Source organism: Ascaphus truei, chromosome 2, assembly GCF_040206685.1.
Source record: "Ascaphus truei isolate aAscTru1 chromosome 2, aAscTru1.hap1, whole genome shotgun sequence".
Taxonomy (NCBI): Eukaryota; Metazoa; Chordata; class Amphibia; order Anura; family Ascaphidae; genus Ascaphus; species Ascaphus truei.
Window position 1 is genome coordinate 369,036,488 of NC_134484.1, and position 144,179 is coordinate 369,180,666.

The 144,179-nt window shown below is 41.0% G+C and overlaps 2 protein-coding genes across 5 annotated transcripts in view; one reads left to right on the forward strand and one right to left on the reverse strand.

Moving 5' to 3' along the window:
- Window positions 1-8,449: 8,449 nt before the first annotated feature.
- On the forward strand, window positions 8,450-111,707 carry TGFBR2 (transforming growth factor beta receptor 2). Of its 2 annotated transcripts, none has more exons than XM_075587015.1 (10): window positions 8,450-8,869; window positions 62,766-62,934; window positions 66,028-66,224; window positions 80,607-80,657; window positions 80,815-80,983; window positions 85,911-86,107; window positions 99,610-100,409; window positions 101,055-101,196; window positions 107,720-107,847; window positions 110,707-111,707. In XM_075587015.1, the coding sequence occupies exons 1-10, from the start codon at window positions 8,791-8,793 to the stop codon at window positions 110,884-110,886; spliced, it is 2,112 nt and encodes a 703-aa protein (XP_075443130.1). In that variant the 5' UTR covers window positions 8,450-8,790; the 3' UTR covers window positions 110,887-111,707. The 2 variants fall into 2 exon arrangements, with proteins under 2 accessions (XP_075443130.1, XP_075443129.1); XM_075587014.1 differs by having other exon boundaries at window positions 8,451-8,869; window positions 80,607-80,681.
- Window positions 111,708-134,762: 23,055 nt separating this feature from the next.
- GADL1 (glutamate decarboxylase like 1) overlaps window positions 134,763-144,179 on the reverse strand; it is a 311,010-nt gene continuing 301,593 nt past the window's right edge. For all 3 annotated transcript variants that reach the window (XM_075587018.1, XM_075587016.1, XM_075587017.1), the window contains one exon: window positions 134,763-135,160. In XM_075587018.1, the coding sequence (XP_075443133.1) occupies window positions 134,987-135,160 (174 nt within the window). In that variant the 3' untranslated portion in view covers window positions 134,763-134,986. The remainder of the gene's footprint in view (window positions 135,161-144,179) is intronic.

Consider the following 144,179-nt stretch of genomic DNA (forward strand, 5'->3'; position numbering starts at 1 on the left):
GGATCGTCTGTTCGTCCCTAAGGAGGTAAAATTAGAGGTGCTCCAATTAATGCACAACTCCCGACCCGCTGGTCACCCAGGTGTCCTCAAGACACAGGAACTGTTGTCTCGCTCTTTTTGGTGGCCTAAATTAGCACAAGATTTTAAAGACTATGTCCTCTCCTGTGAGACTTTTGCTAGGACCAAGACCCCTCGAGCATCACCTGTGGGTTTACTGCAGCCTCTTCCGGTTCCAACTCGTCCTTGGGGGTCCATATCAATGGATTTTATTGTTGACCTGCCCCGATCAAGTGGACATAATATCATCCTGGTAGTGGTGGATCGACTTACAAAGATGGCTCACTTCATTGCAGCTCTGAATCTTCCTTCTGCAGACCAGACAGCCAAGTTGATTGTGAAAGAAGTGTTTCGGATTCACGGGGCTCCTGATGAAATCATATCCGATAGAGGGGTACAATTCACTTCAAAATTTTGGAGGACCTTCTGTTCCTCTCTAGGAATTCGTTTAAATTTATCGTCTGGCTATCATCCACAATCCAATGGCCAGACAGAAAGGACCAATCAGACTTTGGAACAATACTTACGATGTTTTGTTTGTCATCTCCAGGAGGACTGGATTGATTTCCTACCATTAGCTGAGTTTTCATACAACAATTAACATCATTCTTCGACTCAGAAGAGCCCCTTTTTCTCAAATTATGGATTTCATCCAACCTTTATTCCTCGTTTTCCATCTTCGGGCCCCATTCCGGCAGTTACAGAGAAACTGGAGACCCTGCGAGACATCCAGGAGACCCTCAGAGAGACACTTCGTGAGACTCAAGTAAAGTACAAAAGAGCAGCAGACCAACACCGCAGACCCTCCCCAGAATTTCAAGTCGGGGATAAAGTCTGGCTTTCAACAAGAAATCTACGTCTAAAGGTTCCAACCATTAAATTGGGCCAAAAATACATCGGGCCATTTCGCATCTCAGCACTAATAAATCCAGTGTACTTCAGATTAGAGCTTCCTGAGACCATCAAAATACACCCTGTGTTTCATTCTTCTCTGCTGAAACCTTTCCGTGAGAATCCATTTCCTGGATGGAGACTTCCTCCCCCTGAACCTGTCCTCGTGGATAACGAAGAGGAATTCATTGTGGAGAGAATTTTGGATTCCAGGTTACACCGAGGGAAACTACAGTACCTGGTTCACTGGGGGGGCTATGGCCCAGAGGAAAGGTCTTGGGAACCCAAAGATTTTGTACATGCTCCGCGACTAGTCAAAGCTTTTCACCGGAGATATCCAGACAAGCCTAGCAAGGATCGTCCGGAGAACGCTCTTGGGAGGGGGGAGTAATGTCATTTTCTCTTGCCTGCTGTTCCCATGCTTGGCCACCGGGACTGCTGCCACTCTCAATGTCTGGTTCTAGCCTGCAGTACCTATATTTACCCACCGGGAGTGCTGCTTCTAAACTAAGGAACATTCCAGACTCTGATACCTGACACCTCTGCACCTGTGCTCCACCTCTCAGCCTGCCTATATAAACCTCCCTTTCCTGTTCCTCTTTGCCTGTTTATACTGGTTCCTTAGCTTCTGTAAGGTTCCTGTGTTTACTGCTGTGCTAGCTATTGCTATCATCCTGTTCCAGTTTCCTCGTTGCCGACCTCTGCTTGTTTCCTGACTTCGCTACCTGCCGCCTGCCTCGGACCTCTGCTTGTTTCCTGACTTCGCTACCTGCCGCCTGCCTCGGACCCCTGCTTGTTTCCTGACTTCGCTCCCTGCTGTTCCTGCACTGGGATCCACTTCAGCCGAAGTCCAATCCTTGACATGTGTGCTGGGTGATAATGGGGAAAGGCGGGGTTGCAGACCTGCCTAAGACATGCAGATGAGCATACAGTTGTATTTACATTTATATATATATATATATATATATATATATATATATATTAAGTTATGGTGGGTGAAAAAGGCGACAGAAAACCTCCACCGTTGGCATATAGCCAATAAAGAATATCACTTGTGAGCACATGTCTTAGACAGGTCTGCAACCCTGCCTTTCAACCATTATCACCTCTCATACAGTGCTCCCACTGCAGCAAAGGCTTCTGGGAGATGACATGCAAATGAGCACACAATGTGTCATCTTTTGCCTGGAATATCCATTCACACGGAGCCCATTTAAGCTGATGTACCGCCGTTCACACAGCTTTTAAACACAGCATGGGACTAGCAAAACAAGTTTATACCAACCTCACACTGATGATACCCACCAAGGTTGAAACATGTCTGTGAGTGGTTTAAACTTGCTTTGCTAGTCCCATGCTGTGTTTAAAAGCTGTGTGAATGGCGATAGGACATGGGAGGACAGTGAGGACATGGGAGTTTCACCAGAGGGAGAGTGTATCCAGGATTGGTTCTTGGCTACCAGTCTGCCCTCACTGGCAGTAAGCCCTGGTAAGAGCAGGCCTGCCAGTACTTATCATGGGTTTTCCCCACTCCCAGCATTGCCATTGAGTGACAGGCGGGGGAGGGTGGAACCAGGCCTAGGTTCACCCAATCCTGGGTCAGACCTGGTGCCCTCCTCCCGGCTGTACTTAAGGGGAGTCCCGCCCAAATTTAGTCAGTGCCTCTCCCACTTGAGAGATGCAGGTCACACAGAGGTTGTCTAAATACTTGACTTCCCTCTTCCTCTTGGGGGAGAGTGAGTGTGCACTTTCTCCTGATGCTGATAGAGGATCAGGGAAGAGCAAGGACTGATGTGGGGGCCCTTGACCCATAGTGCAGGTCCAGGGACCATCCTACAGCTGGATACAACACCAGAGACTGCATAGGGCAGAGGCCTGCTGTGACTGCATTGAGCTGTACAGAATAAACCGTTCCAGTTATTATACCTCCTGCCTGCAGGGCCACCAACAGGGTGGGTCTGCTGGGGTTGGTGTCCCGGGCTGGGGGTGAGTTGGGGGGGCCCAGACGGCCAGCACTGCAAGTTGAGCCAGACCCGTCTGCCGGTCCTCTCGTTGCCGGGCCCTGTCTCTCCGTTAGAAGCAGCCTACATGACTCTATCCCTCTGTCCCACGTCAACGGGCCTCTCTGACGTCAGCGCACCGGAAACGCTCTGACGTCAGCACTCTCTGCTTCCGGCGTGTGATGGCATGAGAGGAAGGCCTGTCTCGAAGCTTGGTGTGGGACAAAGGGATAGAGGTATGCAGGCTGCTGCTGAGGGGAGAGTCTGGGTCTTGCAGTGCCAGCTGCCGGGCCCCCACATCCACTGGACCCGACCTGATCATCCACAAGGTAAGTCTTTTTTTATATGTATTGTGGGGGTCTTTTTAATATGTATTGGGGGGGTGGGAGTCTTTTAATATGTATTGGGGGGTGGGCATTTTACAAATATGTATTGGGGAGGTTGGGGTATTTTATATATGTATTAGAGGGTGGGGGTCTTTTTTATATGTATTTGGGGTTAGGGGTCTTATTTACATGTATTGGGGGCTTGGGGAATTTGTATATGTATTGCGGGCATGAGGGAATTTGTATATATTTGGGGGCTTGGGGGAATTTTTATATGTATTAGGGGGTTTGGGGGTATTTTTATATGGATTGGGGTATTTTGTATATGTATTGGGATTTTTTTTTAATATGATGCATGTATATATATATATATATATATATATATATATATATATATATATATATAAAAAAATTATTTTTTTTTCCACAGCGCTTCTCCGTGTAGGGAGCATACAGCTGGTGAAAACATTGTTGGCCTTACATTTGTGAAAAACAGTGAATCCCAGCACTTCTCCATTGAGCTATCAACAAATTGGAAAATAAAGAAATAAATATACATAGTGAAAACTAAATCTGTAAGACAAAGGAGACTTTTGGTTACATAATTTGATCAAATAATGATAAGCCTGCTAACTACACCAAGGTAAGTCTCAGTAGCAGGTCCCTATACTAAATGTATACTAATGTAAAATAGTAGTGCCCACAAGGAGCATGCTGCTAAGGATTTAATTCGGCCCAACATAAAATGTAAATATATATGTGTATATATATATATATGTAACGGGTATTCCCTCTATCCCAATCACAGATACTGTGTGTGTGGGTGGAAACCTATGTGTTACCAGGTGTGGTGCAGTATATCTGTCAGGCTCACAGGAGATCTGAGCCTCCGCCAGTGAGAGCCTGGGGTGAATCCTCTGGAACGTTCTCGGTTTCAGCGCCTCCACCTGTGTAGGGTTCTAGGGATGTAGAAGGTTGCCTACACAGGACCCACATATACAATAACCACATACACAGGAATGTATATAACCACTTTACTGTAACGCAGAATAATCACACACTTATAATACTAATACTTCCCCTAGAGGGTAACTCCACAATATAACTCAGTCCCAAGTGTCCTTCACTCTACTGGGAGTGTACCTACCCACCACCGTGTATCCCCACACCATGTCCAGAACCTAACCCCTTTGTCCCGTGGTCAGCGCTGCCACTATGTGTAATGATATTATGTATAGGATACGTTGGTGCACTTAGGAAGGTACCTGCCGAGCGCTCCTGCACTCGGGCCTGCAAGCAACTTCGAAAAGGATCTGCCGCTTGGTGATCCCGTCTGTCATCCAATGCTTCCTCGCACGAGGGTCCGCCAGGGGCGATCTCACCCTGGAGATAGTCTCTGTCTCTTTAGCACAGACTTGAGCCCAAGTCTCCTCTCGGGGAGCGCAGCGTCCGCTGTGTCCCTATCTAACACTAGTACTACTATGACAGGTTCCCTAGCCTAGGGCCTGTCCCTGTAGCACCACAACTGGGGAGTTCAAGACCTATCTGGGGCCTAGGGGGTTACTGGCCTAATGCAGTAATTGGTGTGGCTGCACTGCAAGCCACACTGTCTTTTCTTGTCAGAGCTCACAGCACTGCAGCTGTGCCATTGACAAGACTCAGATTCAGATTAGGGCAGGGTCCCTACCTAAGGGGCCTTCCCTATGAACTTACCCACTAACCTAGTGGGGAGTGGGGCCTACCTGGGCCTGGGGTTTCTCTGGCCTAGTACAGCAGAGCCCTGCTCTGTGTACACTACCTTCCCCAATCTCTTCCTGGATCCAACTGACAAAAAGCCTGTCTGCACACAACATTGTTGCAACTTTGCAGCATGAGAATCTGCCAGCTCTATTGGCTGTCTGGCTGCCTGTGACCAGGGTGAAAGTGCAGTCCCCACAGGCTGCTGGGAATTGTAGTCCTTGGCACAGCTCTTTCCTATGGGGACCGCGTGCGCGATCTCTACTGCGCATGTGCGACGCTGTAATGGCCGCCGCTACGCTTAACTGCGTCTCGCAAACTCCCAGAGTTCTGGCACACTGGCGATGGCCACTACTACCCTGCCCAACCTCTGCGCATTGCGCGAACCTCGTGCTGCAACCAAGATGGCGGTGCCCGCCGGGAGAAGTCGCCGTCCCCTTCCCCCACTGCCACAGGGGTCAGGCAGGGGGGGCAAATGAAGATCAGGGGAACCGGGGGTGACCCCTTTACATATATATATATATATATATATATATATATATATATATATATATATATATATATATATATTCACAGCGGTATTATGTAACCAAAAGTCTCCTTTATCTTACAGATTTAGTTTTCACTATGTATATTTATTTTCCTATTTATTTTATTGATAGCTCAATGGAGAAGCGCTGGGATTCACTGTCTGTTTTTCATATATATATATATATATATATATATAATATATATATATATTATATATATATATATATATATATATATATAACAAAAAGAGGACAGCGCGGCTCCCATAGCATAATACTGTATTTTAATAATGGTATATGCTGATGAAATACGGACACTTACAAAATGCAAAATGTAAGTGAGAGGAAGCTGGTTGATCCTGAGGACTGGCAGCGACACCCAGCAGCTGATTGCAGACACTTTTCGTTTGTCTTTTTGGGGCTTTTTTCCCCTTTTCCCTTTTTCCCTTCCCCTCCCTCCTTGTTGTGTGTTTTTTTGTTGTTTGTTTGTTTGTTTGTCTATTGTGGCATACTGATATTCTACCCATTATTCACTGTTTCATTGGTTAATAACCACTTTTATGTGTATTAACTCATCTGTCCTGTTTCCTAGTTAGTGCAGCAGTTTTCTTTTTTCTTTTATATATGTATATATATATATATATATATATATATATATACACACACACACACACACATATATATATATATATATATATATATATATATATATATATATATATATGTGTGTGTGTGTGTGTGTGTGTATATATATATATATATATATATATATATATGTGTGTATTGGGTAGGTGGGTTTTTTGTATATATTTGGGGGGTGGGAATTTATTGTATGTATTTGGGGGTGGGAAGTTTTTTGGTTTATATCTTGTGGGGGGAATTGTGTGAGGGGGGAGGGAATGAGTGAGCGTGGGGTAATTGACGGAGGGAGAGGAGAGAGGGGGTGAGTGAGGAAAATAGGGAGAGACGCAGGGGTGAGAAATACATGCAAGGCAGGAGAGTGAGAGTGAGTGGGGGTGAGATGGAAGGGAGAAAAATACATGGGAAGAGGGGGGGGGGAGATAGGCCGCAAGGAGGCGGGGTTGTCTGCTTAAAATATTTGTCCTTGGCCCCACAATTTCTTTTGGGGTCCCTGCCTGCCTTGGTGTGTGATCTTTCTGGGAAAGGAGAGGTGATTGTGTTCTACCGTATGAGATCGCCTCCATACATCTGGAACCTGCGGCAGTTTTACCACTAGAGATCTATGTCGGTTATGTACCCCAGATAGGGTTGCCAGGTGTCCGGTTTTCACCCGGACAGGCCGGTGATTCTGATGCCTGTCCGGTATAAAATTGGAGGTAATACCGGACACCTATGTGTCCGGTATTACCATTATAATAACTTGCGGCGGAGGGCTTGCAGCGCGAGGGCAGAAGCGCGAGCGTGACTGGAAGGCAGCCTGTGCTGAGGTTGGAGCGGACGGTGGCCTGGAGGACTCGTGAGTAATGTCCTGACTGAAGGAGAGGACAGCCAATCGAAGGACATCAGGGGCGGAGCCCACACCCGAGCAGCTCAGAGACAAATCCTGTGATGTCTGCGTCCTGCAGGAAATAAGGTACGGTATGGGGGTGGGATATGGGGAGCAGGGTGAGATGAAAGGGGGGGGGGGTGAGATGATGGGGGGGGTATAATGATGGGAAGCCAGGATGAGATTATGGGGGGATATGATGATGAGGAGCCAGGGGGATATGATGGGGGGGTATGATGATGGGGAGCCAGGATGAGATGATGGGGGGGAGGCCAGGGTGAGATGATGATGATGGGGGGGGGTGGAAATAAGATGATAATGTGGGGGGGGGGAAAGATGATAATGTGGGGGGGGGATAAGATGGTGATGGTGGCCAGCTTGGGGAGATGAGATGAGATCATGATGATGGGGGGCCAGGGTGAGGTGAGATGATGATGGTGGTATATTTTAAATGTATTGAGGTGGTGGGGGTATATTTTATATGTATTGGGGAGGTGGGGGAATATTTTATATGTATTGGGGAGGTGGGGGTATATTTTATATGTATTGGGGAGGTGGGGGTATTTTTTATATGTATTTGGGGGGCATGGGGGAGTTTTTTATATGTATTTTGGGGGAGTGTGGGTATTTTTTATATGTATTTGGGGGGCGTGGGGGTATTTTTTAAATGTATTTGTGGGGGGTGGGGGTATATTTCAAATGTATTTGGGGGGCGTGGGGGTATTTTTAAAATGTATTTGGGGGTGTGGGGTATTTTTTTAATGTATTCGGGGGGTGTGGGGGTATTTTTTATATGTATTGGGGAGGTGGGGGTATTTTTTATATGTATTGGGGAGATGGGGGTATTTTTTATATGTATTTGGGGTGCATGGGGGTATTTTAAAAATGTATTTGGGGGATGTGGGGGTATTTTTAAAATGTATTTAAGGGGGTGTGGGTGTCCAGTATTGTGTCCAGTATTTTTGGACAATCCACCTGGCAACCCTAACCCCAGAAGCTTGTCCTGTGTCCCCACAAACTCAGCCCTCTTGCTTACCAACAGGTAGCATGCACCACACACACTGTAATGGCAGAAAAAAAAACACACACACACACACACAAACACACACACACACACACACACACACACACACACACACACACACACACACACACACACACACACACACACCACCGTTTATTGTATATGAAATATGAATAAATGTGTCACTCTCCTGTAAAACACTTACACAGAGAGGTAACAGCCCCTTTTACAACAGGACATTACCACAAAGCCACAGGAAAAGTACAGTGCAAGAAGTTGTAATGTGAGAGAGTGCAGCGAGGGGCTGGCTCTTATCTTATGATTGACAGCAACTGGGTGAGGTTTCTTCAGCTCCCCCCCCCCCAACCCCCCCCCAAAAAAAAACAGTAAGAAAAAAAAGTAAAGAGGCCCAGCACAGCTGTTTGTGGAGTTGAAGATTTCCTGTTTCCCCTGGACTGCAGAAGTTGAGTGAGTCACAAGTGTTCAGCCAGCAAGCGGTGCCCATAGGAATGCAGGGAGGCTCGCTAGCTCTGCAGCGGCCCTAGCACAGGGGAAGGAGGAGGAGGAGGAGGGGGGAGACACTCCCAGCACTCCGCAGAAGAAACTTTCTGGATTACTTTTATCTGCTATTCTTTTTCTATTTACTCCCTATCTCCAGCTACCCAGAGGTTTTTACATTTTTTTATGAGAACCAGGCTATACAAAGACAGTGGATCCAATGGGGGGCTGTCTGTGGCTCCACACACTGCTCTGGAGTTTGACAGCCAGCAGTATTCCCCTTATTCCTCGAAGCTTGGGTGAGTTTTTCCTTTGCTGTGTCTGTTCATTTAGTGCAACTCTGTGTTCCCCCAGCTCTGGTCCGGGACACATGCAGTACAGTAGTGTGTGTGCTTCTAGCTGTGCGTGTAGCTTTCTGGTAACGTGACACTCAGAGACAGAGTGAAGAAGAGGCACCAAGGTGGGGCTGTGCTGGGGAACATTGTCCCCTCCTCGGTTTTGGGGCTTGATGATTAAACGTCTCACTATTATTGTATAGTGAAACTAGGGAGCTCTTTTCTTTATCAGTATAAGTTTTGTTGTTGTTGAAGAAAAAATGACTGGTTTTACAACTGATTTCTCCCTGTGCTTTTTGTAGTATGAGCATTTTACTGACTGCAAGAAGATGCTCTGCTCCTAGATAGATAGATAGATAGATAGATAGATAGATAGATAGATAGATAGATAGATAGACACACACATACTGTACACACACTGCAGATTACCATTTCAAAGATGTCAACCAGAAAAGAATCCCCCCACCACCACAAATGACTTTTTAATGTCTTGCATAAGTGAGACTATTGAAATCTATGAGACTGCTGACAATAAAAACCAGTGAGTAATGCTAGATTAGGGAGACCCAGACAATGTGTGACAGTTGACATGTCTGGTATTAGTGTTTTCTGTAGTTGTTTGTTGTATTTGCACATATTTGGTTAAGCATACACAGCTCTCGCTAATAGACGAAAAAAGTTACACAGTCCCCAAATTAAAGATTTAGTGGTCTTTGTATCAGTTTTTTGATTGATAAAAATAAATGTCTTTGATAAACACTCACAATTCTGCACTGAAGAAAACTTCACAGCACAGCTGGTCTCCACTGCAAAATGGGGCTTACAATATATTATGATTAGAAGCCATGTGGCCTGTTGCTTTCCATTCATCCAGCTGTTTCACAGGTTTGTGCTCGCCTTCATTTTATAGCAGTGCCACTTCTTAATGTATCACTTCCCATGCCAGAATAGAAACTGGTCAATACTCTACTTAATTGTATTCCTTCAAGTTGTATTCTGCTTTACCACGGTTTGCTGTGGTGAGAAAGGAACTTCTTACTCCTCAGGAAGTGTCATGGGGACTTTATTTATGAGTGGCTGGAAGGATATTGTATTGATAAACTATGCTTGCTTCGCCTATTGTCTAGAATCAGTTTATCAACAAGATAGCCCTGATGTACCCCATTTCTTGTTTGCACAAAGTAGATCCCTTTGATTATTTTCCCTAGGACCAACAGACTCTTAAAGATTTATTGCTGAGAACAATAAGGGTTAAGTAAAGGTTAAGATCTCTGCAATGGGCCTATTAGCAATTTGTGTTAGAGAAGCATTCAGTCTTAGTCCTGGTTGACATAGAAAAACAAACACAGCATATCTGTCTTCTGATTGTAGCAGTTGCTCTAACTAAACTATTGCAGAAGCTTCTGTAAATACATAAAAATAATAGATACATGGAAATAAAAAAATAAATACATTGTGTTATTTCCTGTGCTTAACAATGAAAATACTTGCCTCCTTTATATATTCTCAAAAATAGAAACAACCACAACTAAATATTGACACAACAGACTTAAGATATTGCACAGACTTAAGATATTATAAAGTGGGTGAGATTGTATTGAATTGATTTTTAACATGTGTTTACATGAGTGAACGTGCGTTCAGTGTGTGCTGCGCCCTTGAGTCATCCTTGATGACCGTAAAATTATCCTGTTTGCCAGAAAAATGTGCAGAGGTGACTCGGTTCTATTGACTTTTTGATTTATGCGAGTAAGATGTATTTCCTAACGCACTTGTGATCACAGTTAAATTAATTGTATCTTGTTAGCCCACAGGATATAGCTGTCAACATCTGAAACAAGACTCCAGTATTCTTAGAAAGTACAGAATAAGTTCTCTGTACGTAATTCATTTCTTCATCTAATGAGACATTAAAATATATAATTCTTCTGTAACTATGGGACATTTTTCTTCTGTAAAGGAATATAATGCCGCTTTGTAAATAACCTCCTGTGTGATTAAATGTAGCATGAAAGCAGGACTTCCTGCCCAGTGTGCACAGAGGAAGAAGCCTGAATAAAAGATGGCAGTGCTGCTAAAGGAAGAGGTCAGATAGGACAACTGCTTGAGGCATCTGATTCACAAAGGGGCTCAGTTTGATTGGAAAAGTCTTAGGCTTTTTTCAGAGTCCCCCAAATATTATATTACATTAATATGTCTCTGAAATAGTAAAGTACAAAAGCATTTTACGACGATGGAAATAAAACTCGTAGAAAAAATATGATTGAGGAGGTGGAACTAAAGCTTTAAAAGTGTGTCTCATGATGGCCTATTGGTCTTGTCTTGAAATATTGGAAACCCGCTTTAAGTGACAACATTTGGAAAATAATCTATTGGTCTCCAGGCTGCAAAACGATTTAAAAACGAGCGTCTCTTTACCAGACATTGGTACATATTGGTACATAAGCCCCGTAGTTTTATTTTACAGCAGCATTCATCAGCAATACTACAAGGAGCTTCGCTGAGGCAGTGGAAGTAGCATAGGTGTGAGGGAAAGCGCACATGCCATTGGAAACAAAGATGATACTGATTGAGAAAACAAGTAAATATCTGTATGTTTTGCAACTACTGTCAGGATGTGGTAAACAGCGTGTATATGCTTTGAAGCAGCAGGCCCTCAGAAACATGTTGATGGCATAGTCAGGGGATACGTTTTTTCAGGTCTCCTTAAAAAGCAGAGAGCAAGCATTTAATCACTCACACACTATAAAAACATCTCTTCCACTAAGATAACATTACTTGAAAACAATTAAAAACCAAATGAAACAGTATCATGTGTGCAAAGTACTACAATTGCACACATAATAACATTGCACTAAGCTACCTAAGCAACTAGTATTACAGTATATTAGCAGGAGCAGAGAGTCTAAGGGCCCCATCAAGGCACGTCACTGTCTGCAGTTAAAATGCCATGGCATAGACAGTGTAATGCTACTAAGCCCACCCTGGCCCATGCAATCATTTCAATTAACAACATGTTCAGAATGACTCCTTAGTGACATTTGTGTGGCTATTAACCGTAAGTTTCCATCATTACAGAGGCACAAGTTGCCCGTCCTGCATGACATAAATTGATAGCATCTAAATTCAGGCTTTTCTGAAAATATTTACTAATTTATCTTATTTAATTACATTATCATCAGTGTTTTGTGCCTCTAAAGAGACTGTCATCTAGAATATAAAGTACAAGATAGACAGCACGTTAGACATTCACAGTTTTCTTTTAGAGATTTTTTTGTAGTGATCTGTACTTGAACCACGTGCCTATTGTGCTGTTTCTAGAAAGGCACACGAGCCAGCACAGCCCTATCTCTTGAGAAATTCCGTAGACGCGCTAATGTAATTTAAAGGTGCGTTCTTACATACTCGGCCAGTTGGATTTTTTAGGAGCCTCTGAATAGGGAAGTGTTTGTCAGTTGTGTTTTCTTTACCCCTATCCCACCCTATGCTTATCAGAGCGCGAATATAGTCAAGAGGAGGTGGATATGGGGGGTGGGCGGCTGTATAGTAACTTGCTGAATAAACAGTGACATCAGACAAAATGGAGTACAAAATCAAATCCCTCCCAAGTCTAACTTTAACATCTAAAATAAAAATACTTACTGTATAGGTGTAAAATAATCTGCCCTGTATCCTGCGACTCTCTTAGGCTAAGGCCCCACTGCAGGCGCCGGCGCTCCCGCCTTGTGTCTTGGCTGTGCGTGCACGGCACTTCACCGTGATCTGTGGTCTGTAGGGAGCCGTTTTTAGGCACGGGTGGGCATGGCTAAAATGGGTCAGGTGGGTGGGGCCATGAGGGTGTCGCGGCCATAATGCACATTTTCTGGTGTGTGTCCGTGTGTGTGTCAGTGTGTCCAGCATTGAGGGCTAAGCATGATTGAGGAAGAATCCACCCCCTGCCGGCGATCTCCCCTCCTCATTGGCTCCTTGCCACACCACGTGACGAGTCACTGCTCAGGATCACAATTCTACTGTAGCCCCTGCTGGCTGACGTGTCACAGTGCGAAGTGAGCCTGGAAGCGAGGAGGGACTGGGGCCCACTAGAGAGGAAGTAAGAAGCTTGTGAGTGAGGCGCACGCGGTCGCGCGCGCCACCCGATGCAGCGGGACCCAAGCCTTAGGCCGCTCTTCAGTGTGTTATACAGACATTCTCCTTGTGCAGCAGAAGACAATGAATAGGACTCAAATCTTTTTCAACACTGGGAAGTAATTTTATAGCATATTGAATAAGGGACAAATACATCCAAGCTCCGATGTGGGTTATCTCACCCCCAAACCAACTTTAACTACCATTGACTTGAATTGCAGTTAAGACCGGATCGGGTGAAATACCTCGCAACAGAGCTTGTGAATCCTGACGTTAGAAAGCACGTGATAGTTTTAGAGCTACGAGACTGGTGTAATAGTGATCACTTTACTCCAAAATATCTGCTGTAAAGCACAAGATGGAGGAGACACATGTAATTCTGTAAAATTAGATACTGGCGCATTAACCAATATCAGACTACATTCAGTATCACTATGATTGCTTGTTTCAAGTGCCCGCTCAGTAAATGGTCTGCACTGAGAGAAGCGTGACGCTAAAAACATTGGACGGATAAATCAGCACTTAAGAAATGTCCACAATTTGTTTCAGCTGTACTCATAATTACTATAATATTTTAGCCTCCCAAAACAACATCTTCATAGACAAAATGAAGCCCCAACAAGCCTTAAAGCGGCCCTTTAAAAAAAAAAAATATATATATAATTTTGTTATTTTGATATATGCAGCATTTGATTACCTTTAATGAGAACGAATTACCTATTCTGCCGATTTGATCCATTCTCCTGTGATCGATTAGAGTGATCCTGCTCTTGGGGCTAACCAAGTGGCTGCCGCTGGATCAATCCTTCTGTCAGTGAAATCGAATAGCTACAATATATCCTTATATTACTAAGGGTAACACTCTCCATTGTTACAGCTTTTCACCTCAGATACAGTGTCCTGCTGGGAACATGGCAAAACTTTCCTGTTTGTGATAATGTGTTGCAAATACTATTTCACTGCTGGGGAGGTGTGCAAGTGTCTTGTATAGAAACCAAAAGATAGGATGCTTAGCACATTCAAACTCATAAAAAATGGCATTAAGAGTTAATAAAAATAAAATAAAAAATGCAGTAAGTCTTCTTAAGACCTTGAGAAGTCTTTCTTATTCATTTGTCTGATCTACCCTGGCTAGATTTGGCCAATCTTGGTATCTCCTATTGGTGTTGGATGGTCGCAAATGACAGTAGTAGCTCCGACACTGGAGAAAGATGCTGATATTATAGATATAGATATAATAAGATATTATATTTTAGCAGGTTGCCTCAGTATGCAATGGCAAAGCAAATTTATTTTTTGGGGAAGGGTGGCCAAAGAGAGGGAGAGATCTAAATTGCTGCTTTAAGTTAAAATATATAACTTATTGGAAAATTGTAATGCCTGAAATAATTATTTAACTGTGCATTTCTTCATTAAAACAGGTGGTTAGTGGCCTATTGATTAAACTGTGAGATTAGCAATACAAATACACCCAAAAATGAACAACAGTTTGTAGCGATAAAGAGTTCTCTTCATTGGAGATGTATGTATATCTTTATTTATATAGTGCCTACAGCTGCACTTAGCTCTTCACAAGAGAGACAATACAGTACAGGGAATTATAATACAATACGTGCAACAAATAAGATCAGACAATAGGAAAGGAAATCCTTGCCCCGGAGCACTTACAATCTAAGTGGTATGATGAGAATGTTACAGCGACATCAGGTGAGGGAATAAGCGCAGTAGATGGTAGTCATTGGTGGGTGTGACTGTGGGTGTGGGACAGTAGCCATGAGCCTAGGCTAATGAAATGCTTCATTTAGGAAGTTAGTTTTATGGTTTGTCTTAAAGGTGGGGAGAGAAGGTGCTTGGTTTATACTGAGTGTGAGGGAGTTCCTCAGGTAAGGGGCAGTGAGGGAAAATGTTTAAGGAGAGAGATAGCTGTTGAGGAGAAAAGTGTGGAAAGAAGACAGTTTTGGGTAGAACGCAGGAGACGAACAGAGGCATAGAGAGAGATCAGAGCTGATATGTAGGAAGGAGCAGATGAGTGGAGAGCCTTGAAGGTAAGGAGGAGAACTTTGTGGGTTATCCAAAACTTAATGGGAAGCCAGGAGAGGGATTTAAGGAGGACCTGAGCAGAGACTATTTTGGGAGAAAGTGAAATTATTCTAGCAGCAGAATTTTGGAGAGATTGCAAAGGAGAACGTTGTGAGGCAAAGAGGCCTGTTAGCAGTAGTGTGACAGAGGAAAGAGTAATTCTTAGCTATATTACGGCTGAAGAAGTGACAAGTTTTAGCCATGCCGAGAATATGAATGGAGAAGGAAAGGGACAAGTCAAATGTCACTCCTAGGCAATATCCTTTGGCGACCGGATAGATGGTAGAACCATTAACTGTGATGGAAATAGGGGCTATTGGGCCAGGTTTAGGAGGAAATACGAGGAGCTCAGTTTTAGTCATATTAAGTTTAAGGCAGCAAAGTGCCAACCACGAGGATATAGCCAGGAGGCAATCAGAGACTTGGGACTGGATTGCAGGTATGAGGGTAGGGGGGGATAGATATATCTGCATATTATCTGCATAGAGATATCTAAAGCCAAAAAGAGTTGATGAGATGATAGTGTGTAGAGAGAAAAAAGGAGAGGTCCCAGAACAGAGCCCTGAGATACACCAACAGACTGATCAGCAGAAGACGAAGATATGTTAGCAACAGAGACAGAAAATGTCCAATGGGAGAGTGTAGGAGATGAGTGCAGAGGTATAACCAGGGAGACATAGATTTGGGGGAAATAAACATAGGATTTTACTAAGCCCGTTTAAACCCGTATATTCCAAAACCAACACCGCTTTATGGTGGCATACAAAATAAACACAACAGCCTATCCCTTTGCTGACTCACACTTCCCAACCTCTTTCTGTAAGGCTGGGAGGAAAGGTCTTTTACCAGCATCTGACCCTAAAGTCCAAAGAGGTACCTGTAAGCAGCGGCCTCTTTATAATCAGCCTCCGGTTCTGGGTTGGTGTCCAAGGGGTTCACCTTCTGGCGGGTTCCAGTGACCGCACTGTTCTGGAATAGAGTGTCTGGTTCCTTTGGATCTTGCTGGCAGCACAGTCCTTCTGTGCTCAAGACAACCCTGTGCAGTTTGTGCAGCACACCTTGAAACCTGATTGATGAGCCAGATGGAGACTGGTTAATTGACTCTAGCTGCCATTAACCAGCTCCTTGCTGGACTCATCAGCTACAGACAGGCTTTTGGTGTGCTGCCTTTTTAAACTGGGGAAAGGCTCTGTCACAGAGAGGTATGATGAGGACCAGGATAGAGCTTTTTTTGCGCTTACCAAGGGAGTTTAGAATATGAGGGAGAAGAGGGTGATCGACAGTATCAAAGGCAGCAGAGAGATCAAGCAGGATTAGTAGGCAAAAAATGACCATGGGTTATGGCTTCATGTAGATCATTGGCTACTTTTGTGAGCACAGTAGCTGTACGGTGAGCTGTTCGAAACCCAGATTGTAAAGGGTCCCAGAGGGCATGGGAATTAAGAAAGTTGATCATATGGGAGAACACGAGTTGTTTTAGCAGTTTGGAGGCAAAAGGCAGGAGGAATAGGAGGGTATTTAGTAAGGCATGTAGGGTCTAGGGTGTTTTTGAGAACAGGTGTGACCACTACATGTTTAAATGTGGAGGGGAAAATGCCAGAGGACAGGGAGGAAGTAAAGATGTGGGTGAGAGTGGGGACTAAGACAGGAAGAGTAAGAGTTCTGAGTTCAAGAGTAAGGTGTGAGGGGATAGATCGAGAGGGCATGTCGCAGAGGGAGAAGATGTGCGAACTTGCCCAAATTCTGAGAAAAGATCTATTTAATAAAAGTACCCATTGACTTATATACAGGAGGGCCCCATTAATACGGCGGGTTCCGTTCTGAGGATCCGCCGTAAAGCGAAAATCGCCCGAAAGTGGAACCGGCGATTTACGTTAGGTGCACATGCGCAATAGAAGGAAACCCCTGCATTCCACGCATGCGCGACCCCTGGACGGCCCGTTCTGCGCATGCGCGACTCCGGGGCGGCCCGTTCTGGACATGGCGGTGACATGGCGGCCCCCTTCTCGGCACCGCCGTATCGGTGGATCGCCGAAAAGCGGAGCGCCGAGAAGCGGGGCCCTGCTGTATCTCCTAAAACACTCTTCTAAACAACACATGTGAACACACCTGAGATACTTGGCAAATAATATAATTTGAATATGCATAGTACTGTATATTCAAATTATGTTTACATTTAGCATATTTCCCAGTTATCTCTCTACATGTTTTACAGATTGGTGTTTTGAGAGGTGTATACGTTAATGGATACTCTACTAAATTGTCTATACCTCCATCTGCAAATAAATAATAATAAGTACACTGATAATTAGACAACTTTTACTTGGGTTTTTTTATTGGTCTGTATGCACAGAATTATTAAACAGCAAATCTTCCTTTTTTACAAATGTAAAAATTGAGATTTTGGATTGAATAGTACATACCGAAGTTCTAAACATACAATTGGAGCTGCTTTAGTTCCTACAGTGATCATAGCATTTCTTTAGCATTGCTGGCTTGAACTGGTGGTTTTATTTTTTGATAGTTCAGCATATTGGCATTCCTTTTTCTCAATGTGTGACTCAAACCAATTTATTCACAAGAGTCGGGAAGTAACCCTTTGACTCATGCTATGAAATTCACAACCTACATAATTGATTACTTCCATGTGAGAAAAATGCACTAACTCTCTTATAAAATACTTATCAAATCACAACCTACTGTATGTAAATTTAAAGTTACTGTACATCATATTCATGCATTATGCTGTAAATCGTAAATAAACAATGAAATGTAGTTATTGTGTAAACAAGGGGCACTGACTTAATCTATCTTTTAAACAGTGTTTGAAAGCATTCCCAATATTTTGTACAGTATTAAGTCAAGGGGAGAAGGGGAGTTATTTATTAATCTGCAATAGTGCCAATCTGGGCAGCATGGCATGGAAATACCCATTCACTTAAATGTAAGATTCTGTGCAATAGTGCCCAATTGGAACTATTACATTTTATTGAATAACCCCAACAAGTTGTGTTAATTCTCAACTGCTTAAAGCTGCAGTTCAGTCTTTTTTTTTTTTTTTTTAATTAATTATTTTTACTTCAATAGTTTCATGTGGGCAATCTCTAATTACCTGAAGAACTGCATAGCTGCCGGTCAATTCGTTCTCCGTCTATTGATCGGCAAAGTTTGGCGACATCTTTAAATATGGGGAATGTAAATCGTTGCTATAGGAACAAGCATGCAAGAATACAAGTTGTTGTTTTTAAAACAGAAAATGCTAAAAGTATTTTTTCTTACTACAGAACTGATTTATTAAAAAAAAACACACATGCAGGATATTACCTGAATTGCAGCTTTAACACATATACTGTACCAAAGGTCAGCACCAGCATGACTTTATCAAAGATAACAACAATTAGTAGGATAACAAGTATAATGTACAAGAAATCTGTGTGATTTTTTTTTTCATCTGATAAGAAAAATAGTTTTCAACTAAGTAATGCCATGTTCAAGAACCACATGTATATGATTAAAATTACAGATTATTTTCCGTCCAATTAAAATTAAATATAAAATAAATGTGTTGTTTTAATAATATAAACAAATATTTGGTAACATCCACCTGCAGTAGGTTACAAGTAACAAGTGATCTACTTGCACATCTCAAATGGTATTAATCTGGCTGCTATCAACCTAATAAAATTATATTGTCTCTGATTGGATCACGTTCAACAAGAAAATATGTGGACATAATACAATAAAGGGAAAAGATATGCTCTGACCCTAAATATGGACCAGTGAATACAGAGTTAGTGTATATAGCAATTTGCCTGTTTTAAATATTAAGCCTTAATCAGGCAATATTGACAGTCAGCATACAACTTTTACATTATTTAATCACAAAAATATTTTTTGTTGCATCCATCTTTAACGTGATCAATTGTGCCTTTTGTAATATTTGTGTTGTCATCAGAATGAGCACTATATTTAAATATAAGACATTTACTACTGCAAATATGTACTTTTTCCTGTTTTTTTAGTACATTTTTGCTGGTCTATAACTAGTGTATTTTATATTAATTTCCAATTATTCACAGTCAAATGTTCTAGGCCAGGCTTTTAGATTTCAGTTATATGTAGCTATATGTTTGTTTATATAGCGCCCACAGTGTACGCAGTGCTTTACAAAGACAATACAGTACAGGGAATTATAATGCAATAAGTGCAACAGTTAGACAAAAGGAAAGGAAATCCCTGCCACGGAGAGCTTACAATCTAAGTGGTGTTGGGAAATTTACGGAGACAGCAGGTGAGGGAAATGGGGCAGTGCTAAAGCTTTTGGTGTCTTTCCCTGGCACACAAATAAAAAGTTTTGTACAGGGCAAACTTGTTCTATGCTTGCAGAAGCAAAGCACATTGATTTTACTGCTGTCTCTGGCAGACTGTACGATCTTCAATAAGGTACTTTGTGCTGCATCAAGTCTTAAAGTTGGAACGCTGTAGTAGGGAACCATTTTGCATGCATTTACTGCTGTATACACTGGAAGCACTATATCAAAACAAGAAATAAATGAATCCCTTCAGGGAATGGATTGACTGTGCTAGCATTGTACTCTTCACTACTGCATCAAAATAAGGAAAGAATGATGTGCATTCAGTTTCTACAACCATTGTACTGTATATCAGCATCTGTGACAGCTCTAAAGACAAGTACTGCTGATCTTTTTAAGCTGGAAAAAAAAATTCTAAATGCAGTTTAATCTATATTTATCAGCCAGCTCTTTGGGGCATGTATTTCCTTGTCATTATGTTTACAGTCCTGTTCAGTGCTCTTATCCCTGAATGCATTTGTATGTCCCTGTATTTTAAATTATCTTTATTGCCCTTCTATAAAGAGCTGTGTACATGGTTTGAGACATATACAAATAAATATTAATCAGAAAACATATTATGTAATACTGCTAATAATTAGGCAATTTTTTTTAGGTTTTTCATTGGTTTGCGTGCACAAAATGATTAAACACACATCCTAATTTTGTTTTAATTTTGTATGAGATTTATTAGTGCCTGTTTTATTAAAGTGTTGCTGTTTTCTGTAGTAATCACAGTTTCTTTTTCTTTTTTTTTAGCATTGCTGGTTTTTATTTTTGGATAATTCACACATTTTGCACTCCTTTATGTCAATCAGTGACTCATCAAACTCCAATCATTAACAAGTAGGGAGTCGGGAAGGAACCCTTTGACTCATGCAATCAAATGCAATAATAAGCATTCTGTGGCAAAGGAACATGTTTTGAACAAATTACTAATTGCTGCAATCAGGAAAACAAGGACATTATTTTTGAGTTTATGAAAAGTATAATTATAGAGGAATAATTAACTGGAACCAAATTTTGTCCAGCAATATGCTCAGAGATTATAAGTGAAAAAGTTACAAAGCACCTACTACTGCAGTGTTTCCCAACCTGGGGCTAAAATATTCAGTGAATTGTACCATAAAAGTTTTCTACAATATCTCTAAAGATCGTATTAGTTTGTATAAGACGGACTGGTGCAAATTAAAAAAAAAAAAATCATGAAAGTATTCATATTATCATGAAACGGACATTACAAAGCACAGTGAGATTTTTTCTGTTATTACTATTTTTCTATTTTTTGTTTCTCTGTTTTTTCTGTTTTTTTTTCTTTTCCTATTTTTGTCTTTTCCCTGTTTTTCCCTTTTTTTGTACTATGTTACGTTATTCCAGTTTTATGTATTTTGATATTTTTTCCTTATTGGTAAAGATATTACTTTTGATCACTTTTGCATCTTGTTTGAGAACGGGGTAGACCTTTTTTGGTTCACTCTATTCACTATGATGTTCCAACTGAGGTTCTGTTTTTAACATTTGAGCATTATCTCCATTAAGAATATCATGACCATTCAACTGAGAAAATGTAATAGAAAAAACAAATGGCGCACAGCCAGGGAGCCAAGTGTGGAATAAAAAACTTTTTCTTTATTGCAGCATGGTGAGAGACAAGTTCACCCCCTTGGGGGACAAAGACAAAGACCTCCTACGCGTTTTGGACCAACGGGTCCTTTATCAAGGACTCCTTGATAAAGGACCCGTTGGTCCGAAACGCGTAGGAGGTCTTTGTCTTTGTCCCCCAAGGGGGTGAACTTGTCTCTCACCATGCTGCAATAAAGAAAAAGTTTTTATTTCACACCTGGCTCCCTGGCTGTGCGCCATTCGTTTTTTCTATTGGATGTACCTGGACTCTGGATCCTTCATGGCTGGCACGCCAGCAGAGGAACCCTGGAGATGACGTGAGTGGGGTTTATTGGTTTAGACTGCTATAGTTAAGTCTGACTGCTGTCACTGTGATGCTTACAAGTCTATATTTATCTACCCACTCCCACTGGTATCTCCAGGGTTAATATTTCATTGCCAATATAATTGGATGGAGTTGCCGCGGGTTTGAGCACCCCAACCCTTTCACCAACTGAGAAAATGTAACCTGGAAATAATGGCCCTATGGCCGAATTCATCAAGCCACAATCTGTTTGATGCATTATCGAGTGTACAAGTTCACATTAGTCATATTAGCTTATATGAATGAGATTCCATATGATGCAGTTTATATGAATGCATTCATTCCAGTAAATCTGTATTTTTATTGAAGTAAATGGCAGTTAACACTGGATCTGGGTCCATTACCCCCGCATCACAGCTTGATGAATCTAAGCCTAAATTGGTAATATTTTTAGAGTTTGTGTTCTTTTGAGTGATGGTTGTGCGAGATTATTTACTTTAGATCTGCCTCAGATCTACGTAAGGGAGTGCATTTGTGAGATCTATTGGCCCCAAATTACTCAACAGAGATGAAAAAGAAAATAAAAAGCACTAAAATTAACATATGTATATAAACTGCATCATATGGAATCTCATCATTATATAGCTTAGTATGAGTAATGTGCACTTGTACTCTCCATAATGCATCAAAACGGATTGGCAGATCTCAAAAGGCAGATTGAAACTCTAAGGCCCAGATCCTCAAAGGGTGCTAAACTTTAGCACGCCTTTACTCCCATACATATGAATATATGTGCATCTGGGCCTTATATGGATACAGTATGTATGATGGAACGTGTTTATTTATGTTACAAGAAATTGCTGTTGTATTAATCTGCCAAGTGTTATATGTAATACATTTGCTAATCCCTCCTCAGTACGAGAGAATAAAGTTGAAAATAACGGTGCACTGCTAATAACTTAAGGGCAAGAGTGCGGAGATTCACGTAAAAAGAATAAATGTATTGATTAGCCATTAAAGAAGTCACAAAAAAAACCCTGCAATGCATTTTGCGTCCACACAGCGCTTCAATCCCTCCTCAAACCTGACGGATTGAATCTAAGGGCCCATTAATTAAAGTGCAAGAGTGTACTTTTCAAGAAGTAAAGGGCAATATTGTTCAAAAGCACATCTCATTGTATCCATTAAAGAGTATTGTGCAAACAGTGTTGTTTCGCTAGCGATTTCCTATGTTCTTTGCAAATTTAGACTATAAATAAGCAAATCTTGCAAAATTAAATTTTCACATGCTATTCAATAAACTGTTAGATTGGATTTTTTTTTACCTATCCCAGGCTGACAAGATTGATAGCTCAGCTAGTTTAATCTTTCTCAATTTTGCATTACAGGCCATGCAACAAGTAGACTCAATATTATTACAAACAGACAGAGAGATACATACTGTATATAGGCAGACATAGACATTGTAAATGTTATCTCTGTAGTTGTGGTGAGGATCAGAATAAATCGTATAATACTGTATTTTACCACTTTTGTCCCGAACCAGTTAAAAATGGTGTAATCAATTAACACCATAAAATATGATTTGTCAAGGATGTTGGCCCCGTTTAATAATATTTATTTGGCATGATCGGTAATGTTTCCAACAATATCCTGGAGCAACGCTAGGAGCTGGATGGAAATTGAACAAATTTTAGAAGAAAAAAATGAAATGTGACTGTTTCCAAATTTGTAAGGATTATATGCGTTATTGTCAGACACAAGGAAGTGGAAAGGGATAATAGGGATTTGTTGGGGAAGATGGAGTCCACTTGACATATTAAGTGCTGGATATTTTCAATGTGGGTCTTCATGATGGTATTGAGAGGGCGTTGGCTCTAGGTAGGGTGCAGAGCTCATTTTAGGTTTAAAATAGGCTCGCTTGTGGCGGGATGTTGCTTGCCAGTTGAAGTTGTTTGTGGGCTTTACCTGGTTTGGTCCCCAGTAGGGGCATGGTAAGGTGACTCCTTTAATGGCTAATCAATACATTTATTCTTTTTACGTGAATCTCCGCACTCTTGCCCTTAAGTTATTAGCAGTGCACCGTTATTTTCAACTTTATTCTCTCGTACTGAGGAGGGATTAGCAAATGTATTACATATAACACTTGGCAGATTAATACAACAGCAATTTCTTGTAACATAAACAAACACGTTCCATCATACATACTGTATCCATATAAGGCCCAGATGCACATATATTCATATGTATGGGAGTAAAGGCGTGCTAAAGTTTAGCACCCTTTGAGGATCTGGGCCTTAGAGTTTCAATCTGCCTTTTGAGATCTGCCAATCCGTTTTGATGCATTATGGAGAGTACAAGTGCACATTACTCATACTAAGCTATATAATGATGAGATTCCATATGATGCAGTTTATATACATATGTTAATTTTAGTGCTTTTTATTCTCTTTTTCATCTCTGTTGGGTATTTTGGGGCCAATAGATCTCACAAATGCACTCCGTTACGTAGATCTGAGGCAGATCTAAAGTAAATAATCGCGCACAACCATCACTCAAAAGAACACAAACTCTAAAAATATTACCAATTTAGGCTTAGATTCATCAAGCTGTGATGCGGGGTTAAGGGACCCAGATCCAGTGTTAACTGCCATTTACTTGAATAAAAATACAGATTTACTGAAATGAATGCATTCATATAAACTGCATGCTGATAGCCGTGTAGAAAGGTTTGAGCTGACCTTTAGATGTTAAAGTGATACGTTCACTAGTTGTCAGTGGCTGACATGATTATGGTTTTTTTGAACTGTATGTTTAAACTGTTTGATTATGTTAATGTGAGCTGGCAAGTTTGTGTGATTTAATTTTCATAAATGCGGTGGCCATTTAACATCCAAACTGGTGTCAATGTTTTATTGGGATTTGGATGGAATGGCCAGGTGAGCAGGAAACATGGTGACATCTGGAAGTCATGTCGCTTTTCTGGTTGGTGCCTCCAGGGGTAACCAACCAGATGTTGTTTGTTGATGATTTACAGTCTAGAAAATAGACTACTTATAAATATCCTTGTCAAGTCATGTTGCAGTATCCCATGTAACCCAATTCCTTCAATTTTCATTGAGTACAAAGGTCAGTGGTGATGGGTATAGATAATATTAGTTGTGAGTTGGATGCCATTATAACATAAAAAATAATACTCTGCTGATTATCATATGCTGAGTTCCAGTGGTTCATTATTGTTTCAGAGTTAGGACTGACATGCTTTTAAAGGTTTAGCAGGAGCCCAACATCCTGAGGCAGTGCAAGATGAAACATGTTTTTGAAAACATACCTGACATACTGTATACTGTAGGATCTGATTGCAAACCATGATCAAAGTTGGAAAAAGAGCCTCTCGACCACTTCACATTGGTAGGCACTGACAACACAATACATGAAATGTAGCCTTGTGTGATCTAACCTAGGGGTGCGCAAACTGGGGGGCGCGGGCGGTTGCTGTGGCCCTGCGCTCTTCCCCAAGGCATTGAAATTAAATACCGGGGGATCGGTGAGGCCTCTGCAACTGAGCTTACTGAGGTTCAAATGTCTGATGTGACGTGTCGATATGGCAATGCGGTGTCAAATGACGCCACAGGGTCATTTGACACCGACCTAAAGGTAAGGGGGCGTGAGCAGTGAAGGGAGCAGGTAGGGGGGCACAGCTTAAAAAGTTTGTGCACCCTGATCTAACCTTACCTTATATGTAATGCTTTGTGTTGTTACTACAGAGAGGGCGAGGTTGTTTTTTAACCTCATGGCTGACAGCATCTCACGCAGGAAACCACTATATTGAACAGAACAGAAAGTATGTACTGTATGTAGTGAAAGTTAGGGGTTATATTTTCAGTGCTGAGATTGTTATTTGTATGCATGCTTGAGTCTAGCCAGTACCTGTGATTTTTTTAAGCTCCAAAATAAGTACTTTGTTTTGACTGACAGTATTGTTGGATCATTTGCACGTTTCCCTGAATCTGCAGTTTTCCTGTGTATCATTTATTTTGGCTAATTTATACTTTCGACAATTTTTATAAATGCATGTATTAATATTACATACTTAGAGCACTCACAGTTTGTTGAACAAGTAGGTCTGTCATTATATGACTCACTGCTGATTAGCTACCACTTTTTCAGAGGTCAATTACAGTGCACAAAATATGTAATTTGTGCCATTCCTTACAAAGGAATGACATGGTGATTAAAGCTGCAGTTCAGTCTTTTTTTTTTTATTATTTTTTTTTTTACTTCAATAGTTTCATGTGGGCAATCTTTACTTACCTAAAGAACTGCATAGCTGTAGGTCAATTCGTTCTCCATGTATTGATCGGCGAAATTTGGTGACATCATTAGAGATGGCATATGTTTATATTCTGCTTCTGTCACTGAGTGGAAGCTCGTGAATATTCATGAGCACTCCTGCACTGACATGTGCTAGAGGGAGGGCAGGGCTGACAAAGGGGTGTGCCAGAGCTTGTGACAGGACATGAAGGGGCAGTGCCTTAGCAAATGGTTGTTAAAATAGAATACAAGAAAATTGGTCTTTCACAGTTGTTTTTTTAAAAACAGAAAATGCTAAAATTATTTTTTCTTACTACAGAACTGATTTATTAAAAAAAACACACATGCAGAATATTGACTGAACTGCAGCTTTAACTGCAACAATATAGAATACACAACAATGTTCTATTAGCCTTTTAACACCTTTTCTACTATTCCTAATGTTTATTTTGTCGTAATTTTAAATTATAATCCCGTTATTTTATTTTGTAAAAACACACTAATTTGTAGAGTCTCTTTTTGGTAAAAAAAATTAACAAGTTTGTGCTCTGTGCAATAACTTTTACCGTCCCCCGGTACTTTTATTTTTTATTTTGTAAAGATGTTTTCATCATCCAGTATAATAGGTTGTTTATTTTCAACTATCACACAGTGGGTGAGATTTAGCAAAGTTCCTTATCAGAAAGGCCTGCCTGCTGAGATGGAGCACGCACAAACAGCAGAGGTTGTCATGTGAACACTATACTGCAGGGTTTGGGCCTTTTTAAAATATAAAATAAAATAAAAACAGCTAAAAAAAAGTTTAAAATATGTTTATTAGTCTGCTTTCCTTGGCTCCACTTACAAGATACTGGTGGTCATTTGTAGTGGGAACTGCACATTTAATCCTTGAGTTTAGCATCATGAGGAAAGAAGACAACTTCAAAAGATCTGGAGTTCGTCAGCCCCATCCCCCTGCATGTCTGCTGTGAGGGAGTCTGTTATTGGTCTTGGGTTAAATATTGTATCTCCCTGTGCCTTACGTTTCCACTTACCCTTCCTTAGGCTGCGGCCCCGCTAGCGCTGAGCACGCTGGCGCTCAAAGCATGCGTGGCGGGTGTCCTGCAAACCTGGGATTCACCACAGACCACTGACTATATTTACCTTTTCCAGACATTTCTCAATGATCAATCTTCTGTGTATTACACACTGTGATGTACAACCTGTTTTAAATACAGAGGAGCAGAATAAACTGTTCCAACGACAGGCTCTTTCACCCCTTTGCTGCCAGAGAAGTTCGTCATGCGACGGGTTTAGTGTGACCCGTGTCGAGGATTCCAAGGTTGGCAAAATAAAAAACACTTCACATGTCTCAAACAGGTCCACAAACCTGCTTTTCCTCATAATCACTCAGCATACAATCCTTCCACAGCAGCCAGGGATTCTGGGCAATGACATGCAAATAAGTACTCACAGCCTGTCACTTTTTGCTTCTTATGCATTTTAATATGGATCCCTATGAGCTTATGCCTGCCGTATTACACAGTTTTTACAGCACAGCATGGGTTAACGAAGTGCATGATCAGCAATCCTACTCACAGACAGCTGTTTCAACCTTTTGGGTCTGATCAGTGTGAGGCTGGTTTCTGACCTTGCCTTGTGAAGCTGGTAATGGCTACAACCAGATACACAAAATAAGTTATGGTGAGTAAACAAGTGACAAAAACTCCTCCACCGTACAGTGCACAGCAAAGATTTAAAATAAAAATACCACATCTGAGCACATTCACATGACTCGGACAGCTCCACAAACCTGCCTTTCCCACAGTCACTCAGTATACAATGCTTCCACTTTTTTTTTGTTGAGAACATAAATGAAACGGAACAAGCTTCTTTATGGTACCAAGGGAGGAGTAAACAAACTTCCTGTCATTATTATATACAGTAAATGACCTTCTTAATAACACTGTCCAATATAAGGGACCATCTTATACAATGTACAGGCTATTATTTTAAATTGTACAGTACATTTGTAAAACGGACCCAGGCTAAGTTTACATAATGTTATAATTTTCGTTCATGCATAATAATGCACTCTGATGTTATTGAGTTTACAAAAGTATACAACTGAGAACTGGACACTGAAAATAGTCACCAAAAACAATATATATTTGTCAGCTATTTGTAGCTCAGAGAAATAGGATGCAATATCTTTGATTGGATTAACTGTTGATGTCTTAGCAACGCGTGTGAAATAACCTCTAGGAAAAAACGATTGCATTTAATTTGATAACGGTATAGTGGGGGACCAAATTAAGCAATATAGTTCAAGAATATCCTGAAGCACATGGTTGCAGGTTCTTTTAGCACCGAATGAGCAAATACAAATACTATGAATGGTGACATTTACTAATAATGTCCATGTCTCCTGATAAACTCTCATAGCATCAGGATCTGAAATCAATCTTGTGGAAAAACTTTACTGATGTAGTGCAAAAATAACACTACAAATACCTAGTTGCACATTCTTGTGGCAAAACGTTAGATGTCACAGACAAGATAAACATTTGTGTACAATCTTTAAAAAATTGCAAGTTTGTAAAAACTTCAATGGACCAAGCTTTGCAAACTGCAGCATTGCACCAAATATGAAGCAAATTGCATCATTTTATCAGAATACCACTTTGTATCAGTTTTTTAAGGTCTTTGCATCAATTTTGCTTTTACTGCAGGTAGAGATGTTTCTTGGAGCAATCATATAATGAGATGTATCAAAGTTTCCATACAAAATGTTGCAGGTTTTTACATTTAAAACAGCCAGGTGTAAGGTGGTGTTAACCCCAGTGGCCATAAGATCAGCATTAGGCTACGTCCATAGAGGAGGGAGCCGTACTGAGTCGCGCAGACGCTCCGCGAGGAGCCCCGTCATCCTTAATGAGGATGTCTTTAGAGGGGGCTCCCGCGAGCGTCCGCAGGCATGCTGAGGCGCTGGGATTTTCAGCCGACAACAGAGCCTGTTTCTCAGCGCGCTGTCGGCTGAAAATACCCAATCAGCACGAAGCAGCGTCATGACGTTGACGTGGGCTCTTTGCAGGCTATTGTCCCGGCGACACCCACCTGCCCCCGCCACCTCCCGATCGCGCACGCTGGCTCACCTGCCAGTCAATGGAATCGCTCCTGACCGAGCAGACGAGCCTCAGCGTCAGCGCTGCTCAGCACGGCTCCCCCCTCTATGGACGTAGCCTTAGACATAAACAGCTCAAATAACAAGCGTCATACAGTATATATGTCACAAACAAAATCATGCAAACCTGTTTCAAATTTAGAGGAAATTGCACAATTCCCTTATATGTGGCTCACAGGCTCCAGTCATTTTATGAACTAAAACTTTATATTGACTCATGTTGTAGAGGTCTAGAAATGTTTATAGTTTTGTGGAGTGAAACATATTCTATTGTTTGATTTGAACAAGAATGTGGAATTATTACAGTTTCTGATGCTCCCCGAATATGTTTCTGTTGAGAGGTACTCCACCCTTAGGATACATGTCTAGACATTAATCCCTCTGAGAAATGATGGGGCACTTCTTAGCCTTTTATTCCTCTCTCCTACCTGGGATAGCAGTAATTGTTACACTCCATCTTGAAGAAAGTAAGGAATAATTACTCAAACCTTGCCACACTAATTTCTCTTACTACTGTATGTACTACTACTGGATCGGCATTATATACATCCTGTGGTAAGGAGGGCCTTTTAAAAAGTAGTGTCACTGAACCTGTTTAAGAAAAAAAACTGTAAATCAGTTAAACAATGGGACAATGCACTTTGGGCCTTACTTTACACAAACATTATATAATACAGTACGTACAGAACGGTGCTGTGCTTGTATATAATATATAATACACTTTTCTTTTCTATAGTAACTGGAGCTGTAAGTTTATAAGTGAAAATAAAGTGGTGGTACTCTGGACTTGTAAATAGGAAAGTAGTGGTACTCTGAACACCCCAACACCTCAGTATTATTATACTTTACACTTTCACAATTGTATATACCTGTCATGTACCCTCAGTACCCGACTAGCACCCTCTCTATCCACCTTTAAGACCCACCTTAAGATACACTTGCTTAAAGAAGCGTATGAATAGCACTGGGGATAATACTGGACACATGTTACATAAAGCTTGGCCCCCTGCAGACGCACTTACCAGAACTCCCTCCTACTGTCTCTGTACGTTCTCCCTACCTACCAATTAGACTGTAAGCTCCTCGGAGCAGGGACTCTTCTTCCTTAATGTTACTTTTATGCCTGTAGCACTTATTCCCATGACCTGTTATTTATACTATCTGTTATTTATTTGATTACCACTCTGAAGCGTTATGTACATTAATGGCGCTATATAAATAAAGACATACAATACAATGTATATGTACTTTATGCAGTGGCCGATTTATAATTTTGCCGCCCATCAGCTCACACTGGCTGCGGACCCCGCCTCGCCTCCCCAGTGGAGTTAATCAGAGGTACTTACCTCCCGGTCCTGGCAATTCCTTGAAGAGCAACCCTCTTCCGGCAGCATAGCGGCGTCACGTGATGCAGCATTGTCATGGCAACACATTGTCAAGTGCCGTTTCGTCGTCATTTGACATTGGGTCGACATGACATTAGAGAGAACACAAAGAACATATACAGACCAGCGCCCAAAAAGAATCCAAAAAGTCCCTAATAGAGTCCAAACAGATGGAAGGGAAGATAATCCAAATGCTCCAATCACTGTAAGATCTCCAATCCGGGGGTCTGTGACTTTGGGACAGAAATAAAGAAAAATAATAGTGTAATACTGTACGTATTGTTAAAATGGGACAAACAACATGAAACACTTAACAGAAGACAAACATAAAACAATCAACTTGAAAGAAAAATAACTATTTAATAAAACAAACGGAGCCTGCTGCAGCGGATCATCAAGGGGTTAAAACCCCAAACCCTACTTACAGCATGACTGGAACAACAAGCATGTGTAACCAAGTGGGCATAGGCGTCCGCAGGTGGGGGCAAGGGGGAGCGCTTGCCCCCCCCCCCCTGGATCCACGACCGCCAACAGCGGGGGACAGAGGGCACTGGCGTGACAGGATTTAGCGCGCTCACGATGTGCAAGGAAGCACGCGCCTCTCTGCAAAAAAAAAAAAAAACTCCCTTGTCTCCTTATTGGCTGGCGCGTGTTGGCACGCTGCCAGGATTTTTTTTTTTTTTGCCCTCGCAAGCTCTATCTGAGCTTGCATAGCGAGGCCCGCCCTTTCCTGCATGGAGCAAGTCAGGTGACTACTGCTCCATGCCACTCTCGCTTCCCCCTTGTCCTCCTGCTCTGATTCCCCCCCCCTGCTCCGATCCCCCCCATTCCAAAATCTTCCCCCTGCTCTGGTTCCCCCGTTCTGATTCCCTCCCCCCTGCTCCGGTCCCCCCTTCCCGTTCCGATTCCCCCCCTCCCATTCCGATTCCCCTCTGCTCAGGTCCCCCCCCGTTCCGATCCCCCCCTGCTCCGGTCCCCCCCCTCGTTCTGATTCCCCCCCTGCTCCGGCCCCCCCGTTCCGTTTCCCCCCCCCTGCTCCGATTCCCCCTTGTTGCAAGTGTCTGAGTGTGTGTGTCTGAGTGTGTGTGTGCGTGTGTGTGTGAGTGTGTGTGTGTGTGAGAGAGTATGAGAGAGTGTGAGTGTGTGTGTGAGTGAGAGTGTGTGTGTGTGTGTGAGATCAGGGGGGGAGGAAATGAATGTGAGGAGGGTGGATTCAGGGAGTGGGTTTGAGTCAGAGGGGGATAATTGATGGAGGGGGAGAGTGAGGAGACAGGGGGTGTAATAGAGGAAGTGAGGAAGAGAGGGGTGAGGGGGGAGAGTGAATGAAGAAGAGAGGGGGTAAGAAAGAGATGGGGCTACACCTTGGGACTATCTGCATTAGAGTGGCACCAGACAAGGTGAGTGTGTGTGTGTGTGTATGTATGTGTGTGTGTGAGAGAGAGAGTCTGAGAGTGATAGAGGGATTCTGAAGGGGAGGGAGTCTGAGGGGGGGAAAGTCTGAGAGAGTCTGAAGGGGAGAGAGGCTGAGAGAGTCTGAGGGGGAGAGAGTGTCTGAGGGGGGGGAAGTCTGAGAGAGTCTGAGAGGGAGAGTCTGAGAGAGTCTGAGAGAGTCTGAGAGGGAGAGTCTGAGAGGGAGAGTCTGAGAGAGTCTGGTCTGAGAGAGTCTGGTCTGAGAGGGAGAGTCTGAGAGGGAGAGTCTGAGAGGGAGAGTCTGAGGGGGGGGAGTCTGAGAGGGAGAGTCTGAGAGGGAGAGTCTGAGGGGGAGAGAGTGTCTGAGGGGGGGGGGGGAGTCTGAGAGGGAGAGTCTGAGAGAGTCTGAGAGGGAGAGTCTGAGAGCGTCTGAGAGGGAGAGTCTGAGAGAGTCTGAGAGGGAGAGTCTGAGAGGGAGAGATTGAGAGGGAGGGTGTGTGTGTGTTTGTGTCTGTCTGTCTGTGAATGAATACAGACACCAACCCACAGTCAGTCAGTCACCCACCCAAGTGTCAGTCAGTCACCCAAGTGTCAGTCACACACGAGTCAGTCACCCACCCACCCAAGTGTCAGTCAGTCAAACCCAAGTGTCAGTCACCCACCCCGTCACCCACACACCCCCCACACCCACTCTCTCTGTCTAGTTAAAATTATGCCCCCCCCTGAAAACATTTCTGCGGACGCCCATGCAAGTGGGGCAGATGCCTGCAGCAGCGGGGGTCCTCACGGGCTCCCTGATGTGTAGTATCTTTCCCTCTAGCTTCAAAACACTCTCCAAGATGGACGCCGAGTAAGGGAACTCCAAACTCTCCTGCTTGCCAGCACTGCAGCTTCAATGATGCTGCTTCCTGCTTTTTTCTTTGTGTTATCGACAGGACATTGCAACATTGCAGGAGGGGTCATTTCCGGAGAAGGTAAAACCCCCCTTCTCTACACACCCCCCCAAAAAATTGCCGTTCTATAGCCTATTTAGCCTTATGGGAAATCCGCCTCTGACTGTACTGTAGGTCTGCAGTTGCAATAACGCACAGCTTCTGTTAGGATATAACAAAATAACCCTATATTGTATTATCGTCAATAAATATAGGTATACTCATTCCATTTTACATTTCATCTTTAGGCTTTTAATTCTGAAATATATCAGAAGCCACCGTTTCCATGTGTATACTTTGGCTGCTTAATTCTGATGCGTCTGCTCTGTCAATAGATGTACAGTTTCACTTTCAATGGTGCAGAGGTGTCTGGTAATTATTAATGTCCTCAGAAATTGTTTTTACTTTTCATTTCTCAAACTTTCTGCCAGAAAAATAATTTTTAGGGTATTTTTAAAATATTTAAAAAAATGTTTTACTGCTTCAAAATTATTTCATGATGTGCTCATAAGTGGTATTTTTTATTTCTTGATGATTGCAAATGTTTTCATGTTTTGTATAAAGCTCTAACTATAACAGAATGCAATGTACATTCATTTTTCTATTCTGTCCTTAAAGCACATATTTGGAAAAGTGTAATATTTAAAAAAAAATGCAGCCAACTTTAAAAATGGCAGAGAAGGTTTCATATGGGTTTGCATGCTGTAGAACTCCACATATTTCTGCTTTCTATTTACAAAGTATAGGTGTTCTATAATAGTTTTAAAATTACTTTTTTTCCTCAGAGGGAATAAAGCTTCTCCTACCCAATGATTAACGCTATTTTATATGGTTTCTAAGGAGAATGAAAAAGTAAATTAACTCAAACTATCAAGGATTACCGTGTATTAGGTACAAAGTTACCTGTTTTCATTAGATTACACTGCTAAAAGGATGTTTGCACTCCCACTGAAAAGGATATACAGTACAGTTGTATAAAGAACACAGTGTTTGGATATGCACTTCCACACCCTGCGGCATCTACTCCTTGGAGAACAGAACCAATAAAAAGGTGGGGCTTAACCCTTGTGGTGCTATGCTTGATATCAGAATGTCCCTGGTGTGCCAACCATTGTAACATAGTTTATTTATTTATTGAATGTTTTACCAGGAAGTAATACATTGAGAGTTACCGCTCGTTTTCAAGTACAGTATGTCCTGGGCACATAGTTATGATTACAAATACATGGTTACAAATACATAGTTACATTAAGGGAACAGGGTTATACATTATATACAAGACATTGACTGTGCACGCAAAGATAATATATTATTATAGGGGTATGTAACAGTTACAGACCAGATTAAAATGTGCGACAGCTTTAGTTTTGAAAGAATTTAGACTGGTGAGAGCATCCTTAGCGTTCTTAAGGGGTTAAGTGAGCATACTGCAGGTACTGTTTAGTGGTCAATTCTAAAGGTTATAAGGAAATGTGTGAAATAGCTGGTATGCATTCCTTAGTAATACATTAATAAGGGGTTTTATTCTGGAAGGTTGCAGAATAAAAGCAACAACAGTTCAATCCATGCTTTGTATTTAGGTTGCATTGCTGATAAAACCACTAAGGAGCCTTGTCTTTATCATCCTTGTGTAAAATCTGACATCCTTTTATGAACATGCCTGAGCTTTGTTTTTTGTTCCAAGCCGCTTGACTAGCATTTTAAGATTAGAGAGTCGGTGGTACAATAAAAATAGCCTCCATGTAGTAATGCGTGAGAATTCCGCACCAACACCAGTCCTGCAAAGAAAAACACAGGATGTCTAAGCACCTCTTGTGTACAGGGATGGAAAAATGACAGGTGCCTAACTTTACTGTCCTTTCGCCTGGGGCTGGCAGTGCGGTCACCACTAAGACAGGCAACAGCGGGCTCAATGAGGCCTTACTAACGCGAGCGCAAAGCATGACTGGTGGCGGTCGTGCTGGCCGCGCAGTGACAGGCAGGTCATTTAGCACTGCGCTGCTTAAGTCTAGCCTGGGACGGGAGGAGGACTGTGTTCCTGCAGTCACTTGATAGGATGGGGAGGCAGCGATGTGAAGTGCTCCGAGTGGATAGTGTGACCAAGGGGGATGGGTGGGGAAGAGTTTGTATGAGTGAGAGTGTTTCAGTATTGGTCACTGTGTGTGTGTTACTGTGTGAGCATATCACAGCGACACTGTGACATAGAACCGCCGATGGGTGGCCAAAACGCCCAATGGCCCTCCTCCCCCCTCGGCTAAAAACTGCCTGCTAAAAATTCTGTCCGGCGCCTAAGTATTTTATATTTTTCACCATCCATTGATTGTATACACAAATGGAAAACTTTCAGTCATTATCTCACTTAGACCCAGATGCACTAAGCTCGATTAAATCAGGGCAAATAACGTCAGTAACCAAAATTAGTAACAAACAGTATTTTCACTAAACTTAGTATAACTAATATCTCGCTCCCCATATTTCAGGGTCTAGATGAGGATAACACCACCTTTAGGTATGACCTAAATAACAGCAGGTTAAATTCCTGCGTTAACCTTAACAACATCTTGTGGATATGTGCTGTTAAAAGGAACACCTCTTTAACATATCATTAGCACTAACGTATGCAAAAATGTAACATATGTTATTTCCAGGAGTAACACTGGGTTAACGTTAAGGTATTCTCTTTAGTGGATCAGCAATACGATTAACCTAACTTTAATTTATGTTAATATTAGGTTAAATAGCTTAACGAAGCTTAGTGAATCTATGCCAAAGCTGGTAACCTTATTGGTCTAACCCAGTGGTTTTCAACCTTTTTTTGGTTAGGGAACCCCAGAATTCGATTTTGAAATTCTGGGAACCCCAACCCTCGCCCCCGTCTCTCACCCTCCTTTGCCCTGCGTATCTCCCGCACACACTCTCCCACTTACACAACCCCCCCACTTACACACACACTCACATACAATCCCATTTACACACACACTCTCTCCCACTTACACACAGACTCTCTCTCCCACTTACACACACACTCCCACACAGGCTCTCTCCCACTTACACACACACACACATCCTTGTAGTGTTGCAACAAGAGGCATTTGCAGTGGCCGAGTTCAACTATTTCCACAAACATCCCCGCCCCTTGCGAGAGCACGAGCGCACGCACGCCTGCCCAATTCTCTCTCTCCCTCTTGTTAGCCGGCGCCGACCAGAGCAGGCAGAGAGAGGAAGTATAGCCTCTGCTTAGCTCGGGGGCCGCCGGTCACTGCAATGTGGGGTTGCCAGGCCTGGGACAGCATGGGAGAGTTGTCCCTGCTCTCCCCCGCTGGTGGCCGCGGAACCCCTGAGGGGTGCCCGCGGAACCCCTGAGGGGTGCTCGCGGAACCCCAGTTGAAAACCACTGGCATAACCTATCATTGATAAGTGCTATACGGCCGATTCTTTAATGGGAGTTAAACGCCGGATCAGGCAAATCAACCCATACCAGGTATTGATGAATCTGTCCCAATGTGTTTAGCTCTTTGTCACCATGATCCTCTAAAATTCCTTGTACAGTATTGTACACATCAGTGTTAAAAAGTAAAAATAGAGGAAACGGAAGATTACCTATTTGCATACAAATGCTTATTAAAGTGGTTCATCAAAAAACAATGGGAATGTTTTCTCCATTGCATACTGTATTTCTATCTCTATGTTCAACAGAATATATATAATACTGGTTACTAATATAGTATTAGTTTGTTCTTTCTTAGGTTGGGAGCAGTCTCTGCTAGACAGAAAAGAACATTTTTGTTTTTCAATTTCGGGGCAGGCTTATGTTCACATTCCACATCCTGCCACAGTGCCAACAAATACTCATAAACAAGTATAAATTGCACTAAAACAAAGTTATAAGGGAATCCAGCTCTACGAGGACATTTAGTTTGGTTGTCAGCTTTAACTTTTGTGGTTTTCTCTGACACACTTTGTTTTTCTGGCAACATTTATTGGGATGGATATTTAGTCACATTTGAAGAATTGTGTGCTTAGCTCCATGCGTCCAGCATCCAAAAATCAGACCGTAAAATGTGCCAACTTGCTGAGACTTGCTATGACTTGCCTCTCCACTGTTTTGCTCGAACTTTTCAAAATAATTTGTAAAGTTCCCTCAAACTTTTTTGGGTTGAAAAGTTCTGGAAATTAGGAATTTCACCAGCGGATCAACAGTATATTTAAACACGAATTGAGTTTGTCTTTGACTGGGTTAACTGCTTGCATACTTTTAAATCTGCACATTTTTTATTCAGAGAAAAATGGGCAAATTTCAAATGGTTCTAAATAGATCTCTAAACAGGTCTAAATAGGTATTCGTGACTTTTAAACTAACTAGATAATCACGATTGTTCTCTTATGTGACAGTGTGGCATAAGTGAAGGTTAATTCAAACTATTGTACTTCTCTGGCATGCTATTATATGTCTTTTATACTTAATTACAAAGAAGGAGTAACCGTCGAGCCAACTAATTACTTTTTATTTCATATAGTGATTTTTTCCCAATGGGACTCAAAGTGATTTTCTATTACATTATAGTGTGCAGTATGCAGCACCATACATAGGATTTTTATAGACAGTCCCTGCCCAGCTTACAATCTTTGTCTTTGGTGCCTGAGGCACAGGGACACTTGACCTCTGCTATAAAGTCAATGGTGTTGCAAATTCAGTGCCTTTCGTAACTGACACTCCACAGGTCCCTTACGAGAGTTTTCATTAAGGTCTATTACAGGCTAAGGCACCCAAAACAGCACTAACTCCTATTGACTTGAAGGGGAGTAAATGCTGGATTGGGTGCCTTATTCCATAACAGACCTTATTGAGAAATCCCCCAAAGCATTGGTGGGCAACAGACAGCCCTCTGGGGCTTTACCAGCAGCCCCAATCGCTGGTCACCCCAGCATCCCACTATCCGTCTCTCCCTAGAGGGAGGGGAGATGTTTCTGATGTGGATCATAGCTTCTCCCTGCTACCTCAGCTTCTTAATAGCAATGCATTGATAAATACTGCTCCTCTTCTGTGCTAATCAGTAGTTCCCAGTATATGAAGAGGAGCGGGCCAATATACAGTAGCGTACATTAATCAGCTGACTGAAGGGGGACAAGATCCTACCCATGTTTGCAATGTCCCTTCTGCCAGTGCACCAATTTGGGCCACCATATACATACAGTATATATATATATATATATATATATATATATATATATATATATATATATATATATATATACATGAGTAATGTGCAGCCGTATTGAGGTCTCAAGGGCCTCAAATGTGGCCTTGCAGTATATCAAAATGCGTACCACTACTCTTAGGGGTCTATGTGTCATAGAAATATTAAAGTAAAACTGTGACAAAGAGGTGTATTGTCATTTTCCATCTCTGCATTAGTATACCTACAGTAGATCATTTTCTCTAATTCGTGCTGTTGAGTGTGCCGACTTTTGCTTTTCAAAGTGGCAATAGTAAGCATTGGGGAACTTGCGTAATGCATATATTATAATGCCCTAATGTGCATCATTTTCACCTTTTGTTTGCACTACAAAAATATATACATAGCAGATCTAAGCTCGTTTTTATCAATCATCAAAACAAAATATTATTTGCGTTGATAACTAAACTCCTATGTTTTTATTTGTTTTGCATTTGCCTATAATGTGATGAAACATGCATACTGTACTGTTTACTGGTACTCACATTTTAGGTTTAGTTTTTTTTTATTGTGGTGACATAAAATACCCTGCTTTATATGCATCATCCAGTTTTAACCAAAGCTGCCATGGTATCATGGCTTAATTCAGAGCTAAAGTTGACTTTCATTACAACTATTAGTTTTGGAACTCTAACACTTAACATATTTCTCTCTTCCCTTTAATGCTTCCTGCAACATTACAAATAGGGTTTACACCATGTCAATGTCAGAACCTCCATATATTCGTTTGTAATTGGTTTATTATTGGTTTGCTGCTGTTTATCCATTATGCTATTGTAAAAGGGTTACCTGGATTTGAACGCGAAGTTCACTGAAATAAATCAACATTTACAGTATTTTACAATGTTAATTAAAAAAGTATGGGAAAGCACATTAACATTACCCCTATAGGGAATGACGGCTGAGTGTTGTGTATCATCACACATGTTTTTAAACGCAGTAGGGAAAATCTGTGCAGATTTGTGTTATTTTCTATATTATTTTGTTGCAGTTGGAGGAAGCACGTTCTGTTTGTATCGCTCACAGCTAAAGCTCATCTAAACAACAGAAACTAAAATATTTATACAGCTGTGAAACTTTGTATATAGGCAAGTGAGAAAGAAACACTTTAGTCACTATAAAGCAGTGTTTCTCAACCTTCACCTTGTGGCAATCCAGGCAGATCAGAGTTTAGGAATAATTAATGAATTTCCAAGCACATGTGTTTGCATTAATCTTATATGTGTGGTTCGTTGGTTATCCATAAAACATGGCAAAACGTAAAGTCTGACATATTGCTGTCCTGTAGCAAAATATGCCTCAGCTGACTTACCAGCTACAGTACTTCCTATGCATGTCTAGTCCAGTGATTTTCAACATGGTTTCCACTGGGGTGACGTGGGGGGGAGGATGGGGGGGGGGAGATGGGGGCAACGAGAAGGGTGGGGCAAGAGTTGGGGTTCCCCGGAATAACCTAACCAAGAAAAGGGTTGAAAAACACTGGTCTAGCCTATTAGGAGGAAAGAGGCTCAAACATAGAGCCCTACAGCAAACACATTATTACCACTATAAACTTCTCAATAAGCTATTATCGAAAAGTAACATATTGAAGCTTCTGATATACAATGGATGGTGCACTGATTTGTAAAGTTGTTTTGTACTTTTGAGGAGTTGGAAATGTAAAGCTCCTGTTAATTGCTCTTCACTTCATTCGAATACACTGGAGCATAATAGGAGCAATGTACAAGCCGTAAGCAGTAAACATACAATGTTTGCTCGCGAAACATAAGATCAAGAGGAAACGTAGGCCCCATTCTCCTGTTTAACAATGTACTGCAAAGTATGTTGAAATGGAGCAAGGTCAGGACCTCCATCCCAGATAACACTGCATAAGACAAGCACTTTGAAAGAAAGAAAACAAAAAAGATGTGTAGCAAGCGACTGTGAATTTGAGAATAGAAGTGCTTTTACAAATACCCCCTGACCTCCTGAGCTCAAACAAATGTTAGTACAATCAGTCTTTTAAAGAGGCTCCTTTGTGACAAGGTAGATGCTGTACTGTAGTTGGGAATCAGCAGGCGGATAGATGGATGTGTGCAGTGGTGTGTCTATACTTGTACTGTTAAAGATCTGTGGGATCAAGGATCGTAGAGGGAGAAAGTGAGGAATGAAGATGAGTGAGGTAATCATGTATTGTGATATATAATATATATGAAATATATTTCACATAGTATATAATATAACCATAAAGGTCCATATTTTCTGAGCAGTGCTGCTTCAGAGGATACCGTTCAGCACCACTTAATGCATATAGCTCCTTATTGCCCATTTAAGAGAATAGGCTGTCACGTCTTCCAGTATAGAAAGTGTGTTAACACTGCTTAGAAAATATGGCCCATAATGTTTTACTGTCATTCCTTCAGTCTACCTCCAACTATACTGTATTGTTTAGATTGTAAGCTATACGGTTTCCTTTCTCCCGATGTTTACTTTAACTAACGCTGGTGTTGTATGCCTGTCCTGGTGCTCTCATCTCTGTGTTTTTATATGAACTCTTGTGTTGTAAAATTGTCACTGTGCATTTACATTAAGGTGCTGCATAGATGTTTGAAACTATAAATATACACGAATAACATAATACACTAAGAAAATGCCATGAGAATTCAGGAGAGTTTTATTGGGGCCTGAGGCATCAGATTCCCCTGAGAATAAACAAAGTCTTGCTAGATCAAATAATTTGTTAATTGTATGTTGCAGCTTGTTTTATTGTTGTGTAAAAAAAATATATATTTGAAAATTCAGAGTGTTTATGTGATTTAAAATGGTCCGTTTTATGGTGCAGTTTGTTTAAATGCCACGTGAAATGGCATTAATGTGTCTAATAAAGTAGTGTTTATTTGTAAAGGAACAGTGTGTTTAATGCAGTTTAGAAGATTGCAGTTACTGTATGTGGTGCCGCTTATACTTTCTCAGTGAAGCATGCTAGTAATAAAAAATTACTAGTGGAGTGATTGCTGGTGGAAAAGAAGCGCATAATGTAATTAATCTTTAAATGTGCATATTTGTTAAAGAATTCAAGAAATGCATTGGATAGCACACAATTTGATTGCCATCCTTTGATTAAATGGTAACATCTGCATATATAAGAATGCTAAAGCATTTATGTATCTGAAACTTGCCAACAAGGCTTAACAAATTTAACAAATAAATACAGGATGTATCAAAATTGCTATATTCAATATAACAAACAATGTCCTTCACAGTTAACAATATTGCAAAAAAAAAGAAGACATGGTCTTGGTACAATCCAAACTAAAGACATTTGCGTATATAATTACATTTTGAATGCAGAATTTAAAGTGTAGATTTATATTAAAATAAGTTACTGGAAATATTTGACAAAAATTGAAAGATTATGAAGATTAAAAAGCACAGCTCATGTCTTTCGAGTTATGGTAACATAGGATTTTTGTAAAGAATGACAAAAAATTCCAAGGTCCTCCTTACATATTGATTAAATATGTATATACTGTTCTAATACTATAAATATATATACATATATATATATATATATTTATATATATCTCACAACAAACACACAGAATACCGCATGCGCGCCAGTATTAACTAGTACCCAAAAGCTAGCATATAAATTATAGTGTAATACTTGCTAGTGGTGCTCCAGGGATAGGGAGAATATGAGAACAGAAAAGATTCCCTGAGGGAGCACACAGGTGTACCAAAGAATATAACAAATGTATTGAATGAAACACATAAAAGCAGGGGAGAAAGAATAAAATGGAGGGGGACTCCAAACAAACTCTTCAAGGGACAAAAAGACCATGTAATGAACACTGGAATATACCACAAAATAAGGGTACTGAGCTAAAAAGAAATACAGGAAGGAGGTATAGCCTGTAGTTGAAGGTAGCTCCCACTAATGGCAATTAGCAAAGTACATGTGAGCTAAGATAGTAACACAACTAACTCTAACATGAAAGTCAATAGGGGAAAAGCAAGTCATACAAAAGCAGTTTGCATATACGCATACACATAGGAATACCAGTATTAACATACTGAAAATACCAGAAGCAGATCATAGTAGCTAAAGGTAGTTGGTAAATGTGCAATCAAATCAATTCCTGTTCATGTGTGCTCCCTCAGGGAATCTTTTCTGTTGTTCTCATATCTATCTATCTATCTATCTATCTATCTATCTATCTATCTATCTATCTATCTATCTATCTATCTATCTATCTATCTATCTATCTATCTATCTCTGTCTGTCTGTCTGTCTGTCTGTCTGTCTGTCTGTCTGTCTATCTATCTATCTATCTTTAAATATTTACACCAGATATTCCATGTTGGGAGAAATAATTGTATAAAAGAAATCTTATCTGCAAGAAAAACATGCTAATAAAGATGTGCCAGGTAGATAGAGATGTAGAAGCGCTCAGATGCTAGGTATAATAACCAATGATAGCCAAAGCCAAAGTACAAGGATAATCCAGAAACAATAATAATGAGTGAGAAAAACAGCAAGCAATAAGCCTCCTGAAGACAGATAATGGGTAGGAATGACCCCCCACGATCAGTCTCATTGGAAGCGACCCTGTAGCAATGAAGTACTCACAATTCCTTGGTTTAGGGCTGGCAGGATGTGCAGCTTCCAGTGATAGTAGATGCTGGAAGTCGAAAGGAGCGCACGATCCAACAGGAGCAAGGAGAGGACCCAATTCCAAAAAAATATAAACTTTATATGTCATACCTAAAATCCAATCTTTATCAAAGAATGCACCAGTGTTCGAAACGCGTTGCATTTTAGGTCTATGACATAATAAAGTTTATATTTTTTTGGAATTGGGTCCTCTCCTTGCTCCTGTTGGATCGTGTGCTCCTTTCCACTTCCTGCATCTAATGAAGATGCAACCACATATTTGCAAAACATTTAGACCATCATATGATCTGAAAATACATTTGCGGATGTAAAGTCCCCAGCAAGCATTTTCTGCCAGTATTACTACAGAAAACAGAACAAGAAACCCCTCTACTGCAAGATCTTACACTTCCCCACCCACACGTACAAACAATTCCCGTAACTGTCACTGCCCTGTAATAAACCACTGTTTGTTTTTATTTGTACATTCCCCACAACTGCTGGATGCCTGAGCAGTCTGGGGGTTATCAGAAGCCTTGAACCCCTTTAGTGACCCGGACCGTAGTCTCTACATCATGTGGGATTGCCACTCCGGAGGCCCCATGACACAGCGACTACGTCATGCCTAACGGAGGGGTTTCTTGCTGTGTCCCCATGGAGCACAGGACATGATCTGCCCAGTGAGGAAACGGAGGAGGACTTGGCTTACGTTTCCTGAAAAATGACCACTGCACGGTGCCATTGGGGCCATGGCACTCGAGCACCACGACCCATCTGGCATTCAAAGGGTTAAGCATCAATCTATGCTGATCAACACTGGAAAAAAATGCCCTTTTGCCTTTTTAGGGGGTCTATTTATTTTTTGTAATCCGATGCTTCGTTGTGAAGATTTGAGCCGTTGAAATATTAAGTATCTGGGAAGTCAAAATGGAGCTCTCAGAGCACAGTGCAGCAGTCTGAGGTTACCATGGTTACCATTTTAAACGTACATACCCAACAATGATAATGACTATGGGCCATATTTACTAAGCAGTTTTGTGCCACAAGACCCGATCTGGTGCTGGATGACATCTTAGGGCCCATTGACTTGAATGGGCTGTAAGGTGTCTTCCAGCGCTGGGTGCCTTATGACATAACACAATTGATAAAATATGTGCCTCTCAGGCGTGCGTGTGTGCGTGTGTGTGTGTATATATATATAGTTAAGTTATGGTGAGTAAAAAAAGTGACAAAAACCCTCTACAGCAAAGCATATAGCAAATGGAAATATAAATTTATGCACATTTGCATATCTTAGGCAGGTCTGCAACCCCGCCTTTCACCATTAGCACACAGCACTTCCACTGCAGTAAGAGATTCTGGGAAATGACATGCAAATGAGCACACAGAGCCACTTTTTGCTTCAAAACCATTTTAAACATGGTTCCCTATAGGCTTAAGCTTGCTGCATGGTCACAGCTTTAAGCACAGCCAGGGTTAAGATTCATAGCCAGTAAACTCACCCACAGACAGCTGTTTCGACCTTAATGGGTTTCATTAGTGTGGGGTTGGTTACACTGGCTATGCAAAGCTGAAGCAATGAGGATGGATTTTACCATACTATCTGTGTGTGTGTGTATACACATGAGAAAGCACACTATACAGTATATACAATACAATTAGTTCACTATTGGCAAGTACCCGTGTCATAAATAGTATATAAAAAAAGATACTTCAACAAAATCAAAAGACATGGGAAGGAGACACAGCACTACAGATAGATGAAAAAGGGTATTTAATCCACATCCATGGGTATCCAGGTATATGTATATACCTGTCGATATGTATTAAATACCTTTTTTTTTTTCATCTACTGTACCTGTAGTGCTGTTTCTCCTTCCCTGGTCTTTTGATTTTAGTGAAGTATCTTTTTTAAATATAAATATATATATATATATTTCAGGAACTGTCACTTTGCTATTTGTCCTTATCAGAGTGACATTTTCAGTCTATTGTCTAAGAGGTCCCTGTAAAGCAGAGAACAAGATGCCCAAGGAGAGGGTGTCGGGGTTCAGAAGCTGTATAACTCAAAATAGAACTGGACGGAAGGTCTGAAATCTAACGTTCTGATTGCTTTCTCTTCGCCCTTCATATTATTATCGCATTATTAAATGTTTCCTGTTTCTATTATTTTAGTTGTAGAAAACACATTTTTTTTATACCTTGGTACTGTTGCAGCACTTACATTCTGTAGCTGCAGATTTTGTTCTCTGGATTATCATTCTTTTGAAAAGTGTCTCGTGGGCCCGAGTGAGAACTCAAAGAGAGGGTCAACATCTGCAAAGGTTTAGTACACAAAATATAAACCTTAACACAGGGAGTAAACACTTGTCAGTGTAGATATTAATACTCACATTTTTCTTTAAATGGGTTTAAAGGAGCAATCCATGCACTTTTTCTGTTTATTATTTTTCTGGTTTCAATCAGAGGGTCTCTGGAGATGAACCCCATTCATTTCAGCTCAGAGGATCCCCTGCTTCCCGAGATACAGACCTCTGAAGGGAGTGCCGGTATCTCGGCAAAGTTTAAAGCCCCCAGCCAATTGGAAGCTTCACTGGATGACGTCATGGCTTCCTATTGGACCTCAGGGCACAGGCGTGACATGCGTGATTGCCTGCTACCCGAGCGGCTACCGGCACCCCCTACAGAGGTTTGTATCTCCGAAAATCCCCTGCTTCAATCCTATGTTATAGAGAAAAAAATGCGTCTGCTTGGATTGCCTCTTTAAGTCACTACAGTAGTTAATATCATGGTGACAAAAATTACCCTTTTTGCAAACAAACACACTGCACAGTTTAATTCGAGGACTACAGTATCTCTTTTAGAAAGCTACCATATCATTTTTTTAATACATTTTTGTTACAATAACACCCTAAACGTTGCCAGATGCAAAAACTACATTCTTCATTTTGTGTAGTTAGCCACATTTAGGCAATCACATATATGTGTGACAGGGAAACTTTTATCACTTTCAAGGCCACCTTCATGGATTTTAACAGTAATCCATTCACTTGGATGATATATTTTACATTTCCTTTTAGCTGTTTAATTAAGGTGAAGTGTGGCCTGGACAACATGTGTGCCATTCCCATATAGGAAATAGTTTGCAGGCTCTTCACATGCGTTACAACAGGTAGACTAAACATTTTTTCGGGTTGACTGGTCCTCTCTTCTCTGTTTATAACTCTGTTGTGTCAGGCATGAGGCCAGAATTTGCTGCAAACAACTAGCTTAAACATACACAAAAGTGAGTGACAACATTTGGATGAAATTCCCGTTCACAGGTGAAAATGAAAAGGGATGTTCTGTTCAACTTTTTATGGGTTTTTTTCTGCCTATGTATTTCCTTGTCATTTGGAGGCCAAACTTTGCTTCTGCAAAAAGTTTCTTTTAATATTTTGTTAAGTTATCATATTTTTTATTACCCCCTTTTTCTACTAGCGGTTAGTGATGTGAGAACGAGACCCAGTTGCCCCTGTAAATGTTTCGTTACAAAACGTTTACAAGTGAAAAAGTTTGTCAAGCGTATATATTCAAAAAATAATAAACGATACCGTTCTGTGGTTAACGAAATGCTTTTATTTGTGCGAGCTTTCGAGATACACGATCTCTTTTTCTGGTGATGTTACATTGAATAAAGCAGGCAAGGGGTTTACTCAAAAACAGTGCATCTTGGAATGTGTCTAGAGCTCATCCCTCCCCCTTGTGTAGTGTGCAATTTATGACTTGAGGTGTTAAATAGTCCCTGAATATGAGGGATGTAAGAGTGTGTGTGTGTGTGTGTGTGTGTGTGTGTGTGTGTGTGTAAGTATGTAAATATAAATAAATAAAGAGCCCACAGTGTATACAGCGCTTTACAAAAGGTGTGTGTGGAGTGGAAGTGTATATCACTAGTGTGGGTAGGTGTGGAGATGTGAGAGGGTGTTGCATTACTAAAAGTGTGTAGATACTATGTGATCCCTATTGGTATATAGGGCTGGAATTACATAGAGTATTTGTATGTGGAAGAGACAGCTGTGTGTGCATACATATAGCGCAGTATGTATAGACATGGCCTTTGCACTCATGGGAAGAGAGTTCTCTCGTGTCAGTAGTGACTCATAAAACTTTGGTCTTGGTTTAGGCCACTGCTAAGTGTCCCGAACAGTTGCATTAATTTGTATTCATGCAACCGTCTCTCTTTCGGTGTTCTAAGATTACCTTTGAGTATGGCCACCTTCAGATCGTTCATCTTATGGCCAGAGTCAGAGAAATGTTCGCCGACAGGACTGTCTCTTGTTCTGCGTGTGATGCTGTGGCGATGTAGATTCGTTCTCTTGTTTAGCCCCTGTCCTGTCTCACATATGTAGTAAACAGGAAGGAGAAAGACGGAGCACTACGTCCAGTGCTAGTTTGTCAAAGAACAAGGGTGCGTTCCCACGATAAAAATTTTTTTTTATTGGATCATAGTAACAAACAGCACACCAACGCGTTTCGGACTATACAGCCCTTTATCAATTCACCTTCATAAAGGGCTGTTTGTTACTATGTGTGCTGTTTGTGTGCTGTTTGTTACTATGATCCAATTATTTTTTTATTTTTATCGTGGGAACGAACCTTTGTTGTTCTTTGGCAAACTAGCACTGGACGTAGTGCTCCGTCTTTCTCTCTCCTTCCTGTTCATTGATTCCTGCAGACGGATGCATACCTTTACCCCAGGACCATCGGGCACAGTTGGCTCACCATTTATCTGAGGATATACATCCCATGTGAGTCTATTCCTTTGTTCTTTACCTTATGATTTGGCTATCTAGACATTTATTGATCACTTTCCCCCAACACCTAGATGTTTCAGTAATACTGGACACCGGCAGGTGTTTGATATAATATCCTTACTTCATTACTAGTGGGATTTCAATGTTCCCGTCATACATCTGTTGGGGACAGTCACTATCCAGCCACATCACTGATTATTGAAGGGGTATTCCACATAAGACTTTGCTTATACAACGACAATAAATTGCTGCTTTTTTGTTTTGGAGCACCATACAGCATTGGTTCTATCATCTATGTAGTAGCAGCCCCCTGGGCATTTCATGCACATGATGAGGTACACGACATCAAATAGCTGGCTCTGTCTGGAGGTTTGCGGTATACAGAAGTCTGTAGTTGATTGTTCTTTATAGTGATGGTGGTGTCTAGGAAATATACTTCGTCCAGGGAATGGGTGAGTTTGAGGTTGATGGTCGAGTAGAACGTTTTGAAGTTCTCATGGACCTGTAGGAGGTCCTGTTTACCAGAGGTCCAAATCAGGAGGATGTCATCGATGAAGCGAAGGTATGTACGGGGTTTAAAGTGACAGGTGAAACCTGGTTTATATATATATATAGTGATGCCCACACCATGTTGCAGTCTCTTTTTGTCCCAGATTAAGGCAGGAAACTTAGTATTTCTCTATACAGGGTTTATTTACAGGGTTAAATTATACAATAATAGGCCCACCGTCCCTTTAAGTCAAAAAAATCATAAAATAAACGCCTACTCTTTGGAGACTAACTATACATGCAACTTCAGCCCTTACTAACTGGATGGACAGGTAAGCTGGTTACTTGTGCTACAGTGCCTGTATCTGCGGCTGGACACACCTCCAAAGAACCCAGTTGGCTCTAGGAGTGGGTAAGATATTCTGAAGAAATATTTCACCCAATGGACTACAAGAATTACTACAAGCTTTGGTGAGTTTTTTGGACTTTTGTTACACAATTGTCTCCAATGAGGTGCAGCGGAGTGAGAGTATTATCATTTTTTCTGTTACCTTCAGGTGGCTTAAGAAGTACTGGACTCTAGTCACTCAACTAGTAGTATACACACTCCAAAGAAAGCCACACCTCTAGGATTCATTTATGGAAAATAATTAGATAAATTCCAGGACTGTTGGGGCACCCACTACTTTCATATTTTGAACTGCTCTAGGGAGGCACCTTCTTCTTGCAGCACCATCTCTGCATTCTGCAGTGCTTCCCACACTTCTAACTTTTCTTGTTTCAGACTTGTATTTGCTCTTTTTACAGTCTCTCAACAAATCAGAATCTCTTCCTCAGCATCCTTCAATTCACAGATCTCTGTGCTGAAAGCATGGACCTCATGGCGTGAGAGGTCCAGCTCTGTGCTGAGGATGTGTATCTCTTTCTGGAAGACTTTGAGCTCTTTATTTAATTGTTTATGGACAAGATCCAATTCATATCTGGTAGGTTGCAGAGCATTTTCAACGGGCTCCCTTCTGACATCAATGTGCCATCTTTAACATTTTCTATAGCTTCCTGTGTAAGCAACCTACCAGCCTTGTTTTTCTTTACTAGGGTAGATTCTGATACATCAGCAGTGCTGGGCACAGATTCTTTTTCTTTCTCATCAGTGGTAATGAATGTGCACTCTCTAAAGAAAACTTCTGCATTTTTCTTGTGACCACAGCACGTCCCAGATTAAGGCAGGAAACTTAGTATTTCTCTATACAGGGTTTATTTACAGGGTTAAATTATACACTAGCAGGCCCACCATCCCTTTATGTCAAAACAAATCATAAAATAAATGGCTACTCCTCTTAGAAGACTAACTATACATGCAGCTTTAGCCCTTACTAACTGGATAGACAGCTAAACTGGTTACCACCCCAAAACAGGTACTATTATAGCTAAACATACATAGTTTCTGAACACAGCAATATAGTGTTTGTCTTATCTGTTTCTGGTTGAGCTCTAGGTAATTCCCTCTGGACCCTGTGAGAGTTCAGAGAATCCTTCCTCTGTAATTCCAAGATTATGGACATGATGTCCCTGCTTCAGCGCGGTCTCACATCCTTCATTCTTGGGGGAGCTCAGTCCCATGAGAGCTCAGAGAATCACTCCTCTGTAAATCCAATGTTAAGGACAGGACGTCCTTCCTTCTTCTTCCTGGGATTAACAACCCAGACAGTCCCAGCAGACTCCGCGACCACCATCCAGCAGGTCTAAGGGACTGTGCCAGCTTCCACAGCTGGGGAGAAATCTTCTCTGTCCCCTTTCTCTGGGAATAGCAGTCTCTCTCTGCATGGCAGCTCCCTGTGTCTGCCTTAAAACACTTTCTTGTTCATTCAGCAGTTCGTCCTGATTATATGCAACTGAACTAGCTACTCTAGATGAAATTAACTCTCTGTATGCTGGAAAGTCCCATAGCTGCCCTATTCCAGCACCTAGAGACAGTGATGGTATATATATATATAGCAATATCATACTTCATATATAAGTTATGGTGGGTGAAAAAGGCGACAGAAAACCTCCACTATATATAATAAAAAGATCACTTGTGAGCACATTTACATGCAGAACCAGCTCGCATTGATGAGATCCAAAAGGTCAAAACAGCTGTCTGTGAGTGGTTTCACTTTGCATCTAATCCCATGCTGTGCTAAAAAGCTGTGTGAACAGCGAGCATTAGCTTATAAGGGTTCCATGTAAAAACGGATTACAGGCAAAAGTTGACACAGTGTGCTCATTTGCATGTCATTTCCCAGAATCCCTTGCCGCAGTGGAAGCACTGTATGCTAGGTGATAATGGTGAAAGGCAGGGTTGCACACCTGTCTAAGACATGTGAATGTGCTCAGAAGTGATCTTTTTATTAGATAGATAGATAGATTTCATTCACAAATAACATTCCAGCCTGTTTTAAAGTAAAACTTCTCTTGCTTTATCCATTGTAACATCGTCCGAAGAAGAGATCAGTGTATCTCGAAAGCTCGCACAAAAAAAAGCATTTAGTCAGCCACAGAACGATATTGAGTATTTGTTTTTGATCATATATATATACATATATATATATATATATAAAAATAAAATATATCTATATATAAAATTAAAATAAACAAAATGTGTATTTTTTTTATTTTTGGACATATGAGCTTTCACAGCCTTCATGAACTTCTATGTAAGCTCTTCCAGCAGCAGCAGGAAAAATCGTGGAGCACAACCGAGGAAACGAAACAGGGTAGACGTGGTGTGGTGACTTCAAAGAATTTTATTCAAACAGACAGGTGTAGCTGGTGGATCATCTGACGCGTTTCAGCCCTAGGGCCTTTGTCAAAGGGCTGAAACGCGTCAGATGATCCACCAGCTACACCTGTCTGTTTGAATAAAATTCTTTGAAGTCACCACACCACGTCTACCCTGTTTCGTTTCCTCGGTTGTGCTCCACGATTTTTCCTGCTGCTGCTGGAAGAGCTTACATACTGCTGTATGTTGGAATGCACACCGGTAGCTGCTACACACGGAGGGGAGTCCCGCGGGTCACGTGACCGCCTCGCATTACACGGCTGACACGCCAGAGGTAGCGGTTCATCACAGAGACCAGAGACCCAACAGCCCTGCAGAGCAACGGAGCCTACCGGTCCCCATCTACTGACACCAGAGGAGAACACCGCCGGTCACGCGACCGCCCCACGTGACGTCAGTCATGATAGGGTTGGCGGTGCAACTACACGGCTACTGAGGACCCCATCAAACCATCATTACTCCCCAAACCGTGAGTGCCTGCAACATTTGGTGCCCTAAGCAGGGCCAGTTGCTTTTCCTATGGTTTAAAACTACATACATATTCATTATCTGCAGCGGCTACTATAAAGAGACTCTGATGCACCTGATAGGATAAATCATATTATCCAGCTCTTCATGAACTTCTAGCAAAATAATTGGGTTTTTGAAGGGAGCTTTGCTATTGGTGTCTCTTTTGCAAATTTTGCCACTTTTACTGTTCTTGGATAAGTGTACATTGCATTAAATGACATTTTCCTAAGAACATTTTTTTGCATGGCACAAAGTGAGGGTTGTTTTCGGGTTGTGACTGGTCCATAAATATGTCAGCTAACTTAGTTGTTACCTGTATACAGGCATACCCCGGTTTAAGGACACTCACTTTAAGTACACTCGCGAGTAAGGACATATCGCCCAATAGGCAAATGGCAGCTCGCGCATGCGCCTGTCAGCACGTCCTGAACAGCAATACCAGCTCCCTACCTATACCGAAGGTGTGCGCAAGCGGGGAGACTATAGAACCTGTAACAAATGCGCTATTTGCATCAGTTATGCATGTATAGGATGATTGCAATACAGTACATGCATCAATAAGTGGAAAAAAAAAGGTAGTGCTTCACTTTAAGTACATTTTCACTTTACATACATGCTCCGGTCCAAATGCGTACGTTAATGCGGGGTGTGCCTGTACAGCTTTGCTAAGAAATAACATCTTGCATTATTTTAACATGCTATTAAAGTTTGACACTTTGAGATAAGTGGTTGAGTAGATTAGTGGTGCTTTTGTGCATCTAAGGCTAAGGCCCCGGTTACTCAGCTGCAACGCGCGCCCGCGAGATTGGCGGCGCGTGCAGCCGATTACCTGGTCTGCAGGGAGCTGCAGGAAGAGAGACCGGGGGGGGGAGCGTGGCGGGGGAGTGACGGGGGCGCGGCCATGACGTCACCCGGCAGGTTCGCCCTCATTGGCTGAACCGCCGGGGGGCATGCCGTATCGCTCGACGCGAGTCCTGCTCTCAATTCTATTGAGAGCAGGAGCAGCTCTCGCCTCAGCGCTGCGGCCCCCCCTCACAGCGGGCCCGGCACCATTGAGTTGGCGGACGCTGTAGTAGGCAGCGGGGTCAAGCCCTAAACCATGTCAAAGCAAACTTCTGCACTTAATAGATTAATAAAAAAAACACTTAACCCAGTGCGTCACAGACTGCAACTATCCCAGCCTTTCTACTTTCTGTATATACAGACGGGCCTCGATTCTCGGTGATCCGCCGATACGGCGGTAGGAAGGAGGCTGCCATGTCTGCGCATGCGCAGAACCGGGGCTACCGAGGTCACGCATGCGCAGAAGAGAGGTTGCGCATGTGCAGAATGGAGTTTGCACGTGCGCAGAAGGGGGGACTGCAGGTCTGCGCACGCCTACCGGCAATTTTCACTTTGCAGCGGGGCCATAGAATGGAACCCGCTGTATTAGTGGGGCCCTGCTGTACTGTATAATAGGTTTCCCAAACTCTGATTCTGAGTTTTCCTTTTTATTTATATCTGCTCAGAGCCTAGTGCAGGGGTTCTCAACTCCAGGCCTCAAAACTCCCCCCTCCATAGGTCAGTTTTTCAGATATCCCTGTGTCAGCACAGGTGGCTCGAAGAGCCACTGACTGAGCCACCTGTGCTGAAGCAGGAATATCCTGAAAACCTGACCTGTTGGGAAATCTTTAGGACTGGAGTTGAAAACCCCTGCCCTACGGAATGTGGCACACTAAGCAGTACTGCTGCTTACCTCCTGCGCTCCGTTATTGAAGGGGTTAAAAGAAAGTGTATTTCTTTCCTGTTTACAATGTTTCTGTTTTCCCCGCCTACACAAGGTAGTGTATAATATTGAGTCACAGTGGAGACAAATTCATAGCTGTGTGTGAGTTATTGCTAAAGTGGTGCCATTTCAGCATCCTGACGTAGCACAGAATTGCTGTGCTTGGCAGAAGATAAACATATTTGCAGAATATATAAGGGGGAGAATGCATCGAAACATAAATGACGGTTATTTGAAGTTGTTATGTAGACAATCTCATTCCAATCTTGTTATCTGAAAATAATAAATTGTAAGCAGTTTGAATGTGCCGGTTATGCAATGTGATGAATCTCTCTATAAACATCTCCTGTGTGGGTTTTGGTTGTGAAATGTAGTAAAAGGCTTCAAAGTCTGTTGACATTTCACAGTGTCATTTTAGAGTCTATTCCCCCTCTCCATGTTCTCCAAGGAGTTCAAGATAAACCTAATAGGTCCAAATCAAAGTTTAAAAAAAGATTTGGATAGCATTATCCCATCATTTATGTAAACATGTATTAAACATTGGGGGCAGAGCTCTTTGGACTACATTTTTAGAACAATTTAAGCAATATTTATGCTTTGAATTAGATGAGGGGGAAATGTTAAAATATATATTTATATCTATATATATTTAATAATCAAAACAAATAGACGATACCGTTCTGTGGCTAACGAAATGCTTTTATTTGTGCGAGCTTTCGAGATACACTGATCTCTTCTTCCGGCGGTGTTACAATGAATAAAGCAGGCAAGGGTTTTACTTAAAAACAGTGATATTTCATGTAACTTAGAATGACAATTCTGTAGTATGTCATATAATATATTTACATTATGTGAAATGTATCAAATGTTGAAAGGAAAACAATAGATATGTTACATTATAGCAAATACATCATACAGTAGGCCGGGGGTGCGCAAACTGTGGGGAAGATTTTCTAGGGAGGGCGCAGCGCTTACGGGAGGCCCCGCACTCTTCCCTAAAGCATTTAAATTAAATGCGCACGGTCTCTGTAAGTTTACCTTGACTCCGATGCTGTCGGTGAGGCCTCTCAGTGGCAACGCTCGCTGCGTCATTTGATGCCGGAGACAATGTAAGAGGGGTGGCGTGAGCGGGGGTGGGGAGAGCAGGCAGGAGGGCGCAGGGGAGAAAGCTTGCACACCCCTCCAGTAAGCTACTATAGCACTACATCCTTACTTACATCCTTATACTTATTGATTTAAAATTCCCACCCATTACTCCACCTAAAATACTGATTTTCCAATCCTACACAAGTCCCAGCCCCATGTAATGATTTCTAGTTTTTTTTTGTGTGTATGTGTCTGTGGAATAGGCAGATAAAGTACATTTTTGCTTTCATAGAAAAGCATGCATGAAAGAAAAACAATATATATGACTGATATATTGTACTTGATGGAGCAAGTGTGCTGGGTGCTATATGAGTGGAATCATTAAAAACAAAACTTAGGGGATAATTTAATATACCACAAAGTGGCCAATCACAGTGTGATCGCCCTCTACGATCACATTGAATTAGCCCTAAAGTATACCATAACTTACTGTTTTTGGGGGGTGGTAGCCATGGCGGCGCTGGGCGGGGAGGGGGTTGGTCAATTCCACTCAATGAGACCCCCCACAGTATTAATCTTCCTCCGGCCGCAATCTCGTCGCCGAAAACAGTAAGGACGGCTACATCTGTACATATTTCGTTTTATGAGAATTCCCACAGTGTTTACCTGGAACACCATTGTCATATTATAGTCTTCGGCTATTACAGACTTGTTTTTAGTCCCAGCTATAATTATAAAAAAATTGATTACAGAATTTTTAATTCACTTTAGAGAGTAGAATATGTTTTACTCAGTGATTAAAAACACCACAATTAGTAGTTTTTGGTAAATTATTTCAAATGACACCATATTATGATCACTCTTTCCCAAATATTCCCTCATTTGAATATTTGTTTGCACTTGTACAGTGTTTGTTATTACTAGGTCCAGTGTTGATCCCTTCCTAGTTGGTTCCTCAAAAATCTGTTTCCTTTACATGTACAGGCATACCCCGCTTTAAGGACACTCACTTTAAGTACACTCGTGAGTAAGTACATTTCGCTCAATAGGCAAACAGCAGCTCACGCATGCGCCTGTCAGCACGTCCTGAACAGCAATACCGGCTCCCTACCTGTACCGAAGCTGTGCACAAGCGGCGAGACTATAGAGCATGTTACAAGTGTGTTATTTAAATCAGTTATGCACGTATATGACGATTGCAGTACAGTACATGCATCGATAAATGGGAAAAGGTAGTGCTTCACTTTAAGTACATTTTCACTTTGCATACATGCTCCGGTCCCATTGCGTACGTTAATGCGGGGTATGCCTGTACTGCAAATTCTATTACTCCAGTCAATATTGGGATAATTAAAATCAACCACAATAAATACATGGCATCGTTTTGCTACCTTGCAAGTAGTTTTGACTGACAAATATTTGGTGGTTTATAGCTTAAGCAAAACAAAATGGAGGGCACACAGAAATGTGCACTCACAAAGAATTCACTTCGTGGCACACCACCTAATTAAAATATAAAATGTAATATAACCTAATAAAACATGTATCACTGTAATGTAAGTATAAACAGTAATTAAAAAGTAGATAGTGGGATAGGATGACCAGGGGGCTGACAGAACTCAAAAGGCTCAAACTATTCAAATAGTCTTGATAAGTCAAAATAAAGCCTTAAGGGTAAGGTGCACCTTAATGAGAATATATATTGAATGGCAGGAGGTGCAATATATCAAATACATAATAATACCATCATATACAAGGGTTAATGTGCCGAGATAACACCCTAATTTTTAGAGTTCTGCAAATATGTGGTTGATAAACAGTGCAAACATGGAACACCTCTGTGAGGTGAGTAATGCACCATAATATGGTGTAGACACATTAGCTAGCAGACAGAGCAGCGCTGTAATCTCAGTGCACCAGATTAGGAGATGGTAGGATACTATGTATCATAAAGGTCATGTAGCAGCCATATGAATAAATACATACACACAGATAATACACCATCAATGTTCCAAAAAATAAAGAGGGTATATTATATATCACTGAATCAGTGTCAGTACTGTATAGTATTAGTGCACCTCTGATATAAATGCTGACAATGAGCTGCTAATAGGAGCAAACCACCAGACCATAAATATTTAAATGGTGTCGAGAATATAGTAAACCATATATATGGGTCAGCCACAATGTAGTTAATGGATAAGGAAAACCACTGCAAGGTATATCATGTGTCAGAGGGATGTATCACTTAGCCTGCTAATAAGTATCAGTGCATGTCTTATCAGGTGGTTGAGCAAAAATATAGCTATGCTCATGAGGCAAGCGGCTCTTTTCAAAGCTACAATAGCAATGACTGGCTGTAAATGATGCTAAAGGCTAGTGGGGGCGAATCCTAACCATAGGCTGACTAATATATCCCTCTAGCTAAACACTAATGCTAGAGAAGCAACCTCCGTTCCCACAAGAGCCGACACGTCATACTACGTGCCCGATGCACGTTTTCCTCCAGCTACGGTGCTTCATCGGGGGTGGTTTATAGCTTAACCCTACCAATTTGTTTTTAGTGCTTTTGCCTAGCCTGCATATTTCCATCCATATTGGTTCTACATTTTTACCAATCCCTTCATAAATGGCTTCCCTTGTAATAGCTTTTAAATATGGTTTAACTTATAAACCTACTCTACCACCTCTCCGGTATGCCCAATCCGATGGAAATATTATTATTAATTATATTATTATCTTTTACTGTTATCGCGCAAACATAAACTGCAGTGCAGTACAATGTGGGAGAGAAGACAATAACATTGTACAACAAAAAGATTGCATCTAATTTAAGATGAACTGAGACACTAGGACGGCGGTCCCAGCTCCAAGGAGTTTATAATCTAAAATGTCAGGAGAGTGTTGCCCAGGCCTCCTTTAAAGAGCTTTTAAATGCATCTGTAGTAGGGTAGGGTCTGATTATGTGTGGTAGAACATTCCAGAGTTGGGGTGCAGTACAGGAGAAGTCTTGGAGGAGGGGGTGGGCCAAAGTAATGAGGGAGGTGGAGAGATGCAGATCATGAGCCTAGATTGTGTGTGGGAGAGTATTTGTAAATTAGGTCAGAAATGTAGAGAGGAGGGGTGTTGAGTATAGTTTTGTTGGTGAGAAAATGCTGGCATAGCTGTAGTTTAACAGCTCAAATTTTTTCTCGCATGGACTTTACAGTATTTCTATTATTGACTGTTTGTATATCACTGCTTCCTTATTTCCTCCTCCCCTTGTTCATATCTATGCTGTTTGGCCCTGTACTTTTTGCTTGTCCATTCTCTCATCCTCCTAGTGTAAAATTTCTTATAACCTTGTAATCACCCTCTCTCCCCCCCCCCCCCCCAAGCTGGAATCAGACATTTGGCCGCGGCCATCTTGCCACGACCAAATCTCCATTCTTTTTTGGTCGCCAAGGGACCCTTTGCCACAGCCGCTGCGCCACTGAACACTCATCTATCTGCCAGCCATTTCGGCAATAAGTAAGTTAATTTAAGAGGATTTAGCGATTAGGATAGCGGGTTAAGGATAAGGGATTGGGGTAAGGGGTTAAGGTTTTTAGGGTAGGGGTAGCATTAGTATTATGGGTAAAGATTAGGCTTTTTTGGGTAGGGAGTCAGGTTAAGGGCTTACCATGGCAGCAAAGCGGCTGGCGGAGAGATGTCCCAGTGGCGAGGTGAGTGGCGGCTAAACGGCAGCGGCGATGACCAAATGTCCTAGACCAGCGGTGCGCAAACTGGGGGTCGCGCCCCCCTAGGGGGGCGCAAGATTGTTTAGGGGGGGCGCAGGAAGCAGCGGCGATATTGCCAGTAGCAGAGGAAAAAAAGCCGTCTGCAGCTGCAATTTTTCTTTTAGCCATTAGGTGGCGCTGTGCTCCGCTGTGCTACAGTACACAGCAGCATTTCCTTGCTTCCTGTATCAGCGTGTGTGACATGGGGAGAAGGGGTGAGTGAGACTGGCACATGGGGGGTGAGTGAGACTGGCACATGGGGGGTGAGTGAGACTGGCACATGGGGGGTGAGTGAGACTGGCACATGGGGGTGGAGTGAGACTGGGACATGGGGGGAGTGAGACTGGGACATGGGGGGGAGTGAGACTGGGACATGGGGGGTGGGAGAGTGAGACTGGGACATGGGGGAGTGAGTGTGAGACTGTGGCATGGGGAGGGTGTGAGTGGCATGAGGGGGGTGAGAGTGTGAGATGGGCAGGGGGGTGAGAGTGAGTGTGACATGGGGAGGGGGGGTGAAAGAGCTACATGGGGATGGGGATGAGAGAGACACTGGCAGGAGGGAGAGAGACACACAATGGCTGGAGGGAGAGTGTGAGAGAGACACCGGGTGGAGGGAGAAACAATAGCTGGTTGGAGAGTGCAAGAGAGACACTGGAGGGAGGGAGAGGCACTGGCTGGAGGGAGAGGCAATGGCTGGAATGAGAGTGAGAGACAATGGAGGGAGGGAGACACTAGGGGGAGGGAGAAAGAGAGAGAGACACACGGGGAGGGAAAGAGAGTGGGGGAGACACTGAGGGGAGGGATAGAGAGGGACTGGAGGGGGAGTGAGAAATACAGGGAGTTGGAGAGATTGGAAGAGGGGAGAGAGGTCCTGAGAGGTTCTAATGTGGCGGGAAGAGAGAGATTAATAATACAGCAGAAATGGGAACGCTATTAGACAAATATTATAATATTTATTTTTAACTTATGTAGTTTCAGCTATAAATACTTTTTTTGTAGACGCGTGGCGGGGGCGTTACAAAGCTGGTTCGCCCTCAATGGCTGAACCAGCTCACGTGCACTGACGTCATGTGATTTTGATTACATAAGGCAGGGGGGGCCCGAGAAATTTTATGGATTAAAAGGGGGGCTCGGCATAAAAAGTTTGCTCACCCCTGTCCTAGACCATCCCCATCACAGCAGATCGCTCCTTGTTGAGGTGCAATTCATTCCTACGCATTAAGCTCTCTGGGAGTCGTAAGCTTGAGGCCCAGTTCCCTGAAACAATTTTTTTCAGGGCCCTCCACCTTCTTTGTAATATGCAAAACCCCAGCAGCCAGGAGACAACAAGCTATTTGGTTCTCACTGTCATGGCAGCAGTGCTGTGCCATTCAGGTGTATGGTCTGGAAGGTGTCGGAAGGTGCCTTATGACATAGCACCATAAAGTGTGTATATGTATATGAATAGACAGAAAGCGCACAGAGCGCACCGGGGGTTAAAACCAATAATGAAAACAGTAGGACAATTGTGATAGTGGTAAGAACTATGCTGAACTGAGAGTGACATACAGTACACACATGAGTACCTGTGACCCACCAGAAATCACAAAACACCTGAATGGTGTAAGAAACAATGTAATCATATAACATTAAAAACACACATATGACAGTTAGAATAGGGTCCTTCTGGACCACAACACCTCCAAGCAAACGGTTACTGAACCGCTGCTAGGCTAATAAAAACAACCAAAAGGCACTCAGCAAAGGTGCTTGCAAATTGACCCTGCGGTCCAGAGTCCCCTCAGTGCCACAACCATTAAAAAGAAAATCAAATAAACCAAAACAAACAGCCCCGTTGCCGGTGCAAACTGACAAGGGGGAGGGGGGGTGAGGTCACCACACGAGTCTGCTGTTCGGCTGGGGTGGATGCTTCTCTAGGTTGCTCCTGCTGCGCTGTGATCTCCGCCACTGATGCAGTCCGGACCTCTGCATCAGTGAGCGGCTCCAGCTTGCGCTCCTCGGTAAGTGCCCGCCCCCCTTGTCAGTTTGCACCCGGTAACGGGGCTGTTTGTTTTAGTTTATTTGATGTTTTTTTTTATTAGCCTAGCAGCGGTTCAGTAACCGTTTGCTTGGAGGTGTTGTGGTCCAGAAGGACCCTATTCTAACTGTCATATGTGTGTGTTTTTAATGTTATATGATTACATTGTTTCTTACACCATTCAGGTGTTTTGTGATTTCTGGTGGGTCACAGGTACTCATGTGTGTACTGTATGTCACTCTATCAGTTCAGCATAGTTATTACCACTATCACAATTGTCCTACTGTTTTCATTATTAGTTTTAACCCCCGGTGCGCTCTGTGCGCTTTCTGTTTGTTTTTTGGGGACTCCATTTTTGGAGCCCCTCTTAGGAGCACTTTGAGGAGGTGCCCTTGCACGGTTAGCAGCAAGGGGGGACCTACATCCTTGGACAGCTCGAGCGCGGATAGTTCATCTGTATCTTTGTATATGAATAGTCAGAGAATGGGGATGGCAGTACTCTCTCCCGCCAGCAGGAGCAGTCCCGTGGCTACATCAGTATTTGAGCAAAAGTAAAGCAAGGAACTTTCTTACGAAATACTTTTGTTTTTCTTAGCATTTTAAACTGTGCTTTTACTTTGTGAGAACATTTTCATATCTACAAATATTCATATTTACTCACAGTAGAATTGACACTGTTATTTTGAATTGAGGGTGGGGCTTAAAATGGGAATCAGATGTCACTTAAATGCAGTATCAGGAAGCACAGATTAATTGTGAATTGCTCAAACACTTAAAGCAGAGGTCCGTGCTTGTCATGATAAGACCATACAAATATTCAGTATTTTAATAATCTGGCAGACATTAAGTTAATTTGAGCTACAAGGTGCATCTTTAAAATACAAGGTATTGTTTTATTGGGGTGAAGCTAGCAGTGACTCCGGGCCTGGTTTTCTGTTTGTGTCTAAAGTGGGGTTATCAAATGTAAACCTAACCCGGGAATGTGGGGTGATTACAACTAGATTCACAAATCTTTTTGACAGGGGAAATAAGCAAAGGCCTTTTTAATGTACATTAAAAGACATTCCTCAAGATTTTCTTGTGGTTGTGGCCAGGAAGACATTCCATATGTCTGTGTAAGTTTACTAAATATAAAATATCATGGGTCTGATATTGTACGATTCACAAGAATAAAAATATATCTTTGTAACATTTGCAATCAGACAAATGAAATCATGCTAAACAATCCATGATTGTTAGGGTGCAAAGGTCAGATATCCATTTGTCACTAAAATGTAGCTTTAACCCCCATCAAAAATAGTCTCTGTCAGCGGCACAACTCACCCGAACACGATGAGGTGAGTCACTATATTCTAGGAATAACGGCAGTGTTTTTGAAACCTCTCCTGGTGACCCGCATCTACACCAAGTTTCCAAGACAACCACCTAACATTCTATTAGTATGGAAAATAAGTGTGTTCACCTGGATGCAATTGCATTGGTTATTCCCAAAACCTGGTATTGCCGTCGGTCACAAGGAGAGGTTTCGAAAACACTGAATTACGGGGATAATGTTATGAGAACGTTTCTATACTCAGGCATTTTTTAATTCAAACGAAAACTATTTCCTCTACCCAAGCCAGGATATGCCGCAGAAGGTGGCCTTATTCTGTTTTTAATGCAGTGGCTTTCAGGATAAAAACCATGCATTTAAGAATTTAACCAGGGGTGTGTTCTTATGCCAACAAGATACGTGAATTCTCATCTTCCATGCTCCAAAGCCCTCGTTTGGGAGGATATTGTTATTTGGTAACATACAGTATTAGATTTCTGTTTTATTTTACACTATTTTATTGAACTGTGTGCATAGATTGTACTGTATGTTTCTTGCAAACGTATTTCTTATAACATTATTTTCTGTAACTAAGCACTGTACTACTTTTGCATAGTAAATCTAATATGTAATAAGTATTGCCTTTGGGCCCTAATTGAACTTTGCATGTTTTTGAAGTGAGTAACTAACTGCATGTTTGGACATATTTTCTACAATAGATTTTTGTGTGCTATTTGCATATTTTCCTTAGTAAACAGGGACCTCGGACACCTAGCGATAATACTTTACTTTATCCTTGGGGTGGCAGTGATGTAAGGGTATATCTGTGACAAATTGAGGGAGATATTACTCATTTAAGGACCCTGCGGGAAGAAGAAATGGGTCAGCTCTGTGTATTAACCCATGGGACATATACAAGTCACGTACTCACAGGTGGTGCCGTTTGTGACAGTGCTGATTGTAATTTTCTCCTTATTTTAAGAGATCTCTTGCCCTTTCCAATGTTTATTTTTTTTTCAAGTCTGATGCTCCATTCAGGAGATATAAGCGTTTGAAATATTAAGTGGAGGTTAAAATGGCGCTCTCCCCTGAGCCCAGTGTAGTCTAAACCTCATAGAACATGATTTTCTTAATGTCTAACTTCTAACACGAGAAAAACACATGTGCTGAAGCAGGGATATCCTAAAACCCTTTAACACACACATTCCCAGCTAGCTCAAACTCCTAGACCCACCACATCATGAATATATATAGTTTTATGTCAAAAAGAGTGCTACTGAGCATGGCAAATGTATACAACAAAAGACAGGGGTGCCCAATGCTACATCCAATTGACAAAACATATATGGTTATAAGTATAAAGTTAAATACTTCAATAATAATATTTTCTTGAGCCCAGTGTAGTCTAAACCTCATAAAACATGATTTTCTTAATCTCTAGCTTCTAACACAAGAAAAACACCTGTGCTGAAGCAGGGATATCCTAAAAACCTGCCTTGTTGGGGGTCTTGAGGACTGGAGTTGAGCACCCTTGCTCATCTAATATTGAACTCACTGCCAAGACACATTTTGAAACTTAATCATTGCAAATAGTTTACCTTGGTTCTGCATGTAACCAAAAGGCTTTGCGGTACTTCAGGCTGTTTAGAACATGCGTTAAAATATATATTGCACACTCTTCATATTGAAAATGTGAATTTACTAGGAATTGCTTTGTAATCAAGCTGTTTATGTTTCTCTTTTATCTAGATGATTTATCAACCCAATTGCTCCAGTCAAAATGGGAAATGAACGGAAACCGGCTCTGCAAGTTATGTGATGCAACATCAACAAGCTGCAATGGTGAACATGGCTGCGATAGCAAGTGTATGGTAACCACAAGCTGCGAATATCCAGAAGAAGTTTGCGCAGCTATCTGGTACAATTTCATTTTTTTTTAAATCCAAAAAGTTAAAAAATATACATTTATTTTGCAATTCAAATTGTTATAATGCTAACATAAAATCCTTCATAGTATGATGAAACAAACAATGACTTCTTTTTAATTATGCTAGAGAAGATATCCACACTCCTCTATTATAATAATTCTAATAATACATTTATCTGTGGCACAGTATTTGTTACTAGGCAGGCAAATATACTGTACGTCGCACACACAAGTCTATGTATTAAGGAATGTGCGACTTGCATTACTTTTCTTGCAGGTTTTCTGCGTTGGTTTTCTCTGTCACCTTAAAGGTGGCATAATTCTTTTGTGAGCGCAGAATGCTAACACAGCGTGAGCTCAAATCTAAAACAGTCTACATTTCATAAATATGTCGCGTTAAGAGAGAAAAAAGTATGCTGCTAGGGAAATGGAACTGGCCATACATTTCTGGAGAACAATTGCAGAAACCCTTGCACTCCTCCCAAATTGGCTTGCAATTTATTAGTGGCCTTTTACATTTTTAAACCAAGTCTTATAAGAAAAAAGTTGTTTAGTTGCATCTATTGATCAAAAAATTATTTAAGCCTGCTAACCCTGTAGGTAAATTCCATTTAAGCAGGTACCTACATTAATTGAAGAATATTTGTTATTGTCATATGGGCTAAACATCTTAACTGTTTCAAGAGAAGGTAACAGGCTAGGACTAAACAAACAAAAGTACACTGTAGTAATATAAACTTTAGTGTTGAAAGCACCAATCTGGTTTCAGTTTCAAAAGTGATCCTAAAATGCAAAAACAGCACATTTTCTGATGCATTGCTGTCTTGCTGTCCCATATGAGCCCTTTTATTTAGTCAAGGATACATTAAAAACAAAGACCACATTTACACATTTTCAAAAACATCCAAATCTATTAAGGGGGCAGTACAGATGTAATCACAGTTATTGCAGCCCACGGTGCGTTGCAGCGAGACATACACAACGCAGTAGCCGAAGAAGTGACCATTGTCTTGAATCCCCCGAACGCGAGAGTGAAGGAGCAGATTATTTGACCTACGTTAGAGCGCCACAGGCAGCAATAACATTGGCTACATCTGTACATCAGGCAGATGATGCCGGTATTTAGTCACCATCAGTCTTTTTGGATTTTTTACATGCAGATAAGGAAGAAGAAGAAAAAAAGAGGAAAAAAATGGCTGAATGGGATTCATACATAATATTATAACACCTCCTATAGACCTCTCCTAATCTTAAACAGATGCACAAGCCACTAAATAAATAGGGGCACATGCATCAATTGACAGTGTGTTATTGCATTGTTCCGGCGTTAACTCCCATTAACTTGAATGGAAGTTAATGCCAGAACGGATGTGGCACTTGATGTATGTTCCCCGTAGTGTGACAAAATAGGTAAAGGTGTGCTCAAAATTAATATGTGTAACTCCAGATAGAGTAGAGTGGTGAATTTAAACAATTAGCCCAATGTTGGCTCTAAATGTGAAAAAGTGCAGCTAGTATAAATTGATGACTCAAAACATCAATGTTGGAGTAAAATGGTGATGAAAAAATACCAGCGCAAAAACTCACATAATAAATCTTTAGTATTTATACAAACATATAAAACAGCACATAGGCAGTGCTACATTGGAGGGTAACAGTGTTGCATTATGAGAGATACATTGTTACTAGATCACGAGATGGTCTTAGTTTCCAAGGAAAAATAATTTTGCCAAACTACAAAGCGAGGTGGTGAGTGTCCGCACATAGATAGAATTTAGCGCCGGTAGGGAAGACACCTGCTCCCGGCTTGGTGGTACAAACAATCACGTTCCAAGTGGAGAGAAACGTAAGTCCAACCTCATATGGCTCGCACTTCCAATCATCACGGCAAACAAATGCCCACAATACGTTGATTGAGGATCAGCTCCGGTTAGGGAATGCACCCGCTCCCGGTCCTTAGTATTGAACTCCACCTGTCCTCATTGTCTGAGTGTAAGTGAAAGGGGGCTGGATCACCTGGACTGCACCACAGCTGTTGTAATTGAACACGAATCAACAGCGTCTTCTAAATAGCTTGAATAACTTGCAGCAAAAAAGCCAAGAAAGCAATATTGATCTAAATAAAGATTGTAGCAAGCAATAAAATAGCGAAACAGCACACAATCAATTCCAACGTGTTTCTCATTCATTCCCTGATGAAGTATCTGTGTACGCGTTGGAATTGATTGTGTGCTGTATCGCTATTTTATTGCTGGCTACAATCGTTATTTAGCTCAATATTGCCTTCTTGGCTATTTTGCTATTTTGCTGCAAGTTATTCAAGCTATTTAGAAGACGCTGTTGATTCGTGTTCAGCTACAACAGCTGTGGTGCCATCCAGGTGATCCAGCCCCCTTTCACCTACACCCAGACAATGAGGACACGTGGAGTTCAATACTAAGGACCGGGAGCGGTTGCATTCCCTAACTGGAGCTGATCCTCATTCAACGTGTTGTGGGCATTTGTTTTCCGTGATGATTGGGAGTGCGAGCCATATGAGGTTGAACGTACCTTTCTCTTCACTTGGAAAGTGATTATTTGTACCATCGAGCCGGGAGCGGGTGTCTTCCCTACCGGCGCTAATTTCTATCTGTGTGTGGACACTCACCACCTCGTTTGCAGTTTGGCAAAATTATTTCTCCTTGGAAACTATCTCGTGATTGGGTAACAATGTATCTCTCATAATGCAACACTGTTACCCTCCTATGTAGCACTGCTTGTGTGCTGTTTTATATGTTTGTATAAATACTAAAGATTTATTATGTGAGTTTTTGTGCTGTTACTTTTTCATCACCATGTTCCCCATGGTGTTGCAGGCTACCTTGGTGGCACGGGGATAATATATTGACAGCAAAACATCATTAATTCAGAAGGTCTCCTTTAAAAGCAATTAAACTAAAGAAACTACCATTAGCATTGTTTGATACAGGACCCTCAATGAATTTGCAACCATAATATGCAACACAATGTTTCAATAGGTTTATAAATTTGTTACAATAAATCAGTTTAGCTGTGGACTAAAGCCGGTTTTGTCTCCATATTTAGGCGAAAGAACAATGGAACCATTACAATAGAAACAAGGTGCCATGATCCAAAACTAGAGCTGTATGGCCATAAACTAGATGATTTCAATTCAGATCGATGTGTAATGAAAAAAAAGGAGTCACCTGGTGAAACCCTTTATATGTGCTCGTGCTTAGAAGAGGAATGCAACAGCCAGCTTCTATTCAGTGATGTCACAGGTATGGAAAAGTGCCCCGAAAAGAATAACCGTTTGTGATCTGAATCCAATTGAATATCTAATTCTATTTGTTTTTGGCCATTATAAATGAAGGCATATGAAAGGGAAAATGAATGTGCTAGCTCCAAGTTTTTCACCCTCTACCCTCACCCTTTGTATTATGTTTTCCTGGAAGTTTAGTTGCAGTACAGAACTGATTCTATCACATAAAGAAACACTAGCGCAGCATTTATTTCCCCATTGCACAATGCAGCTTTTTGATTGTGGAAGTTATGTTCTGTATAATATGCATCCTCACCATTGATGTGTTCACATGGTATATTGTGATATCATTATTTCAGAAATATGTTTTTAAACTCTTCTGCTAGGGGAACAGCAACACATTTCATGTCCTTCAGAAGGCAAAGAGGTTAAAAATAATGAAAAGCAAGTAAAAATGAATGTTTACATTGATATCCCCATTGATGTTCCTGCAGCTGTCTGTCTCATGTAGAATATTTAAATTAAATGTTACTTGTTTTTAGACGAATTAGAAATGTTGCTGGTGGATAGGGATGGGCGGAACTGACAGAGTTGCCCAGAATTCCGCCCAAATCCATCTCTCCCACTAAAATCCATCTGCAGATTGGATACAGAGAGAGTGAGAACTTTTTAATTTAATTAGCAGTCGCCAGTTGTACGTATGTCCCCTCAAACGTCCCTCCAAATAAATTAGGGAGACATGCCTGTGCTGAAAAGGGAGCACACTTGAGATACCTGACAGGAAGATATGCTAATAGCTATGCAAAGTATATTTAAAGGAATTCCATCCCACACTTCCTAAAAGGATTTCCGTACAAACTATATAGAGTTGATAAGCCTAAGGCACAAACCTAATAACTGGTATGGTGTCAGACCCAACAGAACTAAAACCCACTACCACTGGTTTTCTAGGCTGCAGCTCTAATAGTGTGAGCCAGATTAGCTGATTGCTAGAAGTGCACACTGTCTACTAACAGCATACCTCCAAGGGATATCAATTTTGTTGATTGTAACTTTGAAAGCACTTCAAGCACAAAGTAATATGTACTGAGGGCTATGAGTTACTGAGGCCTGGTGAGACTAAAAAAAAGATTAACAGAACATGGGCTACCTCGTTCTACTGGGTTAGAAGAAAATGTTTGCCACCTCTGCTGCTCTAGGGATTACAGTTATAACTGTGTTATAACTGTGGTTCGACAGGCACGCACTATTATTATTCATAGACACATATTCAAGGTACTATCTGTCTGTTATACATTTTTATTTTATTAGACCAGATCTGTGTAATCTCATGTATATAGATTGTACAGGGGGAATTAAATCCCTTCCATGTACCTATCTATTTAAGTGGATAGGGTCTCCTGATGAAGCCAAAGTGTGATTTAATACATTTGGAATTTTGAATCTGTATTATCAAACAAGGTCTAAATCAGGAGTTTTTTGCTCTGTAATTATAATAATACAGGCTTCATTCATTGCTTATCATTTTGCTTAAATTACCACAAATTACTAGGTCTCACTATTAGGACCAGTACACATTGTGGTTTGATCACCCACTGATTTTATGCTTTTTATAATTAAGTTTTCTTTTATTATTCACTTCATTCTGTCTCTTAATAAATGTATAAGGCTGAGTCCATGGTGACTCAGCCCGTGCGGAGGCGCGCTGAGGCTGAGGGAAAGCGGATGCCGACGGATGCAGATGCCGACTGCGCCGACAGTTCCCATTTGTAATTAACATAGCCTGCATAAGAAACCTGCATCCTACTATCAAACATAAAGTACAAGCAAATTGTGTTCATGTGCGTAATTAGGTAGAGAGTAGGTTATAATTAACAGGCTGCAAGGAACTTACGCATTCCGCTGTTTGTAAGGACTTGAAACATTTCACTATCAAAGCATGTGCCTCAACCTTGCTGAAATGATTCTTCCTATAATTACACCTCAGGATATTCAAGCCCATGCTGGTTGGAATTTTCCAGGAGCAATACTGTTTTAGTGATATATGATCTGAAGGCTGACATGGACATTTACAGTAATGCAGCTGTTCTAAGTGTGACCTTAAGAAGAAACTTGCTAAAGTATTATAAACAGGTGCTATCATATTTCTATTACTAGAGGAGCCGACAATACATTTTAATGTCTTGTACATCCTATGCTCTTAAAACGTAATCCCACATTGGACCAAATTGAACAAATTATTATACGATACATGTACCAACAAATTATGTTAATTCTCTTTGAGTTTAGAAAAGACATGTGTAGCACTGTTCCACCCACCCCACCACCTCTGGGAGATGTTGCTGCTGCTACAGGTGTTTGTGGTGCGGACATACCTGTGAGGGTCCAGGAGAGCTGAGTGGTCCGCGATGGTGTGGGGGCCAGGACAGGCTTTTGGTGATACTGATGTTCAGCTCAGGGTGTCAGTGCCTCCAGCTTCAGTGGGCTCCAGGATTCCAAGAGACAGTCTCCCACCAAAGCAGACTTCTTTCACACCTCTGCCCAATAGACTGTAGACTCAGGCAGAGGTATATAAAACAAAGGGGCTTTATTTGCAGTCACTGCAGATGGTACACAAAGTGGACGCAGATGGGTCACAGAGGATTTCAGGTCTAGGGATGGTGCTTGGCTCTCTGCTATTCTTGAGGCCTCTGAACTTTCAGGCCCAGCCAGTCCAAGAGGACTGACTGGCCTGGCTCACTCCCAGCCAGGAGGAGCAGCACACACCTCCTCTCCTTAGGAGAGGTGGAACTGGACTCACTACAAATTTGCACTTCCTCCCTGAGGCTCAGAAGGGGAGGGCACAGGATCTGCACCATGATAGGCTGCACACAGATTCCTATATCACCACTATTCCTATATACCACTATATCACTTCAGTCACTCAGGGAGTCAGAATGGGGGGGCAATACCCACAGGATTGCCTGCCACAGCCTGTAGCTATCAGGACATACATGACAGGAGGCAGAGAGGCAATCTGGTTCAGCCATGTTACACATGTTTATAGATTGTATACTCAGTTTATTTTGTAAGACTACTAGATGAACGCTGAATAGGTTTCCAAGGTAAATACTGGGGAAATTACCAGTATTACTTCCTGGTTTCTTGTGGGGATTTAAATTGCTGTTCAATAGGAAGCTGCAACAGATGATTGCGCCTTACTATTGGCTGGCGGGATCTGCGACATTTGCATGCCCATTTTGTTAATCCTGGAGGATCAGAGACACTGGTAACCTCATCGGTAAGGATTTTGAAACCAGTGGGCCCCCAGAGTTAAAAATAAAGCGGTTCAGCCCTGGGGGACCAACCCTGGTTAAAAATGTTTTATTTAAAACGATGGGCAGCCAGGATTGCTGCTTTAATGTGACAATTTTCCTTTGATTCAAAAGTTATCTTTTTTGGCTCAATATTTGTTTTTTTATATAGTTTTTGTTTCAGCATCCAGCTTCTTATCAGGCTTATCATATATTTGCAGCTGTACAGTCTGAAACAGTAGTTAAGAACAGCAGTGCTCGTTCCCGTGACCCTCATATCACTGCTGTCTCTAATAATGTCTGGCAGCTACCAGGAAATGTGAGACCAATATCAAATGTCACCAAATAGAGATGCTACAGCACAAGTCACCTCGTTAGTATACATTTTTGTACGTGCTGACATTTAGTTCCCTTGCATTTATGGTTTGTGAACGTCTGAGCAGATCATCAAACTGCTACATTAGTTCTTGGTGAAATATGTGTCATCTCCCAGGTCATGCTTATTTTACCATGGAACTTGTAAATCAGCAAGTGTAGGCATAATGTAACTGTCACTGTGTACCTCACAAAATAATTAAGATCTTGGTGTAACATTTACAAAATAGAGATAACACTAACAGTTGAACTGCTCCCCAAACCCCCTGAGGCTGCATCTTAAAATGAGTCATCTACCAAGCTCCATTTCCTACCTCAATTCAGATGCTCACTTCTGACATGAAGGACATTAGATGAACAGTATCCACAATAAAATGAAATGTGAGCTTATTGTGTGGCTGACAGTTCCAAAGTGGTAGTATGCCTACTTTTTATTATTATATATACAGTAATAAAAATAGATCAGATGTCTTACAGTGTTCTAAAAATAAATAATTGGCTATATATTTGTACACCTAATCCTTTTTTTGTCTGGCAGCAATAATATAAACAGAACTGAACAATAAAGAATAATACAGGCATAGTAAGTCCCTACTCCAAACACGTTTTCAGGAAAGCATTGAAAATGGCTTACACTGGAACAGATTAACAAACTTGTAGAGTGAAGATCAATATGTTATCCGCTTCTATGCTACAGTACATCCCATATATTCATGAGCATAATTACATGCATGTGTATTTTAACAAGTGCTTTTCAACTTTTTACAAATGCTGTTGCCATTTTACATTAAAAAATGTTTTTGTTAAGAGCAAGAGCTTCAAGAGAGATGTTAAAAAAAGTAGACAACTAATACATACCACCTTCTGTGCATAAAACTGTATGTTAAAGGAAAATGAATTTAAGTGATACGTAAAATGAGTTCTACATTAGGTTTTAGCACTGTAATTAGAAATAGAGAAACTGTCCAAAATGAATTTGCATTTAAGTGTTTTTTTCCTCATATTCGATTCCTTGCAAAACATTTTTGCCAAACCTCAAAAGGGCTAATAATATTGCCAAATTAGCAAGCTTTCAGCATTAAATCACCAGATAAAATGACAACATGTCCAAATTTGCATGGTTTGAGACCTCGTACGAAGTATCCGAACATCTGGAATTATGAAGACATTTGTGGCAGTAATATGGCAGTAATCTTACACATACAAAACAAATGTTGGTGTTCTGTCTTGGACTGCTTTAATCTGTTACCATGCACAAGATTAATCACTATAAACCCATACACAAGACATCGCTCTGCTAATGAGTATTTAATTGGAAAATATACATACAGTATATTTTGTATTTTAGAGTAATATAATGGAATTGTTTTTGAGTCAGATGTGCATATAAAAAATGTAGGGAATGACATTAGAAACAATTCAAACACAATTTTACTATAAATTATATAAAATATAAATTCCTCATTGATGTGCTTCTAAAAGAATATATATCAATGTGTATTTAGTTGAATCTGTTTACAGACTGTGCCCCTTTGGGGTAAAACTTCTCAGAGAAAAATCAACTGTAAATGTAATATACATAGCCTAGCTGGGTCCTTTGTCTACAACAAATTAGAATTAAACAACAACATATGGGTCACATTGAGCAACCATTTATTTTAGTTTAATACTAGCACCATTTCAATTGGTAACACATAAGCAAACTACTTTAGAAATATGGATATGCTAGCTATCTGATAAAAACAAATATATTTTCAATGTATTGCATAAACAAGTTTACACCTACTTAAAGCCCCACTGACACACACACACACCACTACCTATCTACCTATCTATATATATATATATATATATATATATATATATATATATATATAGATATACACATATCCCCATATACCCATCTTCCATGGGTTACAACTGACCTTATTGCACTCTACCAGCTCAGGGATACCTTGTGGAAAAGCTACAAAGTAACTGGCACTACCAAGGATCTCAATCACTACAGATGCCTGTGGAACATGTGCACAAGGCAAACAAGTCACGCAAAAGCACAATATTACTCTGACAATCTCCACCAAAATACATCAAACCCAGCTAACTTCTGGAAGGTTATCAACAATATATTCCAGCCTCCTAACCATCAACAACCAAGTAATATCACCAAGGGGGATATTACTCTGACAAACCCCACTGGCATTGCAAATGCATTCAATGATTACTTTGTGGGGTGTGCCACTAACTTATTAGCGAAACGCAGCCCAAACCACAAACCTGAATCTCATCCTGGGAGTACCCACATAGCCCCACCCCCTCCCAACACTGCCCATAATTTTCAATTTGGCCCAGTATCTGAAGAGGAGATTAAACAAGCGCTCCTCAAACTAAAACTAAGCAGCCAATGCGGACCTGACTTACTACAATCTAGGTTCCTACGGCTTGGTGCCCCAGCCATTGCCAAACAAATTGCTTCCATAGTCAACTCTATCCTGTCTGCAGGCCATATCCCTAAGACCTGGAAAACTGCTAGAGTTGTCCCAATCTTCAAAAGTGGGGACAAAAACACTGTCTCAAACTACAGACCAATCTCACTTCTCCCAATTCTATCCAAAGTCATGGAAAAAATGTGTCCACTCCCAATTAAGTGATTACTATACCAAGACAAATTTCACTAGCCAATTCCAATCTGGCTTTCGTCCCAAACACTCCACCGTAACTACCCTGCTAAAAGTTTACAATGAAATCCAGTGTGGAATGGAACGGGGACAACTCACTGGTGCAGTATTCCTAGATTTTGCAAAGGCTTTTGATACAGTTGATCATGCTATCCTGCTTAACAAACTCCAGAGCTCTGGAATAGGGAAGCATGCTTTAAACTGGTTTCAGTCCTACCTGTCAGGAAGATCCCAACATGTGTCCATCTCAGGCTCTAACTCTAACCCCTAGATATCACCTGTGGTGTCCCGCAAGGCTCTGTTCTGGGGCCCCTACTCTTCTCAGTGTTCATTAATGATCTTCCCACAGCTTGTAAGGAAGCCTCAATACACATGTATGCAGATGACACAATCCTATATGCACACAACCATAGCCTCTCTGACCTTCAACACATACTTCAGTCTAACTTTTTGAGACTCGAAAACTGGATTTCCCAAAACAAAATGTTTTTAAACACTGACAAGACTGTAACAATGGTATTTGGGACCAAGACTAAATTTTTAAAGCTTCCAGCGACTGAGCTCCTGATTAGAACCAACGCTAACACCACCCTAACCCCTGTCACTAGTTTTAAATACCTGGGCTTATGGTTTGACTCCCACTTAACATTCGGAATGCATATTGATACCCTGACAACCAAGACCTATGCCAAACTAGGGGTACTTTACAGGAACAAATCCTCCCTAAGTCTCCTGGTCAGAAAGTGAATCGCACAGAAGATGCTAATGCCAATTATTGACTATGGAGACATAGTATATGGCAGAGCACCTCAAACCCACCTTAGCAAACTTGACACTCTCTACAATTCAATTTGTCGTTTTGTTCTCCAGTGCAACTATAACACACATCACTGCGAAATGCTCAAAGAACTAGATTGGTCATCACTCGAGTCTAGGCGCAAAGTTCACCTTTCCTGTCTCGTCTTTAAATTCTTTATGGGCAAGCTACCCAGCTACCTGAACAAGCTCCTCACCCCTACCACATACAGCACTTATCACCTGAGATCAGACTCCAAAAGACTGTTCATGGTCCTAAGGCTCAACAAAGTATCCGGCCGTTCCTCCTTCTCTTACCATGCACCCCAAAACTGGAACAACCTACCAGAGACTCTCACATCCACCACCAGTTTAAATTCTTTCAAATCTAAGGCTGTCTCACATTTTAATCTGGTCTGTAACTGTTTCATACGCCCATAATATATATTATCTGTAACTGTGCATGCAATGTCTTGTATATAATGTATACCCTGTTCATTTATGTAACTGTATTTATAACCATGTATTATTTGTCTTAACTCTGTGCCCAGGACATACTTGAAAACAAGAGGTAACTCTCAATGTATCACTTCCTGGTAAAATATTTTATAAATAAATAAATAACATTTATAGACATTTTCTGTACCAACCTGGAGCTGCTACCGGCAGCCTCTTCAGGTGAAAGTACGGTATCTCGGGATGCAGGGGGTCCCTGGAGCTGAAATCAATGCTGTTCAGATCCAGAGACCTCCTGCTTCAAACCTAGATTAGGCTTTTTAGAAAGTTTCATACAACCTGACAAAGATAAGCCAGGGTTCAGCACTGACAAGCTGCTAAACTTTATTTTTTAGTTGTCTGAATAAATGGTAAAATCAAGCTGATAATACCATGCAGAACCAAAAGCCACTGAGATTCATCTACATGATAAACAAAATGATCCACTACCCAAAACCCAGAAGCTGGTTGTGGTATAAATGTGTTTCTATGTGACTCATATCACAAGTCGCAAAGGTGCTGAAGTTACTTAAAATACAAACGTGCACATTTATTTTTAAAATCCACGCATGACATATGCATTTCAGGATGACGTCCAATTGAAGCATGGAAGAGGGAACATTTGATCAAGCCATTTGTAGGAAATATGGAATGTGCTGCTCCTATAAACACCTCCTACCTTGTTATATTTGTATAAAAGAAAGTCGAAGGGATCTATATAATGTATCTAAATATTTAAAGACACGTGCTTTGACACTTGACAATTAATTTTCTTCTTGCAGCTGCTTGAAATATAAGATGCTTGTTAAGTTTCTAAACATTAAGGGGGGTTTTTGCCACCTCTCCCCTGGTAGTTATTTCTGGGGCCGAGGAAATTAATGATGGTCAGGTTTTCAAATTTCAGTAGTTGCCTTTGCAAACTTTCTATGTTATTGAGGAAGCAGTATGTAGAATCGGAGCACGACTGAGACTGCAGAAAAATGAAGATCAAAGAGCAACTCCCATATAAAAGATGTATTTAGCTCAAATGGATAACATAAAAACACGCACATACGCATTTCGTGCGCAAGCACTTTATCAATTATTGATCACAATTATATGCTTTAGGGAGGTTGTTATTTTGCACCCCACACTATGGTTACCTGACGGACACAGTATGCGCTTATTCCTCCTTAGCACACCGACATGCGGACTGTTTTACTGGTATATGGACAATTGATTAAGCAATCTGGATGTTTAAGGATTTACACAAAACGTTTTTTCAGAGTCTACATGTGATTTTGAGCACAATTTCACATTGAACTTCACTGTTTATATGTTATTGCCCTGATCTTTCTTGTTATGTTCTTCTTGTACAGTACCTTGCTTCCTTCCCAGTCATGGACTTGTTATTTTTAAATATTAATCAATTTTAACAAATGCTTATAAATTAACAGTTTAAATATGTCTAAAGTGACATTGTGATAATCTTACCCTTTTGGGAACACAAAGATCACATGGAAACAATGGGATAACATGTGACCGTTGGTACTGCAAGCTCTCTTTTAATTGAGTGATAAAAAGGGTAAATTCAACATCATTGACAGGATGGTTGTACAACCCACAAAGACTTGGGGGCTCATTGAAGATGCGTGCGATCGTCCGCAAACACTTATTATGTTGTATAGGGGTTTTCTGAGACCATCCGATTCGGGGTACATTGTATTACACCCTTATCAAACACATAAAAAATGGGACAAAAGTGACTGAGTGGCAAAATAAACTCAGCGTTATTATGTACAACTTGTGGCTATTAGAGATATGGTAAATCTAAAATACATGCAAATTGTCTCTTGGCTTTTTTCACTTAACAACAATGGCCTAGAGCAGGCCTGCTCAACTCGTAAAGCGAGAAGGGCCGAACTGCTCCAAGGAAAAAAAATTTGGGCCGCACGGGTAAAATCATCACCATCATCATCATCATCATCATCATCATCATCATCATCATCATCATCATCATCATCATCATCATCTCTCCTCCAGCACCTCTCATCATCATCATCCTCATATATCTCCCCCAGCACCCCTCATCATCATTCTCATATCTCCCCCAGAACCCCTCACTATCAACCTTTGTGATACTCCCCATCTATCTATTATACCCCATCTCTCCCCCTCACCCACACACATAATACTCCCCTCCACATCAAACACACAATACCCCCCTGCACACCACACACATCCCACCCCCCTGCACCTCACATCCTTCTCCCCCCTGCACCTCACATCATTCTCCCTCTGTGCACCTCACATTATTCTCCCCCCTGCACCCCACATCACTCTCCCCCCTGCACCTCACATCACTCTCCCCCCCTGCACCTCACATCATTATCCCCCCTTGCACCTCCACTCACCCCCCCCGCACCTCCAATCACCCCCTGCACCTCCAATCACCCCCACTACACCTCCAATCACCCCCTGCACCTCCAATCACCCCCCCTGCACCTCCAATTACCCCCCCTGCACCTCCAATCACCCCCCCTACACCTCCAATCACCCCCCTACACCTCCAATCACCCCCCCTGCACCTCCAATCACCCCCCTACACCTCCAATCACCCCCCTACACCTTCAATCACCCCCCTGCACCTCAAATCACCCCTCCCTGCACCTCCAATGACCCTCCCCTGCACCTCACCCCCCTGCAACTCACATCACCCCCCTGCACCTCACCCCCTGCACCTCACCCCCTTGCACCTCACATCACCTCCCTGCACCTCACCCCCCTGCACCTCACATCACCCCCTGCACCTCACCCCCTGCACCTCACCTCACCCCCCTGCACATCACCCCCCTTCACATCATCCCCCCTTCACATCATCCCCCCTTCACATCACCCCCTTTCACATCACCCCCCCTTCACATCTCCCCCCCTGCACATCACCCCCCTGCAAATATCCCCCTGCACCTCACATCACCCCCTGCACCTCCTCACCTCGCATCAGCCCCACACCTCCCCTCACCCCCCTGCACCTCAGATCATGGCAGCAGAGCAGGCAGGACTGCGCGCGATCGCAAGCAGTGGGCACCGGAAGTGCCGCACTGCAAGAGCGTGCAGTCTTGAGAGCGGGCTTGGGGGGAGGAGGGGAAAAGCGGGCTCGGGTCGTGGCGGGTGGCGGAGGGGGAGAGTGGACTCGGGGGAGGGAGAGCGGACTCGGGGGAGGGAGGAGGAGGAGAGCGGACTCGGGGGAGGGAGGAGGAGAGCCGCCACAGGCCGCACAGTGAGTGCCCGCAGGCCGCGTGTTGTGCAGGCCTGGCCTAGAGAAACTCCTCTGATAAAAATAGGTAAAAAAAAAAAGAAGGAAAAATTAACCTCTTTTTATTAGCTGCCCTCAAAAGAGAACCTCCTAATCGTATTAAATACTTATGCAGTTAAAATGCAAATTTTAATATTAATGATTAAGATATTTTGAGAAAGTAAAGTGAAGAAAAAAAAACCCCTTAACAAGTACCAATACTTGAGCATCTCTTGGAGGATGAAGTTTTTTATTCTAATACCCAAATGTTATTGAATTTTTTCACAGTTACAAGAATGCTTAAACAAGAATGAATATGGAGGGAAGGGGGAGGGTATTACAGAAAGTTAAAAGGATAAGGGGGGTGGTTGAGTTAAGGGCAGGACTAGTTATCAAAAACATCCTATATTTTATATTCATGGTACTGCAAGTGTCTCTTGGTTTGAAACGTCCTTGTGTAATTATTTTTAGGATGAACGATTATGTGTCTCGAGTTGTCAGAGGTATGCGCTGAGGGGCTGCCTCCATTCTCTGGGACTGTGTTTTGGCTCCACTTAACTTTAGACTAATGTTTTTTGTCTTGAGATTGTGGTGCCCCACAGCATTTAGGGCAAAGAGGGGAGTATCCCGGCACAAACTTTCACGGGTGTACCGTAATATTTTGTTGCCCACCTTACCAATGCAAAGATCCTCAAAGCTTCTTAAAGCCATCTTTGAGCCTATTTTATTGTAGAACGCCTTCATCTGGAGGAATCTAAAAAAACCTCTGCATTAGGATTACCCTTTTCCGTATCAAAAATGTTGTACTGTCTGAGTTTAAGATCCGACTGGAGGTCATGTAATCTGCTGACTCCTACATCAATCCAATTTTTAAAGTAGAGTATCATCAGGCCTGGATCAAACTCTGGGTTTCCCCACAGGGGTGTCATCAAAGACTTTTTAGATATGAGTTGATTTCCTAAATGTGAGTGTGCTATCATAGGTAGTTACCTTATCGGCTAGGGCATGGTCTGGTGACAACCAGAGCAAGTTGTCTAAAGGATTCAGTTTACTCTGAGCTGCCTCCAGATTTACCCAGCGTCTGAGCTTTATATCTGAGTGCCACTGTACCAATTGTCCTGCCTGAGCAGCCCTATTGTAAGAGACCAAACAAGATACCTGTAGCGCGAGGCCTCCTGGACCCATTGGTGAAGTGAGTATACATTTACTGATTCTGGGCTTCTTGTGGTTCCAAATAAATTTGATTATGAGTGATTGTAGGCCTTGGATTTTTTAAGTATGCATCAGGGTGGGCAGTGACAGAAATAGATATAGCAGGCGTGGAAGTACATTAATTTTAATCAATTGTATTTTCCCAATCCATGAGATCTTAAATTTGGACAACGCGCGTATGTCATCCATTAGTCTTTGAGCAGTTTTGGATAGTTGGCCTGATAAAGTGTGTTATAATCTCTGGTAAGATATATACCTGATATATCTGATGACCAGGGACAGCCACTTAAAATCAAAATGTAACGTTATTAATTTGACCACCTCTTTTTTGAGATTGATGTTCAGAGCTTCAGATTTATTATTATTAATTTTGAAACCTGCCATTTTTTATAAATTTGATTACTTTAAATAGATTAGGCAGGGAAGTCGGTGGCTTTTCTAGAGTGAGGATAACATTGTCTGTGAATAAGGCAACTTTGTATTGTTGGTCCTCCACCTGTATTCCCTGAATGTCCATGTAATTCCTTATATGCAGGCAGAAAAATCACCCTTACCGGAGAAAAAGCCCATGCTTGGGTGAAACGCGTTAGAGGCGCAGGGGATTGTCCCCCTCCTCTTGGTTTTTTAATCCATGTCCTAATAAAGTATTTTTAGCCCAGTCCAGCCATCTGCAATCTTTTCCTGCACAGTGGTGCCTGCTGATTCGCCCTCCCTCCTCCGGTAAGGGTGATTTTTCTGCCTGCATCTACCCACAGCAAGGAGCACACTGATCCGGTAGCAGTCATGGACTGATGTGAGTACATCTCATTTATATATTTGTGGGAGCTGCCCCAGGTCCAATTGATCACACGTTGCTAGATTCATTAAGGGGTCTAGGAGGGTCTCAGGACCTTTCCCTGACATCCCTTATTTTCCTAGCCAGATCTTGTTCCAACTAGGGGTTAATGCTAAAAGCCCCACACAGAATATCATCATAGATCCGGATGCAGCATTTATTTTCACAAGTGGGTCATATGCTTTGCAGCACTAGTAATTGAGGGTCTACCTCAATATCCAATAATTCCTTATATGGGCCGCCAGCAGTTCCATACAAAGAGTGAATATAAGTCGGGAGAGTGGGCAGTCTTGTCTAGTGCCACTCTTAATTGGGAACAGGATGGAAACCCTTGGCAGCTAACTTTTGCTTTCTGATTCTCATATATGGCACGAATTTATTTTAGAAAATTACCTTGGAAACCAAAAGCCTTCAGAGCGTTTAGTATATAGGACCTCTCTATATACACTCCAGACAAATTCCATTTACAGTATATAAAGTGCGTTTTCCACATTGAAGTCAGTCTTGTTTATCCTGTGGTCCTGGACATTTATCTCAAACTTTAGTTTGAATGGCAAGTACCGGGAAGTACTGAACTATGTTATTATTGAAGTCCAGGTATAGGTGGGTTATAAGAACAAAAATAGAGCATAAAAGCAAAAGATGATGGTGCTCAGCTTTATACGCAAAAAATGCTACAGTGCAAATATGGTTGAAATCAATTTATTGGCACATTGTAAGATGTTGATGGCAGCTACAAGGCAGAGAAACCTGTAGCACGTTTTGCACCCACAGCCATTTTTGTGTATAGATCTGTGTACCATCTTTACTTTTCTGCCATTTTTTTGTTCTTATCGTACATCATTGGAAGCACATTCACGGAGTTCTTGTGAGTATTAAAACCCCCTGTATATTGCACCATTGGGGACACATAATTGAGATATATCATGCCCTCAAGGTATAGTACAGTACTATTCAAGTCAAGTGCTCTAAAGCATGTGAATTTAGGGGAGTCAAGTGCTCTAAAGCATGTGAATTTAGGGGTTGTTGAAAGGTGGTCTGAGCTACATTATTGAAAGCTGCTTTATTGTCTGATTTAGAAATGACATTTCATTGTTAACTATTTACACATCCTGTTACAACTCTGAAGCACTGATATTGGACTGTTGATTCTCCTCTTTCATTACAAGTGGGTTTTATTTCACATGGATAAAAAGTTATTTCCACAGGAACATATAGCAATTGTAGTGGTAATCAGATCACAAAAAGACATATTTAGGACTCAAGCCGGATGCTCCCACTTACAAGGCATTATCTTTAACACTGGACAATTCCTTCAACTGTATATTAAAAAAAATATATATATGTCAAAATGAGTTAGAAATAAATAATTTTGACAGCCCGTAATATTCTGTTTTGGTTTAACTCCTTTGCTCACAACATATTGTTTCCTTTTATCTTCTTTCAGATACCCACCATACAGTGAGTCAAGAAAGAACTTTACACAAACCCTCAACAGGTGAGATCCTGTTTGACTCAAAAGGTGAGATCTTGCCTGATTTTATTGTTAGCAGAAATGTTAACATAACCCTTGTTACAGATCAAGATGACATTTGTTACTGGTGCTGGTGATATGCTATTTCTAAGCTCTCAACTTTGCACTTTATATACTGTAGGTGAAATATCTACGAAGCAGAGCATGCCTGATGGACGAATAATACTGCATGCTCTATGCAAGTTTTGTGATGAGGAACAAACAACGTGTAGAACCGAAACCGAATGCAAAAGTAACTGTACAATAACTTCCATCTGTGAAAAGCCTGGAGAAGTATGCGCGGCTATATGGTAAGTCAGTATTTTTTTTATTTTATATTATTTCATGATGTTAGGACACCTTAAATAGTGTGGGATTTTACCATATTAAATCTCTTTTTGCAATAGGACTGTTTAAAGAGCATTGTGTAGGTACGTTTTTTTTTTGAGGAACCCTGTGTCTGCAGGCAGTGTGGTGTCAACCACACTGTTTCCACTGTTCTTTTTTCAGTGATTATCATGCCATTATTGGCCAAATAGCTGAAAGTGCAGGACAATATGTATCTAATAAGGACTAATTCCACAAGACCTACTGAAAATAATAACATTGCTTTATGCAGGACACAAATAAGTAAAATTGTTATACTAGGGGTGACTGAATCTTTGTAAGGAACTCAATTGATGTTGCTTAAAATATTTATGTTTGCCTTTGTGGTAATGTCCCCATTAATAAGCACTTGTGAATGTCATAATATTAAATTGGATAGACATGTAAGCAACAGTACTGTACAAAGATGGTGTACATTAACTTTCCTGTTGTTGTGGGTATAATTATCTACAGTCAGCATCCAACTGGTAAAAGCTTTGCAGTGCAAGTAGTTCAGAAGGGTCCAAACCCAGTCTTAAGACCAGAGTCTTAAAGCTGCAGTTCAAGCAATATCCTATATGTGTGTTTTTTTTTTATAAATCAGTTCTGTACTATGAGAAAATACTTGTAACATTTTTTTTAAAACTATTTTTAAAGACATTTTAAATGTATTACAATGTAATGAGCATTTTTTCTTCCTATAGCAACAATTTACAGTCACATTCCCTTCCTCTTCTGAAACAAGCTCTGGCACACCCCTTTTTGAGCCCTGCTCTCTCTCTAGTCTGGACTGCCTGGTCACATGATCTTCCCCACAGCGTTAGCACGCCTCCGCTCTCCTGAAGCCTCTATGGCCCCGGCCTAAAGTACTTTACCACTGTGCCTACTCCCCCTACAGGCACAGACAGTGACTCTTAAAGGCATAGCAGTCATTCACATTCCCTATGACTATTACATTTTACTTGATCTACAAACATTAGGGAATAAACGGAGGTTAATAAGCCACATTTAATCATCCTTCCATATCTAGAAGGGTCCCATACCTGTGCACCCCATAAATTACAAAGACAGGAGAAGTTCAAATAAAGAGATCTCTCAAAGACATGCATATGGCGTAGTCCTAAATGGCCGCATGAAAAGGGGTTCCTTGAGGTAGCGGGACCGCATCAGCGTCTAAAATAAAAAAAAATTAAAAAGGGAGGAACATGCGCGACAGCAACGGATATTGCAGCTTAACCTAAAAGCTCCGCCAATGCCCAGCACAGATAAGCCTTAAATCAGCATTAACAGCAGTAAAATTCACAAGCAAAACACTGGACCGAGCCCCTGGTTGTCCGAGAATGCCAACCAGATCTCAGAAGAAACAGACCTCATCGGATTTAAAGAACTATTTCTCCTCCACAGAAATGGCGCGAGCGGGAAGGGCCAACGCGCCGACTTCAAGCCATGGCTCTGACTCAGAGAGGGAGTCAAGGAGTGAGAGGAGTGACAGGGGTGATAGGGATTTAGTCACCAGAAGTGATCTGAAGCAGGATTTAAATAAACTTTTTGGGGATATGACATAGTTATTTCAGTCTGAGATGCTTGAATTGCGAAAGGATATTAATCTAATAGGTGATCGGACTGATGAACTAGAGAGGAAGATGGATGCCACAATTAAGGCAGTTCGGAAAATGAGAAAACAACCTCCTACCTTAAGTCGCAACTAGCAGGCATTGCAGACAAGCAGGAGGATGCTGAAAATCGAGATTGGAGAAACAACGTCAGGATAAGGGGGATTCCGGAAACAATTATTGAAGTGGAGGACTTCACCTCTCAAATGTATAAGGAAGTGACCTGTTCTGGGCTAGATTATGTGAGAAAACCACATTTTATCGTTCAGTGGGAGGCAGATCTGGGTGAGGAACTTGAAGAAGACGTCTGGGATAGGATAGTGTTGGCTTCGGCTAAGAGCTCGATCTGCACGATATTAAAGGAGAACGCATATAAAGTCTTCATAAGGTGGTATCTCACTCCTCTCAAATTATCTACATTTGTCCTGGGTTACTCCCCACTGTGTCCCAAGCGGTGTGGAGAGCCAGCAGACCTACATATGCTGTGGTCCTGCCCACGGTGCCTCCCTTATGGGAACACATTTAAGGATTGGTTACAGAGGATTATCCCCTTGGACCCCTAGCTATTCTTATTGAATAGAGCTACACAGGGGCTATCCAGAGATGAGAACAAATTAGTTGCCCACTTTGCAACCGCAGCGAGATGCGAGATCGCAGCATTATGGAAGCAAAACGAGATTCCTTCTTTGGTCAAAATCAGGAACAGAATTTGGTTTGTGTGTCAGATGGAGAAATTAACAAGTCTGGTTAATGACACTGGCAATAAATTCCAAAAAGTTTGGCTACCATGGTTAGCGCAGACGGACATCCCAGGAGTGAATGTCGCCTCAATATTGCTATGCTAGCTCTACAGTAGATGCATTCTCTTTTGATAGAGCGTAGGATAGTGGAGGTTATATCGCTGAAATGGGACCACAGAGGAACTTGAGCTGGAGTTAAAATGATGAACCGAAAACATCAAATGATCAGACCCAAGGAACAATCCGAAGACAATGAGGACCTTCCAACCCTCCCCCCCCCCTCTTTCCCTTGTGTATGTCTTTTAATCTTATTTTGCCATTTTATTTTATGACTTGTTAACAAATGTTGTTCCTAAAACGCTGTAATATATTATTATGTTGTCATTGTTGTGAAAACCAATAAAACTTACGTTACAAAAAAAATAAATTGTACATACACAGCCCCCCTCTATATAAACGCACTGCAACTCTCCACCTCTATACACACAAACACACACTCTGCAACCCCCCACTATATACAAACACTCTGCAGCTCCCCCCGCCTTCTACACCCACAAAACACACTCTGCAGCCCTCCTCCACTCTCTTCTCACAAAACACACACACACAACACACACAGCAGCCCTTCTCTAAACCCCCAAACTGCAGCCCCCATGTAAACCCACAAAACTGCAGACACACACACTAACAAAACACACTCTGCAGCCCTCCTACACCCTCTACACCCACAAAGCACACTGCAGACACACCAACAACAGACTGCTGCCCCCTCTGCAGCCACAAAACACACACCAGCAGCCCCCCCTCTACACCCACACTACAGCCCCCTGTAAACCACGCATACCAACACACTCTGCAGCCTTCCTCCACCCTCTACACCCACAAACACACACTGAAGCCCCCTGTAAACCCACAAAACTGCAGACACAGGGGGGGAGGAGTCAGTGCCTTGCTGCTGCTTCCTGTCCAATCACCTCCCCTGTCTGAGAGCTCATTTCATGCTTTGTGAATGAGAACTGAAAGCTGATTGGCTGAAAATCTTGGCAGGGTGACAAAAATTGATTGGATAATGCCCGGAATTTTAACCAATCAGAGAGCAGGTATTTCAATAATGCCCGGAATTTACCCACTTTAGCCTATAATTATGATCAGCAGATTGTTTTATTGGTGTGTGTGTCTTCTGTTGGTGTGTGTTTTGTGGGTGTAGAGGGAGCAGCAGAGTCTGTTTTGTTGATTTGTGTGTTTCTGCTGTGTGTGTGTGTTTTATGGGTGGAGGAGGGGTGCAGAGTATTTTGTTGGTGTGTCTGTCTGCAGTGTGTGGGTTTACAGGGGGGCTGCAGTGGATGTAGAAGGGGCTGCTGGTGTGAGTTTTGTGGATGTAGAGGGGGCAGCAGTCTGTTACGTTGGTGTGTTTGTGCCGTGTTTTGTGGGTGTAGAGGGGGGCTGCACTGTGTGTCTGTGTGTGGGGGGGGTGTCAGTGGGTGTAGAGGGTGGAGGCGGGCTGCAGTGCTTGTTTTGGTGTGTGTGTGTGCACAGTTTTGTGGGTTTACAGGGGGCTGCAGTGTGTCTTTGTGGGTGTAGAGGGGGGCTGCTGTGTGTGTTGTGTGTGTTTTGTGAGTGTAGAGGGTGGAGGAGGGCTGTAGTGTGTTTTGTGGGTGTAGAGGAGGGGGGCTGCAGAGAGTGTAGGGAGGACAGCAGAGTGTGTTTGTGTATATAGAGGGGGGGTTGCAGAGTGTGTGTGTGTGTGTGTGTGTGTGTGTGTGTGTGTGTGTGTGTGTGTGTGTGTGTGTGTGTGTATATAGAAGGGGCTGTGTGTATGTACAATTTCCTTTTAATAAACTTGCAATAAAAGCATAAGAATGTAGACAATGCTGATAAAAAATCAATATGACTACAAAAGTGGTTCTTTTTTATGAAGAAAAAAACACCCATAAACCTACATTTAGCCTATAATAGAAATAATCCCCTCAGAACAGGGCATTACTGGCCAATATGAAATGTCCCGATCACATGACGCGAGACATTTCCATGCATTGGAGATACCGGCACCCCATAACGGGGGCTGTATCTCGGGAAGCAGGGGATCCCCGGACCTCAAATCAACGTTAATTTCACTCCGGAGAACCCCCTGCTACATTACAGTAATATTTAAAATTAAATAAACCCCCCGCGATCGCCTGTGAGAGGCGCGCAGTTACAGCCCTCTTACTGCGCGTCTATTACAGAAAAGCAGACCCCGGTAGGACTCACACAGCAGGGACCACTGCTGTGTTAATCCGATGGGCCATTTGTCTGCCCCGGCAAAACTTGTGCGGATCACGGGGAGATCTCGAAATCCATTTTCGAGATTTGTTCGAATAACGGCCGCTGTATCTGTAAAATCTAGAAACATTTTTTTTTATGTAATTGGGAAAATTCTCAGCCTTAACACTTAATAACCTTTAAGGAATGTAGTTTGAATATATTCATTATACTGTATATTGCAGCTAAATCCTTGGATACTTTTTTTTTATTCAAAGGAGAAAGAACGATGCTAATATAACTTTGGAAACAATATGTCATGACCCAAGACTGGAGCTCTATGGGCATATGCTGTATGACTACAACTCCTCAAAATGTGTAATGAGAGAAAAAAAGATGATTGGAGAAACAATTTACATGTGCTCCTGTAAAGAAGAGGAATGTAATAATGTGATTTTCTTTACAGAAGAAACAGGTACGTTTATTCCTGTACTTCTGCAGTGTTACTGATTTGTTGTGTTGTTACAGTTTTATTCATGAGCATTAGACACATCAATAACATAAAGCACTAGCTGATATACCCGGAGTTGCCCGGGATTTAATTTTCCTGCTCCCCCTCTCTCTCCGCTCCCCCCCTATCTCCGCTGCCCCCCTCTCTCTCCACTCCCCCCTCTCTCTCCGCTCCCCCCTCTCTCTCTCCGCTCACCCCCTCTCTCTCCTCATTCCCCTCTTCCCCCCCCTTCCCCTTTCTCCCCCCCCCCTCTGTTTCTCCACTGTTCACAGCAATCCGGGCCCACCCCTCCCCGTTCACAGCTCCGTCTCTCCCACCCCCTTTATAGCACCGCCCCCCCCTTCACAGCTCCGGCTTCCCACTCCACATCTGTGATTTCCCCCCCTCACAGGTCTATTCCTCCCCCCCCGTTCACAGTTGCATTCCCCCCCCCCGTTCACAGCTACGTCCCCCCCTCCATTCACAGCTCCGTCCCCACCCTTTTCACAGCTCCGTTCGCCCCCGGTTACTGCCTGGTGTCCCCCCCCCTTCACATCTCCAATTCCCCCCCCCCCCTCCCTTCAGAGCGCGCCGGCGGTGGCTCACTGGAGGGCGGGCGGTTAGATAGAGAGACCAGGGGGGGCAGAAAGCGACCTGGGGGGGGGCAGAAAGAGACCAGGGGGGAGCAGAGAGAGACCGAGGGAGGGGGGGGACAGAATGCGACAGGGGAGGGGGGTGTTGGCAGAAAGCGACCAGGGGGGGCAGAAAGCAATCAGGGGTGGCATAAAGCGACCAGAGGGGGGGGGGGGGGGCAGAAAGCGATCATGGGGACCCAGTCCCAATGTCCAAAAGTGATTGCAGTGCAATTGTTAGTTGTGAAAGTTAAGTTTTGTTTCCTGCCTGCTGGGGGAGAGGAGGAGGGTGGCTGCTGCACTTACCTTGTAGTCAGAAACACAACGGAGCAGCAGCAGGCAGGTTCTCTACTTCTTCAAGGCTTGCTGGAGTGATGCCAGATTTCCACAGCTTGTGCATGGTCTGGGCATATATGTATCTCCCATCTCTCTGTGTGTATATCATGACGTCACCATGCCTTGCACTCAGAGACCGCAAGAGCCAATGAGAGCCAAGGCCCGCCCGTAGTCAGGCAATGAGAGCCAATGACAGCCAAGGCCCGCCCCACAGTCAGCCAATGGGAGAGCTTGACAGCCAATGAGAGCGAGCACAAACCCACAGACAAACATCCTGACAGGCAAACATTTCAGTTTTATATATATAGATAGATAGGTGAGGTGCTAGGCCCCTCAAATACCATATCTTTTCTGTGTTTTCACCTAATTGTATACTTTATACTTCCATAACAAGCCTGCATATTTCATTAGTCCTACTCTATATACTATATATGTAACCAAAACATACACCTTCCGACATAAGCCCCACCAAACAGTGCCTTCTTACTAATTCATTCCCATGTCATGCCCACACTATGAAGCTTATTCTAGTAGCTTTGATCAAATCACTGCCAAATCTAATGGTTTGACATGACCCTACTGTAGTGCCCACAGTTATTCTAACACAAACAAGTGGCAATCGCCAAAAAGACCCAGATACATGCTGGATACATGCCTTAAACTTGCCTTAAACTAGCCCCAGCATTTCTGCATTGATTAATGGCCCATCAGATTAACAGCTGGGGTCCCTGGCAGTCCCATTCAAACTGAATGGGACTGCCAGGGACCCCTGCTGTGTTAATCCGATGGGTCATTAGTCAATGCAGAAATGCCTTAAACTTGCCTTAAACTAGCCAGGTTACACCAAGCACATACCCAGAATGTAACCGGGCTAGTTTAAGGCAAGCTTTAAAATACTCGTGGTCTCATCTGTACCTCACGGTCTGACGTGTGTTATCACAGTATTCAGAATGAATTATCGCACATCAGAAACCGTAAGGTAGGAAAATGCTAAACCGCTTGGGATAGCAGTGTCCTTATCTCAGCCTTTTTCTAGTTGTACCGCTGTGATCTGCCCGCAGTCTGTAAAAGCTGCACAGAGAGAGCTGCACAGAGAAAGCTGCATATCCCTGCACAGCTCTAACAGACAACCACACTGTTCTGTAGCATGGGGTCTCCTGAGCTGAACTGCATTAATTTCAGCCTCGGGGACCCACTGCTTCTCGAGTTACAATATGGGGTGCTGATATCTCCTGTGCGTTTAAATCTCCCTGTCACATGACGCGGGACATTTAAACAATGCAGGGAGATATCGGCACCCCATCCTGGGGCTGGTAACTCGGGAAGCAGTTGGTCCCCTGGGCTGAAATGAATGTGGTTCCGCTCAGGAAACCTCCTGCTTCAACACTGTGTTATTAAAATCAAATAAAAACAGCTTATTACCTTAGTGGCTAGCTGCTAAGGTAATGAAGGGGTTAAGCCAAAGTACGTGGTTTCTTGGGGGTAGAGGGGTGGGTAAAGGGGGTAGGTAACCTACTGGGAAGGTTACAGTAGGAGTTAACCCGTTCACTACTATAGCGGTGGTGAATACTATGGTAATGAAGGGGTTAAACTCTCCTACTACTCACCCAAGAGACCTAACCACCCATCCTGGGGAAACTACCCCCTTCACCCACCCCCTCTAGCCCCAAGAAACATTAAAATACAGCAACCCTACTACCCACCGCCTCTATCCCCAACCCCCCTCCCCCACCAACACATACAGTACAATAATGGGCAACATTGTATTTTTTGTTATGTTTTTTTTTAGCTTGCCCATTCATTGCCATTGTGACAATCCATGCCTATATTGTGGGCATGGTTTAACGCAGTCACAATCAATTAGTTTATTGTCCAATGCTTGTTTTTATTTAAATGTAATGTGTTTTATTTTGCGGTTCTTTTTTTTAGGTTGACCATTCTTTGTCATTGTGGCAATCCATGCCCATATTGTGGGCATGGTTTACCACAGTCACAATCAATGGGTTTATTGGCAAGTGTAATGTATTTTACTGTTATGCCAATGTTATTTTATATTTCTTTTGTTTTGCAAACAAATAGGCACATTTGCTATTAGCCATGTTTGACTTCTAGTGCGTTTGATCATTTGTATGTGTAGTGATGGGGGTAGAGTGGGTGGGGTTGTTGATAGTTGCCTCGGGGATGGTGGGCATTGGGAAGGAGTTAACCACTTAATTATTATAGCAGTTACAAACCGCTAAGGTAATTAAGGAGTTAGTGGCCAGTAGTTCGTTTTTTATTGTAATGTTGCTGCCCACAGAGGACCGGGAGGAAGATGAGGATGGCCTTCATCCTGGCAGGATTTACTATATGCTGGCTGGACAATGTTTTATTTTTAATGGGAAAATGAGCGATTATCCAGATCTGGATAATAGGGATTTTTCCCATTACTGTACGGTATTTATTTATTTATTTTATTTATCAAATGTTTTACCATTAAGTAATACATTGAGAGTTACCTCTCGTTTTCAAGTATGTCCTGGGCATAGAGTTAAGATGACAAATAATACATGGTTACAATACATAGTTACATAAGTGAACAGGGTATACATTATATACAAGACATTGCATGCACAGTAAGAGATAATATATATTATAGCCGTATGTAACAGTTACAGACCAAATTTAAATGTGAGACAACTTTAGTTTTGAAAGAACTTAGACTGGTGGTGGCTGTGAGAGTCTCCAGTAGATTGTTCCAGTTTTGGGGTACACGGTAAGAGAAGGAGGAGCGGCCGGATACTTTGCTGAACCATGGGCCCATAAACAGTTTTTTGGAGTCTAATCTCAGATGATAAGTGCTGCATGTGGTAGGGGTGAGGAGGTTGTTCAGATAGATGAGTAGCTTGCCCAGAAAGTATTTGAAGGCAAGACAGGAAAGATTAACTTTGCCCCTGGACTCAAGTGATGACCAATTTAGTTCTTTGAGCATTTCACAGTTGTTGTTGCATTGGAGAACAAAACAGCATATTGAATTGTATAGGTGTCAATTTGCTAAGGAGGGTTTGGGGTGCAGAGCTGTATACATTGTCCCCATAGTCGATAATTGGCATTAGCATCTGCTGTGCGATATGCTTTCTGACCAGCAGACTTAGGGAGCATTTGTTCCTGTAAATTACACCTAGTTTGGCATAGGTTTTGGATGTCCGGGTATCAATGTGCATCTCAAATGTTAAATGGGAGTCAAACCATATGCCCAAATATTTAAAACTAGTAACAGGAGTTAGGGTGGTTTTTAGCGTTGTTTCTGATCTGGAGCTCAGTCATTGGAAGCTTTACAATTTTAGCCTTGGTCCCAAATACCATTTTATGTGTTAGGTGGAGTTGTTGAGTTAAGAGGGGGTGTAGTAGGGTGCCCAGTCATTGCTATTGGGGTTATCTTTGCTCCCATTGAAGGCATAGGTAACACTCGGCAATCAATTGGTGTATGGGGTAGTATTTGTGTTGTATTGTATTTTAATGTTTATTGTGGGTGGAGTGGGTGGGTGAAGGTGGTATTTGGCCCGTGGTGGGTGTTTATGCCTAACGGTGGGTATATATATTACAGTTGATATGGTAAGTCAATACTGTTTATTCCCTGAATGCTACCATATTCGCAAAACTAACAATCATTTGGAATGGGAGATACAAGTATTTAATGATCAAACACAAATAAAGGTGAGGTCGATCAACCTGCGAATCCTAAACATAATTGACCAGCTTATGGACCTTGCAGAAGTTTCAGTCAGTGCAACGGTGTGATCAGAGGTGACACTTTAGTCATCCACACACGTGTAAACAACTCAGAGTTAATGGTTTGTATACGTACCTTAGCACATACATCGTATATCTAATTAAATGTCCATGTGGTTTGGTATATGTTGGTAAAACAATAAATAAATTAAAAAAGCATATTTCTCAACATAAAAGTAATATTAAAAATGTAATGTCAGAGATACATTTGTGGCACGTCCTTTCAGGCAAATGGGACATAATTCCGCTCAGCTAAGATATCAGATCGTTGACCATGTAAAACCCCTTCAGAGGGGTGGTGATAGAGAGAGAATACTCTTACAAAAGGAAGCAAATGGACCTTTATACATGGCACAGTAGCCCCTAGGGGTTTGAATGAGAGACTGGAACTCAATTGGTTCCTGGGATAAGGTCAGCTTCCGTTAGACTCCTTAAGGCCTCGGCCAGGGTGGCACCGAGCAGGCGGGTGCGCTCATGCTGGCTGCGATGAAACACGTTGTGGTAATGTGTATGGCCAGCATGAGCAAGCCCCTGCGCCCACTCGGCTCTTAGAGCAAGCAAATGTGATTTCACTGCTCGCAAGCGCTTCATGTGAGCGGTTCGCCCAATGAGGGCGAACCAGCTCCGTGACGTCGTGGCCGCGCTCCCAGGCGAGCGCACGCCTAACCAGCCACGAATCGCCCAGCGTACGAGCACCAGCGCCCATTCCCTGCCTGGCCGCAGCCTAACATGCAGGTGGTTACACCAAGAACCTGGGTTTTTAACCCCTGTAATCTTGGTCCACGGCTGCAAAGGGATCTAGAATATCTTGCTATTATATGAATTAGATCTAACTCTATCATAATCCAGATTTATGTAGGTGGTTAGATCAGAGATGCAGTCCTCTACCTGTCACTCTGAACCACGGCTGCTATGGATTTTATCATATGTTCATTTTTATATGTGGTACATATTGAACCATTTGTCGTTTTGATTACACACAAGTTCTCAAAGGGCTGTTTGCCTTGACATCCTTAACTGTTTTTTGATATATTTATGTCAAAACTGTTTAAATTGTCCACTGGTTGTAAACCTAACCAGTTTATAACTCATTTTACTTACAGCTCTAGCTTCCTTTATACTGGACTCATGAAAACAATGAAATAATGAATGAAGAAAAGAAGAATAGGGTTCCTTCTAATACTCCTGAGTAGTATTAGTGACAACTGAACTTATATTAGCACAATTTATGTGCTATGTATGCCAAGTCTTGTGTCTTATGCTGCACAGCTGCAATGCTGTGCCGTTTTTTGTATGTTCTGTGAGTAATCTTTGTTGTTGTAGACAGCACGTTGCCTAACAACGTGACGTCATCATGACGTCAGCAGCGTCATATGACGAATCAGGAAGTAATCAGGCTGCAGTGGCTGCTCAGCTATGAATCACAGTTGTTGGGGGTAAGGTGATTTTACAACCCCTAGGGGTATTTAAAGTTGATTTGTAACACTCATTGTAAGGTGAATGGTCTGAAGAAAGGACAGGTTTGTCCAGAAATGTTATTGATGCTTTAATACAATAGAAGTTTGTTTGAACTCAACATAAGGCTACGGTCCCAGTGCGTTCTATCTGTACGAAAAAGTACCGCCCCTCAATAGGGCTGGGCCCACTAGGTACCATGGCGCGCATTTGGCAGCTGCGCTCTACAACGGGTTTTTCCAAATACAACGATTTCCAAATCCTTACGACAGAGGCGTGGCCACACCCCCTGTCGATTCAGCCAATGAGGGCGAACCAGCTGCGTTAGGTCATGGCCATGCCCCTGCAAAACCCCCTCCACGCCCCCCCCCCCCCCCATTCGTCGCAATCTCTGCCTCTCTCTGCAGATCGCAGTGAAGCGCTGTGCACATGCCGCCACCCCTCCGGGCACGCGTGCTACAGTGCAGAATGGGACTGCGGCCTAAGGCTCCTGTGTGCTTCCTCTAACTCCAATATCTACTCAAAATATATTTAAATGGCTTGAATTTACACGAAAGTATCTCAGGTGCTCTCTCTCTCTCTCTCTCTCCTTCTGTCTCTCTCTCTCCTTCTGTCTTTCTTTCTCTCTTTCTCTCCTTCTGTCTCTCTCTCTCTCTCTCCTTCAGTCTCTCTCCCCCTAAATGTTTTGGGCAAATAAGAGAAATTTCAACCTTGAGAAAAAGAAAAAATAACACAATTATCGCAGTGGATACCTAACTGAAGAAAATAGGTTTCAGAAATTCCTACATTTCAGTAATGAGGACGAAATGTAAAAAGTATTTATTAAAGAAATGACACTGATAATGATTTAGACTCCACAAAAATGGGCTTACATTAATATTTCAGCAACAGAGAAAATAACTTGCCAATTCCATAATGCAGAATGTAATGAATATGAACAAGGAAAATAAGGGCAGTGAGTACAAAATTTAAATTTGGACCTAGACAATGGAGCTGTACTATTTGAGATCAATTACTATATATTTTCATCTTCATTCTAACTCTCTTTTCATATTGTGGTGTTAATGGTTTGAGGTTCTTTAGAGGAGGGAAAAAAGAATATATAAAAAAAACATTTTCAATTGTTGAAAACGGTACTCTGATAAATAAATAATACTATTGAAAATCAAGGCAATCTTTAACTCACACTATATAATGTACTAACACTACACTGTATCAGTGCAACACTTTTACCAACAATAAAAATGTATATCTAGTTAATTATATTTCTGTAAAAAAAAAAAATTGGAAGATGAACAAAAACCGTAATAATAAATATCTTTGTGAATAGGGAAAGTTTGTTGTATGACATACATGTGATGAGTGTCATAACTAGTGTAATGCTATAGAAACAAGGTAGAGAAAGCTGAATGACAATAATCACAAAATTCACAAGGTCATAAATCTTCTAGAACCTCCTTCACCCCCCCCCCCCCCCTCAAAAAAAACATGTTGTTTTAGGTCTTCTAAGATCCCTTTGTCAGTATTTAGGTATACAATAGTTGAAACTCATTTGTATATAGTGGACATTTTCAGACTACACAGTTTGCTAGTAAACACGGTGCAGTAAGTTGTCCCTGTGGAGCTCGTTTTTACACATTGTAGTGTAAGTGGCAGCTGAAGGGTACGCTATAAAATGTTATGAAAAAACTTATCATTTTAGCTATTGAGAAACACCTATCCATTAAGCATTTTATGTAATACAGCTCAACCCCGTTATAGCGCGATCCATTACAACGCGAATTCGCTTATAACACGATGTGAGCGTGGCTCCCAATAATATGCAGAAGATTTCCTACCATGCTCCTACCATGCCGTTTTCTATCCTCTCCTGTTGACCAGGGCTTGTCATGTGCCAGATGACAAGGAGCTTCCTGCCCGCGCTCCCTCTCCTCCTCGGCTCCTGTGTCAAATGACGCCGCGGGGTCATGTGACGTCTTGTCGCCATGGCAACGCAACGTCACGTGACCCCGTGGTGTAATTTGCTGCTGGTTACCATGGCGACTCGCTCTGACGACAGACACGTACACAGACACACACAGAGACATATTGTCTCTTTAAGGGAGCAGGTTCTAATTTTCCTCTCTCTCCCTGTCATCTGGAAGCTGAAGGCAGAAGCAGGAAGAGGAGAGATCTGTCAGCTGATGCAGATACCGGGTCAGTCCTGCGTGGGGGTTCCTCAGCACCGCCGGGTCTGGGACAGCTGGGAGAGATCCCAGCTCTCCCTCACCGGCATCCGCGGAACCTCTGAGGGTGCAATGTTCACCGAAAATTGTTCTTTAACGCATAACGCGATCCGTGCATAACGCGATCCGTATATAACGCGATCACATTCTTTGGACCCCAAGCACCGCGCTATAACGGGGTTCAGCTGTTTAGTAAATACGTATTCCTTTACATATTTACCTTTACATCTCTATCTTGATTTATTTCCAAAATTCTAAAGGAAAATGGTAAATGGAAATCCAGAAGCTAAGTAATATGTATTGCTTAATAGCTTCATATTAAAGAAATGTATTCATGATGTAAAAGGGACATTTTTGCTCATACAATGTTTTGTCCAAGAGAACATGATTTTTTTAAATAACTTTTTATTCTTCTACCTTTTTATTCTTTTTATAATTTCTACCTGGTTTTGGAAATAATTATTTTAAAACGCATAGTTTAAGCAATAGCAAGCCTACTTAATACATCTATACACAATATAACAATACAAACTAACTTAAAAAGTATTACATTGTACTGCTGAGGCTATTGTTTTAATCAATTAGCTAATTTTCTTACATCACCATAAAGACAGGAACTCTTAACGGTTTATCTGCAAATCACACAAATTTGCTTTAGTATCTCAATTGTCAAACAGTATTTATATACAGATGTAGCCAATGTATTACACCTGTTTATACAATGCTCTACATCAGGGGTGCGCAAACTCAGGGGATTTTTTGGGGGGGGCGGGGTGGCTGTTGCAGCGGTCCTGCGCTCTTCCCCGGGGCATTTAAGTTAAATGCTGGGGGTCCGCCATGGCAACACGGCGTCAAATGACCCTGCGTGGTCATGTGACGTATGCATCAAATGACGCTGCGGGGTCACCTTACATGACACCACATGACCCGCTGCGTCATTCGACGCGCTGCCACAGAAAAGGGGGGCACTGATGCTGTCACACAGGTGGGGGCGCAGCTCCAAAACTTTGTGCACCCCTGCTCTACATACTTTGTTAAACTATGATAACCAATCACTGCAGGCTATTAATTTGAATAGTCCACAATGTGCTCTCACCTTCACTTGCTATTAATCTGATCGTAAGGGTCAGTTCAGAGGTGGAAGAAGCACATAACTGATGTAACGTTCATCTTTCAGTATCATCCAACATTAACTTTCAAATAGACAAAAGATAAAATGTATGTTAGGCCGCGTTTACAGTGGCCGCACGCACGCGACGGAGAGCGTGACGTCACACGTGCCTGTCACTCGCACGATTTGTGGCCATAGTGTTTGTGTGGCGTTGCTGACGTGTCACAAGGCTGGTTCGCCCTCATTGGCTAAACCGCTCACATGACTCGGCCACCACAAGCAAATACAAAATCATTTATAGCTTGAAAATTCTGCCGCCCTGTCGCCCCGGCATCCCTCCCCCACTCGCATGCACTATGGCTGTCCTCACTGACTACCACAGATGTGTTCTCGTGGCTCACAATGTCGTGTGCGCTCCCACTATAAATGCGGTCTTATAAGAGTCAAAATGTATTTCTTTGTGACCCTAGTGGGAGTGCACCAGTAAGGCTATAAATCCAAGGTTTTAAAATTACACACGTCTCACCTTCAAGATCGTCTTGGAAACCATAGAAGTGTCTACAGTGAACTGTTCTACAAAACTTAAGCTTCAACAGTTGTACCTTTATCAAAGAAATATCTGCTCTCTAGTAAGGATAACATGGAAAACAATAGGACCTAAGACTGTCATTTCTTTTTATATTGTCATGGATTAGTGTTTATTTAAATGAAAACAGACCCTTTGGACAGCTTCACTTCTTATCCACAGCAGAGAAGCAAATGGTCTTTTCTGTATCAGACATGATGTTTCCTGTCTGTGTTCAATGAACAGAATCACAGCAAGCTGTTTCTCAGCTCTGCCAGACAACTAAATAATTCAGTGTGGAAATATTCCATATGTAATCATGGTCGTTCTGGCTACCAGCATAAATTTATTTCATAGTTTTAATGCTTTAGTTAATGTCAAACCTAATTTGTGCACATTTTAGTCTGCATTCTTTTTTTCACAATAACGGTTCATTCATTCCCAACAAATTATTTACAGTTGTAGCAGGCAGTATTGCCCCTGTAAATGCACAAAATAGCATGTAAAATAACACGTGTTAACCAATGTTTTCACAACCGTTAAATGACGCGCAAGCTTTGATGCAATGTATTGCGTTAATGGCCACAATCAGGTCTGCTACATCTGTATCTTGAAAGTCATAAAGCAACACTAGTGATTTCACAAAGTTGGAGAAGCTTAGCAAGCATGTTATCTTTAGTTTTGGACAACGGAATAAACACACAATGTAATATTCAGTTAGCAGGGTAAAAACTACCACGATTGTACTGTATGGTGATGAAATCTTTACAATTAAAAAATAAGAATGCACGGGGAACTACATCTGTAACATGCAATTAATGAACATGCATGTATGTATATATATTTTATGTTGAATAAGGAAATATACTGTGACAATGTTGAAAGATTTCAGCAGATAGGAGCATGGCCATTTCTAAGAATATACCAAAAGTCGAACTAAAGCATAATAATGAATAATGAAAAAACATTCTAATGCTGCTGTGCCCTAAACAAATACAGCACAACCCCCTTATAACGCTGTACTTGGGGTCCAAAGAATCACATTGCGTTATAAGTGGATCGCATTAGAAATAATGTACAATTGTATGCATTGTACAATAAAGTATTTACGACACCAATAATTGTGTTGTAAAGTATTCACAAATATGAAAATTGGGAGCCATGCACTGTTTTTTTGATTGATTACAGCAGCTGTGCGCAAAGTGGGGGGCACTGCAGTTGCAGAGGCCCTGCGCTCTTCCCCAGGCATTTAAATTAAATGCGGGGGGATCGCGTGAGGCCCCTGCAACTGTTTACTTACCGGGATTCAGCCGGCTGTGTTGCGTCACCATGGCAACGCGGCGTCAAATGATGTCGCGGTGCCATGTGAAGTGACATCACACGCAGCAAATTACGCTGCGGGTCACATGACATGACGTCACATGACCCCACAGCGTCATTTGACGTGGATGAAGGCAGGCGGGGGGCGCGAGAGCCGGGGGGAGAGAGACAGGGGGTCAGAGGGGAGAGACTGCACTAAAAGTTTGCGCATGGGGTACTTCTTTGTATGAGATATTCTGCTACTTGAATAAAGGGAGATATTATGTCTGTAATTAGTAATGTATTTATAAAAAAAAAAAAAAATTATATACAGTAATTCAAGATAAGGACAAATAGCTGTATAGCACCACTATACTTTGACTACTACAGGACTTAAAGTAGAAGACCCCTTTTGAAGGGGCAATCCATCCTAGGACCAAAGTAAACAGATTCCTGTGACATGATTCTCCTGATTACTGTAACCTCCTGCTGTCTTGCCTTCCTGCCTATAACCTGTCCCCCCTACAATCTATCCTTAACGCTGCTGCCAGAATCACTCTACTCTTTCCTAAATCTGTCAGCGTCTCCCTTGCTGAAATCACCCTCCTGGCTTCCTATCAAATTCCGCATCTCACACTCAATTCTCCTCCTCACTTTTAAAGCTTTACACTCTTCTGCCCCTCCTTACATCCAAGCCCTATTTTCTTGCTATGCCCCATCCTGACTCTTGCGCTCAGGGATGTCTTCTCTACCCCTTTGTATCTAAAGCCCTCTCCCGCCTTAAACCTTTCTAACTAACTGCCCCACACCTCTGAAATGCCCTTCCCTTCAACACCCGACTAGCACCCTCTCTATCCACCTTTAAGACCCACCTTAAAACACACCTGCTTAACGATGCATATGAGTAGCTCCGCGGCTAATGCTATACACCTGATACATAAAGCTTGGTCCCTTGCAGATGCACTTACCAGGCTGCCCTCTTACTGTCTATGCACGTCCTTCCTACCTACCAATTAGATTTGTATCTAATAAGGGAAAAGGGAAAGATGGGGATAGAACTCTCACTTCAATTTAATTCTATAAAAATGTAATCGGACACAGGTGCAATAGGGAAAAATAATAAATGACAAATAGAGAAATAAATCCCTCTAGAATGCACTTTATGTGTCAAATGGTGAATGAATGAAACTTAAAATACTTTAAATAATAATATTCTAAAAATATTTACAGATTGATAGTATAGAGTCTATGGCCAATCGGTGAACTATATACATAAACATAAAATAAACACAGGATAACAATTAATCCCTATTTCATCCACTTGGAATAAAGGAGTAGATTTTATATCTAGAGCTGATTAGGATAGTAAGACTAGAATCTCGTAACTAAAGTTAATATTCGATACCTAGTCTTACAACTATAGTAATTGACCTAAATTAAGTAAAAAAATACATAAAGGTTATTGTCATGGTAAACCTTTTTTAATCACATATACTTAGTTACTAGTTATATTACCATTACAACTCTCATTAGACCTACTGTATTAGTCTTATTTAATAGCAGGGTAACTCCTAATCCAAAATAAAAAAAATGTGGACTGGGAAAACAGACTTAGAAACCTGTGTCAAATGAGCAGGGAGTGTGAATGCTTAATAGTAATAAATCACATATTTAATAGAAATCAATCATATGCTCTTAGCAGACTAATCACATATTTTACGCGCCAATTAGGTAGTATTTTATGTTTAGAGTGGGTCAGATAATTAGAACTAATAGCTACTACTAACTGAGATTAGCTATAGGCACACAAAATGTGTTAAATGCCTAGAGGCACGGATCACAGTCCATATCCAGTTATAGCCTCATAATGTTAGCTAACTTAAAATAAATACAGGTGTAACAGGAGAGTAACAAAATGGCTAAAATCAATATTCAGAAATTGATTCGTAAGTTTGCATGATGAGGACAATTTATACAGAGGTTGATTGAGAACTACTACATGCTTTAGTTGATACCTAAATGTATAATGTTGACACTTTAAACACGTGTGGGTGTCCTTTAAACTAACCAATACATATCTGCCTTTTTTTTAGAAACAAATATCGATTGGAAAAATGACTTCCCTAAAGTTGTACTAATAAGTCTTCTTCCCCCAATTGGGATTGCCATTGCAGTCATTTTCTCCTTCTACTGCTACCGTGTTCATAGGAAAAATAAAATCAGCAAGAAATGGGAAAAGGATACAAAATGCACGAGGCACCCAAATATGGACTGTAGTGATGCTTGTGCCATTATGATGGATGATGACCGTTCTGATATTAGCTCAACATGTGCCAACAACCTAAATCACAACACAGAGCTTCTGCCCATTGAACTTGATATTCTGGTTGGGAAGGGTCGGTTTGCTGAAGTGTACAAGGCCAAACTGAAGCAGAATACTTCAGAACAGTTTGAAACTGTGGCCGTCAAAATTTTCCCTTATGAAGAATATGCATCGTGGAAGATGGAGAAAGACATCTTTTCAGACATTAACCTAAAGCATGAGAATGTTCTACAATTCTTGACAGCAGAAGAGCGTAAGACTGACGTGGGAAAACAGTACTGGCTAATCACTGCCTTCCACTGCAATGGTAATTTACAAGAGTACTTGGCAAAGCACATCATCAGCTGGGAAGACCTCTGGAAGCTTGGTGGCTCTCTGTCCCGAGGTGTTGCTCACTTACACAGTGACCACACACCCTGTGGGAGACCTAAAACACCAATTGTTCACAGGGACTTAAAGAGCTCCAACATTCTCGTAAAAAATGACCTCACTTGTTGCTTATGTGACTTTGGTCTCTCAATTTGGCTTGACCCGTCTCTTTCTGTTGATGATCTTGCTAACAGTGGACAGGTAAGACAGAATCATACTTTTCAGTTGTGGAAAACTGTGTTTTGCATAGCTACTGATTAATCAATGTGTGGACAATCATTACAAATCACAATATTTATAAACATTAAAGGTATAAAATATTTCAGTGTAGGCAATAACAAGGCTCTGATGTTTTTGCATGATCTGTCTATGATGCCTTGAAAGGTACCAGTAGTTTAATGGGAGTATTTTGCATCGTTTTAGCAGTTTTTTTAGTCATATTTTTAATTAGTACATGTGTCCATTGTTTAAACAACAGGTTAATGTATTATTCTTTTGGGTTGTGGACAGCTTACTCAAGGACAGCTGGAAAGTGAAAGTAACAAGCTGCTTTAAGAATAGGCCCATCCTAAGCTAATAATTATTTTGAAGGGAGCTGATGTGCCTATTGAAAAAAGGAGCAAAACTATTTTAAATGCAGGATGGGCAATTTAAACAAATTGGAAAATATACGTTACGTAGGCCAGTAAGCCTTGGTACTGTAATGTCTCTATGTTGCTTGATATTTAAATACCCTGTATTACTGTATGTTAATACTTCTATAAGGGCTCAGCTACGGTACGTCTAACTGAACCATGAAGTGAATTATTTTTATTTTTTAACAATTTTTGTTGCACCTTATTATAGGTCGGAACTGCTCGATATATGGCACCAGAGGTCCTAGAATCGAGAATCAATTTGGAGAATGTAGAATCTTTTAAGCAAACAGATGTGTATTCAATGGCACTTGTCCTCTGGGAAATCACATCCCGCTGTAATGCTATTGGAGGTAATTATGGATGCCCAGATTTACCAGACACTGTATATTCGAAGTTATCATGTTGCAACAACTTTAATTATAAGGATAACAATGTTATGCACACTATTTTGTTACAGTTGAGTAGTTCAGTAGATCTGCAAATAAAGCTTTCAGCATGCAAAATAAAGAATTATTTATATTTAGACAAATCAAAAATTATTGGGCTTTTGTTTACCATTCATACAATTGAGTTGTATAAATTACATATATAGATAGTTTCAATTTACAATGCTATTTTTGCATAGTGATACAAGGTTTTACTTTTCTTGTTTCACTAATCTTTTCAAATATAGTGAAATGTATAAAAGACCAAGGGCCTTATGCAGTAAGCAGCGATAAGCCACTTATCGCCAAAAAAGCCTACAGCGATTCAGTAAACCCCGATAAACCGGCAATAAGAGCAAAAAGCGTCTGTTTTTTTTGCCGCGAAAAAAAAAATTGCCAAACGTGCAGCGATAAGCCGCTTATCACCAGTTTCTCAAACTTGCTCAATTCTAGTAGCCCCGATCAGCTTATCGAGGCTGATCCCTGCTCTAGAATTGAGAATTCTTCTCCAAATCGTCCCGCCAGAAAAAGTTGTCAAGAAGGTGGTGAGAAGCTGCCGATAAGAAGCAAGACGGCACTTAGGAAAAAAAATGAATTTTTCGGGAGACTCTGGAGCTGATATCCATTAATTCCAGCACCGGAAAACCCCGGCATGACTACCATGCAATAAAACATTTACAGGCAACTTCATTACCTTACCGGCTAACCGCTAAGGCAATGAAGGGGTTAACTACCAATGCCATATTTATTGTGGGTAGCGGGGTGGGTGAAGGTGGTATTTGGCCGTTGGTGGATGTTAAGGCCTTGCGGGGGAGTTGCGGGTGAACTTATCCTCTTCATTACCTTAGCCGTTAATACCGCTAAGGTAATGAAGGAGTCAACCCCTCCTGCTACACACTCGGTAGGCCTAAACACCCATCCTTTGGGCTACTACCCCTTTCACCCACCCCCACTACCCACAATAAACAAAAATACACACAACAGCACTACTACCCACCTCCTAGGCCACCAATAACCATTACAATATGTAATAAACACCAATACGCAATGTCCTCCGTTGCCAGAAAGAATACATAAAAAATACAATCTAATGGCCCCTAACCCCTATATCACCTTAGCGGTTAATAACCGCTATAGTAATTAAGGGGTTAACCCACCCTCCCCCGCTACCCACCCAGGAGGCCTAAACACCCACCCTGGATCCATCATACCCACCCTGTACCCATTGAGTGGCATAGTAGGACATCATACCCATATAATATGGGCATGATAAGCTACTATAGCAGTCAATAGTCACCTTAATGTAAATTTCCCGCGTCACGTGACCGGGACATTTCAATGCATAGGAGATACCGGCACCCCATAACGGAGCCTGTATCTTGGGAAGCAGGGGGTCTCCGGACCTTAAAACAACGCTGTTCTGCTCCGGAGACCCCCTGCTACAATACACTAGTAATAAAATTTAATTTTTTTTTATTTCGGCCGAGAGGTGGCTCTCTCTCTCTCTGCAGCAGAATGAATTTGTCGGGTGAGCCCTTTTCAGAGGGCCAATCATCTTGTCGCCGGCTACTCGCCATGTTTGCAAATGTTGCTTTCACTGGTATTCGGGGCTTTCTACATACCGTGATAGAAACGCTGTCAAAATTGGCAAATTCAAAATCGGTGCGATTTTTTCTATCTGACTTTACTGCATGTGGCCCCAAGTGTGACATTATGCTAACACTATCCATAAAACACTTGTTGAGATACTGATTGTACAAAAATGTACATTTTTCAGTTGAGGAAAAATCTGTAATTACATAAAAGCTGGAAAAATAAAACAATAATAAAAATTGTATATCTGTTTAGCATTTTAATGGATTGATGCATAGTATATATATATAACCAATTAATTGAAATGTTTTGTATACAGGAGCTATGGTAGGATATGATATTTTTACGTGGCTGACCGCTTATTTTTAAGGAACATTTTTAAACATGATGCAAATATTGTAGTAACTTTGCAAAAAACTGGAACCATAGAGCATTTTTGTAGTGCTCATATCCATTTCTTAAAGTTTTATGTGGCCTAAGGTAAATTTGGGAGTATCAATATCGATAGCATACTGAAGTAAATTAATATACTGTGTCTTGTACCTAACAACACTTAATCAAATTCTGCAACATCTTGAATGTTCAAAGCAGCATGTACATAAATGAAACGCCACTCATTAGGGATTCATAATTACATAGTTACATAGTAGATGAGGTTGAAAAAAGACATCAAGTTCAACTTATGCTAAATTTAGACGACAGATACTGTACTTATCCTATATTTGTATGTACAGTATTATGATCCCGCAGAAGGCAAACAAAAAAAACAAGTGAAACATCATCCAATGCTAATGCAAAACCTTTTTTAGTTGAACAATATGCCAAATATGATATGCACATTTACAGGAAGTACGTCGCCGTGATGCTCTGCTGTCTTCAAAATTCTCTCACTAAACATTAGCTGAAGGTTACAATAACACATTCAATTCAAAGAGAAAAGCCAGTTTTACTTATGTAATCCTGCTATCTAAAAGGTGTTTGAATATTAACCACAAATAAATTAAGTTTAACCAGATTTCGTTAACCGGTGAGCTCTTCCTCATTATTTACAGGGAAGGAAGTATAATAAATGTGGTATTCCTATCAGTGGTGCAGTAAGGAAAATATTACATCTGCACAGTTCCTGTAGGGATCCCATTGTTCATCCACAAAACAAAATGATATGGGACAAAGCTGGGTGTTAGGTTGTACTGAAATTTCTGGGTCCTGGAGTACTTTCTTAGCCTCTGTTCTTATATGGAAAAGTTAATAACCTATCCCGCATTATTAAATAAATACCACATTTAAAAAAAAAAAAAAACGTGCGATGTCTGTGAGGAATACTACTCATTGACTTTGAAATACAATACAGTTGTGTTTTTTTTCAGTCTCACACGCATTTTAAACTTCATCTGTTTCCATTGACCTTCTGCATACCGTAGCTCAGCTCTTTTTAAGCCTCGGTCTTGTTTTGACATGATTTATATCACTAAGCAGAAAGTAAATATACATATCGTTTCTGAAAAAGGAGGAATTCTATGCTAATCATAGCTGTCTCATAATATCAAGTCTGTACAAAACTGACACAATTCACTGAGACTTAATTGCCTGTGTCGAAAAATGACTCAACATATGGGAGGGATTGTGTTGTAGAAAAGCACGGCATTGGAAAAATACAAATTCATATGATAAGCTACAGTCATTCTTTCCTTCTGCAGTAAACATTAGCTAACATTAGTCAATATTCACTAAAACACTGCCCAGCAAGTTGGTATGTAATAATAATAATTTGTAATCTTATTTTTATTAGTAATGATAAGTTTAACAGCTTTTTAACTTGAGGCAGAACAAAGTACTAACTATAGCAAGGAATATATATTATGTGCTACTTTAATGGTTACTTACTGTAGTGCTCATACTGTACATTACGCACAAAAAGAAAGCAGCCGCAAATTCAAATCTGCATCTGAAGGGGGGTCATAGAGCCGGTGTAGAATAAGTAGATATTATTTTACATATAGGTGTCTCTGAAATACAATACTGCTTCTACTATGAAATATGTTACCAGAATAAAAAGGAAAGGCTATTTCTATCACATAATCTTTTGTGCAGACTGAGACACCCCTGTAGGCAGCAATCTATGCTGCTAGGTTTTTTGGATTCTGTTTTGTTTACCTTTTGTTTCAGAGATATTTAACTTTTTAATTTTTATGGTATAATTGTTTTAATCTAAATTGGCCACCAGGATCACTAAAAGAAATCCATGGCCTCTTCTGCTGATGATTTTATGGCATTCTGTTGGCATTCAGAGTGAGGCTGACCCATGCAGCCATATTTTTATTCCAGGCAATATGTCAAGTAGTTTTAAGAGTTAAATATCACAATAACCAAAAGGTCCCTGTTGTTCAGAGTAATGTGCTACAGTTTTGGATAGAGATGTAAACAAAAATTGTTTCTGGGGATGGGCGGGTAGGAGACTGCTTCTTTAATACTTACAGTTATCACTGTTATCCCAATACCAAGCACTGGCTTATAATGTTATCTCTAGAAAAAAATATTTATATTTACAAGTCAGATATCTTTTGGACTGATCTTCACTTTTTGAGTCCCAGATTCATCAAGCTCCATTAGGGGTTAGCACACTCCAACCGGCATTAACTCCCATTGACTTGAGTGTTGGATCTGGGGGTATAATCATTGCTCATCTTTTGTGTATTTAGACCACCTATTATTTTTTAGCAAAAAAAAAAAAATGTTTCACATTTTTAAGCACAGCTGCAGCTCCGTCCTTCTGCTTATGGAGACATCTCATTGATGGTCGGCTGTGCTCCCTCAATCCAGCTGTCAACTCTGTCAGATGCAGACTCCAAAATTGGTTTAATTAAATGAAGAGATTTCATTGCATCAAGCTTTATTGCCACAAAATTGTGCTACAGATTTCATTGCATCAAGCTTTATTGCCACAAAATTGTGCTACAGTTCTTTCAAATACAATGGCAGTAATGTATTTCAGAGGTTAAATCTTGTTAGATATAATATCCAACACCTGTTTTATATCTTTAGTATTTCCAAATATTATTTTAAGGTTACTCTCTAAGCATTTTAAGCTAAGACAAGGAAAGGGCTTGATTTCCACTAGCTTCAGCATTTTGTTTGATATCACTGCTTATTCAACAAGAGTTTGCACAGGCAGCCCCCTTATCTTCCTGCCCCTTACCTTTATTGGCCCCCTGGTAGTGGCAATGAGATAAACGTAAAGGAAACGACTGATAAATACGCTCCTATTTGCAAGTCTCCAAAGAAAGGAATTTGCCATTACTTGCCAGATAAACAAAAGCAGTCAGCTATTTGGTTTAATCATCTTTAGTTTTTCTAAGGACGCCAATTCAATTCTTTACCAAATCTTTTTGTTCAGCTACCAGGGATTGCACCTTTAAGTGGAACGCTGCCATTTGAACACACATTTCATTTAAGATCACAGTCACACTAACAGCTGCTTGCCAGATGACAAGTTGTTTTTTTTTAATGAATATCAACTTCATCCATGCTTGACATTTGCTACTGACATAGCTATCCTAACCGAATAAAGTGTAAACTTGCAGTTTACAAGATATATTTAATATCGCTCCATATATTGGTAAAAAAAAATCATTGGGGATTATGTATAAAGAGTAGCTTTTGCAAAATGATTTGAAAAAGTGCATTAAAATAAAAAATCAATTAGTCACATCAAATCCTTAGCGGTACACTTTGATATGCCATTATTCATATTCCAACATTATATATATTTGATCATGTTTATACATATGAATGCTTACGCTTATGTTTACGTCAGCTTGCATCTGTTTTTCACTTGATGGACAACATTGGCACGTTTATAGCACACAAAATTAGCACACACTTATGGTTCAATATAACATATAATTTACACGTGCGCCGCATACAATATCCCAGCTCTGCCTGTAGCACCACCGAGCATAATTTTTGTGTTTGTTAAAGTCGTTAACGAAAACCACAGAACACATACAAATTGGTTTTATACATTGATGAACAGCGATGCATTAATTACTGCGTCTGTTTTATGACAAAACTATTTATAGCAACACTTTATACATCGCCCCTATTGAATCAGACATGGACGTGCATAAAATCCATGCAGCTATTGTTTTTTAGATTCCTCTCCCCTGTGCAGTTTTTAAAACTACTTAATAAAAAAGCCATATTTTCTTCGGGTATTTCTGCCTGTATTAATAATGATTAGATCACTCACTAACCATTCCATGGCTTAATTCTCTACATGTAGTCTACACACCACTGATAAAGGGTTGATATAAAAGTGTAACTCCTTAGTCTATGAAAACTGACTAGATCTTATGCTAATGTCGGTTCGTTGCCTTTCTTCCCTTTCATGTGTCTTACTCCACTTTGGTATAAACCAAGACATACAGTACAGTATATGTAAAGTACAACTAGACACTAGATAACATCATTTTTTTCAATACATTTTTCCTTCTCTCTGTGTACTTTTTCCATAGTTGTTGGTTATACATTTGCAGTTTTATAGACTTTTAAAACATCTTTCCCAATTCCCAAGACTTTTTTAGGAAGAGTTGTGGAAAACTACGACTTGTTAGGATCAGCATTTCCCCGCACAGAGCATAACAGTCTCCCTACTCCTGCTGGTCTTTAGAATGTGAAGAATGTTAATTTGCAATTGCTCCTTTCTTGGTATGCTGGGAATCTTAACAGGAGTTTCCCTATACCAAAAAAATGTGTCCCTCTACTCAAGAGCAGAAAGACTGCTTTAGTGTGGAATGCTTTCGCATGATGCGTAATTCTGTTTACAGTTTTATTCTTCTTTGTTTTCCCTCTACAGATGTAAAGGACTATGAACCTCCATTTGGCACCAAAGTACGGGAACATCCCTGTGTCGAAAGCATGAAGGACAATGTATTGAGAGATAGAGGTAGACCAGAAATCTCCAATAGCTGGCTAAGTCACCAGGTAAAATCACATATTGTACACGATAGCATTATTGCTGATGAGTCTTCTCTTTGCATCACTTAATGCCTTGTATTCAAAAGCCATATCCTATCTATTTAGGCTGGTCAAAGTTCTGTTCTTGAGGGTCATCAAGGCCTGGTTTTCAGGGCAGTACAAACCTAAGCAGGTTGCCCTGGGGATAATTAGGTTAATTTGTTTAGAAGATGTTAATTAGAGAAAACTTGAAAACCAGTGTCATGATCAGAGGTTGATCAGACTACCAGGTTCGTTTGGATCGCCATCAAAACACAGGAGTTTAATAAAATACTGTAGGTTTATTTAGAAAATGCTCGAAGTGAATCACATACAACATTGATATATACAGTACAAAGGTAACTTCCTGTGGAGAATCAGGAAGGGTAACCGGGTGACTATGGGAGGTGTCCCAGGGTAAAGTACAGCGTGATCACCTACTACAATATTTCTGCCAACGTACTTTTGTCTCCAGGCACTGGGATGTAGTTTGTTACTAAGTCCAAGTAAGTCAATATTCCTTCAAAGCATGAGTCCCCAAAGCCAGGGAACAAATGGGGAAAGAAATCAGCTCACGGGCTGAAAAGGGCCAGAACAAGTGATGACTTTCACAAGGTAGGAGAGATGCTGCCGGAGCGAGTGGGTCTCACACAGGGTTCCTTGTGCATGGTGCTGAACAGGTTTTCTCCGACCGAGAAAACTGCTCACTGTGTCCGGGAAGCAGGAACCCTTGTCAGCAAGCATAGTCGCACTCATGGCTTACCTACAGCAGGATGCAGACAAAGCACAACAGGCTCAGGACAATCCATCCAGAATCCACGAATCCATGCATGATACATAGGGAGACCCACTCAGAGTCTCCTCCAGAATTATGATCAGAAAAGAACACAGAATGATGGCTGGTACATGGCAGTTATACCCCAGGGTCAATTAGGACTGTGTCAGGAGTCTGTTTTGGGACAAAGGATATCTCTGCAGACTGCCCCAATTCAATCAGCCAGGGATGCACATGACCCTCAAACATTAGCATGGCATGCTGAGCCCCTACCAGACAGAGGGGCGCCTGGGCGGGCTTGGGTGACGCTGGCCATGTATCCAAATACCATACATTTACAATACTTTGTGAGATTCCTATAGGGAATACATTACTCATAGTTTACACATACAGTATAGAAGGAGAAACTCAGGACAGGAACGCAAAACAAACATACAGGTTGACAGTGTTACCAGACAGTGGGCATATCTCTAGCGTGCAAATTAGAGATTTGCAAGTCCTACTGTCTAAACCAGGCCTGTCAGTTTCGAGGACTGAACCTAAACTCACTGTATACTGTAACTTGCATAAGAAAATGGGGGTGGGAAGTCTTTTAGTGCTGACAACTGATTTAAAACATATTATTTACACACCACATTGCTAAACATATGTGTGTTAATTCAAAGTTCCACACGTATTCTGACACCTCTGACCGTAGAGTGCAGTGTCTAAGCTCTTCGGGGCCCAGCCACAATATTAGGAGTGCTCCAGTGACACCATGAGGCATTCCTGTTACATCACAAGGTGTTCCTATGACATCAAGGGTTGTTCCCATGGTTTTTGCCACCACCAGTTACAACTGGGCAGGAAAAGAAGATGGGTGGCCAAAAAAGTGTGTAAGCCTGCTAAGCAAATACCTTCCTTTAAGTCTTCCATTATCTTTTCTCCATCTCAAACTGACGCACGTGGGGAAAAATAGATACCAAGTGCCTTTTAATTGTTGTTGCTGATGAAAATACTTTAATTTAACACAACTGTTTCCTTTATACATGCAACCTTTACCACCTTTTTGTTAAATGTCATCAAGTTCAAAATCTCTTTCTTGCACCTTAAAATAGCAAGAGACAGAAAAATTCTGTATTTTTATTACCAGATTGTTTGAAACATGGGAGAGTTGACTACTCCTGCCCACTTAAATTCTGTCAATGGTTTCATGATATAATTAGTATAAAGAGTAATAAAAGAAAACTGTCAGAATCTCTCCACCATACATAAAGTATAGAGTGTAAATGTCTTTTATCCATAATCAAAAACAAAGATGGCTTTGCATTAAAGTCTCCTGGCTAAAAAACAAGGGCAAAAATAGAACATATCTCCTATCAACAATATCCATTCATAAGGCATTGCTTTCTACTAAGTAGTCTCTTACAATTTACTCCTTCATAGTCTTCACCTCTATTAGATCTGTGCTTGCTTCCCTTGTCTTGAAACCTCTCGCTAGCTTTCCATGAAATTCTGTTTTTCTTTAACTGCAAAGTTCTTTTAGAGATCTTCACTCTTTGCAGGCAGATCTCTTATTTTACTGTACAGTAAGTTATCCTCCTTTCTTCTTGCATCAATGTATTAAGCCCCTTTGCTCCAGTTTTACCTATGTACATCCACTTGCAAAATTACACAGGAGCTAAGTGATATGCATTTTATAAAAGGATATACCATTTGCTGGAGATCCATGCATTTGATATCTCTTTAAGTTGGATCAAAACTCCTCCAGATTTTATAGTAGATGTCATGATTCTAATTGTCTAACATCTGTAGCAATTGTATTAACCTCTTTTTAATTTTGGAAGTCAACTTTTGGCTTTGGCTTTGACATATAGATCCCACAATATATAGAAAGGTATCTTTTTCCTAAAAGCACGTTAATACGTTTAATCAACTTGCATGAAACTTGTACTAACTAAGTTGTTTCCTAAGTAAAAGTAGTAACCCATGTACTACTGAAGGACCTATAACTCTTTGTAGAGAATAGTGTTGCAAACCTTATAAACACTTTGTGAATAAAAAAGGATTGTTTTGTTTGACTCTTGTTTCAGGGCATTCAACTTGTATGTGAGACTATAACAGAATGTTGGGATCACGATCCGGAGGCCCGACTGACTTCTCAATGCGTGGCTGAGCGGTTCAATGAGATGGAGCACCTGGACAGACTCTCTGAGAGAAGCTGTTCAGAGGAGAAAATCCCTGAAGACTGCTCAGAGGACACCACAATATAGGAACACAATTAGTGAGGTCTACTGAATGAAAAACCTGTACCACAATGGATGAGCCTTTTACAAGTCCATGCAACTGGGGAAATTACTTCTACAAACTACTTATGCTGCCTATGACTCCAAAAACAAAACAAGATCAGAAATGTTCATAAACAGAATAGTGTATGATACACAACTTCTTGGATACCTATTGTATTGCCATATGATGAACCTTTAGCACCTCCTCAGGATGTTTCTGTTTTGTTTTTACAATAGCCATACCATTTTGCACTTTATAAATCATTGTATATATCTACAGTATATGGGGACTTTTAATGTATGTAGTTATTCTCTAAAACAAGCCAAAAAGTATTTCTAGGAAAATGTAAAATACATAGGAAAGTTCAAAGATAACGGAAAAAAAATCATGTGGCTATAATTGTTCAAAGTAAAAGATAAGCTGAAACTTAGCAGATGTGTGAGCATGTATGTGTTTGTGTAGCCATCTGCGCTGCATAATCAAAGACCACAAGTAGGATTTGTTCTGGGTCAGGGTATGTATGTCCTTCTTGCATCCTCTATTCACGGAAGCACATGAACTGTTTACAGGAAAGAACATTCAGCATACAAAAGCATGTACTGTATACAGAAACTCCAACTTGATTTCCTTGTTTTGAAATTTCACATATTCACAATATACAATCCAATCACAAAAAAAACAATTTAGGGAATATACAGAAAAAAAGCTAATAATACAGTTCTGAATCTCTCCCATTTATATATTTTGGCTCGTGGGTTAAAAAATTTCACCATAGCATTGACATTTTATGACATCTTTATATATATATATATATATATATATATATATATATATATATATATATATATATATATATATATATATATGTATATATATATATATATATATATATATATATATATATATATACACATATATATATATATATATATATATATATTCTTTTTTTTGCATTATTCCAACATAATCCATTTGCTAAAGAACACTATATTTTTATGTATATGTTTCATAAGACATTTGACTATTTCACAGTGTAATCATATTTCCTGAAATATATTTTCCTTTTATCCATTCATGTATCAGACTGGCATTTAAAAATTTATTTTTTGTACTGTTTTCTAATACTACATTGTTAAATGAGCAATAAAAAGTATAACAACTTAAGTAATATGCATTTAAGCACATAAAATCAGTTTTGCTTGTTCCAATATTAACGAGTACATGACTGTTCAAAAAGCTAATATACTGTTCTGTACTTCTGGCATTTAATTAAATCTGTGCTTTTTTTTAGAGATATTTTTATAGCTTTGTAAAATTTTGCATTTGAGATCTAATATTCTAATCAAATTATTGTTTTCATTAATAAAACACTTTATACTCACACAAAGTAACTAACAAACTATTTGTATGTAATATGCACAGTATATTATTACCAAATATATTTTATTTTGATAAAGAAATGTTGTTCTTGCCTCAGGATTTAAGGTTTTGTCATAGAATTTCAATAAAAGGAAAACAGTGACCAAAATCCTATTAAGATATGACATAGAAGCCATGATTAATGACATTCTTAGTTTTGACTGTATACATATTCAACATTGGAGCATTTGAGAGAATTGGTTGCTTTGTGGGTAAACAGTATTGCTGTGAATCACTTGATATTCAAACTTTCAGAGTTTACAAATAATTTTAGGTGTCATGTGGGTTATTTATTTTGGATCAACGGTGCAAAATAAGTTGCATTGTGTTTCAATTTTCAGTTATGAATGTATCACATTTATTTATCCAAATTCACCCAAACGTTCAACTAAAATTTGTTGCATTTCTTTATTCGAAATTATATATATATTTTTTTGGGCTGCAGCCTGGCTTTGCAGTTTCCATTTCATCCTTATAGAGCACATGCCAATCCCGGTTTACGGCTGATAAATGTCATTCTTTCCATCCAATCATGGCTGTTCCATCTACTGATGGGTTTCTAACATTTGCCAGGTTGAAGATCTTATTCTGTCATTTGTAACTTAATTTGTTCGAAGTAAAAAGCTGCCCAAGTAGTCTACAGTAAATGTATAATGATATAAATAATGCCTTATAAATTGATAACTTCAGGATATCATTTGATGCATGAAATGTACATTTCACCTACAAACCACCATTTTTGGAATGGTTTTTATGTTGGAACGACCAAGAATGTGCGTTATCATTGTCCCATTTTGCACTGAGTGATGGACATTTTCACTAAAGTTATTGTTTGTGTTCTATTCTTAAATAAAGTAGAGTATCAGTTAATGACCTTTTCACAGTCAATAATTTTGGTTAGAAAGTAATGCACAATTGTTAATATACGAACACTGTTATAGAACATCACAAGGAAAATTCAAAAGACATGAGACATGTCAAAAGGTGTAATGTAAGAAATAGGGATGGGAATTCTATATATCATAATATTGTAAGCACCTGTCATTGTTAACAGTGCTTATGTATATATGTGTACATAAAATAAATAAAACAATAACAACTTATACTTCTCATGGGTTTTGTTCTTTCAGAGTAAAATGTATATAATGACTATGTATAATAAATATACTGTACTATTTAATCAAACTAACGCGGCGCCGTCATCAGGTTGACATCATATAATCATAAACAACGGGAATGAGAGTGGGGAGAATATGAAGGGTGTATAGACAAAACGGGAGAAAAAATAAGGTCGGCACAAGAATATGTAGAGGATATAATGTGCATGCAAGACACAACAAAGTGTGTCAAATTACAATGGGAAATGTCAAAGTACAAAAAGAACACTAATGATCTAACGGGGGAATCGTGAGGGATTGGTAATATGCGGACACAAGAGTAACAACATCTTGCATAGAAATGAAAAATGTAAGTGGAGAACAAAGGGGAATTATGATGGAAAGAGCAGATTACAGACATACTCTCTTTGGCACAAATAACACATTAAAAAGACATTGGAATGTAAATGCACATACAGTACAATGCAATGGTGTTGTTGACCAAGCTAACCCTTACAAATAAAAGGGGCAAGTCATAACATAGTTCAACATGCTATAGTTTACAATGGCAAAACCCACCAACTTTATCAACCGAAATGTGAACCGGTTTTCTGAACACATTGTGACGTCTTTAGAGTTGGGGTAAATGTTTGATAAATAACCTCTTTGTGTTGTCCATGGATAAAAAAAACACCATTATACTTCTTTCACATTGATGCCTCTATTTGTGAACTTGTAGTTCTAAAGTGATCCATGGCTTTGCCATTTTTGTTGCATAAAATGTTACTTTATTAAACCTCATTACAGAGTTTGCTTGTTTGCTGCAGAATTTCCAAGAATACCATAAACATTCTTCTTTGTGATTTAATATGGGAGCTCTATCTACTGTTGTATGCCCAATTATATTTAATATACAGGCATACCCCGCTATACAGACCTTCACTTTACGCGAGTACGGACATATTTACAATAGCACCATTACCCTGTGTCCGTACGCTCGCTTCGCAAGTACGGACACTTATTCAGCCCTACAGACATCGGTAGTTGTGTGACGCGCTGATTCCCCTTGCCCAATTGGAAAATGGCAGCTCGCGCATGCGCCTGCGAGTAGGACACAGGCACGTCCTGAACAGCAATACCGGCTCCCTACCTCTACCGAAGTGAAATAAGGTAGTGCTTCACTTTAAGTACATTTTCGCTTTACATACACGCTCTGGACCCATAATGCGGGGAATGCCTGTACTTCCCTTGCTACATATGCTACTTTATTAAATGCCTTTTGTGACACTTTCTGCTCTGTTGATGGTCTGTGTGCTAACCTCAATTTTTACTATACTTTATTATACCAATTATACCATAAGTACAGTTTAAACATACAAATAGATATTCTACAGCACCTGGCTATTTACAGGGACTGACCAATTTTCTTGCTCCTATTCTTTCATTGATATTGACATTTTTTTAAAAATAAATCAGTTCTGTACTATAAGAAAATACTTGTAGCATTTAACAAAAACAACAACTCAGAATTACATTTTGAATGTATTATAATGTAACAAGCATTTTTTTGTTTCAATAGCAACCATTTACAAAGTCACGCAATTTGCCAAATATAGCTAATAGCACTTTTGCCCATTCAAATATACTGTGCAATAAAAGACACTACATTGCAATAAAAACAAACACTTGCCATTTAATCCATTGATTGTTGTAGAGGGCATAGGTAGCCAAAGTGAAAATCAATGGACAACCTATTGTAAATAAATGTGTTAACCCTCCCAGGATTAAAGCTGCAGTTCAGTCAATATCCTGCATGTGTGTTTTTTTTAATAAATCAGTTCTGTAGTAAGAAAAAATACTTTTAGCATTTTTTGTTTTTAAAAAAACAACTTTGAAAGACCAATTTTCTTGTATTCTATTTTAACAGCCATTTGCTAAGGCACTGCCCCTTCATGTCCTGTCACAAGCTCTGGTACACCCCTTTGTCAGCCCTGCCCTCCCTCTAGCACTTGTCAGTGCAGGAATGCTCATGAATATTCATGAGCTTCCACTGCCAGTCAAGCAGATTATAAACAAATCCCAGCTTTTAATATGTCACCAAATTTCGACCTATCAATACATGGAAAACGAATTGACCTGCAGCTATACAGTTCTTTAGCTAATTAAAGATTGCACACATAAAACTATTGAAGTAAAAAAATAAATGTAAAAAAAAAAAAGACTGAACTGCAGCTTTAAGGCCATCCTCCACATTCTACCATCACCAACATCCCAGAAAGGGCCGCAAATGCCAGCGTGGGTTGAGCACGCGAAATGTATCCAAGTCTCTGCAGGGGAATTCGGTCGTGCTTTGGCTGCTGTGGATCACATGTAGCCGGCTCCTAAAGCTCATGGGACTTGTAGTTCCCCGCGGAGCCTTTCCCTGCCTGCCCAATACTCTATAGTTGTCCCGCGCATGCTCCGGTCTCGCGCATGCGCAATGAAACAAGAAGGCGGCGTCCTTAGCGTTCGGGCTGCCGCGGAGCCTCCGGAGCACCGGAGTGCTCCCTCCACACTGCCCACACCTTCCTGATGTGCCGACGGGTCTGCCGCTTACTCCGGCAGCACCCGCGACCACCCCCACAGCGGAGGTAATGAGGGGGGGGGCCAAGGGGAACCCTGCTACACTTGGAAAAAATTTGAAATAGGAAAGGAGATAATGCTGCCACAGTATGAGGTCTTCTGAAGAAACTGGTGCTCCTGATTTCTGAGCACTATCCACTTTCTTTTAGACTTCTTGAATATTTGTAAAGAGCTTTCTCTTATCTTTCAAAAGAAAGCCCGTCTTCTAAGCTTAGTGGATTTACATGTCAAAAAAGCGTTATCATCACTGGAACGGGTGATTGACAAGCGTGATTTGATGGAAGATAAGATTATTTTCAATTTTCAAAGGAATTTTCTAAGGAACACAGCTAACCAATGTTGATTGTTGACAACAAATCATTTAACCATGATAGAATCTCATTGAAAATGACATAAGGTTCCTGAAGGAAAGATTTTCATCAACAGGAAGTTATGTTGCTCTTGCAACATCAGTCTTGCAACATCAGTCTTGCAACATCAGTCTTGCCACCTGGAAAAATGCTTGAGGGGTTTGTTGAAAAGCAGCCCAAAGAGTTAGCACTTCATTTAAAAAATAGGTACCACTTGGAGAGGGGTAAGAAATGTTATGAACTTACATTTTTGGGTTAAGGATTGAACTTGGAACAACTTTTGGACAGAGCGATTTCCAGGAGTGAGCGATTTCCTCTGTTAGGCAAGCTCCTCAGTGCAGTGGCTGTATTGTCCGTATAGACAGTTGCGTGTGAGAAACGATTTAGTCTAATGAACATGGTAAAAAAATAAATTCAGGTCTTTGATGTAATTCAGGTCTTTGATATAAGCCTGAATGATTTAATGATGGTAAATACCAATGGGCCATCCCGGGAGGACTTTGACCCAACTAGGTCATATTTCAGTTTACTTTTACTGCTGTTTATCTTGTCATTTTCTTTCCTATAAGTATTCGAAACAGGTGTTGATTCAAATGTGTTTTTTATTTGTCTATTTTAGTGTTTCTCAACCCTCTCCTCAAACATTACAGCCAGGCCATTCTGTAGGGAACAGTAAAAAAAATGCATTCACGTACAAACACATATGCTTTATAATTCCTATAGTAGTTATGTTATAGTTTCTTCTGGCTCCTACAAATTCGCTCTCACTCTCACTAATTTTTAAATATTTTTGTCCACCAATTGGAATATCAATCTTTGCAACTGTGAATCTATGTATAAAAATTTAAATTAATCCTAAATATATATATTTATACAGAGAATAAAATGTAGGTACAAGTGGGGATAGTAATGAAACTATCAAGGTGAGGATCCAAAGAGGGATCAAAAAAAACAATTAAGCACTCAATACATTTATATACACATTGAATGGGACTGCAGGGGTCCCTCCTAATGGAATTGATATCAGGCAGTCTATTGACTAATGTAATCAGCAATTAAAAACCAAAAAATAACAAAACTTTAATACATCTCAATAATATTACACAACAAAATTAAGTATATACATGGGAAATAAAGTCAAAACTAAAAATCCTCTTAGTGGTGTGTTAAATCGAAATCAAAGGAATATATACATTATAACAAACATATAAACAATTCTAAATCTCAGTGATAGTACGTGACGCCTCTTAAAAACCGAGCTATTTCAGGTAAGTTACTGTATTGTATCCTTATTCAAGTATAATATATAGAATCATGTATCCCTATCACATCACACCATGTATCCCTTGATCATCAGATAAAAAGTGACAAGATTGATTTTCTTGACATCATCATAATTAAAATAGTTACTGGTAAGCTAGAGACAAGCATTTTCAGAAAACCAACTTTGACAAATAATTTATTAAGGGCAGTCCGCCATCATCCGAGACATACTATTACAAATATCCCAACTGGTCAGTTTCTCAGATTACGTCGTAACTGTTCAACAAAAGACGAATACAAGAAACAGGCGTTGGATATGAGTGATATGAAAAGCCAACCAAAGAGCACTGACCATACCAAGAGTTAAACTATTGGAAGAAAATGGTAAGACGGTTGCAGACGATACCATCCGCTTTATAAGCACATATAACAACAAGTGGCAAAATATAAGGGATATCTTCAGTAAACACTGGTATATCCTATTACAAGATCTGGACTTGAGTCAGGTACTTCAAGGTACAACTAGCATGGGTTGTAGGAGAACAAGGAACATCAAAGATAGACTAGTAAGGAGTCACTTCCAAATCCAACCTATTCGAATATGGCTAGGTAATAAACCTCATGGATCTTATCCCTGTGCTAGATGTAAAACATGTAAGTTGATGAAAGTTACAAAAAACTTCACGAACTCTACCAACACAGAACACTTAAGATCAAAGATTATATCAATTGAGTTCGAGAGTGCTCGAACATATTGGAGCTGTCAGAAATAATTTAAACACTACGGTTGCAAGGCATGTAATAGAGGTCCATAACGGTGATTATAGTGTATTACACTTTGCAGGCATTGAATATTTCCCACTGGGTCCACGTAGAGGCAACTGGGACAAATATCTACTCCAGAGGGAATGCCGATGGATATTTTAGTTACAGATACAAGGTCCTCAGGGACTCAATGAGGGATTTCTGTATTCCTCATTTCTACAGTATAAAGATTATGCTCTGTATTTGTTGCTCTATACAGCTACTACTCATTCTGTTATTTTAAGGAATTGGGGAACAAATCCCTTGCGATGTGTTCCCTACTTACCTACAACTGCTGCTGCCTCTGTTCCGGTCCCTGGTCATACGCGCACCCCGCTCTGATTACAGAGCGTGCGCACACCTGCAGCTCTTCAGGCCAAGCCACGGAGCTTGACTCAGCCCCTCACACGTGGCGCACACACGTGTCGACGTCCACCAATCCCCAACTGCGAGTCAACACTGCTTAGTGCCCCTTGTTTCCTGCAGCCTATGATAACTTCCGCAGAGGCCGTGCCTCCGCTCCGCCTCCCTTCCTACTGGTTCATGTTTCCTTTATATACCTGGTTCTGTCATTCAGTCTTTGCGCAGCATAACCACTTGTAGCCTTGTTGCTTCCACGTCAGTTATGACTTGCCTTGTTCCAGTCTTGTTTTGCAGATTAACCTCTTGTGTACCGACCCGGCTTTTAAGTGAACCCCCTCTGGATATTGACCTCGGATTACCCTCGACTACGGCTACCTCTCCAACCCAAGATCACGGCTTCATGGACTTTGACAATTCTGACATTTACAATCCCAGACCACGGCTTATCGGACTTCTACGATTCTGCTCTCCCCAACCCCAGGACCCGGCAAGTATACGGATTGACCCACTCTCTCCAACCCAGACCCAGCAACGCTAAACAATCCGCCTTCCAGGCATGCCTCCGCTGCTGTAGGTGCATGGTTTCATATCTTCCCACCTCAGTACCGGGGTCTTGTCTTGTTTGTGGGTAGCGCAAGCGTTACAGTTATACCAGATAACATTATAGGGATAAAATGCTCATATATGAGGAAAATAACAGTATTACTGACGTCTCTACTGTATTTGGCATTTTTGGTATAAATGAGGGGATCCAGGTATACAGCCTGTAAAAGAACTTTGATCTGTATTGACCATTTTGGGCAGATCGCAGTAAGGGGCTCTCACTCCTATACAGCTAAATATAACCATTTGTCATAATGGTTGTCATTACTGGAATCTATATATTTTAGCTTTTGTATATATTTTAATTTGTAAAAATTAGTATTAATCACCTACGCTTCGTTTCATATAGATCGGCATTTTTTCCTTGTTTATGTATCCGAAATGATAATAGTCGTCATTATATAGTGTATACGGCTGCTGATCGTCATTGATTGGTTTGTAACGCTGACACCCTGTGATCATTGGATAACAGGTGTGCTGCGCCTCCGCTCCGTTTACATATTTATTCTTACTGAGTAATCAGCATACTAAACTGCCTCACCCTGAAGAAGTGCTGTCTACGCAAAAAACGTACGTCGGCTTAGAGCATCACGCTGGTGATGCGGTGGTGTGGTGATTCTAGAGCTTCAATCCAGTCCTGTATACCGGCTTGTATATCTGTTCCTATTATTCATTCATTTGCTGGTTCGCCGTGACCCTGACTGACGATTGAGTATTTTCAACAGCGTGTCGCGCTGGTTTAATGCCGGACCTGTTTGCTGTGCTAACTTTTTCTGTTATTGGCATTACACCTGTCTGTTTTATGTGTATCCACCTAAGGTTCTCCATGCTATCACTACACAAGTACATAGGGGCTTTAACTATAGCATTTGCCCTTACTTTGTGTGGTAAAAATCATATTTACAATTGAGTTTTCATTCTGAGTTGTATAGTAATTATCACAGAATGCTGCTATAAATATACTAGTATGACTAAGTCACTGAGACTACACTATATAGGCAGAATGTGATAGCGATACATGGTTCTATATATTATACTTGAATATGGATACAATACAGTATCTTACCTGACATAGCTCGGTTTTTAAGAGGCGTCACATACTATCACTGAGGTTTCCAATTTTTTATATGTTATTTCTAACATATACTGTATATTCATTTGATTTCGATTTAACACACCACTAAAAGAATTTTTAGTTTTGATGTTATTTCCTATGTATATAGTATATATTTAATTGTGTTGTGTTATAGTATTGAGATGTGTTAAAGTTTTGTTATTGTTTGGTTTTTAATTGCTGATTACATTAGTCAATACTGGAATGGAAGGAAAACCCGCGCACTGCCAATGAAGTGGGTCCCAACGTGATGAATAAAAAATATCTTTATTAATCCATAAAAAATGAGGTAAACACTCTCCTAGGCGTTTCGTGTAGAAAATACATTTTATCAAGGATATCCTTTATCCTTGATAAAGTGTATTTTCTACACAAAACGCCTAGGAGAGTGTTTACCTCCATTTTTATGGATTAATAAAGATATTTTTTATTCATCACGTTGGGACCCACTTCATTGGCATTGCGCAGGTTTTCCTTCCATTCCAGTACCAGCAACTTCACGTGGCTGCACGCCCGCCAGGGAGCAGAAGATGGGGTCAATATGTGAGTACTTCTGCTTTCATTTTTCATAACTGTCAGCTGTGAGTCCAGGGACCTTCCCAATGAGGATCTGACTGTGGTGTTACCATTTGCCTTACCCTTCAGGGAATATTGGCCCAACTTGGGACTTTACTTCATAATCTCACTAACCCCTGTGTCTTATCCTGCACCTTGGAATTATACTTTACACTTTATGTGAAACATAAGGATCCAGCTTTGGAGCGCTTTGACACTGATTGTTGAATTACATTAGTCAATAGACTGCCTGATATCAATTCCATTAGGAGGGACCACTGCAGTCCCATTCAATGTGTATATAAATGTATTGAGTGCTTAATTGTGAATCTATGTATCCTGATCCTACGTGTCTGCTCAGAGGGACTACTAGATGCTGGTTGTGACATCTTACTTATTGAAGATACTGTAGGTATGCGTTCCGTGTAACTGACATTTTGATCTTCTATTTCTACTTTCTACTAGATTTATACTATACTAAATTTTTGTGATGTAACGCACATGCATGTCAGAGAAAGCAAACGCATGTGTGCTACTATTTTTGTTGTGCATGGGTGGTATTAGATGTTAACATGTATGTGCAGCCTGCTTCCGTAATGGGCATACGCATTATATTTGTCATTGCGCATGTGTAGAACTATGCTTTAAAATATGTGTGTGTGTTAGTAGATGTTAACTCTAACATGTAATACACATACGTACGTGCAACAGCATGTTAACATACTGTTAAATCTCTACTAGTAAGATAACTAACGCATATTGTTTCGCCATAAAATTAGCTCGTGGATTATCGGTAAAATCATGCAAAATAATGTCCATTACGGATTTTGTTTCAGACCAAAGGATCGTTAAGTGGCCTAAGTTAATGGAGCTTTATTGGACAAGCCATTAGAGTTAGGCACACCAGAATCGCTAGCAACTGGCCTTACAATAAGATAAAGAGGTCTTAGATCAGTGCCTGTGGTTGCACGTATTTTTAACGTCTTTTGCTATCATACATCTGTGCATAATAATTATATCTGAGTAACATTTTCACTATATTCCATCACCACATGCTCTTAAAAAAAGCAAGTATTGCCAGGTAGTGTTTGTGTATCAGTAGAGTTACAACTACAGCCCTAGCTCCAGAAAATGCATGTTGCAAATGCTGGATTCTTATAGTGTACTCTGATTAGTGCCTGGTCCCGATATGTGCATGTAACAGGGGAGTAATCCCTGTTCAAGTAATGTGCCTTTAATCTAGCAGTGTGGTGGTTAACTGCTGGTAGTCAATTAATAAACACCACCTGCCTGATTTAGATTGCTTACTGCCTGTCTTGTGAGACAGGAAGTGACTCCTTAGCTCATACCTGAGCTGAACTTGGGAGAGGAGAGATTGTCTTTACTCTCACAACCTGTCTTGAGCTCTGCCAGAAGACAGCATAGCTGCTTTCAAGACACAGGGAAAACTTCTAAACCTGAATGCTGACACACCCTGAGGGAAGGGAGCTGAACCAAGAACAGAGAAGATTTTCCCTCCAAGGAACAGATAAGACTTTCATTCTTAAGAGACTTCTTATATCTTCTTATTTCATGCTATGTGTTTGGGGCTGGCAGAGATGCTTAACTTAGGGAGTTGTGAATTAATTGCATAGTATTTCACTAGAAATACTCCCAAGTGAATAGAAGCTTTGTTCCCCCCCCCCTGTGTTTGGATGGTTTCCTGATGAAAAGGAAAAGGCACAATAAAGCCTTGTTATAATTTCACCTCTGTGAACGTCCGTCTACATATGGTGTCCAAAGTGAGATGAGAGGTGTCTTTGAAGTTAAAAAGGACCGGAGATTTTTATGTGAAATTTTTTTGTTATGCTTTTTGCCTACAAACCGTCTGAGCAACTTAGAAAAAAAAACAAAAAACCTCATGCAGCAGAGATCAGAGTTAAAGGGATAAACACCACTGAAACTTACACTGCATTGAAACTTACAAAACCACAGATGGACTCTTTGCCCCAATCCCAAGAGGAGAGAGACTGCTGAAGTAGCTAAACCTTATTTGCCTATCACAAAGTGTAAAATGGTCATTGAAATAGGGGTTTTGCCTTCCAGCCATAGTCAGGGTTCAAGAAGTGAGTCAGCCCTTACAAAGGGATAGGTGTTTGTTGTTTTCAAAAGTTTCGCTGAAGCAGTGAATACAGATGGTGACCCACGAGTGGTACTGATTTTGCAAATAAAGGTTGCCACACCGCATAGGGCTACCAGCTGTGAATGGAGTATATGCAGAAAAGTGTGAAAATTGATACAAGACTGTGCTGAAGCAGGGGAATTTTTAGCAAACAAATGCTGAGTGTAAAATTGCCCTATAGGGGAAAAGGGTATTTCAAAGCCAATTGCTGAGTGTTGAGTCACCCTGCCGGGAATGAAAGAAATAGTCCACTGCAAAGAATGTTTTTTTTTCTGCAAGTAAAAAAGTCTGCCTATATATATCTTGGGAGCAAAACCCAAAGTGTGAAGTGTGAATGCCATAATACCCAAAGATGAGACTGAAAATGACTGAACTCAGGCAGAAAACCAAATTCTGTTGCTGAAGTGGAGGGATTGCACCTGGCAAGTAAATGGTGTAAAGCAAAAAGACGTTTTTACCTAGCAACTGCACATCTTGTATACCTGATAAGAGAAAATGCATGTACATGCTGATATTGAAAAAAAATTACCCAAGAAAGAAAAGTCTACAGAGATGCCTGTGAGAGCTACGACCTCTACAAGCAAAATATGCCCATCTGTAGGACTACCACAATTGGGGGTTCTAGCAAATGCAGTGTCAACAGCTGCAATAGCGCCTCCTGAGGTCAGGAAGAAAATTACACCTGATAGCCTAAAAATGGAGGACAAGATCCAGTCCAATAAAGAGGAAGACATCTCTTACGGGGAACACCCCAAGAATGGTGGGGGTGCCTGAACTCGGCACGGACAGAAAAGACCACCCTCTATGATGATGAATATGGTCGACAAGAGAGAGCGGGAGCAGCAGATCACCCAATATTTCTGTCAGCTAAAGCAACTGCAAGAAAAGCCTGGCGTATATAATGAAGCTGCTAAAGTATCAAATAAAGAAGGAGACCCCAGTATTCCTGATGGGACAGAGTCATCCAAAAGAAAAAAGCGGAAAAAGAAAAGCGGTTCTTCACTTACCGTGGAAGGAACAGACACATCCGCAGACCCTGTGGAGGTAAAGGGGGACCGAGTTGCCCTGCAGCCTAGAGAAAATGGAGAATTTGTCCTGCGGTTAACCGAATATCCAGAGGGCCCAAGGCAGAAGTCGTGTACCCCAAAGAAGTGTCTGTCCGGTGCCAACAGTGAGGAACCCTCAACCAACCATCCCAGGGAAGTGGAACCGGAACCAGTGAGTGACGATCCCTTGACCAGCCCTGAAGATGCCCTGGAAAATGCCAGGCATGACTGTGATATCCTCCATGAACAATTGAAACAAAAGGAAGATGGTTACACAGAGCTACAGAAAAATAACGTGAAGCTACAGGAACATGTGCTCGCAATGTACTCTTTGGCCAGGACAGAATTGGACGATCTCAAAACTGAGCTAGATACTACAAATGCTACTATTTCCACCATGGATGAAAAGCAGAGCCAATCTGATAAAATGGTGGCTACGTTAAAGCGGAAGTATGAGGAGGCACTGAAGCAGATGACAGTCTTCCAGCAAGAGGTTCGCACTCTTCACATAGAGCTGAATGCCTCACAAAAGGAGGTCAACAGTGTACGGATAGAGGTGAGCGTATCTCAGAAAGAGGTTCAGACACTCCGCAGAGCACTGGATGCCTCACATCATGAGACCAACAGCTGCCGCACAGACCTGGAAGTTTCCAGAAAGTAACTACACAGTCTCACTGAGGAGCTGGACATTTCAAGGGACGCAGAGCACTGACTGCAGAACCAACTGCAAGGTCTGCGTACACACCTCCAGTATGCTGAGGAGAAGCAGCAAACGCTGCAGGAAGAAAAGCTGCAGGCTGCTAAAGAGGTACAAGCGCTGCAGGAACGTCTGAATACCCAGTACGTCCCCACAGAGCAGTATGAGGAGCTAAAGGCCACGCTCATGTCACCAGAGCATCATTGGAGGTGGAGCTTCGATACCAGGTGACTCTGTATGAGAGGGAGCGTGAGACGGCTCAGAAACTGGAGCAAGAGCTGGAGAGACAGCGAGACTGTTCATTCCCTTGAGTCAGTACACCAAGGAGAAAACAGACGCAGCGGCAACCTTGACGACAAAAATTACAGAGCTCCAGAATATGAAGGATACTCTGATACAGACTCAGGGAAAGCAAAGTGCGCAGATAAATTCCCTGAGAAGAGACTTGCAAGACGCACTCAAAAAACAGGGATTTCTTGCGGATGAGATTACAGTCCTACAAGGACAAGTATTGATCCTGACTAAGTGTCAGTATCCCACGGCCACAAAAAACCATGAAGACAAGGGAACAGTGAGAGCTGGGAATACCGCTCGTCTGAAAGACAAGGTTGCAAAATTTGAACCACCTAAACAAGCACTAGCAAAACCTTCAGCCACCCAGCAGGCAACAAAAGAAGGTACACGTGCTGAATTAAAACCAGAAGAATCCTTAGCTGATGAAGCTGAAAAGATGGGACATTCTCTGGAAGTGGGTGTGGAATTGCAACTTAATCTCAAAGAGGCTGAACTAGCAACCCCATTGAGTGGGAAAAGGACAGAGAGACAGCTTCAAGAGCGGAAAACTCAAAGGGCTGTTTTTAAACGCTCTGCAACTGCTGCTATACAGTCTGCCTACAATAAGACAAGCACCCAACGTGAGGGAAATCTCATGCCCACGCACGTAGGAAAAAGACTGTACTTGGAAAAAGTCCTTCTCAAGCACCTTCAGGAGGAGACACGAATAAACTGGAGAAAGGGCTTCAATCCCAGCAGGACTGAGGGTTCTCTTCCTCCATCCACTCTCATTCAAGTCACTGAGATATCTAGAATGAGAGTGGGCTTTGGTCGTGGCAAGCCCGAGCTTCCCACAAACAGGGGAGGTATGTAAACAGGGGAGTAATCCCTGTTCAAGTAATGTGCCTTTAATCTAGCAGTGTGGTGGTTAACTGCTGGTAATCAATTAATAAACACCACCTGCCTGATTTAGATTGCTTACAAAAGCCTGTCTTGTGAGACAGGAAGTGACTCCTTAGCTCATACCTGAGCTGAACTTTGGAGAGGAGAGATTGTCTTTACTCTCACAACCTGTCTTGAGCTCTGCCAGAAGACAGCATAGCTGCTTTCAAGACACAGGGAAAACTTCTAAACCTGAATGCTGACACACCCTGAGGGAAGGGAGCTGAACCAGGAACGGAGAAGATTTTCCCTCCAAGGAACAGAAAAGACTTTCATTCTTAAGAGACTTCTTATATCTGCTTATTTCATGCTATGTGTTTGGGGCTGGGAGAGATGCTTAACTTAGGGAGTTGTGAATTAATTGCATTGTATTTCACTAGAAATACTCCCAAGTGAATAGAAGCTTTGTTTCCCACCCCCCTGTGTATGGATGGTTTCCTGATGAAAAGGAAAAGGCACAATAAAGCCTTGTTATAATTTCACCTTACAGCAGTCTCCAATTGTGTACCTCTGTGAACGTCCGTCTACAGTGCATAATTAAGGAGTCTTAAATTAAGAACAGCAGGAGATCTTTAACCTGCATGGAGTTCCAAAGGCCAAAGTCTCCGACCCAGACTCTCAGTTTGTCTCCAAGTTTTGTGGGCCTTTTGTCACAGGATGGGGATCGCTCTCCACTTTTCCTCAGCCTATTACCCTCAATCCAATGGCCTCATGGATAGGGCCAATCAATCCTTGGAGCAGTACCTCTGATGTTTTGTTTCAGACCATAAGGACGACAGGGCGAGCCTGCTTCCCTGGGCTGAGTTTTCCTGCAACTTCTTAAGAAACAAATCAACACAGGAATCACCCTTCTTCTGCCCCTATCGTTTCCCTTTGGCACCAACACAACCCTGAACTCTTTACCTCTACAAAAATGTCCAATGTCTGAGGTCATTCCGCCCTCACCCAAGATGGCCAAAATGGCTTAATTCTGCCCTCAACCTGGATGAAGGTTGTAATCGGCTTCACTTGTTTCTGGCCTTTATAAAGAAGCCATTTCCAGTCAGCCAGTGCCCAAGCAAGGTATTTTAAACCATGTGCTTCTGTATCATATCTGATATCCTGTTACGCTTCACTTTTGCTGAACCTCTGCCTGTACTTGGACTCTGTTTGCCTTTCTCCTGCCCTGAACTTGGAACCGTGTCCTCAACTTTTCTGCTGCACCCTGCCCTGATCTTGGAACTGTGACCCCAACTACACTGCTGCACCTTGCCCTGAGCCTGGCTTGTGAGCCGGATATTCTCTTTGTCCCAAGGCCTGTGGTCAGTACCCATATCCTACCTCAGCCCTGCATGTCGGCCGTCTGGTTAGAGACGAGCACCGTCACACTGTGGCAGTGTGTATTTGTTGGGCTGGGGGCTGGAACAGTAGATTAGTATAAGGTCTAGGGGGATGGGGAACAGAAGGAAGGACCCATTATGATGAAAATTTGGATGATGAATGCTGTCCCTATGTTTCTCTCCTCTCACAAATGTGCCTGTTTTTGATACTCTGTGGCCTAATACCTCACCCTGTGCTTTTTGAAGATCAATTCTCTACTTACCAGGCTTGTCTCACCCCACTAACGGTTTTCTCACAGAATAGTCAATTGATCTTAAAGGATCCCGCTGTAAACTCCTGCTCTGTCTCTGCCTGACCATTGGTTCTCCCTTAATCACAGGCCCTGCTGTGATGGCAGTACTAATGGTGGTGATGGGGAATGTGCAAATGTGGACAGCACCACTTCTTAAGGAGAGGGCAGACTGTCTAAACCCTCTGATTCCTAGTTCTGGTGGTTTTATACTAGGTTTTGAGGTAATGGGGGTGGAGTTTATCTGGCCTATTTGCAGGAAGAATGCTGGTGATTGCATGACCAGCTCTCCCTGTGATGGAGACAAGGGTGGTTGTAAAGCACAGTATTCCTAAGGTGGGCTCCTTTCTTCCCCCTACTAATGGTGGTCTTACATATATTGCAGTGGGTCACTGCTGAACCCTGCACAGTTCCCTAGTGTAGTAACAAAGTATTACCACACCCAAGATAATCAGACCCTCTTCTTATGGTGGTGGTATTTTGGGTGTTGCTGCTTTCCCCTTCAACCTCTTTCTTTTATCTCCCACCATCATCCGCCTTATCGGAGCCAGGAGACTGACAACCAGTCTTCTCAGTAGGGGGCCTGATCTGGTCCTTACAGCTGCTCCTGTCTGTGCTTTCCTTCTTAATTGGTACAATATCAACAGCAGCAGTGGAAAAAACTAAAAGACTAAGAAAATTTCAGGAAAACTGCAACATTCGCCATAAACAATTCAGAGGTCATATGACTGCAAATGTGCAAGACTACATGACCAATGTGCAGGTTACATTGCTAATGAGCCCTTATTTTTTTTATGTTACTAATCAAAAAAATTGCAAAAATTGCAAAACGATAGAGTATTGTTAAAATGTCACAAAAATGTCTTGAAATGTGCATTTGTTTAGCATTAAAATAATACATAAATTCCATGAAACTGCATCATTTAAAAAGAATCCACCAAAAAAATGTGAACTGCAAGTCTGATGCACTTTTAGCGTGGTATTGCTGATATCTCACTCTCAGTCCCTGACTCTAGCTGCCACCCAGACTCAGACACTGGCTTTAACAGTAAGCGTCAAAGGGAAAACTCCTCAGGTGTCTGATTCAACTCCTTAACTAAGAGGCGTAAAAAGACAAAACACGCTGCTGTTGGGAGGGTTTAGGGAAAGGAGTAAGATTTACAAAATCTCTTTATTTGCGGACGATGTATTACTTTTAATCTCTGATCATTTAGCTTCTCTCTCTGCCCTCTTTGAAGAGCTGGATCAATTTAGCGCTTTACCCAATTACAAATTTAAGTCCAAATCAGAGGCTATCACTTTACACACCCCTCAGGACTCTTTTTAAGCAGCTATACAAAATCAATTCTAGAGATACAAGTTTAAAATACCTTGGGGTACATATCTCAAATAAGCTGGATGGTCTGTTTTATTTAAACTATTTTACCCACATCAAAAACGATATACGAGCATGGCAGGAATATATCTTATCCTGGACGGGGAGAATTATCTCCTTTCAAATGGATTTCTTGTTGAGAATACTCGGTTTCAAGTTTTACCAATAGATATTCCTATTGTACACGTTATTTTATGATTTGTCTAATTTTAAATGGCAAATTAACAATATTCAGGAAAAGAGGAGTTTTGATTATACTAATGTGGCCGGCATGTCTAAGTTATCAAAGATAGCACTGAGCATCCACAATGTACCAGAAAATATCATTGCAAGGACTCTGTCACTACTGGAAATGAGAAGGAAGGGAGTGGGAGAAAGGGGGAAAGAGAGAGATTAACCTCCACAGAGGGAGATATATGTATCTAGGTTATAATGTCTCCGGAGCAGGGCCCTCATTACCTTCTGTATCTGTTTGCACTGTCATTATTGGTATGTCATTCTGTTTATGTAATTTATGTCACTCTGTACCCCCACTGTACGTGCTGTGGAATATGTTGGCGCTTTAAAAAAATAATAATAATACCCGCGATACTTTGAAAATATGCTAAATTAACTATGCTAAATATATTAAAATGATCTAAATTCGCATAGTTCATCAATAGGGATTTTCGGCCAAAAACGGCCCAAATGACTGCTTCAGAATATGTAGAATGTATCCCTAAGTGAACGATTAATAACATCTAAATTATTTGTATTTTAGCCAACACAGAATACAGTACATTGTTTTGGCCAATACACGACTACACACATCTGAAAACCCTTTATAAATAGACGCGCTACTTGTAATACAAAAATATGACTTCAAAATGTATGTACGGTATATGACAAAAGTCATTCAAAGGACTTGCTATTATTTTGTACATCAAAATAGATTTTATTGCAGCATATGTCAGAATACAGAGAAAAGCAGTCAACTTATTTTTTTACACCATAGCTGTAATTTTGGAAGCCTTACTGGGATGTATCTAACTGCATGAACTTATTGTTTGTCAATTTCTAGACAAGTACTGTAATATGATCTAGAATTTAAGCCTATCTATATTCAATAATATGTGCTCTATGTTTTTTATTTGGATTTTGTTGCATTTAGTAAAAGCCGATACTTAGGTTTTTTTCATTTAATAGTGATAGTGCTGATCGGGACACTGTCGCACAGAAACTCCCACTGAGTTGTGGTGGTGTTTTTTCTTTAGTCTCAAAGAAAATCTGCCAGAGATTTAAAGCTACTCACACAATTGTGTGTTATAAAATAATCTAAAGCGAATAATCTAAAAGTGTGTTTTTAAGGTCCTTTCTTCAAATGTCCCATGTGGTCCAATATAATTGTTTCATTGATTAAAAATAAAACCCACGTAAAAAGGTTTATGTTCATGTTGATTCAAGAAAAGTTTTATCTGGGACGAAGATGGATATTGGAATTTTGTTTTTAACTTTAGCTTTTCATTGTCACATTTTAAAACATGTAAATCTTTTCTTAACATACTGTAAATCGAATCATAATTATTGTTCCATACAGCTGAATTATATTGTTTTGCAATTGTGGGATGCACAGTAAATATTTAAAATTACAGAATATTTCCCCCCCAAAAAAATTCAAACATATCAGAAAACATCATCAAAATCTTGCATAAACCATTATAACAAGATCTTACTATTCTCTATGTACTAAAATTAATTTAGGTCACATACCGTATCTATAAGTACAAGTATGATTCAGTAGTTAAACATACACAATATAAATCCGATTATGTTATTTCCAGAGAACAAATTAATAGTACAGTATTTCTAGTGCAAGTTCATGAAAACTTTAAACATACATTTAAATGAACTAGAAAATAAAATTAGATTTTTAATCTATGCCCCATCTACAGTGTAAGTATTTTAAATATTTAGACTTTTACATTTACAGTCATTATACGGTAATAAAGGAGTATTATCTTTACGTTTATATTCTCCGTCCCAATGACATGCACATGTTTGCACAACTTCATGTGAGAAGATCAACTAGCTACTATCCGATAAGATAATTTACTAAACTTTCAAAGACAACTTTCCATAATCATTTAACAATACTTGTGTGTGTCTGATAGTGTTTTAAATTTTTTTTTTTTTTAAAACACCAATCACCATATTTACTAGGACCATATTTACTAAGCAGTGCTACTCCATAAGACACCTTCAAGCATGGCTTAGTAAATATGGCCCATTTTGGCTTATTAACTTGAAACTTCAAAATCTCATCCAGCACGGGAGTCTTATCGAGTAGCACTTCTCAGTAAATATGGTCTTCTTGTATAAAATATATAACTGCTATTGAATTTGGTTACATGTGGGGCTGTAACCTGTATGCATTCTTTGGATTATTAAAGACATACAAAAAACATGATGAGGTGGTTCTTTATAAATTGTCATATCTAAGAAAATGAGCACTATATTTTTGATGACATGGGACATGGCTCTCAATATTCTGTTAAACTCAGAAAAGGTGAGAAAATGTAAATAGAAATCCATGTTTACGTACAGTATGTGATTCAATCTTTAATCAATATCTTATAATATAGCAGTTACAGATGCAACATTGCAAGGGTGGCTCAAGACCCAATGCAAAAACATGCATTGTCCCACTAGAAAAGGTAGACCAAAGTTGTAAAGTCTATTGGTTCATAAGCTAAAGCAAAACGAGTCTCAATTTGCAGGAGAAATGTTTGTTGGTGCTACAGTATATATTTATGAATAGCATATATTTGATTTTATAACTGGAGAGATGTGAAAAACATCTGCTTATATTCACGTTTACGGTGAACATTGATCATATTCAGCTGTTAAAGTTGAAAAGCTGAACCCAAGTGATTTGTATCGGCGCTATACAACACCCACAATACAATTAAGGTGCCAAAAATAGCACACAGTGATAAGGTGTGTAACCAAAGATACTTCTTAACCTTCCAAGGAATATGTAAGGATTCCTTACAGAAACAGTCTTGGTCCAAGGGGGGGGGGGGGGGGGGAAGGGAGCGGTAAAATCAGGAACACACCGAAAATATAAAAAGATAAACAAAATAATGGTGCAGTAAATTCAAACAATGTGGGAAATAGTCAAATCTTGGCTCGGTTGGAATTCCTACTTACAACAAGTAGAATGAATAAAGGCAATGGTCTGACTCTCTCAGTATGGGTGAGGTTAAATCTTCAGCAGAGAAGAAAATTCTGGATAGGAGGTAACTTCATACAGGGATCATTCAAGTGATGTAAACTCAGATTCACGGAGAGTGTGTTGATCATATAGAAAGGAAACGAACCATAGTGTAGATCACAAAACACAATTTATCTAATCAAGCAAGGTAAGAAATGTACTTACAATAAGTACATAGAGTATGTACACATAAAGGTATCGTGAGACAGTAGAGGGCTGTTATTCGTAAAAAGCTTGCTGAACTTTCTCCCTTGGCTCCCACCTCACCGCCGATGGATGGCGTCTGACGTCACTTCCCGTTTACCGGAAGTGACGTCAGACGCCATCCATCGGCGGTGAGGTGGGAGCCAAGGGAGAAAGTTCAGCAAGCTTTTTACGAATAACAGCCCTCTACTGTCTCACGATACCTTTATGTGTACATACTCTATGTACTTATTGTAAGTACATTTCTTACCTTGCTTGATTGGATAAATTGTGTTTTGTGATCTACACTATGGTTCGTTTCCTTTCTATATGATCAACACACTCTCCGTGAATCTGAGTTTACATCACTTGAATGATCCCTGTATGAAGTTACCTCCTATCCAGAATTTTCTTCTCTGCTGAAGATTTAACCTCACCCATACTGAGAGAGTCAGACCATTGCCTTTATTCATTCTACTTGTTGTAAGTAGGAATTCCAACCGAGCCAAGATTTGACTATTTCCAACATTGTTTGAATTTACTGCACCATTATTTTGTTTATCTTTTTATATTTTCGGTGTGTTCCTGATTTTACCGCTCCCTCCCCCCCCCCCCCCCCCTTGGACCAAAGTTGAAAAGCTAACATACTGCCAAAAATCCAACAATCACAGATATTGAGGGCAATTTGACCCCAATGTTTATAAAAATGTGAACATTTTTATTTCTAGAAAATTGACGATTTTTACACATATTTGCCTAGGAAGAAAAATCAAGAACTGCATATGATCTAGCCATGTGAATCAAACGTTTTGTGTTTTTGCTAATTTTGAAAACATTCACAGGAACTCAAACTCTATTCATAACCAGAACACCCAATATCAACAAAAAAAAGAGCTCCCTTCTAAAATATCAAACATTTGCAACTTTAAAAAAAACAAAAAAACTATTTTGGTACCAAATTTTACACTGTCTAGAATCTATTAATACTAGTGACAAAACATAATGTGAAAATTGCTAGATTTTGTGTTTTCCACTATAATCTAATGCACCTCTTTTAATTTTATTTTTATATAAACCTAATTAGTGTGGTGATACTCTTCAGGATATTGTCACTAAAAGATTTACTGTTTAAATTGTTATTGCTTTACTTCCCAATTCTTTTTCAGAATAGTGATTCAGACGTTATATTTGGAAATTAGATTTGATTAAACACTACCCACAATGCAAAAAATGTCAAATACGTGTGACCATTTGGAGATCTTGATGATATGTATTCTAATGGATACATAAATCCAAAGGGGGGGTTTAGGCCCCCAGTGGAGCAAGAAACCCAGGGCTGCACTCACGAGAGAGGGTAGGAGGGACCACACAATATGTCCCGGGCCAATAGCCCTGAGCTGCGCAACGCAAAACAAAAAAGGTTTATTATATTTATATATATATATACAAGGGAAAGGAACATCAGGGGGTGTAGGGTAAATGGGTAAAGAGAAGTGCGTTAAAACATGAGGTGGGTAAGTGACCAGGGCAAAACAAAGTCTCATATATCAGGTATACTAAAGGTACATGTGTATTCCCAGTATATATGACGCTGGAAGTACTGACTGATAAGAGACTTGAATGGCCAGAGGAGCAGAGTATGTACCTTTGTAACAGCTAGCAATAGGGTAAGGTACATGTGGGTAATCTAACATTCATGATATATATCTTAGCTGTTAGGGTCCCAGGCTGATATCAGAGAGACACCTGGTGGGTGTCCACGCATCTGTACTCCCAAATTGCCACTGTAATATAACGGGCACGTATAGATTCACAGTTGAATCCCTACAGTAGGGAACCATAGGTATGAATAGCCTCCCGCAAGAGTACTGTATACTCCAGCCTAAATACTGCTGTGAATCAGGCACATATAAATACACACTCCCCTGTGGTGAGAGACCGTGCGCATAAACAGCCTCCCACTTACCCATTTACCCTACACCCCCTGATGTTCCTTTCCCTTGTATATATATATATATATAATAAACCTTTTTTGTTTTGCGTTGCGTAGCTCAGGGCTATTGGCCCGGGACATATTGTGTGGTCCCTCCTACCCTCTCTCGTGAGTGCAGCCCTGGGTTTCTTGCTCCACTGGGGGCCTAAACCCCCCCTTTGGATTTATGTATCCATTAGTTTTTACCCTATGCACCATGAGTTACAATATACTATACATTGAATAGTCGGAGAGCGATAAGCATTTGTGTGTTTGATATGTATTCTACAACTGTTTTTAAATTGCAATTCTTATTGCTACATGCTACAATATTTACTTCCAAAACCCATGCACTAGCAGCACGCTGTGCTGCTATACCACGGCTACAAGTCTATGCCAAGTAGCTCAATCTCATCCAACAGAAAGTCCATATCTTCACGGCTCACTTGGGGACTGATGACAATCTGGCGAAAAAAGTTAACTTTACCACGGTGAGGTTGGTATCCCAACATCATACTGCCCTTCTTCATCATTCTTTCCTTTATTGTAGGGGCAACCTGCAGATTAGACAAAAAAACTATTAAGTTAATTGCAAGTACTGTAGTATTACAAAAATGTATATATCTTTCTCTATGGTACTCTTTAAAAACTGTAAAATAATTAGTAAGTTATGTGGTTAGTCCAAATGACTGAATATTCATACAAGCCAAATATACAGTATTGAGAAACCATACAGTGTCAGGTGCAATAGTATCAGAATTCACATCCTCTACAATTCAGGGCAGCAGCTCTAGCAGTGAGCTAAATTAGCTGCTGGATAGCTCTCCTGCCACAGCATACTTTTAAGCTCTACTGCTCACACCTGTTGCCAATCAGCCTCGTGACCACTCCCCCTGGCTTCCTTTATAAGATGATTACTTCCACTTCCTGGTTACCAGATGTATGTGCTTTTGCCTTTGCTTCCAGCTTTGCTATCAGAGCATCTATCATTATGTCAGTCTCACTTGCTGCCCAATCTTCTGCCTGCCTGAGTATGTTCATGACCTGTGCCTGTTTAAATCGTTATCCATCATGCCACCTGCCCTGACCTCAGCCTGCCTGACCTTAGCTTCTGCGTTGTCCATTGTACTGCATGTGTCTGTCTATCTTACCCTGCACTAACTCTGTGACACTCAGCCTGTCTCTACGACCACGCTCCAGGCTCTGTCCTGTTTTGCCTGCTCCAGTCATCAGAATCTGCTCCCTGCCATTGAGCCCACCTTCATCTGTGCCTTACACAAAGACATTCATGCCTAGATTCACTAAGCTCAGTTACCCCAAACATGTTGATAACAATGCAGTATTCACTAAAGCATATATTGTGATGGTAATTAGGTTCTACTTGTGTGATAAAGTTGGTATTATTTTTAATGACCAATATATTGTGATGGTAATTAGGTTCTACTTGTGTGATAAAGTTGGTATTATTTTTAATGACCAATATTCAAAATGCCATGCAAATGTGCTAATTATAGCCTAAAGGATTTTAATCTTAGTCACCAATGTCCATTAATGTTTATGTAGGGAAATAATTCAATTTTATTGTGGCGTTACTACTAGCCAGACACTGAAATAGGGCTTTTGTTGGAGAGGTGAGAGAGATAAGGAGAGAATGTGATAGATATATCTGGGAAATATGTCAATCTAAAAAAGGTAAACAGTATTCAAATTGTTTAATTACATATTTCCCAGGTGTCTCTTTCAGGTGTTACCAGGTATCTTTACTCCAACCACATGGAGCACAGGTTAATCTATTTGAAGGTACTGTATATAGTTAAATGTACTGTCTACTAATTTGGTCTCTTTCTCAGTTACTTAATTTGGGTGTTAACTCAATGTAATGTCATGCTATTTAATGGACCTTATCGAACATGCTCTGTTAGAGACGGGTGACATTTTTCCCGGAATTTGATTCCGCCATTTCCTATCAGTCCCAGAATTCCGCAGATCAGTCTCAAAAAAGCCGATTCGTTTTTATTTTCTATCACTGAAAATCTGCTTGACGGATTACAGGTTCTTACAAGTCTGATTCCGAATCACTGAAATAGGGTTTTGGAGAGGGAGAGAGAGGCAGAGAGAGAGAGGGAGAGAGAGGGAGAGAGAGGGAGAGAGAGGGAGAGAGAGAGAGAGGGGGAGAGAGAGAGGGAGAGAGAGAGAGAGAGGGAGAGGGAGAGAGAGTGGGAGAGAGATCTAGCAGTGTGAGCTAAACCAGCTGCTAGTTTGCATTACTACCACATATTTTTGAGCTGTTCAAACCTGTAGCCACCACCCCCTGGCTTCCTTTAAAGCAGACCACTTCCAGTTTAATGTTCTTTATGCACAAAAAATAGGACACCTGAGATACCTGTGAAGCTCAAAAGTATGCTGTGACAGCAGTGCTACCCAGCAGCTGATTTAGCTCATACTGCTGGAGCTGCTGCCCAGAATATCAAAGGTTGTGTGTGTTTTAATCCTGTTCTATTCCTCACATGGTGCCTTAGATATCAACTCAATATAGTACTTGTGCAAAGCCTTTCAGGAAGTGTGGGAAGTGAGTTATTTAAATATACTATGTATTTCTCCTTAGAATATCTCCCAGGTACCTTAGGTATCTCTCCCTATGTTATTTGAAGGGATGTTTGAGGGGATATATATAGCACTAGAGAATCTAGTAATATAAGTTCTTTCTCCTACTCCTTTCTCTCTGGCTGTGACATACTAATAAAAAAATAGTATAGGAATTATTATAAATATTACAGCATTAGCATACGGTACATTGGAACAATAAGTAAGGAGTTGCCCATATGCGTTTACAAAGTCCAACCCACCCCTTCTTATCTCTAGGATGAGCCCACAAATCAAACCTAGTCCTATGTGACTTATCCAAGTGAATTGTACAATATCAAATTTAGATAAACGAAATGGTAATTTCAAACAGATTGCAAAAGGGGAACACATGGAGCAGGGGTTAAGCTTTATCAGTCATTTGGATTTACGTTCCAAGGGCAGTTAAGGATCTCATTTACTCATACAACGTCCTTAGTGATGAGAGCATCACTAGTCATTCCGATGGGACAAACTTTGGGAAATCCCACAAGCTTTCAAAGAAAATCTGAATATCATTCCAACAATCATGAGGCTGGCATGAGAAAATTAGAACAGGCATTACATTTGAGGTATGAACAATGTTACAGTGCAGGAAGAAGAAACAACAATTAGTCCACAGAACAAGACATAGTCAATGTAATCAGACACCTTCTGAATATAATGCAGTTTGTGAAATTAAGCATAGCCTACAAACTCCCATCACTTGCTGTTGCTTCCGTGAGGTTAAAAATCAGTGTCTGGAATTCACTTTACGCCATTGAAGGATATCCCATCCTATCTGGTGTTAACTGCCATTGACTTCAATGGCAGTTGACAGAGGATCGTATTGCAGTACCTAACATCGGCATTTAAAGAATAATCCTCTATTGCCGCTGAGACATAACTTTATAAAGAGCAAGTTTTGTCCTACCAGACCTGTCTGCTCCCGCATAAGCCAACAGCAACTCAAGGCACTTATACACTATTACTTACTCTACAGTATGTTACTTGTAAGTCAAATTGTATTCATTTTTATATAAACTACATGCTTAATTCACATGGGATCTACATCCAAGCAGGCTATATTTATTGCTTACAGAATCCGCTTTATTTGAAATGAAGAAATATTATCCCCTATTATGTTGAGGAGAATTTCTACACATTGGTAGGAAATCAAAGCCAGATAGCAGACTGAAATCAGCAGTCTTGGAAAATGTTATCGCAATAATTTAGGACTTGTCAGTGGTGATATACAATATACAGATAGTTTCTACCATACACACCATAAATTCATATTACAGAACACATATGTAAGCAATCATCTTTAGAATACTGAATATAATAAGTGGCTGTAGTAGAAACAGATCAAATACCACACACTCTGAATTATTGTATGCAAAAATTCCAACTATCCTAGACATCTGCCACAACATACCACAGCCCTGTTTTGGGTGAGGCCTATAAGCAGTGACCTGGAAAAATAAACCAAATATTTGATATTCCTCTTTTTTATTGAAATAAAAAAAGGATATGCAACACCATACAAATAGTATACTGATAGAAAACAGAGCATGGGTCATTGACACACATATTTGAGGGATAGAGAAAGAAGGTGTGGGTCTGTCCACACTCTTTTACCTCAAGGGAACTGAAAATAGTTTTTTTTTTTAAATCTGTTCTTAACATACCGTTATAAACAGGTACTTACAAATATTGTTGTGAAGAATTTATTGAAATAGTTTATATTACATTATAATACTTGTAAGTACATGTGTATACTGTGTTCTTACTAGGACTAGACACTACACAGAGCAATTTGCTAACTGCTGATTCATGACTTGCAATACTGCATTAAACCTGCAATTCCTTAACACTATTGGCCATTTGTTAATAATTGTGAACAAAGCACTTACATTCTCACATTTTGGCCAAATAATGGAAAACCTTTCATGATACCAAGATAACCCCCAAGTAGTGATGGAGTATACACAACCTAGTGCTATATCCACAGGATGATGTACATAAACAAATAATGTCCCAATACAATTGAAAATAACACCTTTACGTGTTTGAAGTCCTGCAGCCTGGTTGACTCACACATTGTCCAAAAATCCTACGCGTAGCCGTGTTGAAGAAAATGAGTTTGCGGAGGTACCGGCAAAATCTAGGGCACATTGAATGCGTCATCACGTTGCAACACGTGGCACGTCATCGCGCATCACTGCGGAAGCCCGCCCGAATGGGAGACGGAGCCTGGGAGTGGAGGCGAACCAGGAGTCAACAGAGATACCTGCAGAGCAGCTCGGCACCCCATGCTGAGCCTGGATCACTCTCATCTACACCATGGAGACCCACTGTGAGGGCAAAGACACCAGCACACTTGATCTATTTGATCTACATGCGCATTTTTAACAGAAAATTCGTAAGTGAGATTCTAACAGTCTCCTATTTTATGTTTATTAAATGTCATACGTTATTGTACCATGAGTTTTTTCTCTTCTTTTCCTTGCATTTATGCCAATCTTAATGGACTTCCATAACTTTGGAGCTAAGTATTGTCTGTCATTAGATACCTTAGTATTTGCTCACATCCAGCTTACCATCTAGAGTTATCAAGCACTGCCTGTGTTAATTTCATCCATGCATTGTTTGCAAGGTTGCACTTTAATTCACTTATATTTACTAATATTTGTGAAAGCGTTTCCCTGGGCAATAGATCCTGTTCTATTGTGTATTCTGGTGCTGTTTTATTAAATTCAAGCACATATGGCGTTATTGATTATAGTAGTTGTATAGAAGGTTTACACCATTTTATTTTGTTGTTTTTACTATCACCATTCAACACACCACACTGAGGACCAGCGCCATGGAGGACTTTTCTTCAACGCAACCCCAAGTAGTGCTTTATATTTTACAAGAGCACATCAGCTGGCATCTCATATCAAGAAGAGCTTCATTTATGCTTTGTTTTGAAGGTATATATATGCCTCTCATGAAAATTATCATATTTGCCAAGGCAGGGATTTTTTCATGTCTGTAAGGAGCAAATATAAAGCAACTACTAAAAGAGGTGTACAACAGATGTTGTTCCAAAAGGATTTCCTCTGAGATTTTCTTCCATGACTGAATCAGTGTCCGGATCACAACAGAGCATAACAACGGTATGCAGAAAACATGCAACTGGAAACAACAAACCACATATTGAAACCATTATTCGTTACATATTGACATGAGAGAAACATATGTATGCACGTGTATCTTTATTTATATAGTGCCATCCATATACATAGCGCTTCACAGCAGTAATACATGGGATATAATATAACATAAAATGCAAATAAGCGCTTCAGACATAAAAGTAACATTAGGAAAAGGAGTCCCTGCCCCGAAGAGCTTACAATCTATGTGGCAAGTAGGGAGAACTTACAGAGACAGTAGGATGGTGTTCTGGTAAGTGTGTCTGCAAGGGGCAAAGGTCAGTGGATATGCGATGTATAGTACCAGCCAACGGAGCTACCCATACACTTCGTTAAAGAGGTGTGTTATAGGATGGGTCGTAAAGGTCGAGAGAAAGGGTGCTAGTCGGATATTGAGGGGTAGGTAATTCCAGAGGTGTGTGGCAGTCAGTGAAAAAGGTTTTAGGTAGGAGAGGGCTTTAGATGCAAAAGGGGTAGACTGAAGACATCCTTGAGCAGAACACACAGGTCGAGTTAGTGCATAGCGAGGAATTAGGGCTGAGATGTAAGGAGGGGCAATGGAGTGTATAGCATTAAAAGAGATGAGGAGAATTGTGTATGTAACGGCTGGACCCCCCTGGTCTGACCCACCCAATCTCACATTGGCCCGTGTGGTCTAACCGGTCCCCATTACAAGGTCGTGTGTGGTGGTGCACCTGCTAGTAACAGGACTCCTGAGTCTCCCGCTTGGTGTTATAAGAGGATATCATCAGGACAGGTATCTGAGGTAGTGGTTACGAGTCCAACTTACTTCACGTGCAGCGCCTCCACCTCATCAGGATCTATGCTTCCGCAGGGAGATTGTCCTGGTGAGGAACTCCTTCTCGGTGGTGACTGCCACTGTTGAGTAACTTCACACTCACACAGTGGAGGTATCTTTGAACATGGCATCTTTATTGTAGGTTGGGATGTAGCAGACTGCCCCATGCAGCTGCCGGCTCTAGCCGCACATCTCTCCGTGCTGTCCCTTTGCCAGGTACGCCCTCCCGTATTGAAGTGGGATTCCCTTTCTCCTAGGGAGATCACCACTGCGCCAGGTCCCTGGACACAGTGTGGCTTAGACAGACTTGATTGGTCACTCTGCTACCGCTAGTTACAGCACTAGGGTCACAAAAGTATTCCTCCAACCGCTTCACACAACTGCTGGCTAACACTTGCCACTACTTTGCCACCCACTTTGCCACAACACTAACTGACAGTGTTGTGCCCTTTATACCTCAGGGGGCAGGCGCATCTCTGATGTCACTATCCAGGGACACAGAGCATACAGCCACTCCCCTCCTTACACAGGGCACCACACCAGGGTGTGAGGGAAAACCTCCATAACTACTGTTGGCAGGCCTGTACTTACCAGGACTTACTGCCAACAGAGAAGATGTACGCAGTCATTATTATGCATGGCTACATGTAAGTAATATGGGATTTAAAAGGAAGCCAGGAGAGGGATTTCAGAAAGAGAGATGCTGAGACAGATTTAGGAGAGAGTAAAGTGATTCTAGCAGCAGCGTTTAGAAAAGATTGTAAGGGAGACAGGTGAAAGGCAGGAAACCAGATTATTAGACTGTTACAAAAGTTGAGACTCGAGAGAATGAGGGCTTGTGTTAGTTTTAGCAGTAGAGCGAAAGAGGAAAGGGCGTATCTTTGCAATGTTACAGAGGAAAAAAGTACAGGTTTTAGCTACATTGTGAATGTGAGGAGAATATGAGGGAGGAGTCAAATATGACACCTAGGCCGCATGCTTGTGATAATGTGTATATGATAGTGCCGCGAACAGTAATGTAGAAGAGGACAGTAGGGCCAGACTTGGGAGGAAGTATGAGGAGTCCAGTCTTTGACATGTTAAATTTGAGTCGGCGGTCTCCCCCCAGGCATTTAAATTAAATGCCGGGGGACCGCGCGAGGGCTCTATAACACACTTCCCTTCTTTTCCAGGGATGCATCGTCATGATAACCTGGCATCAAATGATGCCAGGGGGGGTCACGTGACATCACGTTACCATGGCAACGTGATGTCACACAACCCTATTCGTCATTTGATGCCGGGGGCCGAGCGGGGGTTGAGGGGAGGCACCAAGGAGAGCAGGCGGGGTGTGCACAGGGAAACGTCTGTGCACCCCTGACCTAGAGCATGTAATGAATAAAGATGTCCCAGGACAACCCCCTGTGGGACTGTCAGAGAGATCGACAGAAGAGGTTATTAGCAAACAAGACACTGAACTTACGATGGGAGAGGTAAGAGGAAATCCAGGATAGAGCTCTGTTACGGATACCAAGAGTATGGAGAATGTGGAGAAGAGGGTGTTGCACAGTATCAAGGGTTGCAGCACAGAGGTCGAGTAATATAAGCAGACCTTTGTCTTTGGCAGCATGGAGGTCATTAGTTACTTTGGTGAGGGCTGTTTCGGTGCAGTGACCAGTGCGGATGTCAGATTGTAGAGTATCTAGGAGACACTATAGAGGTAAGAAAAGAAAAGAAAAGAGAGAATACTAGGTGTTCAAGAAGTTTAGAGGTAAAAGGTAGGAGGGAGAAAAGGCGATAGTTAGAGAGACAGGTAGGGTCAAGCTTGTTGTTTTTGAGTAAACGTATAACTGTTGCATGCTTGAAAGCGGTGGGAAAGACAGCAGAGGAGAGGGATGAGTTGAAAATGTGTGTGTATTAGAGCAGCGGTGCGCAAACTGGGGGGTGTTCCCCCCAGGGGGGGTGGAGAATTTCATGGGGGGTCGCGGTGGTTACAGAGGCCCCACACTTCCCCACGGCATTTAAATGAAATGCCAGAGCAGGCGTGAGGCCTCTGTATCTCACTTACTTGATGCCAGGCGGGTCTTCGGCGACGCGCGTCAAATGACGCTGTGGGGTCACGTGACGTGATGTCACATGACCCATGATGTCATTTGACACCAAGCCATAGGGAGAGGGGGGCATGAATGCTGCGGTATTAGAGTAGGAGCAAGAGGTTTGATCAACAGGGCAAAGGGTAAGAGAAGAGGAGATCAGTAGTGATATATCGTCCTCTGTGACAGGAAATTTTCAAAGAAGGCAGGAGGAGAGTTAGGAAGAGGAGGTGTAGAATATGAGGAGGATACAGAGTGGATGATTTGGCAAATTGAATCGACCTTTGTCTTGAAATAGTTTGCAAAGTCCTGACGTGAAATGGACGAAGAAAAACAGGTAACAGACAGTGGTCTGAGTAGAGCGTCAAAGAAAGAGAAGAGGTGACGTGGGTTAGACTTATTAGTGTTGATTAGTGAAGAAAAGTTGGTTTGTTTAGCCTACGAGAGGGCAGAGTTTAAATACGAGAGGACATATTTGTAGTGAAGGAAGTCGTCGAAAGTATGAGATTTCCTCCAGAAGCGTTAAGAAGAATAAGTGTAGAAATGGAGCATGAGTGTATGACTGTAATGAAGCAGAGGTAAGAGAGGGAGGAGGGCAAAGAGACATCAAGAGCCGGTAGATTCATGGAAAGTAGGTCTCTGTAGAAACGAGGAGGAGGTGGAGGTGGAGAAGAGGAGAAGTGAGAGAAAGAAAATGAGATGAGATAATGATCGGAGAGAGGAAAGGGGGAAATTGAGAAATCAGAGAGATAGGTTTTTTGTGAACATGAGGTCCAGGTACATATAACACTGTGTGATGCAAATTGGTACATATTATAATGACGTATCATTTGTGTTTCTTGCTATATATACCACCCTGACAAATTGACAGTTACCCAAAAATCACTTTTAAAAATCAAAGGAG

Excerpts from the sequence above, each read along its gene's own strand:
- TGFBR2 (XM_075587014.1), top strand. The coding sequence starts at position 8,791 with ATGGGGGGCTGTCTGTGGCTCCACACACTGCTCTGGAGTTTGACAGCC. Across the intron at positions 62,935-66,027 it reads GAAGTTTGCGCAGCTATCTG|GCGAAAGAACAATGGAACCA; the intron begins GTACAATTTCAT and ends CTCCATATTTAG. Across the intron at positions 80,682-80,814 it reads GATCCTGTTTGACTCAAAAG|GTGAAATATCTACGAAGCAG; the intron begins GTGAGATCTTGC and ends TATATACTGTAG.